General features: G+C 38.6%; 2 protein-coding genes and 1 long non-coding RNA gene across 14 annotated transcripts in view; all 3 read left to right on the top strand.

Annotated features, from left to right (window-relative positions):
* ZDBF2 (zinc finger DBF-type containing 2) overlaps positions 1-6,257 on the top strand; it is a 15,329-nt gene extending 9,072 nt beyond the window's left edge. For 2 of the 4 annotated variants that reach the window (XM_068138340.1, XM_068138339.1), the window contains exons 7-8: positions 1-1,873; positions 2,606-6,257. The exon at positions 1-1,873 is cut by the window's left edge and continues 843 nt beyond it. In XM_068138340.1, the coding sequence (XP_067994441.1) occupies positions 1-1,873; positions 2,606-2,782 (2,050 nt within the window). In that variant the 3' untranslated portion in view covers positions 2,783-6,257. The other 2 variants (XM_068138342.1, XM_068138341.1) reach the window with 2 other exon arrangements.
* Positions 6,258-17,482: 11,225 nt separating this feature from the next.
* On the top strand, positions 17,483-24,765 carry LOC137441218 (uncharacterized). Its single transcript, XR_010987348.1, has 2 exons — positions 17,483-17,611; positions 23,622-24,765. It is a non-coding gene; the product is annotated as an uncharacterized lncRNA (long non-coding RNA).
* Positions 24,766-25,922: 1,157 nt separating this feature from the next.
* On the top strand, positions 25,923-100,835 carry ADAM23 (ADAM metallopeptidase domain 23). 9 transcript variants are annotated; one of them, XM_068138345.1, is made up of 28 exons: positions 25,923-26,279; positions 27,392-27,618; positions 36,429-36,505; positions 47,748-47,811; positions 51,148-51,230; positions 51,969-52,032; positions 54,030-54,102; positions 54,571-54,644; positions 55,561-55,626; positions 57,432-57,503; positions 58,944-59,014; positions 60,309-60,393; positions 63,007-63,097; positions 64,569-64,617; positions 66,787-66,886; positions 72,262-72,333; positions 73,100-73,186; positions 73,335-73,415; positions 76,797-76,847; positions 77,287-77,350; positions 78,449-78,554; positions 79,928-80,047; positions 80,967-81,135; positions 82,365-82,476; positions 90,737-90,827; positions 93,500-93,554; positions 94,405-94,502; positions 97,580-97,722. In XM_068138345.1, the coding sequence occupies exons 1-28, from the start codon at positions 26,114-26,116 to the stop codon at positions 97,626-97,628; spliced, it is 2,517 nt and encodes an 838-aa protein (XP_067994446.1). In that variant the 5' UTR covers positions 25,923-26,113; the 3' UTR covers positions 97,629-97,722. The 9 variants fall into 9 exon arrangements, with proteins under 9 accessions (XP_067994446.1, XP_067994445.1, XP_067994447.1 ...); XM_068138344.1 differs by having other exon boundaries at positions 25,924-26,279; positions 58,848-59,014; XM_068138346.1 differs by lacking the exon at positions 94,405-94,502 and having other exon boundaries at positions 25,924-26,279; positions 58,848-59,014; positions 97,580-97,685.
* The last annotated feature ends 13,522 nt before the right edge of the window (positions 100,836-114,357 follow it).

The raw sequence follows: 114,357 nt of genomic DNA, 5'->3' as shown, positions 1-114,357 counted from the left end.
TAATTCCTGTTTAACCTTTTCATCACTTCTGGACCATACTCATTTAGAGGATTCTGAAATGAGTTTTGACTGTGATGCACCTATCCAGGCAGAAACAGACTTAGCCAAGGCAGCTATAAAAGATATAGAATTCTTAAAAGAGGTCCAAGTAAGTTTGCAAGATAAGGACTATGGAACACAGCTCTCTTCTGTTTTAAAAAGTGAGTCAGTAGAGAAAACAGAAGTGGTAAAACAAAATGTTGTAGTTCATACTGAAGAACCAGTTCTTCCAGCTCTGCCTCATGTGCCTCCTTCTTTTGTGGGGAAGACTTGGTCTCAAATAATGCGTGAAGATGACATAAAAATCGAAGAACTTGTGCGTGATTTCAGGGAAGGTCGTTTTCACTGCTACTTCGACAGCGAATCCTCAGCCAACTGTACAGGGAAGAGAAGGAAGCTAAAAAAGCAGAAGGATGAAAAAAAGAACAATGTTGTCAAGGGTGATAGAGCAGAAAGTGCACCAGTTAAAGCATTGCCAGAATTTAATGATGCTTTAAGTGGTGGCTCTGATTTTAATAACCCATCTTTAGCCTCAGATACAATATGCAACCCACAAATTCTTAAAGCACCTAGGAAAAGGCCATGGCGCCTGGCTTCAAGATGCCAAGTGGTTAAAGTCAGCCATGGCACTCAGACAAGTCTATTGAACTACCCTGTTTCAAAAAGAAAAGTGTCTAGAAAGGAATGTGATCCACCTGATCAGAAAGCAAGCATTGTGTGGTTAGAGAATGAAAAAACTCCAAATATGAAAACTAGACTATGTGCCCTTAAACTTCCTGAGTCCTACAGCAAGATTATGAGTCCTGTGCAGCCCAAGACAGTAGTGTACGTACTTTCATGCCCAGAGATAAAGCAGTGCAAAGGTAAACCTGTAGATAGTCCCCAAATGAGGAAAACCCGTAACTCCACAGATAGTAAAGACTCTGTAAGGTATAAATACAAACAGTGTCCCTTTAAGTATTACGACCCATTGACAAATCGCATTCTGAAAACACCTCCCAAGAGTATGGTTGGAGAAAAGGCCAGAAAGCCCTCCCATGTTCGACAGCTTTTCAGAAGTCTCAGCTCTGATGTAAACAAGAGGAAACTTACTGATGCACAGAGAGAAAGCACGCCATCAGTGTCACTCAGTTGTTCAGATCTTTATAGTTCACCTTCAGCATCTTTCCTGACCGATCCAGGTAAAAGGAATGATGCAGCCTCAAGTCAAAAGGCAGATGGATCTTCTGTTTCCACAGAAAAAACAGATTATCTGGTTTCTGGTCACTCTGAGAACTCTTTTAAACACCTGATCATTTCACCTTTGAACTCTCACCAGTCTGTGGTAGAAGGAGATGGTAGATTAACTCCGTTTAACAGAGGTACCAAAAGTCCTCTGACCTCTGTCAGGAGTGAGAGATTAGAGAGGGAGAATCCAAAGGCAATATGGAAGAGAAAAGAAGGCACTAATAAAGAACCATTTTTTCCCAGAAAGGCTACAGGACCTATGTCTGTCAGATGTACTGTTGGGAGGAGAGGAAAGAGAGTAACTGCAGGTAAACAGACTTCCAGAACAAAAAAACAGCAAAAAGATGGGATGAGAAAGCAACTTCATCCTTGTGCCCAGAAATCTGCTTTCTCCATCCATAGGTACCAGACAAGGAAAACTACAGTGGGAAAGCATCTTAAGAAAGAAAAGTCTGATGCTAAAAAATTGAAGGTGAGGAGAAAACCAAAAAGGACCTTTACGAACTCACCTGTGGTCACAGGGATTCCTGAGAAGAGGGAGAAAGTTGCATCAGAATCCTTTCCCAGGGGACCAGAGCGAGCTTCGTCCAAAGTCAGGAACTGGGAAGTAAGTGGAGATTGAGGTCACCCTAGCACTGTGAACCAGTGCTCTAGAAGAACCTCTTCTGTTCCGTTACTCTGAAACTGTCTTGTTCTGCCAGGTGAGAGCTAGCTACCAAAAGAAGATTAGGGCTTCTTTTTTATAGCCAGGACCTGGAAAAAAGCTGAGGAAAAGGAGGTCAAAGACAAAGCAGTTGAAGGTGTAGACTTGCAGAAAGTGCAAAGGCAGTCTAAAGTGAAACAAAATCGACTGTAAACTCAGCTCTTCTGGGAATACAGGGACATAAAGTATTGCACTGTTCTATTGTGTAAAGCTGCAGAAGTTGTGCACTTGATTTAAAAGCACTTAGAATCCTATTTGCCACACTTTACCTGTATATCAAAAAAAGTAAACTTGAATAGCATCATACTGTTATTATGGCATTAGCAGTGCATTAAAGTGCACTATAATAAGGTAAATTAGAAGCTGTATTAATTGTGCCTATTCTAAATTGCAAAAAAAGGACTCGGTTGCTATGCTAGAAATTAAATGAAGCTATGTTAATCTGGGCTGAATTCTGTGTATGTAGTTTGTGTGTATGCACACCTCCTTCAACACATTCACCAATGGAGTGGCATTAAAATTAATACAGTATGATACAATTCAGATCAATTCAGTGCTTTTTTTGAAATGAAATACAGTTGTACATGTTTTTTATATTGATTTTTTTTTTTTTTTCTGAAATCATGTCCAAAGCAGTTGTTTGGACAAAAAGTCACTGTGGGCTCACATCAAGCAATAATGGACCATGCTGGTAAGGAAGTATGTCTCTCGGGGGGACTGTTCAAATGGTGGTGGCTGAAGTGGAATCTCAAATTCCAAATTAAATGTAGGCTTAGAGGTTTTTTTTGTGGTGTTTTGGTTTTTTTTTTTTAATATTTTAAAATAGTTTACTGACTAAGTTTATAGATTAATTTCACATTCCATACTGGGGAGAGTGGAAAAGTTGTAACACAAACAACTAGCGGTGTATCATTCTAGAATTTCAACCTTAAATTTGAAGGTTTGTGCTTTTTTTTTTTTTTTTTTTTTTAGTTTTAATTGGATGTACCATTAGCTACATTTTTACGTACTGTTGTTGAGATTTTTGTTTTAAACTTCCAGTAAAATACTTAACCTAAAGCAACATCCACCTAAATGTCTTAGAGTTCAAATAATCTGCTTAAAAGTATTTAGTTGAGTTAAAATTGTATTCCATATTGATTCATATTTGCCCACTGATGCTCTAACTACTGTAATTTTATGGCCAAAAATACCATATTTTTTATTATTTTCATTTATTTCTTAATAGTTGTTATGATGACAGCTTATTTAATATGTTTAAGAGACAGCCCCCAGTCATGTAGATGTTTCTATCCTTTAAAATCTGAGATTGGTTGTTCATTTGTATTAAATGTGTAATTAAACATCATCACAGTCAGGGCTTTGTGTTTTGAATGTGCAATTTTGTATATTTTACAATATGCCCTACTTCAAAGGCGTTAGTAAATTCTGTAGTTGTTCAGTACATCTTCCATAACACAAAACACAGGAAAGACCAGACCCTGCTCTTCCTGCCACTGAACATAATACCTGAGCCTTTTCCCCAGAAAAAAAACTGAAATCATTCATGGTTAATTTTGTGAAGTGTCAAAAATCACTGGTTTAGATTGAGACAAAGGTGAAATGATTTATTTTAATGTACAGTATCTAAAGGAAATACAAAAGCTGTCATCATGAGCTACTTGTTCAAAAAGTATTTTGGAGATTTATTTGGAAATACATGTGCATATTTCCCAGGATGAATAAAAGATGCACATGTACTTTAGCCAAATGGAAGCATAAGTTTCTTTACAAATCACATACTGTCTGACAGTTTTGGGTTTGTTTTCTTAAATTTGTTTTATTATTTAAATAAACATTGATTTCTATGGATTAATTTTCTTGTGAAGGTCAGTAGAATCTTACAACCCTATTTCAAGTCACTGGAAAATGAAGGGTTATCCTATGAGTTCTAGAGCCCTCTTAACTAATTGTGCCTCTATAATATTTTGTCTAATATAAAACTGATTTTTTTTTTTTTTAAAGCAAAGTTTTAAAGGAGTGGTTTTTATAGAAAGGCTAGTTTTTAGATAAAGCAAAAGAAGATTTTTAACTAAAGATTGTTTTAAAACAAAGCTTTAAAATCTAAAAGTCCTAACATATTTTTGTGATACAAGAATGTTCTCCTATCTGACTTCTATCTTATTTTTCATGATATTGTACACATAAAGAGTATGAATTGTTTTGTGTGTGAATAAGGTTTAATTCACATTGTACTTTAAGGTCACTAGTGCATATTTGTTTGTGTTCTTTATACTCATTCCTTGCAAGCTTGTGTTTTTCCAGCACAGACTTTTCCTTGAAACCTTGAGTAATAAAATTATTTTGAGGACTGTAGCATGACTAATAGTTTTAGTTTGTACTGTCTTTTTATTTTTAAATATAAAAAAGTAAAAACTAACAAACAAAAACACATGTAATAAACTACCACCAAAACCTGCCAAAAGGGGAAAAAAAACCTACACAACTACTCAACGGGTATTAAATGTAACAAATTCATAAAACAATAAGACTTGAGGTACAAGTCTGGGAACATTTTTATGGTTGACAGTGTCGAAACAAGATTTTCTGTAAGCTTGGTTGTTACTCTGTGCCTCACTTCTGTTTAGAAATTTCTTCTGTGTGTATTCAATGACTACTATGAAAAAGATGGGAGATTGTGATATGAGAAGTAAAAGTAGAAACTGCTTGGGAAAGAGTAGAAGGTTGGTGCAAAGCATAAAAAAAAAATTGCACAGACCCTCAAAATGTCCATGAAGGAAAGAGTGAGTCATTTAATGGGATCTTGAGGAATTAAAGTCAAGCACGCTCACAGTAGGTAAGTAGTACAGACTATTGCCATTAGTGAATAGCACTTTGTTTCAGCAGCAGTGTGGCTGAAACTTTGACATGTTTGTGAAGTCTGCACCAATGGAAACCTTGAGAGCTGAAATACTTTCTCACTGAAAGTGATGGGAGGGCTGTTTTGTCTGGGGAGTGATGTGTTTGTTTTCTTGTTTTTCATGTTAGTGGACAAAGATGTTTGTCAGTATGTTGGCACGTTTTAATCCAGAGAATCAAGGTAATGATTAAAGAGGATTAAAGTCACAGTCTTTTAATGTAATTGGCAGCAGATAGATGCAGGCTCTTTTATAACAGTTGAGAAAAATGTTACCAGTTCTTCTTGCATGCATATGTCCTGTTGACTTTGTGCAAGTTCTTACTTACATTTTCTATACAGTTTATAATTGACAAAAAGTCCCCCACAAAGTGCTCATTCAACCTTTTAAAAGAATCTCATTCTAAGCAATCCGATTTTTATTACTTGCTTGTTTTGTGAATCTTGAGTGTGAACCAGAGTCATACTGTGCCAGGTGCTAACCAAACACAGAATAGTAAGTCCCCAAAACTTTAGATCATAGTATCATAGTATCAGTCAGGGTTGGAAGGGACCACAAGGATCATCTACTTCCAGCCCCCCTGCCATGGGCAGGGACACCCCACACTAGATCAGGCTGGCCAGAGCCTCGTCCAGCCTGGTCTTAAACACCTCCAGGGACGGTGCCCCAACCACCTCCCTGGGCAACCCATTCCAGTGCTTCACCACTGTCATGGTGAAGAACTTCCTCCTCACATCCAGCCATGTCTAATGCTTGCACCTAGCAGTTCTTCAGGTCCTGTTCTGTTGGGACTTTCTGCTTTCTATTTATTTTGGACAGGTTTGCATCTTGTGTTCTTGTAATTGTAGTATGAAAGTTCAACTCTCTGGGACTCAGACAAGATATTTAGTTGTGTTTATAATGAGACTATAACTTAACTTGAAGTTGTATTTAAGTTTAATGCTAAATTTGTGCCCAACTGAGATGATGTGGTTTTGTGTTTTTCATATTCTTGCAATTGGTAATGTATGAGCAATATTCTTGCTTGATGTCGTAGCTTTTTAATCTGTTTCTCTGTCTCTGCTGTGGACTTTTGCCACAATATGAGTTTGTAACAATACAGTCCTACTACAAACTTGTCCAGTGCAATTGCTGGATGTTCTTTAATTTCAGATTTATTGTTTTCATGTGTTTCCTTAGTCATGCATTTGGATTTTTAATGTTTTAAGTTTTCTTTTTCTTTTTTTTTAATACTGTCAAGAGCTATATTACAGGACAGGATGTTCCATTTGGAATTAAATCAGTGAGAGGTCATAGAAGTGGATGTTGTCCTGATCTGAAGCATAAAGGACAAGCTGGTATTTGTGCTCCTGTGCTTGGGAGTCCACTTATTTTGAGCGGTATGAAACAGAATGGGGATGATGATTCTTGATTTCTTTAGATGTCTTCCTTTCTCTTTCCTCTAAGGTCACTGTGCCTGAGAATGGAGTAATCTGAATTCATACTTATTCTGAAAATAGAACAATATTTCAACTGTTGATTTTTGGGGACAGGTAAGAAAAGTATAATGTCTCACTAATGCAATTAAAATCCCATATATATATATATATTATTTTTTTCTTTAGTGATTTATCTGCTGTGAATTACAGCATTCCCAATAATCTTTTTCAGGAAAGATTTGTAACAGCATAGGTTTGAGCATGCCCAGAATCAAGTTTTATTCCTTGCTTGTATTTTGCAGTTACAAATTTATTCTTTCAGGAGAACAAATCTTCTTTTAATAAAGCACAGAATTGTGGGTTTGTAGTTTTTGTTCTCAGAGTTAATTTGAAACTATTTGCTATAATTTCTTGTGGAAGGAATACCACAGAATGCTATGAAATCAGCTGCTCCTTTTGAAGAAGTCCAGTTGTAATTTAAATAGCTGTTTACAGCTGTCTGGTATCTTAACCCAGTGAAATCTGCTGACTTCAGTGAAGCCAAGATTCATCTCATCCTGTGGCAGCTGAAGCAATGGCATCTGAGGATGGCAATGAAAAGGTTTCTCCTGGATTTAAGGGAGAGTCTTCCTACCTCCAGACTTTGTCTTGCCTCCAGGGACTGGGATTCCTGACAGTGGGTCTTACTAGTAAAGACTGAAACAATCAAGGCATTCAGTAATTTCACCTTCTCTGTGTCCTGTGACCAGGGCACTGACCTCATTCAGCAGCAGGGCTACATTTTTCTAGCCTTCCTATTGATGAATAACCACTTCTTGTCTTTCACATCCTTTGGCAGATTTAATTTCAAAAGGGCCTTAGCTTTCCTCATCACCTCCCTTCATACTCTGGCAGTTTCCTATGTTCCCCTTAAGTGGCCAGTCCCTTTTTCTACATGCCATGGTCTTTCTTCCAAATGAGGTTTTCCAGAACCTCCTTGCTCATCCATGCAGGTTCTTATCTCTCTTGCTAGATTTCTTACTCATGGAGATATTCTTTGGCTTCCCTAACTCATGGAAATCCTCCAGGGAAGTCTCTGAAGAGGTCACAGTTGGTTCTTCTGAGGTCCAGAGTTGCAATCCTAATTACTATTCTGCTACTTCCTCTAATGATCCTGAACTCCACTGTTTCATGGTCACTACAGCCAAGGCTGCCCTGAAACTTCATGCCCTCAACCAGTCCCTTGTTCATCATTTCCTCAGTGTGCTGCTGGACCTTATTCATCAGTACAAGGTCCCTAAATATTAGCACTTGTAAAGAGGGTTTTAGGTCTCTTGCATCCTTTAAAAATGTGCTTTAGTGTATTACAGCCAGTCAGCTTTATATTCAGTTCATATTTGCTGCATCATACTGCATTAATGTTGGCACTGGTGCAACTGAAAATGTTGGTGATAGCATATTTAGTCATTATCAATATTGTACAAAAGAATGTAGAATCAAACTGTGTCCTTGCTAGCTCATGCCATAGAGCTTAGAAGGGGGTAGGTGCATACGTGTGCATTCCTTGTGGATGCAATGCATGTGCACGACTTGCTTTTTATTGCATTGGAGTTTTAAGATTAAGAGGGAGGTAGAAGTGAAAAGTAAGATGTAAAGATGTTGTATAGATTTGAATTAGACCAGTAAATAAATACTCAGATCGGGCTCTTTTCTTTAGTATTTATGTCTGTTTTGTTCAAACCTTTGCAAACAGTTGTCAAAATCCATCTACTTCCTGTGTGGTTCAGCTCAAATTCCTTCATTCTTTTTTCTGGTACATTACTTTTATTTTCTTAATACATGGATATTATTCCTTTTTACCACTGCTCAATCATTTTAGCTACTGCCAAGAGGGAAAGAACTATTATAACAAGATTGTGCATGTGCTTCTTTTGGAAGGCTAAAGAGAAAAGTTGTAAGGCAGTATGTGGCTTCCAGCAGATTTCTTCATACACAGAAAGGAGCTCTGTGAACATTCTGATCTAATGATGACTAATCAGTTAGTTGCCACACTGAGGATGGAAACAGTTGAGCTTTTTGTTTTAATGGCATTACACCCAGTCTGCATACAATTAAACATACTGACTTTATGGTAACATATTTTACAGATTTCCAAATGTATAATGCTTTACTTTTCTAGAACAGGCTAGAAAATTGTAATTTCCTGAGTTACTGCCAACACATTGCAGTTCTGATTTGGTCTGGGGTCAGGATAATGTTGGAGTCAAAGTCAGCATATTTTCATCTACCACAATTAGTTAATGTTTGTACAGCACTTTTTGTGGATCTAAGGAGCTCTTAAGTGTTCAATATCATCAGGAATGATCTTCTGTATTCTTATTTTAGATGTTAGTGTTCAATGCTCTTTGTGAAATGTATTGGGAAGAATAATACATCTTCTTTTTAGAGCATAAAAGAGAATGCACACTGAAGTTGTTTAACATTTTTATTTCCGCCTTTACAGAGACTGTTCACTTTTCCTGTGCTTTTAGCAAATTTCATCTTTTCCCTCCTTGCACTCCTCCATTTTAAAAGAAGAAATCATCTATAATGCAGAGTTCTCTGAGGAAGTGTCATTTGGCTGTGTAAGGAACACAGTTTTATGTAATTATGTTATTGCCTACACCTTCACAGACATCTCTGCCTTTTCATGGATGCTATAAAGGGGACACAAATGTCCACATCTGTCTCTCTCTAGTCCTTGAGTCTTGTTTTATTGTCTACCCCATCCTTGTCAAACTCCTTAGTGCAGCCAGCAGGTCAACTCCTCTATTTTCCTTTATTTCACTTAGAGTATGTTGGAAACCAAAAAAATTTTAATTCTCAAAAAAACAAAAGGTCAAAAGTCCATTTTCAACCACTTTTTCCTGTAAGACCCACATTATGTGTGGGGAAACAACAAAAATGTGACAATTTGTCTCATGCTGTTCCTGCCTCCTTTAAGCTTGCAGAACTGCAGTAAGGATGAGGTGGACCGGCATTTCTGGGAATTGTCTAGTCCAATGCCCTGCTCATAGCAGGCCCAGCTGGAGCAGGCTGCCCAGGGCCACGTGCTATGGGATTTTGAGTATCTCCACGCATGGACACTCCACAGCCTCTCTGGGCTACCTGTTCCAGCATCTGACCACCCCTGCAGATAAAAAGGTTCCTGTCTCTACATTTAAATGGAGTTTCCTGTATTTCAGTGTCTCTTTGTCCTTTCACTGTGCACTGCTCAGAAAAGCCTGTTTGCTTGCCAGCTGCTGGACTGCTGCTTGTGTTCTATGTCCCCTGGTGTGCTGGCAGGGTCTGTGGTGGCTGTGTGGAACTGGCACTGAAACCCTTGCTCAGCTGTGCCAGGGGAGATTTTCTTCAAGTGGGCAGCTCAATCCATAAAGCAGAAGGCAATTGCAACAAAGAGCAACCATGCCAATGAGGACCTCTGCAGGCTTTGGTTTTCCTGTGGCTTAATTGTCTTCTGAGACAAAATGAGTCTTGTAAACCAGTATATTAAGGCTTAACCCTCCCTTCTGTTTATCCTGTAGGAGTTAAGGTTTTTGTTTTGTTTTGTCCCAGTGGAAGTTTTTCCTCGTTTGTTTGTTTTTTAATTTTTCAAGCAATCTAAAACTTGATAGTTGTTTGCTACAATTACACATCTATACTGTTCTTATGTATCTTATTTTCATGGCTTTTTTTTCCTGTCTTCTTTTAGCAACCTTTTCTGTTGCTTGAGACACTTGCATTGGTTTACTTTGTGTCCAGTATTTTGTTCTAACTGGCTTAGTACTACTTTGATTTAATAAATATTTTTTCAAATGTATTATTTACAGTAACTTGCAGTGTCTTGTTTGGTCTGTGAGTTTCTCACTCTCGGTTTTGTTTGTTTCTTCTGTATGGTTTGTCTTGCCTGTGTTTGTGTTTGATTTCCCACTGCTGATAGGTTAAATAGCTTTTGATGAGGAGGTGGGGAAGAGGAGTTAAAATGGCCCTTCTTCACTTTCCCGTGCTGCCATTAATTTCTCTCAAGTGGGCTAATAGTTTTGGACTAAAACCCAGGATGCATTATGTGAGGTTTTTATACTTTATATCCTTTTCTTAAGCATCAGTAACCTACGTACCTAAAACATAGGTATGTAGATTAAAAACATTATAGGAAGCTGAGTAGTATTAGATAAATTAGTGTACTTGTGGCCTCCTCTAAATTTGCTATGAACAAAAACTTGATAAATTTATATCAGAGAGCTAAGTTACAAACATTCCCAGTATGTGAGCTTATATTCCTTGTTCCTTTTTTGTACTTAGATTTATCTTTCAGATGGCATTTTGCATTCAGTTTCTTTTTGTTTGAATACTGTGGCTTGAATCTATCATGAGTTCAAGTTCTTTTTCCTAGTCCATCTTGGACTTTGTAAGGGACCAACTTTCTTTTAAATTTATGGGGGGAAGGAATTAACATTTGCCAAAAAATGACTTATGAATCAGAGCTCCATTATCCTCAGTTTGTATGAACCTTAATTCTTGACTTACATCTGAAGAAGGGAGGAAGACATGAGCTTGCAAGTTACTCAGACTTCTCTGAAAGTGTTATGTTGTGTCATCCTTTTTCTTCAGCACTGTTTTAAAGAGCTCCATTGTGCTTTATCAGTGTCTTCAACAGTCAAAATGCTCAGGCTGTAATTGGATTATGTATGTCACTTAATGCACATAGAATTTTCTCTTGTTATTGCAAGACAGATATGTCTACTAAGCTGAAAATTAATGTTGGATGAAGTATTAAATAAAGGAGCTTCAACTGAAATCTTTAACATCTTGTGCTGATTCAGAGCCAGAATACTGCAAGTATAGCAGAATATTCATCTGTGTGGTTGGGCAGACATGAGCCTGGATCAGGCCCCAAAGAGGATGGACTGTTCTTTGGGGTATCTATTCTGTTAGTCATACTCTGACCATATGTGTGCCATTTATTTGACTTAAATATTTGAATTATTTTTCTATACAGTTATCAATAATGACAAAGTTGTACAACTGCAGGAAACAGTAATTTTCACATGAGTCTACCTGCCTTATACCAAAACACCAAAACCAATCAGTTGCATTACGTTTTTTTACCTGCAGCTTCCAATTATGAATCCTTTTAGCTCATTTTTATTAAATGGCTTATATGTTTGATAATATAAAATCAAAGACTACTTCCCATCCCTCTGCCTTGAGCCATCTGTTAATTCTTCCTGTGTTCTTAACTGGTATTTAGATAGTATGTATCATGATACAGGCGACTGCACAGCTAGGCTGCCAGTGTATGTTCTCCCAGCTGCACAGCTGCCTCAGGCAAGCTAACTATAGCTTTGAGTTTGTGAGTGGTATGTCAAAGATATCTATTTATAAATCAAATTAGAAAATGCCTTGGAACTGTAATTTTTCTTTTAGGCTTCACTTGCAGCTATCCAGAAACTCAGTATTCCATATTCATAGATTTGGTTATAAATTTTATCTTGTCTGAAGAATAAAAATAATACATAAAATAAAAACCAAACCTAAAAATAACCCTGTTAAATGATTAAAAATTTGTAATATAGATATCAGTTATAAAAAAATTTAAAATATTCGTATACCTTTTCCTGCAAGATGAAATATGAAGAATGTGGAGATGCACTAACCAAACAAAACACTTATTTATTTTTTCTGTTTTCCATAATTTTCCAATTGTTATTTTTGAAAATATGTCCTCATTGTAAACTGGTATTATGCTTGTTTTAAATGTTGGAAAAGTGAGGTAAGATGCTTAAGAGAAAGTTTTGACCACCTTCAGTTTCAAATCAAGAATCTATCACGCTGATAGACCTTGTGGAGGTTTGAATGGGCTGGATGCTGGTCCAGGTCTTTACTAGGTATTTATGAGGTTCAGGCTGTAGGCAACCTGAAATGAATATCAATAAACATGGCATTCAGCATAAAAGGAGATCCTTGATAATGTGGGGATAAGCAGCCTTCCAGAATCTACACAATGAAACACAAATTCTCCAGTTCTTTACTAATTTCAGATCAATGAACTGTATTGAAGGGGCACAACTATTCTTATTACTTTCATGGGGCATGGCTGAATTAATGGAGTTTAGATCTTGATTATATGAGCCAAACTGCATTAATCTCCTGTGGAGTAATATTTTAGCCAGCTGTTGCTCAGTAGAGCCATTCTCTAAATATGAGAGCAGCCAACAGAAGGAATGAAAAGCTTGTAGTTACCCATAGATAGGTGATGTTAGGAGCCTATGCAAATTATTTTTTAAATGTCTATTAAATAATAGTCCTCTCTTGCAGATTAATCTCCTATAACTAAGCACTTTAAATATAGACAGTACTGTGCCATTTTTAGAACACTCAGATTACTTTGTTAAATTATTAACCAGTTTTTATCATCAGTAGGGGAGTTTTTATAGAAATGAGAACAGGATCTTACTCACTGGTTATTTTTAAAATGTGCCAACATGAAGGCTTGTACTTGTGACAAAGCTCATGAAGTGTAGCAGTTGTATGGATTTTTAAATAATTACCAAAATTAAAGGAAAAAATTCTTTTTAGATATAGAGTTCCATCCAAGTTTGGTCCTTACAGTGTATCTTCAGTTCTGCCTCTGTAATGAGTGGATGCTGAGGCTGCTCAGCAGCTCTTGGTGAGTTTTTATCACATATTAAGGCCGAGCTAGGAGGCTATAAATATTAAAGTATGGAGAAAGCTGGTGTTTAAAGCTTACTTCACTGGTAAGTATTTTCTGCTGTGACATAAGACAAGGGTTGGCAAAGGCTATATGTCACCTTCTCTCTCTTCTCCCCTTTCTTTTATGATTTGCATTAGGGCCTGCAGGTGGAGCAACATTGAGGTCCAATTTTGCTTGAGGGTTTGAGAGGAGGAAGGTCCACCTGTAGGAGTGTAGCTGGTGGATTAAATATTTGGAAGTCCTTAGTCCCAAATTCTCCATGATTTGCCTGGAGGACACTAATGTACCTGCTACCCAGCAATTCTAAATCATGGATATTTAGAATTGGTCAAGCATGGAGAAGTCTCTAACTGATGTCTGAGAGATTCTGTGCAGCTCAGCTTCCAGATAGGAGGGACATAGGCTCTTCCAGAGCTGGAGATCTGCCCTCCTTGAAAGGCAACTGAAAACAGAACAAGTCTGTTTTTCTCCTGACTGCAATGAAATGTAATGCAAGACTATGTCAAAATCCACCAGAAAATTGAATTATCTTTCTGTGGAGTGCAACTTGTCTGTTGTAACTGATGAAGTGTGGTGTAACAAATGAGAGTTGAGAGAACATGGGTGTCTCTTCCTTCTAGGCCCTACAGCATTACTTTCTCCAAAGAAACTTCAAAGTCTCTGTTTCAAATCTTACATGCCTGTTAACCAATTTTCCTGTTCAGATGGTCAATCATGTAAGTATTTGATGAACAAGAATGAATGCCATTAAGGTGAATTGTGAAATCTCTGAGGACTTCTGTTACAGGGCCATTTTTTTTTTTCTACTAGTCAGTGTGTCCAAAGTTACAATTTAAGAATCAGTAACATCATTCTGTGTCCTGTTATGCTGTGATGTGTTTTCACTTCTCCTATTTAAACTATGCAAAACAAGATTTTATTTTTAATGGAAAATTACTACATTTTGGAAGTGTGTATGGATATATGCTTTGTGTACTTTATATAGGAAAATGATCTTTAAATATTGGCAGGGCACATTCAACAGATGGCTGGGGAGAATCTAATCCTCTCCCTCCTGGCACAAGGTATGCTAATTACTATGTGCCTTAAGCAAAGAGCCTTTTAGATATTCAGCCACCTTTCATATTGGGGCAGAAATGTCTACTGGAGAAGGTAATGGAAAGATCCCCATTTAAATTCTTTAAGGACCTCATTACAGTAAAAATGAAAAAAATAAAAAAAGAAAGATAAACCTATTGTTAGTCAGGTTTGGCAGAATAAATTGGAAGAGACTACAATTGTGTCCATCAAAACAGAGTCGATTTTCAGGAGAAGCAGCAGAGGATCTCTCTGTACCTCCTAAACTCACCATCTGAGATCTGTGAAAGCCACTGTATGAGGCTTGCTGGGTTTACATTTGCTGCTATTTGTCTATTATTTGCAGTTCCATTGAAGTGACAAGGTAGCGGATGAGTAAGAAAGCAAGCAGAAAAAACACCACATCCCTGACAGGAAAATCACTCACCATGAAAGTAACAGCTCTTGTATTTCCAGAGCTTTCCCAAGAGGGGAGGCACCCCTAAAGTCCTTATTTGCAGATGCCTCTATTCCAAAAGCAACATGGGAAAGATATGGCTCTCACCCTGGCCCTGTGGAGACCTGACTGTCCTTACCCAATTGCTGTGACTGCCAAGCCCTTCTCTGGCCCTGCCCCGACTCGGCATGGTACTAAGTGTGAAAGGTGATCTGCCTGCCACAGTAAGTCTTCAGTGGGGGCTGCTGGTGGCTGATTGGGTTGTTAGGAAGGAGCTAGGAAATTTGGAGAGCTGCTGACCAGTGTGTTCAGCCTGGAAATGGCAGGACAGAGAATGAGCTCAGTGCCTCACCCACATACCTAGCTGTGAGTGTGTGGTGGGGGAGCCTTCTGGGCTGTTGGGAAGGAGGCAATCACCTGAGAGCCTCCTTGTCTTTATATTTCAAGTAAAGGCTATCAGACCCAAACAGTGCAGGTGTTGGCCATGATGCTTAGCACTTTATTCCTGTACACATCAGCTCATGAAACTGCTTGAAAGAGTCCAGCACAGAGTCGCAAAAATTATTAAGGGTGTGGAACATTATCATTATGGCAAGAGACTGAGGGAGATGGGGCTCTTTAGCTTGGAGAGGAGGAGACGAAGGGGTGACCTCATTAATGTTTATGAATATGTAAAGGGTGAGTGCCAAGAGGATGGAGACGGGCTCTTTTTGGTGATGCCCAATGGCAGGACAAGGGGCAATGGGTGGAAGTTGAGGCATAGGAAGTTCCATGGAAACGTGAGGAAACAATTTTTCGCTGTGAGGGTGACGGAGCCCTAGAACAGGCTGCTCAGGGGGGTTGTGGAGTCTCCCTTTCTGGAGATATTCAAACCCCACCTGGATGCATTCATGTGTGATCTGGTATAGGTGATCCTGCTCTGGCAGGGGGGTTGGACTAGATCTTCTGAGGTCCCTTCCAGCTCCTAACATTCTGTGATTATGTGATCTCTCCCAAAATGACTCTCACTAAACAAATCCCTTCATCCCTGCCCCAAACCCGTCCCCTGAAGGTGGATACCACATGGCAACCCAGCTTCTGGAGAGACAACAGTCATGAGCTCCTCCAAGTTTCTCTGTAACAGTAAGCCAGCTGGGATCTCCCTGCCCACAGGTTAAATGGGCAATACTGATCTGTTCTGGCTGATATGGTGGCATCAGGAAAAAGAAACAAACTCAAATGGAAGATTATTAATTATCAGATATCTCTGCTTTTTAGAACTTCAAGTTCTTATCACCTACCATTTGCCATCTTAATGCTCTAACATGCTAGCTGCTAAAACTTCTATAATGACGCTTCTCACTTGGTGTCATTTATGCTCACAGTGATACTGGTGGAGAAGCTCCTAGGTTCTGTCGTCCCTCGCCTGTGTTGCTCTGCAGGGAGCCTTGCAAGGTCTAGCACCAGAACTGCAAGAAGAGCAGCTGAGAAGCAAATGGGGCAGTCCAAGCTGCAGTAGCATGCTGGGAAATATGCTATCTTCCTGAACATTCAGAGAGAATTCCCCTGTTGTGTGAGCACATTATTTCCTCAGTGACCTAATTTTATGAATAAAAAAGTCTTTCCTCTTCATAACTACAGCAATAGAGAATTTTATTAAGGTTTGCCAGTATAAAAAAAAGGTTACTGTGTCTTAATTTTACTAGGTTGCTTTAAAACTTCTAAGATCTTTATGGAAGTTAGGAAATAGCTTGTGATCAGCTGTCAGTCCTCTGTACATGCTTCTTCTAGAAATAAGTCTGTAGGGATGACTCAGACTTGGCAGCCCAACAAAGATGTTCCCTTTGTAAAGCAGTTACATCTGAAAATGTAAGACTGTTTTTTCATTGCTCTCTTGAAGGGGGTGGAGACTGTTAGGATGATCATGAATATTTTAAATTTGAGCTCTGCAGTTCAGCTGCATGACAGCTTGTGTAGGACAAATAACATTTTATACCCTTGCTGGATAAGCACATTAGTGTTTCCAGTAGAGATTCTAGTTTTGGCTCTGCGACTCATTGCCTTTACACATATGTCTGGGACCAAAAAGGGTTTCAGAAGCCAGAATTTAAATGTTACCTTAAGCCTATTCATGTGCTTATCTAAGCCTAGACTGTGGCCTGTTACCATATGCTAACATCTGTAAGGTGTGCTCTCACACTAGTAATTATTAAATGCAGTTAGAAATGAGGGCAAGTTTTTAAGCATGATAGCTCCTAGGTGATAACCAGTGCTATTTGACACTGATCTGGGTGCTGCACTGCAATGTAGAGTAGGAAAGTCAGGTTTAAAAGAGTTTAGGTTAAGAAAATAGGGTCATTCTGTAGCTATCAGAGAAATGGCTGACATTTTTGCGTGGCAAACCTTCTCAAAGAAGACAGGGTTGTATGGGTTTCTTGTGGTTAATTGGCAAAATAATGCAAAAGAGATGATAAAACTGATTACATTGCTTTCATTCTAAACATCTTTTGTTTAAGTTTATTGCAGTGATGCTCTTTGTCCATATGCATTCAGCTTTTGTTATTTCCCTCATAAAGCCTGTTGGTTTAATATTGTGGAAGACTCTTGTGTTGCTTAAAGAATCACTGAATCAATGGATAGTTGTGGCTGTTGATAAGCAGTTTTCTACAAGAAAAGTCTATTTATCCATAGGCAGAATGAGGAAAAAGAGACATTTTGTGCTCAGCAGGATCTCTTTGGTGAATAGCAGTTTCACTGATTATGTAACTCTGTTGGGGAGGAACATAAATTTTGGGCTGCAGCTAAGATAATATGAAAAAACTAAAGGTAAAACATTGTCTAGTGGGAAAGGCCTTAAATTGCTTTTGGCCTCCAGAGGTCCGATTGTCCTTTGGATTGCTTTTTACTTTTAGGCATGTTCCCCTGCTGTTTAATAGTTATATCCACCAAGCTCTATCACTTGAAGAGTATTGCTCCACATGTAGTATCAGCATATGAGAAGAGTAATAAGAATGATTCAAGTTTCTGTGACTAAAGTCTTTGTTTTGCAGCCCCATGATCCAGATGCGTTGTATGCATTTCTTATGGGGAAAGGGTTTGATCTGAAACCTGTCTTAATGAGAGGTGAGTTTTCTTTTTGATTCTGGCTCTTGCTCAGTCTTTCAAGGCTTGGGTTACCAGAAAACTGGTCCTTTTCAGCTTCAAGTAGGAACAGATAATTTTCTAGAGTTGCCTACAATAAGCGAATATTTTCTGCTGCAAGTTAATGCATTCTTATGTTTTTCTTAATATTTACATGGCACTTTAATTGTGATACCATAGTTGGTGTAACTAAAACCTGAACTGGAGGTGTGAACTGCTTTTGGTGATCTCACTTCAAGCAGTAGCAGGCACATGTATGCATATGCACCACTTTGACATGCCACTTCAACTTATCTCCAGCAAGAAATTTCTCTGACATTGTTATGCATTGAAGCTCTTGGTTTTTCAAATGAACAGTCTTCAGAAAGTCTCCCTTATATATGGGGTTCTGGTGCCTACATGTGAAAAAGAGGATGAAGAGGATGAGAAGCTGGAAGATGCTTGAAGTTCAAGTACTTCTTAGGTATAAGCTATGGATGGAATTTAAGAGAGAAAAGCAAATTAATTCCCTGTAAGACCCAGTTTTGTAAGTAATAATGGGAAAAGTTATTCTTGAAATATGGGTTTGAATAATAAAGATGTTCTTTGTGTGGGGTAGTATAGGATAGTTAATGCTTTATCAATCGTGTATGCTACAAAGATATTTCATACAGGATAAAATAATGGTGTTTTAATTTTCAAGGAAGTCTTACCAAAACTGCCACATTTCCATAGTAACAACAAATAATGTGTATTTGAACTTATAGTTAACTAGTGGGGTAAGCAACTCCAGAAAATAATGGGGAACATAAGCATATAGAGAAATAATAAGATCTTTGAAGAGTGACTAAGTGCAAGTTCATGTGGGTGAGAGGAAGAATGGAAGGAGTGGGGTAAAGGGCATAATTTCACATCCCCCGTGTACGTGTTCTTGACTGCCTGTAGCTCTTGTGTGTGTGAGAGGAGTATCCACTTCCATGATTGTGAGAGTTTCTTTGTGCTCTTGAGAATTGTGGCTGAGATTTTTGTCCAGAAATTAGCAAGATAGAGGGGTGCATACTAGTACAGAAAAGACCATTTTGGTCTTATCTGTCTTTGTAAAAAGCTGGGAAAGCAAAAGAAGTAATCTCCTGAAGTATCTGCTGTGTTATGGCACAAGCAATTCAAGTCTAGTAAAATAGTAGAATATTATTGGGCTGTGAATCTTTCTGTGCTTTAGGTTTTCTGTGCTTTTTGATTGCAAATTTACTGGAGCTTCCTTAGGAGGTAAGAATCTGCTCAAGGAAGTAATACTGGAAATTATGCAAAGCATTCACTGGGATCTGTGCTTAATTTTGATGCAATGTTACAAAGTAACTATGTTGACATTGCCAGACGCTGGTTTTGGCAGATGAGAACCACAAAATCTGAGACTGAGCTCTCTAAAATTTGGTCTTTGGTGGCATGGATGACACTATGCCAATCTGTGATCCACATTCAACAGTGAAAGTTATTTAGTGGGAAAAAAAGTGTATTTTAGTAACTCAAATTTCAGTACAACACTTTCACAATACTTTGCATTGATTTTTCATTAAAATTCAGACTGTTTCTCTAGAGAAATGATAGTTAAATATTTTAGGCTTTCCAGAGGGGTCAGGGCTAAATCCAGTGTTGTACTTGCATGGTCATGTTCCTTTTGCTTCTCAAACTAATCCTGTCCTTGCTATCTCGGGCACCTCTGCGCTGAAGCTATCCTTAACTTTTTCATCTATAGTCTCAAGAAACTTTCACTTTATCACTTGGGCTTAGATGGTGTAAGCATCATAAATGTGGTCATTTCTACCAGCAGGGGCAATGAACTATTAATGCCAGGGCTGACACAAGAACAAATGCGTTTTTGTAAGGCATGAATAAATTAGGCTGGGAAGTAGGAGGATTTCCTTAGTGATTCTAATAATGAGCTTCTAGAACAGCCTTCCAGTGGTACTAGAAGGGCAAAACCTCCAATTACTTTTAAATGAAATGTAAGAAAGGAACTCTGCAATGGAATAGCCAGTGGTGGCTAAGGGCTGAACTTGATGACTCAAGAGATCACTCACAGTCTTTTTGTACCCTGTGCATGTGCAAGCGGGTCAGGAAAAGAGTGATGATATCTTCCCTCCCATTTGCAAAGTTGCACTGAAATAGCTATAATCGGCCTTTTTTTAGAACCTACCACTTGGAAGTGTGTGATCAGCTGTGGCGAGTCATTGGGATGTGAAGTCCATGTATTTAGTTTGAAGGTGGTATAAACCAAAGTACATATTGAAGTAAGATTTCCCCTGTCACCCTATCTTACTTTCTTAATGCTATTTTTATATTTTAACTCGTAAGAGTCAAACAAGCTAATGAGGAACAGGTTGATGTCACAGCCACAGTTAGTGCTTGCTTATTTTAGTGCTTGCTTATTGGAAGGGCAGCTTTTTTTTTCTTAATTCTCTTGGCATATGCTTTACTTGCTAAGTATATTCATATTAGAACAGCTGACAAATGTGTTCTAAGTAGCCTCATTGACCAGCATGCACCGTCCCCCATAGCAAACTGCTGGCCAAGCTGTCAGCCCATGGCTTGGACGGGAGCACACTGCGATGGGTTAGGAACTGGCTGGATGGCTGAACCCAGAGAGTGGTGGTGAATGGTGCCACATCCAGCTGGCGGCCAGTCAGTAGTGGTGTGCCCCAAGGATCAGTGCTGGGCCCTGTGCTCTTTAACATCTTTATTGATGATTTGGATGAGGGCATTGAGTCCATCATCAGTAAATTTGCTGACGACACCAAGCTGGGGGCAAGAGTTGATCTGCTGGAGGGTAGAGAGGCTCTGCAGAGGGACATCGACAGGCTGGACAGATGGGCAGAATCCAACGGCATGAGATTTAACACATCCAAGTGCCGGGTTCTGCACATTGGCCACAACAACCCCATGCAGTGCCACAGGCTGGGGTCAGAGTGGCTGGAGAGCAGCCAGGCAGAGAGGGACCTGGGGGTACTGGTCGATGGTAGGCTGAACATGAGCCTGCAGTGTGCCCAGGCAGCCAAGAGGGCCAATGGCATCCTAGCCTGCGTCAAGAACAGTGTGGCCAGCAGGAGCAGGGAGGTCGTTCTGCCCCTGTACACTGCACTGGTTAGGCCACACCTTGAGTACTGTGTCCAGTTCTGGGCCCCTCAGTTTAGGAAGGATGTTGACTTGCTGGAACGAGTCCAGAGAAGAGCAACAAAGTTGGTGAGGGGCTTGGAACACAAGCCCTATGAGGAAAGACTGAGGGAGCTGGGGTTGCTCAGCCTGGAGAAGAGGAGACTCAGGGGTGACCTTATCACTCTCTACAACTACCTGAAGGGAGGTTGTAGACAGGTGGATGATGGTCTCTTCTCCCAGGCAGCCAGTACCAGAACAAGAGGACACAGTCTCAGGCTGCGCCAGGGGAGGTTCAGGTTGGATATTAGGAAGAAGTTCTATACAGAAAGAGTGATTGCGCTATGGAATGGGCTCCCCAGGGAGGTGGTGGAGTCGCCGTCATTGAAGGTGTTCAGGAGGAGACTTGATGGGGTACTTGGTGCCATGGGTTAGCTGTTTGGGTGGGTTGGATTGGTTGATGGGTTGGACACGATGATCATGAAGGTATCTTCCAACCTGGTTTGGTTTATTCTAAAGTTATCAACAAATTTGACAATATGATGAATATTTGGAACCTTTACTATCATAATATTTCCATTGATGGCAAAAATACCTTAGTGCAGTATCTTGTATACAATGACTTCCATGCAGTTGCTTAAATGCTGCTGAGGAGCCCTACTAAACAACTTGGAAAATCCTTTGGCTATGAAAGCTTAGTTAATTATACCAGAGTACACAGTGAGTTAATTGCGGAATTAGCCTGGTGTGGTTTATTCAAAATAATATTTTCCTGCAATCAGAAGTAGATTACTGATGCTAAGTTTCACCTGAATACAGACTGAATTGCAATTAAGAAAACTTCTGACTCATTCACTCTTATCAATACAGCACTATGTTCCCTTTTCTTCCTTGCTGAATGTTGATAATTTATATTCTTTTTATTATCTTACTTTATTCATTTGACCTTACCATTAACATTTCACAATGCTGAGGGGAGAGGGCTGGAAAGTATATACTAATATAAGTATTCTAACCTGGAGTGCTCAAATATATGATACAGAGTTCATTTGTGTAGTATCACTGGTGAGAGGAGTAGTTAATGATGATGTGCATGCAGATCTTGGTAAATGAGTGACAGTTCTGATGGAAAAGTGGCATTTTTACTGTGCTCTATTTTGTAGCATTACTGTGTTTAAAATAGTGTTGTGCCAAATATTGTACATTGTCTCACTATTGTACTGGAGGGAAAATCTGATTTTAGGGCTCTTGAACTGCTAAGTAACAGAAGAAAGCACTTCTTGTGAAGAGCATGAGGTTGAAATAAAGAAGGTGGGAAAGTGAAGAGCAGCAGAAACCTTGTTCTATTAGATCCACAGTTTGGAAAGCAATGCTCACTTTGGAAGTATCTAGAGCTAGTGCTCTGTTTCCTGAATCTCTTATGTGTTTATTGCATTACTCCAACACTTACTTCAGGCCTCCTCTCTTATGAGCTTCCCCCTCCTCACCTACTTGCTAAAAAGTATTTAAAGAACCTAAAATAAACAGAATAAATGAAAAGTACTTTTCTGCCTAAATGCTGGGTTGCTGCTGTGCTGTTAGGTGGTGGGATGTGTAGCAAGAGATGGTCACATTCTAAGAACATTTTGTAACAGCCTTCATATAGAAATATTCTCTTTGGCACTAATTACTGAGGAGCTCTTTGAGTATAGCTGAACAAGGAGGATCAGTCAGTATTCAAACATGTGATTTAAAAACAGTTGTACTAATGCAATGTATTGTTCATTGCAATTACAAGGTTTCTTCTAAGTATAAGTTATCCATACTTAACACTGCATATGATATAAAGTAAGGAAATATGAGTGGCATGAACTTTCAGTATAGCTTTGTCTTAGCTGTTAACCCTATGCTGAGAAACAGAGAATGGCCACCACCTTCTTTTGCATGCAAATTACATGTTGTGTAGATTAGATATGTGACAGTTAATGAGGTTCTATTGTTGTTCAATGTCCCCAGTGTAATTACTGCTTTTTAGAACTGCAGTGTTCTTGGTACCCCTGCTTAGAGCTGTTATATTTCTTCTGTTATTTACAGCACTGCCTGAGTTATTTGCTATAGCAAATCAAAAGGAAATTTCTCGATCAGTTCTGTCATTTTGTCTGTCTGTACAGCATGGATCACAGCAGCACCTTGGCCTATGGCTGAGCCTGCTAGTAACAAACAAATTATAATCATACCTGACTGTTGCACTCACCTGAGAGCAGCATTCAGCAATGGCTGTTTCTACTCTGCTATTCCCGTTGCCTGTTTCTTATGGCATTATACTCTTCATCACCTAAGGCCAGTCCTGAGATACCCAATTGGTATTACCTGCTAATATCAAAGCAGCTACAAACGTCTTCCTATGCTTAACCTCCTGCTAAACTGAATATTTGATATTGCAGTTTCCTCTTCTGTAGTGATCATCACCATTATAAGATACCCAGTGTTCTTACAGTATTCTTGCAAACATCAATGTTATTTGTGCCTTGGTAAGGACCAAGTTCTTTAAAACCATATTTTACATAGACACTTTTCCAAATCACGTGTTATGCTGACACTTTCAGGTGATTTCAGAATAGGCTTTTGATTAGGTTGTATCTTTACCACCAGGTTAACAGAGCCTGGACTAACATTTCATTATTGGCTGTCAATATAAACAACCAAGACTAATATTGGAAGTTTTGCATTTGAAGTGTTTTTCATTTGAATTGCAGCATTACGAAATTTCATCCATGTCCTCACTGACCCCCATGCTGATAAAAGAGGAAGGGATTTAAAAGCTCTGGGCGATCATTTGATACAGATGCTGCTATGATAATCCACATTTCTGGCATTTTGTTTTCAGATCTCTGCCGTGCAGTCTATCTGGGACTATTTCACAGTATCTTTCAAATGTGGAAGCAGGTTTAAAAAAACAACAGCTGCCATTCCTAGTGGGGCTTCTCATCTTGGACTGCTTATGCTCTGTGAAGTGCACATGACCATCTGAAGGTTTGTAGCAGGTTTATGAAACTCATCTTGAGTTACATGTCTCCTTCAGGTGGTTATTGTGATGATTATTTCTGCTGTAGACTTGTGCATGAGTTAGAAGAACCTTAGAAAATCTTAGCCATTAGACAGCCTTGTAGAAAGAGTCAATTGTTATTCTCATTATTTTATCCCCTTTAAAATCTTTACAGCAAAAATAAGAACTAGTAGTTTCAGAAAGCAGGTGTTCCTAGCATTCAAGGTTGCTACACTTGTTTTGTAGTTTTGGTGGGAGTTTCTGTTTTGGTTTCTGGTGGGTTTTTCGTTTGTGTTTTGGTTTTTTTGGTTTGTTTTTTTTTTGGGGGGGGTGGTTTGGCTTGTTTTTTATATAATTGTATGGCATTTTACTGTTTTATTCTTTGCTCCTAATTTTTTATTTAATACATATTTTAGTTCTAGATGGACTGATATAACTGGTCCTTTGATCTGTTTCTATGTTTATGGAGAGAGAGAGAGGGGAGCTGCTGTTGCAATGTTCAAGTGGTGCCTAGTGATGAGGAACAGGTGAGCTAGGTGAGCTGCTTGGAAAGTGTCTTTTAAAGTGTTTTTTTAAGTGGTAACTCTATTGCTAGGAAATAATTTGCATGGTAATGATTCATAAACCTGCTTATACTTTCTAAATTAACAATGATAATGAATCCAGGCTGGAATTTAAAGAAAAGTATGTGAAGCAGAGAAAATTCCTGTCTTTCTGGAAACTCCTACAGTACCCAGACACAGATTAGAAGGAATAAGCTGAAAACCACATCCAGACAAAAAGGAGAAACATCTTTATTTTCTCAGCAGTGAGACCTGCACCAAAATAAAACATATCTATTCCTCTATTCTTGTGTATTAGAAGCCTGCTGGGAGAAATGCTCTAAGAACTCAATATCTAAAGTTGTCTATGAACTCTGCTTCCTTTTTATTTTTTTTTTTTCTGATTCCTGAAGGCATGGAATGAATACAAAGCAGAAGATTAATCTTCATGTATCTCTTTGAAGTTATTTTTATCTTTGCAAATATTCTTCATATTGGGGTTCACTCCAGGCATGCTGGACTAAAGTATGAAAGATGCTATTTGCTCTACAGAAAAGCACTGAAACTTCTCTTTGTGGTCCAGACTCTCTGCTATTGAATGCAGCATGCCAGAGTGGGTTTACACCAGGTCATTCTAATCATGCACCTCCCTGCAGTGCTCCTCTTTGTTTATTGTATACACTTGCATTTTCTTTGTCAACACGTGTACACTCTTTTGGTAATATTTGGTTCTCACAACCACTGCACTGCAGGTTGGCTGCAGTAAGTAAGGATGAGCCAGTCACAGAGACAGCAAAAGAGAAAAGCAGGGGGAGAGGCAGGGAAAAATCTGAGGGCTAGTAGTGTTAGGAGGGAGGAGAGGGGACCCTGAAGCTTCACACAACACTGGGGAATAGCGGGGGATGGGTTTCATGGAAGGGCCCCTTGCAGCCCTCTGCAGCATAGGAGGGCTGCAAATTGAAATTACTCATTTGCCTTAGCTAGGCAAGCAGAGAGCTTCCCTGAAAGCAAACTGACCAGTGGCTGCTGCTGCTTGTCCTCAGATCTCTTCCAAGCATCGTTCTGGGCTCACAGTTTTCAAAGTAATTCAATTCTGCATGGAGTTCTTAAACGAATTTGAGTATTTACAAACTCTGCTTGCAGTGGTGCACACGGCACGAGCAGGTCTCACCTCCGTGTTACCCTCATCACAAAATGACGTCCTCACTCTCTGCCCATCCCAGGTGCAAGTCAAAACGTGTGAGCTCTTGTCAGGGCAGCTGGAGGCCTGACCGGTCCCTGTCGCCACCCCTGTGACAGCACAGAGGTCATGCCCTGGCGCAGCTGCTCTTCGCACGCCACGGCCCCCAACCCCTCGCCCAGGAGTTGGCGGCGGGCAGCCCCCCTCGCGCGCTGCTCGGCACGTCGTGACCCCTGACGCCACCGCGCCACCGCCTCACCCTGTGGCAGAACCACGGACAGCGCCCGCGCGGCCCCACCCCGGCCCCTGCGCCCGCCGTGGGACTAGGTCGGCGCGCGTGCGCTGCCACGGGGCTGGAAACTGAGGGCGGAGGGGAGGGGGGAAAGGTGCGCGCGCCGCTAGCCGCCCGCCCTCGCGCTGAGGTAACGGCCTCCCGTACCGGTGAGGCGAGCAGCCAGACGGGTGGGTGCCGTCCAGGGGAGCCGCCCGCCTCCGCCCTCTTTCCCCTGCCGCTGCCCGCCTGGCCCCACGGGCACAGCCCGTCGGAGGTGAGGGCGCCGCGCTGCCCCCCGGCCGGCCGCCCCCCGCGCCTCTCCGGGGCGCTATGAGCCATGAAGCCGCCTGGCAGCATCTCCCTGCGGCAGCCGCGCTGCGGCCGCCGCCTCTCCGCCGCCTGCCACCTCACAGTCCTGCAGCTTCTCCGTCGCCTCGTCTCGCTGCTTCTGCTCCTCCATGGCTCATCCTGCCTCCGGGCCCGCGCGGGTGCAACGGCCACCGGTGGGTATGAGGAGCTGTGTGTGTCTGAGGCATCTGCTGCTTCTCGGTCCCTGTCTTCCCCCGCCCCTTGGTCCCCTTACCTCTGCTCTTGGCGATAAATCTCCATAACATGTTTCCCTGAATGTCCGTTTCTTGCCTTTCGCCCATGCCAGCTTTGTGTACGTGTCTGTTTCGGCTTACAGAATTACAAAGCTCAGAAAATGCCTCTTTTTTTTTTTTTTTTTTTCTTTCTTTTTCCTCCCGCTTGTTTACTTACAAAATAGAGAGAAGTGTGGTGAATGCCTCTCTGATCCTCTGAAGCTAGTGCTGCGGTGTTTTAGATGAGAGGATGGTGTGCGTAGAAATACGCTGGTGAGGTATGCGACATAAAGAGGCTGAGGTGTTTTTTGCGTGTGTTGGGATGCGTGTGTGCAGGGATCTGACTGGAAAGCTAATTTGTTGGGGGTTGCATTTGTGTTTGTATTTTTTGTTTATTAGCCTTTGAGTGCAAATTGATGATGTGGAATGCTGTTGCATTGTTTATTGATTGATTGTATCTTGAAATTTTAATGAGGAAAGATACAATATTTCATCCAAAAAGCTGTCACTGGAAGAAAAGGGCTCTTGTCAAAGTTAAAAGAGAGAAGTGGAAAACTTACTTCGAATTTAGTTTGTCTTAAGAACATAGGTTGGGTTTAATGTTTTGTGTTTTCGTTTGTTGTTTTGTTTGTTTGTTTTGTTTTTGTTTTATATGTTTTGTGGCCACCTTGGTTGTTGTTGGGGGTGTTTTGGTGTATGCCTTTCAGAGAGAATTTGGCTATCAAAGAGAATGTAGGGGATAGCTACATATCCATTAAGAGTTTGAATTTTTCCTCCCCTTTTATTCTATTTGGAGGTTGAGAGGCATTAAAATATTTATAATCCATGACCATATATTAAAATGCATATGTGTTTAAATATTTCTGAAACCATTTTCTATGAAAATGAATCAAATATAGCTCAATGAGAAAGTTATCTGTTTACTTGTGTGGGTAATATGGTACTAGAATACTGCAAGCTAAATATATAGTTTTTTATGGCTATAAACACGTTCTGCCATCTACTTTATGGCTGGCATATCTTTTTTTCCTCAGACCTGCACTGGAATGAAACAGCGGGTGGTATAGAGGGAGTGCTGGCAGATGAAGAGAATACATTTGAAGAGAATAAAAGCAGTAACAGTAGAAATAACAGCTACAGCGGTGCAATCCAGAAAGAAATCACACTGCCTTCAAGATTAATTTATTACATTAATAGAGACTCTGAAACCCCTTACCATATCCTGGATACCAGGGCAAAGCACCAGCAGAAACACAACAAGGTAAGGTAAAAAGAGGCTAAGTAGAATTTTCTAAATGGTAATATGTTACATGGAGTTGTTTGACTGTTTTGTTCTGTAGAGACTAATAGTAGTCTTTGCCGTCAATTTTGGCAATTAAAGGAGGGCATGCAATTAAATAAGAATGTTTTCCCTTGTGTTAATTTAAAAGCGTTTTGAATTTCATGATGATTCAGAAGTTGAAGTGTAGATAAAACAAATGGGAATGGTACAAAGTTGACTTGTCTGATCAGCATAGATTCCAGTGTCTTGACTTAGTGGTATTCTGTCATCAACAAACTGCTTATTTCAAAATAGCTCTAGACTGCAGAAATGCCTGTATAGGGAGTTTCTATAAAATTTTAAACTTGCATCATGAGTTAGTTGGCTTTGAATGTATTCTGCACTAATAAATGCAGTATTGGTTTCCTGCCAGTGCATAAGCAGTTAAGCCTACTGTGTGGTTTTCATTTTTAATGACAAGATTTAATGTTTCACTTTGTATAGATACAGTTAGGGTTTTTTTTCTGAAAATGCATGGGATAGAACAGACTTTGATTTTTGTGAAAGAACTTAGTGAAGAAATAAAGTCTATTCTAAACTAGATTGTTTAGGAGACACCCTTGTTTTTGTAAACTTCTATTAATTACTGCCCAGAGGTTAAAAAGCTAAAGTGAAGCTAAGGGTGGCTCCAATAGGAAGAGATTGTCATGATAGAGAGACAGCAAAGCAGATCAGGGTGTGTGGTATAGCTACAGGACTTAGCTATGAAGGAGTTCCTACCTATTGAGTTGTGTTTCCTTAAAAATTTTTATAAAGTAAGTTTATTATGCATTATGTGTGCTTTTGTTGATATTATGTGCCATTTCATATGTGAAATTAATAAGGAGGCACTTAAAATATGTGGGGGAAAAAAAAAAGGTAGTTGTATATCTTTGCTTTTTTAATGGGAAGAAAGATTGGTCCCTAGCTTTTTCAGTTAGATACCAGCGTGTACCTTTGGATGCATCTAAATACACCAATATATTATGGATGGCACAGAAACTGGTTGGGGGAAACTGGAGCTACTTAAGACAATACTGTATTCAGAACTAATACCTCTTTAGAGTGAGCCCACTCTTAACCATAGGGGACTTTCTGCCCCTCTCTTCAGAGAGGAACATGGGAGGAAAGGAATTTGAAGCATTTGCACACCTGCCTCTGGGAATAACACTTCCTCAATGTCTCTACATGAGATTTTCTTGAGAATCCACAGAGAAGAATGTTTGCCAGTCCCTTTTACTTACCCAGCATTGCCCACAAGAACATTGCTGGTATTGCCTACCCTTCCTGTGCCCTACCTGTTGGAATAAAGCTCTGCAGAAATCAGTACTGGCAGAACTGGTATTGATTTCCTTGCTTATGCTTGCTGCTGAGCATTGTGTAAAGTGGATCTCCTTTCTATTAGTTGTGTCCCTTTTGAGCTTAGGGAATGCTAACACTGCAGTCTTTCCCACAAAAGTGTTCTTTAAGCTTGGGGCTTTCTGGAGAGTGACATTATGTTGAATTCATTCTTCTGCCATCAAAATTCTATTGCTTTAATCCATTTAATTAAAGGAAAGAGTTCATTATGTTACTTGTCTGGATTAACTTTAGCATGTCTTGTTTCCAAAGCACCAGAGAGGGCTTCCCCCCAAGACCCACTTGCATCTTGTGTCTTTCCTTTCATGGAAGTAATTTCTTTATCCTTCTATCCATTTTACCAATTATATAATACTACTATTTTTGTTATTTGGCTCTGTTTAAGATTCATTGTAATTGTCTCTGTAGAGCAAACCCATAAAGAAAACAGAAGGCAGTTGGATTATGAAAGATACACAAGGGTTTGGTGTGGGTTTTTTTCAGGGTGATGGGGGAGGCAGATTGTTTAATACTTGCTTTTATCCTTTCCCAGAATTAAAATACATACCACATTGTAATAAATCCTACTTGTGAGATTTTTGCTGTCTCACACACTGGTGATAATAAGAAATAACCAAAATAACTTTATAGTTAAGTAAAGAAATAAATCTATATTTAAGATTGATTTTTAGCATGTTAAAAAAGTAGAGGCAAATATGCTGAACTTACATACATACACAGTGGACAGTTACAAAGGAAAATATCTTTTTTTTTTTTTTTTTCTTTGCTGTTTTAGGAACCTTGCATCCTTCAGCCTGTATTTTCTTGGCTGCTTTAACCTACCATTTTTAGATATGTGATGTAGATATACTCCCTAACTATGGATGTTACTTAGTGGACCTTTTTATAGAGCTTCATTATAGTGGCCAGAAGAATATAAAACATATGGATAGTTTGTGGGATTAGGCCTGAATATCTCTGAAATGCTGAGTCACTATAAGGAGGCAGGAAGAGTAGAGGAAATTGTTTGCATTGGGAAGAAAGAGGTAAAGCTAGGGAAATATAACTATATAAAATTATTAAAAATATATGTTTTTTTTAAGTGCCTTCCTAAAAGTAGGGGCCTGCAACTTTCTTCATGGAATGTATTTAGAAATTAAGAGCTATAGGAGAAAAAAGTGTACCAGAGAATCAAATTTAAATAATAAACTGTTTTCTTAACACTGATACTTTTTTAATCCCCTTTTGAATTTGGTGAAATACTGCTGTAATGAGAGGACACATGATCTAAACTACTGGTAGGTCTCTCTCATTCCTTATTCTTCTAAGAAACCTTTTCTCCCTATTAGAAAAAGAAAGGAATGTTCACCATAGTTTTGACAGAAGTAGTCTGTCTCCAAGGTGGACAGAGTTCTAGTGTATTATCTATTTTCTTTTTGTGCTGTAAAAGCAGCATATTTTAAGTATTTGGTGCTTGAAGGTTCTGAAATCTGTATACCTGTTTTCCTGTAGTCAAATTAAGGCTGGATGGTTTTCAGTTCTTCCAAAGTTTTTAATCTGAAATTCTCAAAAATGAGCATCTGTTTATAAAAACACACTGAAGAAGCTCATAAAAATCTTTAAACTTGCTGAAGACATCAGACATCTGTGTTTCATGGCTCTGTCTTTCTAAACTTCTGCAGAGTAGGGTTTTGAATAAATTAGTAATCTCTTTATTGAATCTGATGACTACTTTGATTCTTTTTCACAGACCACATGTGTAAGGTTGTTAGGGCTTAGTGGAAAGACTGCATAGGACGCAACTTGTCACAGAAGGTTAAGAGCAGGTCTTTATGGTGCCAGCAGAGGAGACAATTTTGCAAGGTGTGATCTCGAGCATTGCCAGAGAAACACAGCTTGGGGCAACCTCACCAAACTTTGAGTGGAAAATAGCTTGAACTAGGTTCCTGTGAAGGAGAACTGTTATATGCTGGGCAGTTTCAAACTGTTTTTAGATCACTGAATTGTAAGTTCTCAGAAACTGTAAAGAAGCAATGTCTTCATGTATAATTTTAGTGAGGAGGGAGGTGTTAAGGAAACTGTTCTGCAGATCCTGTGATTGGAGAAAAACCAGTGTGATAGGACTGTGTTCATAGTCGAAACTACTGCTCTCATCCATCGTGTCCCTGTCCCATCCACACCCATGTCCTTCTGTTCAGCTCTGCTGTTTGTCATTTATCTGAAGAAAATATTCCTGTTTACATTTTCTGCTATGAAGGTTGAGATACAGTGCTGTTTCAGTCCTTTATGGAACTTTGGTATGCAGCATTTGAAAGTTGGCAAGGACTAAAATGAAAGGAAAACAACTGTTTCGGAGCTATTGCAAAGGAAGAAAAAGCAGGGCTGCTTTGTAAAAGATGAAAGGTCACAGTTAATAATCTCTCAAGAGGTAGCATCACGTGAATTCTTACTAAAATCCAGATAATCTTATGCATTAATTGTTGTCTTCCCTTGCCTGTCTTAGGCCAGGTCTTTGTGTTTAATCTCTGTGTAATGAGAACTTCATGTGGCTAGTCTGTATAAGTTTAAGATTGCTGGAAATCTCTGTAGTATTTCGGCTGGCTTGGCTTTGCTTTGTTTTGCTTTGTTGCTTTTTCCCCTGAAATTTTCTGGGGTGAACCTTCCACATGGATGATTTTGTGTACTTTTTATTTTTTCTATATGGAAGTTATATTAATGCAAAAGGCTTGTTGGGACATTGTCTTCAGTACTTGCCAACTAGGAGGAGAGTTGAAGTAGTTCTTCTATCTTCATTGGTTTCTGGGAGTAGAAGGCCATTTTCCTTATGATACCTTCTCAAGCAGATTTACACCTTGGTTTCCTAGCTGAAATGTGGGTCATCCTATTTCTAAAACTTCTTAAATTCTTTTAAAAAATATATTTCTGTGTCCTCTCATGAGCTTAAAATAACAACCTATGAAAAGTTTCATTCCTAAGTGTTTGGTAGTGCTACGTTTGCACTTGTTCGGTCCTGTTACAAAATAAAAACCCAAAGTTTATAAGTTTTCTAGCATTTTTGGGAAAATGAGTACTGCAGGAAAGTGGTCCAAGATATGGAAGCAGTACCTTCAGAGTTTTGTGAACAAAACCCCAAGAAAGGTATGATTTTTAGAGGCCAGTGTCAGTATGGATGAGCATCTAAGTATTGTCACGGTGGGGTTCTGTCTGCTGCAGTTAAGAGCAATGATAGGATTACTTTTAGAGGTAGGCCTGAGCCTTTATTCATGTATGCTGACAGCTATTCTTTCAAAGAACAGTCTTTCCAAGCTCGAGGTTCAGGTCTGTCAAATAAACCTCTAATATTAACTATTAAAGACCAGGAACAAATAATCTGCACAAACTTTTCTGAAATCTCTGTTTTAAGCACAAGTTTTTATACACTATTGTGACATTTACGCATACTGTTTCAGTGTGAAATGCTTTATTTGCAATGAATAGTGGCAGGTTATCTCGGCATATATGCCATATAATAAATGTTTTCCAAATACTGAAGGATGCCTTCTGTCTGAAATCTGAGCACAGGCAAACAAGCTAAGAGTCAGGAATTAATATATAGTAAGTCACATTGATTTGTGGCAAAACTTGTAGTGTTCTCAGGATGATAGTCTACATGAATGAGTGCTTTAATAGCATTACTTGGGTTTCTAATTCCAAAATGGGAGTTAGGAAACCCCTTGCTCAGCTACTGAAGTGAGAGAAACAGCTTGTGGCCATTTTTTTAGTCAACAAAACTATGAGAAAATAGATTTCTAAGAGTCAATGAGCTTGTCATTTGGAGAACATGTCTGTATGAATATAACAAAGACATATAGGTACAGTCAGTTGGTTAAATAATGTGGTTACCTTCATTTAAAAACTTGTAACAGGACTTAGTACTTTTGAAGAGATAATATATTACCACATTTGGCATAGTTTTATTATGAAGAAAGTAAACCTGACATAGTACTTTTTGGTGATAAAGGTTGCAAAATTCCTGAAAGCATGGGAAACGTGAATTATGGAAAAATGATGCCCAAGTGCAACAATAAAAACAATGAAAGTGTTCAAATTGTGACATGGACCAATAGAACTGAAATTCTAGTTACAGCTTTATATTTTTATCTTGATACTTATATTAAGCTAATGACCAATAGGAAAGAAAGTGAAATTCTGTATGTATATGGATTTTTAGCTTGGAAACCCCCCTGAGAGCTATTGCTTTACACAAGCAGCTGCAGCACTCTTAGAATGTCCCTTAGTATGAACAATCTCCTATTTCAGTGATTATGCTAGAAATCTGAGCTTCTAGAACAGTGAAAAAAGACTTGCATGTGTGCAAGTTGTACAGGACAATGATGTTAAATATTTTTCCTGCAAAAAGATATGGTAAGATATCTAGCCCATATATATTCTTCTAGGTACATGCTATTCTAAATTATGTTCTTATTTGACTTTATATTTCTGTCAGTCAGAACACTGGGTTTTAGATTATACTTCAGGCATTGTATTAGATGGTAGCTGAGAAGAGAACAGTATGGATTAAGATCTATAACAGAATTCCACAGATACCTTTCTGAAATACTTCCTCCCATCATGGTGGGCGCATGTTAAAGAAAAAATGTCAGCTTCAGGATTAAATACTTTAGTCTCATCACCTTCACCCAGTTTCTGGTTTATGGGCAGCAAATCTTGAGCGCCATATCTGGACAGCTTTTAAATGTATCCAGGAATGGTGATTCAGTGTTCTTTCTGTAACTACTGGTTTGAGCTGATTTGATTGAGAATGTGTCCTACTGCAGGACAGCTGACCAGTGTCAGCCACTTTGAAGCAGTTGCTCATGTGTACAGGCTACATTGTTAAGTGAGGCACAGTAATAGATAGCAAGTGGTGGTTTTATATACAGAAGAAATTGTTTTCAGAAATAGCAGTGATATATCATCTAATCTTACAATATGAACTTTTTCTTAAGATATTGTAGACTGAGAATACAAGTTACTTTAAATAACTTTGATTTGCAGAAGGCTAAAGAATACATGGTCAATTGCTTAGAAACTTAAAGGACAGTATATGTGTATCTCTTTATGGGCTTGACTGGCTGAAAGAAAAGCTATAGCAGAGCAGGCTAGACATCCACCTACCTGCCCCTGAGAGAAATCAGTAGCAGATGCATATGGATGGATGTAAGAGCATAGCAGTCATGGGGTGCTGCTTCCTAGACTGGTCTCCCAGCCTCAAGCAACTGGTGGCTCAGGATCTGCTGGGAAGCAGAACATGTCTTTTAGATTTAAAAGCCATAATAGGAGTTCCCAATCTCCAGGTTATCCAGGGTTTTTTTTGGTATTTGGGTGTGTGTTTGGTTTTTTGTAATACACATATATTTTTAGTATTTGTGATGTCTTGTGCTGAAATTTCAGAATTTTGGTATGTTTCAGTATACCATGATTGCTTTTGAAGTGTGTTTTCTTATTTATTCAAGTATTTATATCATCCTCTACACTTAAGTATTTTCTTATTTGGTTAAGTTAAATTGAATGTTTGTAAATGGAAAGATATTAAAAAGCTTGGCTTATTTAGTTGGCTTGAAATTGACAGTCAAAACAACAGTAGTGGCAAAAGCAAACAAAAATTAAAGAAAGAAAATACTTGGATATTACTCTTTTGTACGTGATTATTTAGCCTTAAAGCTGCTCTTGTAAGTAATGCATGATCTGTTAGGAAAAGTGAAAGAAATGCTGCACTTTTATCAAACAGAAGTGTATTTTTACTTCTAAACTAACCCTGGAAAAAGTGCGTAATCGCTTTTGATGTCACTTTTTTTGCTCAGCTTGGCTAAGTATAGTGCTTGGGTTCACTGGTAGTTAGTATTGTTTCTAAAATGACTTGTAAATATTGTTAATTAGATACTACACTGCGTAAATCCTGATGGGGCAATGACTTGCCCATTTTACTCATACCAGGAATGTTATGTCATAAATCTGTAAATGATAATCTTATCTTAAAGGAAAGTCTCAATCTACATAGTATACTCCAAATAAATATGGTAATTTTTGAGCATGAGGTATTTTGAAAAGCTTCCAAAGTTACATATAAAATGTGGTTAAAACTAGGTACTTCAAGAAAGTCTGTAGTTCTCATTTCCTGTATTTCAGAACTATGTGATTGGAATATGCTCTTTTAAACTTTCCATATAGCTAATATTGAAGTATTTTTAGTGGCATATATCTGAAGGCACACAATTTTAGGTAAATGTGTGAAAGAGACTGAAAGCAGTAGGTTCTATAACTCTTAAGTGGAATATTTGTGAGGTAAAAATAAATTGCAACTCTTTTCCTGTAAGATATTTTCATACTTAAAAAAAAAAATATTTTAAATAATACACTTGCATGTAGGAAATAAAGCTTTTGTCATTAACAGGTGCCTGAAAAGCTCCTTGTGACACTTCCTTCTTGGTTTCACTGTGCAAAAAAGTGGAGCAGGGGCTGAAAAACCCTTTCCTACTAGGCATGCATTTCAGCTGACGTTCTCTGCTACTTTTTATACATATGTATTCTAGCTCTCATCCTTGCAGTTTCTCGCCATCAAGTCACCTGTTTGTCTTGATACTTAAACTGTTTTGCTCCTGTGATTCGGAACAGCTGTGAACTCGGTTTGCCAGGCCAATGTTGTCTCACTGGTTCACCAATTCTGTGATATAACCATTAATATTCATTACCAAAAAAATGTGACAGAGAGAAAGCTTCATACTGATTTGGGTTCAGTTACAACAGCATAACAAGGAATAAAGAATACAATTTATATATCTGACAAAAATGGAATATCTTAGAAATTAATTACCTCTCTATATGGGGCAAGCTAATGTTTTTTTCTTGGTGCATATTGAGCAGCATAAGTCTTCTGATTTGGCTACAACTCTGTATAAAAGGCTTTAATTGTGAAGAGTTTACTTTGAAGAAGTCTTTCATAACATATGACACAAACTTAAAAAAATAATGTTGATGTGAAGATGCATACTTCAAATACTTTATTTCAGGGCCTTTTAAGTGGGTAAATGCAGTGGCATAGTTGAATGAATAGTATACCCCATTATGTTACATAGCCATCTGGTAATGGCAAAATCTAGACTTCTAGACTTTTTTCTTGTTTTGTGAGGCATGAGTGCATATTTGAAAGCATACTTTGTGGGTACCATTTGCTCTCTTTGGCCTCTAAAGAAGCAAATCCTTTTGAATCAGCATTTGGTATATGGGTAGAGCTTTTCATGTACCTATGAGATTCATGAAAATAAGCATTTCCATAAATCTGTTTTTTCACAGGTTTTTATCATATATTTGTTCATGTAAAGCTCAGTGATTCTTTTCACAATTTTATATATTCTCTAAAACTGTTTAGTACTCCTGTGTGTTCATGTTTACAGGCTGTACATCTGGCCCAGGCAAGTTTCCAGATTGAGGCCTTTGGCTCCAAATTCATCCTTGACCTCACACTGAATAAGTAAGTGAACAATTTGAGGATTCTTTCCTGCTCTTACTGTCTTTGACATATAGTACAAGGTCAGGGCATATGAAATCCCATGATCTGCAGAAAAATATGCTGTTTTCCAAGTTTATTAATAGAAAATAACACTTATCCTTTCTTAAGTAAGGTAACTGGTACCCTTTGAAAATTGTCATTCATCATAAAATAAATTATGATAGAGAGATTTCCATACCAGTAGAGCTTGAAATGTTTGGATTTTCCTGTGCGTTTTTGTTTTACTTGCTGATTTGTCATGCAGATGTTATTTTAGTTACTCAAATTGGTGTGCAGGAATATTGTAAATACTAAATGGCTTATCTTTAACCATCTGGAAAACATGCTCTTGTCACTGTAGTCATGTCATTCCTAATGTGGTGGGAAGCCTAACCATTTGGATGTACTGATAGATGCTGTTGGAGTCTGCTTACCAGTAAGGTAGACAGTTTTACATAATCATCAGATCTAAAAGGTCTGACTTTTAGAATAGAATAGAATAAACCAGGTTGGAAGAGACCTTCAAGATCATCATGTCCAACCTATTATCCAACATCACCCAACCAACTAAACCATGCAACCAAGTACCCTGTCAAGTCTCCTCCTGAACACCTCCAGCGATGGTGACTCCACCACCTCCCTGGGCAGCCCATTCCAATGGGCAATCACTCTCTCTATGTAAAACTTCCTCCTAACCTCCAGCCTAAACCTCCCCTGGTGCAGCCTGAGACTGTGTCCTCTTGTTCTGGTACTGGCTGCCTGGGAGAAGAGACCAACCTCTGCCTGTCTACAACCTCCCTTAGGGTAGTTGTAGACAGCAATAAGGTCACCCCTGAGTCTCCTCTTCTCCAGGCCAAGCAATCCCAGCTCCCTCAGCCTCTCCTCATAGGGCTTGTGTTCCAGACCCCTCACCAACTTCATTGCCCTTCTCTGGACATGCTCCAGCAAGTCAACATCCTTCCTAAACTGAGGGGCCCAGAACTGGACACAGTACTCGAGGTGTGGCCTAACCAGTGCAGTGTACAGGGGCAGAATGACCTCCCTGTTCCTGCTGGCCATACTGTTCCTGATGCAGGCCAGGATGCCATTGGCCCTCCTGGCTGCCTGGGCACACTGCAGGCTCACGTTCAGCCTACCATCGACCAGCACCCCCAGGTCCCTTTCTGCCTGGCCGCTCTCCAGCCACTCTGACCGCAGCTTGTAGCACTGCATGGAGTTGTTGTGGCCGATGTGCAGAACCTGGGTCAATGGCAGTTTAGTTGCCTGTATCACATCTATTTTTATCCCCAGATGAAGGTATGGAATGATGTGTTTTTCTAAATTAGAATAGGTGGGGTTTTTTGCTACTGAAAGTTTACACTGAAAAAGTTTTAAGAACAAGGTAGAATATAAAAGTATTACTAAATACTGGACAAATAAAATAATCTGCAGTATTGCTTTAAAGTGTGTTTGCTCTTTCTGCTGCCCTTGAGCCTTTCAGCACACTGAAAGAAGAAACATATTTACAGAAACAATGACATACTAGTTTAATAAGTATTCCTCTCATTTTGAAGTCCATATGAAGTCTTATTTTGGTCTTAACTGTCATGTAATAAAGTTTGTTAGGGGGAAAAAATGCAAGATTATTAGATTTAAAAGCTTTTCAAAGCATTCATAGAATTTGCTTAACTGTTATATTGACATTTTGCTGATTGGCTACTTGTTATCAGGTGGTTTTTTTGTAAAAGTGAGCTGGAAACATTTTCTTCATCCATGCGTGATTTGATTTTGAAGTTAGGTTGCTCTTGCAGTTCTATCTTTTAAAATGTGAACACAAAGTCTGAGGTGGCTAGCAAAAAATGAGTTTGCATGAAGGCAGCAAATGGAGAAGAAAGAAGACTTGAGGCTAACTGGGTGTTCTTAAGTCTCTGAAGGAACTGTGGTGTGGTGCAAGATTACAGCGTGTAATGGGTTGAGGCAAACCCCCTCCCCACCACGCGCAGAAATAACGACTCAGACAAACGGATTGCAAAAGTGATGGAAAGTTTAAATAGAACGGTGAGTGCGTGCAGAAAGCTAGAAACACAGTGACAAGAGAGAGACCCAAAACAGACCCAGAGAGATCCCATCCCTACCTGAGGGTGCACCCAAAACCCCCAGGGCTCCTCCTTTCCCCCCCCCCCCACTGCTAGGCTAGTCTCAGCTGGCCAGATCTGAGACTGCCCATCTCCCCGTGGCCTTGGGCCTAACCAGGCCCATGGCCGGGAGATCCCTACCCCAGTTACCGGGTGGCGAGGAGGAAGGAAAGAGGAAGTGCCAGACCCCGCCGTGAAACTTGTAGTGGTGCAAGGGATCATGGTAGGAAATAACCTAATTTCCTGTGTCCACCCACTGGGCTGGACTTCTGGACACAGGAAACACCCCTGTAGCAGAGGACACCCAGCCCAAACTACGACACAGCATTTTGTGAGAGCTGGAGTTGGACCCATGCAGTATAATTCTAGCGGGATAATTGTGACGTATTTGTGAAGGGAACCTATACCTTGTGGTCTTTAAGCTACAGGGAATTTGTCCTCCTGGTCACATAGACCATCACAGAGAAAAAGCATTGTCATTACTGGCACCGCTTATAAATGCAGATCACGCTTGGGTGAACAAGAATACAAACAGCCTGATAAGGTTCTTCTCCAATTCCATGATTAGAATTGGAAATTTGCTAGTGAAACGTGCACCAAGCCTCTCCTGATTCACAGGCATGTCCACATTCACAAACTCAAATGTTAATACAGTCTTAAGTTCATCAAACATCAGGCCTGAAGTCTCTTACTTGATCACCATCTTAGGTTGTAGGTCTTTCTAGGTATAGATCTCCTCATAATTGTTAACTGCCTCTGATTTTTTTTTCACATCACTCCTATACATAATAGAAAGTGAAATCACATAGAAAGTATTAGGAGTAGGACACAATAAAAACATAGGACAGACTGCAGTGATCGGGTGTGGGGCTAGGCCAAACAAACCTACTGACTTGCAGCTTACACTGACTGCTTTTCATGCCACTTTGTCTCCATTTTTCCATGCTTGTTTCATTGTGATTCACATTTCTTACTTTTGGCATTTCTCCCCAGCATCTCATAAAAGTGTTTGCATGTTTCCTTATTTGTTCTAAAGGTCTGGTTGAACCTTTTCAAGGCCATATTAGAGTGGCTCCTACCACAGCCCTTCAGTCAGTAACCTAACAGGTTAGCTGATGGTCCAGCATGAGTCTCCTCAAACACTGGGGTCTGGGGCCACATTAGAGCCTTCCCCCACTGGGACTGTGGTAGCTGAGGCATGTTGAAGGAATGGGGAATTTGATACCTGAACTGCATAGAAAGAGAAAGTAAAAAACAAAGACAAAAGCTTCTTCCTCTTCCTACTGAGAACTTCCCTAAATTTACGATTTTGAAGGAAGGGGAAAACAAATCCTCAAAACCAGCTTGTATTTTTCAGCTTTTCTTTTCCCTGTAGAAGCACATCTTTCCAGGAAAATGGATATTCTTTTCAATGAAGAGATCATCTGAAAAAAACAAATCTCTCATTTTGGCAAGAACTAAAAAAAAAAACAACAAAGCCACCCAAAAACCAATCCCACCACATTCAACTGTGGTATGAGTTAACTATCTGAGACATTAAAATATAATGACTATTGTGAGCAGTCTGTCTCTTAGAGGGAGTGCAGCATTACAGCCACTTTTATCCATCAGCTTAAAGCTTATAATTGCTGTGTAGTGTTTGTGGTGTATGTTTCTGGAGGGCTGATTTTAACTTGAGAATTGTCCCAGAGGAGATTTCATTGTTACCACAACTTAAAAACCAGTAGGGCAATAACTGGATTATTTGAGAATCTGATTGATCTGGTTTGTTTATTTTTTCAAAATACTTTTTTTTTAATGGAAATAGGAAAACAAATCACAATTTTCCATAAAGTAACTTGAAATATTGATAGAATTTTCTTTTAAAAAAGTGTAAACACTTACAGTACTAAGTGGACCATATAAGTTTAGCTGTGTAAAACAAATGTGATTATAGTACTTTTGCAAGTTTAACTCTAGTTAGCTTTAAAAAACTTGTTATAGATTCAAAAAACCTTAAAATTTTTTAATAATTCTGTGGGTAAGTCAGTCTTGAATGTCCCAGCTATAGATAACAGAGCTTTATTGCCTCATGTGCCACACTCAGAACTAGAGGCAGCAGAGCAATAGCAAGTTATTTGCCTCAGGGGCTGTTCCACCATGAAAAAGTCTTAGGGACAGTGTAGTGGTTTGAGCCTTAGCTGAGAGTTAAAAGGTCAAATGGGAAAAGGCTGAGAATCTCTTCCCCACTCCCCCCCACCTCCTCCCTCCAAACAAGGAGAGGAGGAAAAAAAAGGGGTAAGGAGCAAATCCACTAAGCAACAATCTGGAGTCAGCTTGGAAGTAGAGAGGCAAATAATTTTTTTTTTTTTCCAAATTATATATATATAACAATAACAGGGAAAAACAAGGTTCACAAGGGCAAGGAACAAGAATGGATGGGAGTGGGACAGAAAAAAAAATAATACAAAACCAGTCTTTCTCTGAGGAGGTGCAGAGGCAGCAGGGAAAAGGATCAGGTCTGGCCACGTGGCTGAGGAGCACGAGGGCAGCTGCAGTAGCTCTCATCCAGCAGAGGCAGGAGCCAAAAAGGAGATCCAACTGCTATGATGTCCTGCTTTTTATACCCTAGCTGGGCAGGGAGGGGGAAGTGGAACAGACTCAGCTTTCCCAGGGGGGAAACGCCCTTCAGGGAGTGTAAAGTACCCGCAAGCCCTCCACCCTGCTTTCTTCTTTTGTTTTCAGAAAGAGGCGTTAACCCACCACAGACAGATACCACAACCTCTCCATACCTTTCAAGACATATTAATGTGTGAAAGAAGCTTCCTTGTGTTGTTCTGCAAATTATAAAACCTGTTATTGTGAAGACACTTCTTTCTCAATTACTGTGTTCAGCTATAAATTAGACATGTTAATTTGAAGTAATATTTCAATCATTCTGTCATCTCTTAGTATTTTGTTTCTGAAATTGTTTAGTATGATTCTCTTCAGGTATTCTTTTCCATCCTGTCACTAAGTTTATGATGATAATTATTTGATGACATTACATATGCATGCAGATTTGCATGTTACTAATGTGCTCTGTCTAGTGGTTTACTCATTTCATTCTTCCAGAAATAGAGCAGGAAGCAGCACCAATCCTGCACTGACCAAAGGCTTGCACTCAGCTCAATGTCTCAAATACTTCTCAGCTCCTTCTTTGCAGCTCCTTATCATTCCAGCTCTTACTTCTCTCATTCTTCCTAGAACTTCCCAGATCAGTTCTTTTAATTTTTTTATCTCACTTTTTAAATCCCCTTCTATATAGCAAATATTTATAAAATAAAAAGTGTATATGTGTCTATTTCTATATATATATTATGGCGGAAAGCTTGCAACTCTAGTCTTAGCCATCAATGTTGTAGTCCCTGACTTTCAGCCACTCAACTTTTAGATTCCCCTGTAGTAATTAACAACTCTCTGCCTCCTGTGCAATACATGAGTTGAGCTGTGGTCCATAAAATAGCTATCAATAACAGCTCTGGCAGCAGAGCTTTTTTCAACTGGACTATAAAAATCAGTATAGGCTAATGAGTGTGAAATATCACATTTAAAGGAAGAGGCATTTTAAAGAATTCATGAGGTGGGGAGGTGGGGAGTGTGTGTGTGGAACCCAACAAAATGACAAACAAAACCTGAACTAAACACAAAAATCTCACAGCCCCCAAACCTAAAGTGGAAGAGCTGAGAGGACATGCTCTTTGGTCCTTAAAATGTAGACAATAATGTTGTGAATGTTGGTTTTCTTGTCAGACTGCTTGCTTATGGAGTGAAAAGACTTTGATACGTTGTACTCCTGTCTGGATCTCAAGCATCAGTAGATCAAGGTTTTGAATGCCTGTCAGCTAAGATGCAATCAAAGCCACTGAATTTGGTGAATTGTTAGTCAACACACTCAGGGCATAGCAAATACACATCTAGGACAGGATGAGATGTAACTACCACAGGTTGAAGATTTGAAAGGCGATACTTTTCACACACACACACAAAACAATTAAATGGAAACCTTGTCACAGCATACCACCATTTATAGCAATTAAAGGATAGAAAGAACTTAGAGGAGACTCCTGAGAACCATTGAAAACAACTATACAGACTCTGATTTATGAAATTCCAGTGTCACAGATCACTGGGTGGTGAGAAAACTGAATAGAATAGAATAAACCAGGTTGGAATCGACCTTCAATCAACATACTAAGCAGTTGTCTGACTTGCATCCTGTCTTAGGTTTTTGTTCTTACTCCTTGCTCATATGTTACCTATGTAATGTGGTGGTGGGGAAGAACTGTAATCTAGTAGATTTCTCAGTCTGTCCCTGTGATGGTCCTGTCTCATCAATAGTGAGATCTTTATGCTGAAGTGAATTACTGAGTTCTTGGATTCTGCTAGTCAGACTGAAATCTTTGCATTGCAGCTACTGTAAAGCCTGTGTATCCTTGGCATGATAATTAATGTTCATCACACTAACTCCTGAGAGTCTGGATCACTGAGTTCAGCTTTAGGCAGAGCTAAATGAAGTTGTGCAATATAGTTCAACATGGAAGCATGGATTAAGGGAACCAAAATAAACTTCTGGTTTACTGCAGTACCAAAATATATCTTCTTCTGCTATAGTCATTAGTCTAAAGGTAGTCAAATCAGCTCTCTATAAGTGCAATTAAACTAATTTCACTAGGTTTAGTATTAGAAATAAAAGAGAATAAAATAATTAAAAAGTCTACATCCATGCCTGGTTTAATTTGGACTAATATAATTAGAAACAAAGTATCATCATGTGTGGAGCATTCAGTGAATTCTTAAAGAGGGGGAGAAACCCAAGTTTCTTTTTCATATACAAAATTTTGCTTTAAATGAAGGACGCTTTGACAAATATAATTACCATTGAATGAAACCATTCTGGCAAAGACAGATGATAGCCCTCAACCTTACACGAGATGTTAATAAGATTCTTACAATTCAAAATGGTTCTCCATGGTGGTGATGGAATAAAGGGATCAATTAAAATGTACTATTGAATGAACTTGAACAGTTATTTAAATCAAATCTGTATTTTGTCAATTGCTCTCCTAGGAAAGTTCCATCATAGCAAATTGTTTCAATATTTTGATACAGTACTTGTATCTTCTGTAATACTGTGGAGTCATTAATTTCTTCTTTACACAGCAGTTTTTAAAGTATCATCTTCAGTGCTATGGTAAAGGAAAATGTTGGGGAAACAGCAACATACTCTGGAGAACTCTTCAAGCTCCTGCTTTCAAAATGCTTGGTGAAGCAGCCATTGAAATGTAGTGTTCTCCATTCTCAGGTGAAGGGTTTCAGGGCATTAGTAGACAAAGAATCATGAAGAATTTGTTGTCTTGACCTCCCTTGATCTGACTTGGGGCTTCTTGCACTGATAGAGGCAGACTGATCCAGAAATGAGTCTGGAACATTTTGTGCATCATTCTCTTCACCTTCAGAGCATGCTTTCCTGCCAGTTCATATTGGAGAGCTTTCCCCTCTTAAAAAATACCTGAAAAAGTAATTTCAGTTTATTAAATTTGTTGTCAGGTCATCTATTTCTCTACCTGAAAGACAAGCCAAACAAAAGCAAACAACAAGAACAAGGCCCTGCAGGAAGTGATTTTTATAGTGTCATTAGTAGTAGTAGCAGAAGTGAGTATAAACTGACTCCATAGTTGTAAAGAAGTTAATGTATACACCTGCATCATCAGTTTCTTTTATTATTTTTAAGCAGAGATGCTTGATCTACACTATCACACTTTGTCTTTTAAGGTCCATTATGATAATAGAAGAAAAACTGAAACCTTGCTGTGCTTTAAACGATATCAGTGACTGGTATATTTATTCCTTGGAGACACTCTTATCAGAACAGGTTTGAAGACAACAGCCAAGTAAAGACTACTGTAAATGTATATTAGAAACTTAAATTCCTGTGGGAACAGTTGATTCAACAAAGAAAGCTTGGAGATAAAATTGAAGCTGGTAATAGAGACAAGGCTATGGATGACCGTTTCATTAGTTAACAGTAGTATAAACAATATCTATCAAATGGGCAAAACCATCTGATGAGTGTACTGTTCAGTAATACAACAACATGAGGTTGCTCAAACACTGGTACTGAGCTTGAACCATTTCAGAATGCTTTCTCAGGTTAGTCTAAAAATAATTTAAGAAATATGCAGATAATTCAGATGTGGTCTGATTTTTCTGAAGGCTGCATACTAAATTCATGGAAGCTACCTTGGGTTACTTGTGCATGAGATAACTTTTAGTCATTTCATACCTTTACCTACCCAAATAATTTTAGTGGTTTTTTTTTTCATGGGGATAGTTAGGTGTCAGCTGAGGTAAGCCACTTTTCGCACTGCAGCTCTCCTGCTAATGAAAACAGTAGCAGTGAAATATGTGCCAAGAAACTGGATGCGAGTTCCTCAGAAAGTATCTGCTTACTTTAACAGCTGGCCAGTATCTTTGAAGGCAGCAACTACTGATAATGGTATGTTCCTTTGCTGCTTATTTTGTATCTCTCAGTGTTAATCAGATAGAAGAAGAAAGTAGTCTTATAACAGATTTTCTACTCCAGCTTCTAGTTAGTAGATGTGGTATTACATTTGTCAAAAGGACTGTTCACAAATTAAAGATGCATTTTGTTTATAGAATGGCTTTTGGGAAATCTATAATGAATTGTAAGCCTCAATTTTCTTTGAGGAGAATTTGTTTAGATCCCACAGAATAGTAGCACTGGATGCAGTAGCCACTGTCTGCTGCATCCTTGCTTTATACTTGTAACATCTATATAGGGAGTGTTCTATCATAAGCATTTCATGTTAGTGTCCTACATGACAGGATATCTATCTTTACTACCTGAATCAGAAATCCCTTTACAGTTGGAAGTAATCAGAGGCTAAAGAATGGAAAATGTTGTCAAATGAAGGAAACAACTGGGTTACAACAGAAGTTCAACAAAAATCCGGGAAAAGGACACTAAACTCTGTAAAGGTTCTGCAAAAAATGGACTAAAGAAACTTTGAGCAGCTCTTATGTCACATGAAATAGAATAATTCTAAAAGACAAATGCAGTCACTAAACTACAGGTAGCAGTGACTCAGTAGACACAGTGGGAAATCACCTACTGCAAGTCTTGCAAGATGCCAAGAGCACAAGACAGCACTGGAAGAAGTTCTGAGATCAGTCACATAAAGTTACTAGAAGAGGGAAAAAAGAGGAGATGATGACCTGGACTTGGAAATGGGTAGATAAATACTGATAGTGGAAATAATTTGAGAAAAACAGTCTTTGTGAGTTCAATCAGAAGTGTCTAAAAATCTGAGTCTGGTTAAAGCCCTTTCAAGTTGAGCATAGTTCCCATGTTGAACCATCCTCAGTGATTCTTCTAAACTTACATCTAATCACAATTTTCCGCTTTTCTGTTTGCATCAGCTACCTCTAGCCTTGGCTATACCATTTGATCAAGTACTGAGAATAGCAGTCCTATTACTTTGTAATAATTATGAAGGATGCAAAGAAGAAAAAGACATGAACACTAATTGTTTTCACCATGTAACCCTCTTTAGAATCTTCAAACCTTGCCACAGTGAAGAAGCGAATTGTTGTATTGTATCCAGATGCTTAACACTTTTAAAACATTTGTGTTCTCTTATAGCTTACTGTGATACGAATAGAAAGTTAAAATAATTTTATATAACTGAATTGATTTTTAAATCTGTGCCTAAAAAAACCAAATCTATTCAATTTTGCTATTTAAATGAAGGTTAAGACAAATAATAAGACTTTAGTAAGTATTCATGATTGTTAGTGTTGGGTTTGCAGGCACTTTTAAGGGAACCACTCCTAACTGACTTCTGCAGAACCTTCTCTGGTAAATGTGAAGCTTGATAAATCAGGAAAAAACGATTTTGAGCTGGTAGTCCCAGAGATGAAGTGTTATCAGAATTAATCAGACTAATCTAAGTTTGAGATACCCATTATTGTAAGTTGTTGTTAGTCATGAACTCCCATCAGAGCGATTTTGTCAGACCAGGCTTCCATAATGATGATGGGTTTTATTCATAGCACTATTAGACTCTCTAATGATTTTTTTTTTATGTATTTTGAGTGATACAGCCTCTTTGAGCCCCTCTGAGGCTTTATCTCTAAGAAAATTTCTGTAGAAAAGTACTGAGAATAGTGGATCACAAGTAAAATGCTGGTCTTGCATATATGGTGAGGGTCACTTAATATTTAACTGCTTTGCTCTCTTTGGGCCACTGTGCTGCAACCCTGATTATAAAGGGGTGAGAGGTGAATAAGGCATTGAAACTATCCCATGCTATGTTCAGGCCAGCTCAGCTTATTTAAAAACAAAACAAAACCCAAACTGAACAATAAATGATACAGAATGGGAATTTTTTTATGCTGCAGAAAGTTTTCTTGATAGAGTTAAAAAAAACAAACAAATTTATCTGAGATGAAAAACTAAAAGTAGGAAAAGGAGTGTTATGGTTTGGTGGTGTTTTGGGGTTTTTTTTAGTTTTATGGTATGTTTTTTGTTGGTTTTTTTTAAGAACATTACTGGTTTGGAAAAAAACACTAGTATTTCCAGTCGTGAAAGCGAGGTACAAGTTAAGTATATGCTCTTGCCTTCTGAACAGTCGTGTTTGGATTTCTACAGTCTTACATATACTCTGTTTAACTTTTAGATAAAATATAAAGCTTACTTGAAACTAATGATGAACAAAACATCCATTTCGTCACTACCAGTTACTGCCAGCAAACAAAGTTCTAAAGCCAAGAGATTTTTTTTTTGTTGTTTTTTTCCCCCCATAATTTAAAAGGCTGATAATCTAATTTTAAAACTGAAAAGATGGGGAGTAGTTTGCAGAATTAAATTTGTCCTTTAACACACTCTGATTTCCAGTGCACTGGGGAGACATTTACTGGACATGGGCTGTTTATGTTTTCTTAAAACTCATTTACAAGGAAATAAAAAATAGTTTGACAATTACTAGAAAAAAAATCATCAAACCCATGCATAGCAGTAGAAAGACTATTTGGGTTTTTCTCATCTTGATTTCTTCTTCCTTTCACAGTGACTTGTTATCTTCAAATTATGTGGAGATTCACTATGAAGATGGAAAACCAAAGTTTTCTAAGGTATTTTGCTTTTAAAATGTCAGTAAAGTCTTTCTGAGGCAATGTAGTGGGTTGAACACCAATAAAGTGTTAAAATAAGAAAAAATGTTTTACAGGGCTTGAAAATACTAGAAGCCTTATTCCTTGTGTACAAACAAGGTTACTGTGTTCTCGTCTTCTAAGGATGCCTCAGTCAGTAGAAGAGGAATTGTACAAAAAAGGGAAAGCTGCATGTTGGGGTGAGGGGTAGACAGTAGTGGTGGGTGGTAGTAGTGAAGATGACCCAGATACTGCTAGACCAATTACATCTCATAAAATGTAGGTGGTAGAGGGGTTGAATTCACCATTGGTGTAGTCTTTGTTAATTATTTACATGATCTTAGCAAGGGGAAGGGATAATAGTGATGTAAGACATTCAAACAAATGAAAAAAAACAACAATTTGAAGTGACTTTTGGCAAGATTTATACAGAGTTAACTCCAGAGGCTAAGGTTTCACTTACTACAAAAACAATTTATTGCTTGGCATCCAATTAGTTAGACTTGTCACACTAGCTCCCACATGGAAGTCAGTGCCATAGGCCATTGATCCAAAGACAAAGACATTGAAGTTACGTAAGACAGTTCAGCCCTGACTAAGGGAAGCAGATCAGTCTTTTCATTTGTTCTAGTAGCAAAATGAGGACTGGCAGGTTCCTGAGAGTGTTATGAACTACATCTTCAGGGAAGGACTTTTGTCATACTTAGTATGAATGCTGAAATATTGTGAGCATATTGCATGTGAAATATATCTAGAGTGGAGGAAAGGAAGCATTCATGTTGCATTAATGGCTTCAGCAAGTCAGGACTATCTAGTTTATTGTTTTGCCTTTGTTATAGACAATCTTAAACAAAAACATATCACAGATTAGGGAAAAATAAAACAATTGCATTGCAACATAATTATTGCAATATGCAGTTTTGTTTTGTTCCACTGAAGAAGAAAAATAGTTCCATGTAACATATTGAGAGAAGTTTTTTCCATTAAGATTCAGTACTCTGCAGAATAGGCAGAAATGGTAAATGATGCAAGAAAACAATTCCCTCTGGCATTTTGACAAGCTCATGCAATTGTGAGCTGCAGCACTAGCACTGAGCACTGCAGTTGCTGAATCATGGATGTGACTGGAAAATTATAGTAGAACCTTTGGCTCAGCAAATGGACTACCTTTGCATGCTGCAGTAACTTGAGACAGAGTTCCTAGGGGATACTTTCAGAATTGATTTATTTAGAAACAGTAATAGAGCTCCCGAGGTCACATTAATCTGTAAAAGGCTTTATTTATGGGCTCAGAAGTTATACACACCATTTGTGAAGATCAAATAAGGACTGTATTCTGGTCCTTTGAAGTATCTTACTCCTTTTAGACCTAAATATCTTGAAAAGATAGTTGTGTGAGAAAGGGAATCATGATTTGGTTGTTCCAAAGCATGGTTTATACATCTCACTGATGGAAAGGTAAATATGTAATAATCACTTTCTTTGTAGTACTTTGATTTAATTACACACAACAGTGTGAGAGGAATTTCATTCACAATCTGAATAACTCATTAACTAAGATGCAAAATGGAAATAATGCTGTGCGTACTTAAAAAGCATTTACATTTTTGGTACTCCCTTGAGTTATAATAATTGCAGAAGGAATGCATCCAGAAATTATTTTAACATTGGTAATTACTGTATGTGAGTAGATGCTGCTTTGGCAAAACAGTTATTTCTGAATTTCTCATATTAGTAATTAATTTATTGTAGCTTGCTTTCAAAACCTTCTCCCAGAAGCTTTTTAGCCTCTGGGGTACAGAATCATGCTCCTGGTTTGTGGCTCAGTAAGTTTTTGTGTTTTCTAAAAAATGAGACTTCTTTAGCTTGATTCATGTAGGGTGCTTTGACTCAAAGCAGTCAGTAACTTTGGAGTTAGAGCATACTTTTAGAAGCTGGGAGATGCAAGTTGACTCTCCTCCAGGTGACCTAGGAAATTATTGAGCAGTTGGGAGGGATGAGTGCTGCAGTTATTAGCCACAGAGGGGCATTGACATGTATTTCAATATTTTGAATAGAAAGCCACTGCAAATCTGTTTTGTGAGGATTTGTGTTATTTTAGGTGTTCTGAGCATGCCTGAAGTTCTCTATTCACTTTAAGGGAATCTAGTTGCTGCAGAAGAGAGATCAGCTTAGCTCTTCCTCTGATCAAAACCAGACAGATCCAGGGAACCCGCACTTTTAATTCAGAGGAAAGCATGTAGCATTCACTGGAGTTTAGTTGGTGTCAGAGCAAGGCTTTTCTGGATCACAGCTTATCTCTGTGGTATTTTGGTCCCCCGCTTTGTCCTGTTCACCCCCATACATACAGGCATTGCAACTTCCCTAACATTCTTATGGAGAAGTGGAAGACTATACACAGACCTTCACTGCTTGCCCGTTGGGTAGCACATTTTGTACTACCTCTTTTCAGCCTAATTCTTGGATCACCTGGTGGTTCAAATTCTGCATTGCAGTATTCAGCAGGGTGTTCCTTAACTTTGTATTATTAACACCTCTGAGAACTGAGGTTTTGAATTGCAGGTTGGATGTAGTTTGCCTTATTTTGTGGGTTTTTTTAAAAACCTTTAATGTTTAAACACTTGCAGGTAATGCAAATGTTACTAGTTTTTAAATAAAAGGTGGGAGCTTGTCTAAAACATAATTACTGACTTCTTTAGAGAATGAGAAAAATTCACCTGTGTATTGAATAGTTACTTCATTACCCTTTTGATATATAAAGTGAAAAGACATCTGTACACTTCAGTGTTGCTAAACAGGATTCACATTGTGGCTCATTCATCATTAGTGGAATTGGTACCTGCAGTCCTAATTATGTAACATTTTCATTGATAAATTTTTAGTGAGACAAAATTGGTAGAATCCAGATCTAAGCCAAGTGCATTCCAGCTGATTGATAAACAAGGTATCACTTGTAATTTTAACAGACCTGGAAAGCATTAAGGAATACTTCAATGTTAATGTTACCTGCATTGCATAACATTTTCACAGAATCAGTTTGCACAAAGAACTGTGCTTTAGAAAAGATGACGAACGCTGTGACTTCAGCAAAAGAATAACCCACATTATTTCTTGAAGACTTACAGAAATTAATCTTTACTGGGCACAGTTTTTCTTTCATAACCATTAGGGCTAGTTACTGGTATTTAACAATCACTGCTTTCTCTGAAATTTTATCTAACGCAAGGTGCTATGGATATTTTTTTTTGCCTTTGCTTTACGCAAAAGACATTAAATCAAGGTAATTTTGTGTGTATGACTGTTTATTTTAAATGTTAGGGTGGAGAGCACTGCTACTACCATGGAAGTATCAGAGGTATCAAGAATTCCAAAGTTGCTCTTTCAACTTGCAATGGACTTCAGTAAGTGTGTGTTATCATTTCTAAAACAAGGCTATTAACTAATTATTTCTTTTGAATCTTATCTCTTGATAAGTAAGAAACACAGAAACACTGCAGGCGCAAAAATTTTGGATGCTTTGAAATGTTTGTACCAGCTATGCCAATCCACTAGCTTCCCCCCCCCACCCCTTTTAAATATAATTTGGATTAAAGTATTTTAATTCTCTTGTGAAACCTTTGAATATGGCAAGTGTAAATAAATATTTCACCAGATGAAAAATGGTAAAGGATAAACAAGAATTGTAATTCAGCAGTTCATCTGCTTGGTATTGATCTGTGATTCTGTCAGCCATTAGAAAAATGTTTTTTAAGTTAGATTGTAGAAGTAAAAAGAGTAATAAATTAGTCCTTACTTGGATTAGTCACTGTTAAGTGCAACTCAGCTGTTGATTATATTCTGCACACTAATGTGTGTCTTGGGATGTCCTTTTTTCCAAGGTCAAATCTGTATTCCTTTTGGTGCTTTATCTTTACATTGCCATTACATTCAGTGTTAGATCATTAAAATGTGTCTGATCTCCTAAAAAAAATAATCTTAGCATTAGGCACATGCAACAATAATGGACATATATGGAATTAATTTTGGTATTGATCAATTTTTCCTCCCTAAGTTTGGTTTTTCTCTAGTCAAGAATCATATCCTCAAGTCCTATTGATTGACATTAATCATAATATCACTTCTTATTCTCCACGTTCTAGTGGCATGTTTGAAGATAGTACTTACTTGTACTTGATAGAGCCAGTGGATCTGACCCACAGTGCAGTAAGTTTTTTATCTAATTTATTTGGTTTGAAAAATAGTGTTTTCAAGGAATAGCAAATAGAAGTATTAGAATAAACCATTAAATGGGTGACTTCTTTCATGCATTTATATAAAAAAAAAAAAAAATTGGAAGTATTTTAAAACACTTCTTTGGAATTTATTTAAGGCAAGAAATATTTTTTCTCCACTTTAATCTTTCTTCTCCTGGTTACTGTCAATCTTTCAGGTGTTGAGAGTAGGCTAGTAAGACTGTTTCCATAGGAAAGTCAAAAAGTGTTTATCAATTTACTCTAGTACTTTAAAGGATTTATAAATTTATAGAAAGGATCTCTGGAAGTCATTTATTCATCCATCTCCAGTTGGATCAGATTGTTCTTGTCCTGCCGTGTTTCCACAAATTGCTTAAAGACAGCAGTTCCTAAAAGTGTAACTGTTAATAGAACTGACTCAAATTCGTATATGACATTAAACTCGGGTAAATTTCTGCCTCCTGGATTTTTCAAAGATTTGAGTGATTTTCATTGAAATGATTCTCCAGCATTGAGAGACATAATTCTTGAAGTTTGTATCCCACTTGGTCTGTATATAGTCCAGATGTTGTATCCTGACTCTCAAGCTTGTCTTGATCTAGTGCTTAGCAATAAATGATAGATTATGTAATGCTGCAGAAGTGATACATTTTAGTGACTGTAAATCTGATCTTACAGTTTAAAGACAGATCTGCAAAATGTTTGACTCCTGACACGTTCAAAGAAATTGGATCAGCATTCAGAGGAATTAATATTGTTCAGATGGTCAGTTATTCGGTTGTAAATAAAACTGTAGAGACACAGGAAAATATTACATCCAAAAAGGTTTCTCAGTCTCCTCAGGAACATGTCATGTGTTAAGCTGTATAATGCATTTTGACATAGCACATATTCATTAAGGTTTTAAGGCTGAAAACTGACAGCACAGATACAGTAAATTCAGGGAAATTGCATTTTTACACTGGTACCCGTGTAGTAAGTAGAGGGGAATTTGACTAAACCATTTTCTTTCTTGGGTGAGCAAAGGACACTCTAATCTCTCTCTCTGTGTAAAACTTGGAAGCAGAGCAAAAGTTCTAGTTACTAAAGTGAGATACCATCTACCCAAACTGTTCAAGATCCAAGTGGAATTCTAAATGATAGGATGACAGATGAGTGTTTTTTTCAAAATTCATGAAGATGAAAATAATGCAGCTACAGAGAGGTTTCAGAGACATTTTTTTATTGTACTGTGTGAGATACATATCTTGGATATAACCTTCAGCATGTAGATTACTAAGTTTGATTAATCTTAACTCTATTAGATAATATATAAATCTTTTTTTCCTATTTCCCACCTCCCCCCTGGCAAAACCCAGCAAAAATATGCAGTGTTTTCCTTCACTGTGTTACGTATTTCTTACAGAAGTTACAGAACAGCAACACCTTATGCTTTGAAAAGAATTGCTTGTTGTGGCAATTTCTGCAGCGGAGGTATTAGGGAAGAAAAGGTAGTTTTAGGGAAGAAAAGGTAGTTTTCTAGAGCAGATGCCAAAATGTGATAATTCAGGGCACACCAGACTTCTAAAGAACATATGCATTAAAACCTCCTCTTTTTAAAGTGCAGTTTTAAGTGATTGGTTTCTTGCCTTCTGCTGCAATTAGAAAGATACAGTTTTTCCATTAATAGTAGTGTTTGATTTTTATCCGTGGGAAGAGGCTTTCAACTAGATACATACTATAATTTGATTTCTTGGAACAAGTGGTCTGTGCTCTGTAACACTTTTTTAAAGGACTTATTTAAAGTAATCTCAGATCTATGATACTTCAGTTTTGCAGGCTGGTAAATGTGCTGAAGCAGAGTGAATCCATGATTTGCAAATAGATTGCTTCAGATTAATAGTATGACAAATTGGTACTGAAAGAAATGCCTCGTTTTTCACTTGACATCATTAATTAGAAGAAAATGTCAACTATTTTTCTTATCAGGAAAGTAAAAGTAGGCCACATATCATCCGAAGAACTTATGGAATGCAAGCCTCCAAGCATTTGCAAGACCTTGGTATGCTTATGAATTTTTCAGTGTTGGAAATAATTGTATATACAATTTGAAAAATGTTAATGTTAGGCTAATAGTCTTTGTAAAATAGTGGATTATTTAGAAAAAAATGACTTCTTTTTGTTCCACAATTATTGCAATAGAATTTAGAGTTGATAACAAGCAGCTGAAAGATTCTACCCTTGAAGACCCATTTTCAGCTTTCTTCTTCAAGTCATTTAATCAGTGATATTGATGCTATTGATGACACAAGAAAGAAAACGTACATTCAAAGACCAGCTTGCATGCTTTAATTCTAACTTCAGATTTCTAAATTAATTGAGTTTTGGTATGAGATATTTTGTGTATTTTAAAAAGCATGTCAGCAGCAGTTCTTCTAGTTTTGGTGATCTGAATCTACTTTTGGTTTGGACAGTGTACATAAGTAGTTTAAAATAATGCCATGAAATTCTTAAATTGTAATTTGTGCAGAGACTGAATCTAGTTCTGAATGGCCCTTTCTGTCTGAACTACAGTGGCTGAGGAGAAAGAGAAGAAAGAGAGCAGTGAGTAGATTTGTAACTGTGTGTTAAGACCTTTTATAAAAACAATCTCAATACCACTAATTTCCAGATTTTTTTTAATGTTGAGAGAACATAGGCGTTAGAAAACTATAGTATTGTTTAGAAAACATTAATGTTATCACACAATACACTTACTGAATGATAAAACAAGATTATTGTTCCAAAACACAATATTTGGAGAACACTGGATAAATTTCCTAAAATTACAGCAATACCATACATCAATTAAATGGAAGCTTATTAGTGAAAATGTGTTTAGAATTTTATGTTTTCAGTCTGCTTGAAGGTAAAGAATAATTTTGAATAAATTTTGCTTCTTCATAGATAACTGACTTTATTTTCATTTGGCTTGTTAAATGGAAGGATTAAATTAAAAAGCCAAATGAATGCACCTAGAACTGGGTTATTGAGAGAACAGAAGTGAACAGTCCTCATGATCTGCACATGCATGTGTATCAGGGGAATAATTGAGTTAAGGAAGACTTTTCTATATTTCTTCACTGAGTTGCATTGTCCATGGCATATTTTTGAGGGCTTATCTATATTTAGTAATAAGTTCCTCATTAAATCAGTGGTGAATAGTACAAGAAATTTTAGTTCTTGAGATTTTTGTCTTTGTGGAAATAAGGGAGAAGGGAAGTAGTGGTGACTTCTGTGCTGAACCATAAGAATTGACTCTAAATACTCTTGTTGATGTGACTCAGATTCTAAGTTAGATTCTATCATAACTCACTATGTTACTGGAGCTGTGATTATTAACCCTAATTGAATGAACCAGTTTTCACACGTATACACATCCTAAATAATATTTGTGGATACTCCTATTAAATCAGCTGCAGCTATTTAAAAAAATCACTACATTTTCATGATTTCTCAAAGAATTTCTTCAATCCATCAGGTATCTCGTGGTATCTTTGAAGAAATGAAATACCTGGAGCTCATGATAGTCAATGATCATAAAATGGTAAGTACATCGGTTGGTAGTCATCTTCCTTTTGATTATAATTTGTAGGTTGACAAATGCATGACTTAAACCAAATGAGACCAAGTGACATTGTTATTTAAATGTTACTGCTTTCACTAATTACCCCAAGTAAGCCTATCAAAGTGTCCACATATTACTCTTATAAAACATCGAGAGAGAGACATGAGGGCTAATAAGTTTTCAAATCTAACAACTGTTTTATAGACCCTTTTTGGAAAGCATCACAAACCTGAAACCGATAGCTGTGTTTTAACTAGAACATATCTGTTATAATACTCAGTGTCAGTTTAAAAGTTTTCTAGTAACAAAGAATATGCTGCAACTGACTGAGTTACTCTAATACCAACTTGATTGTGCCTTATTCTGAGCCCTTGTCTCACTTGGCTTTCTCAGCTCCTCATTGCTGAAGGGACACATAAGAATTAAGTCTTAGCATGACATTGTTACGGTGTGAGCAAGGCCTTTTTAAAAATCAAATTCTGTTGATAAAACAGTTTTTACTTACTTTATGTGCAAATGAAATAAATTTCTGTTTTTCTGTAAGCGCTCCTTGGTATGTCTTTACTGAATGCTTTCCTTATGCTTTACATTGCTGTGGGCTCTTTTGTCAACAGTGAAGGAGAATTTTAAAGAGCCAGAAATAGCAGATACCAGAACAGGATGCAGCATTTTGCACTTGTTCCAGTGCTGAATAGACAGATACTGCAACCTTCCCTCCTCTGTGTACTGAAGCATAGAAATAGTCCAGGCAAAAATAATGTGTATTTAATCTATGCCAATTCAGCAATGTGGGGGAAATTTGAATGGATGGGAAGAGCAGAACAGAAATTTCTCCAGCTGTTTTCACTTGTGAAGCCACCTGGTAGGAAACTATTCTGAAAGTGCTCTTGTGTTAGTTGTTTAGGCACAGTTAGTTGTAGAGCACAGTAAGAAGTTATGGATGTCTTGCCTTGTTTGAGGTCTGTACTTGGTCTTCCTTTTGAAGAGATGATACTTCTGTGGCTGTTTCTTCTGGCCTTGGGTATTACAGACATGCTTAAAAGACAACCATCATGTTCCCTACCCATAGGTGCCACTAGCTGTTGTCTTCTTTCAGGCTTTATTTTTTAGAATTTTAGACCACAAGCACTGAAGACTTTTTTCTTCAGCATTGTCAGTGACCCAGAGGCAAATAACAATTATTCTCAGGTAATAAAATGGATATTCTTAAGGAAGAATTCACAGTTGAGTTAAAGCCTGCCGATCGAGCTCACTAAATGTACTTTTAAAATTTTTGCTTTCCAGTAGAGGGCAGATCTCTCCTGCAGCAGGAGTCAGTGTTGGAAAAAGTGTCTTAAACCATTTTGGCCCTTGTGTTGTTAAATAGTTAATACTATGTATTTTCACAGAATTTTCCTTTCCTTAACACCAGAGACACAGTTAAATGTATTTAATTACGGTGTTGCACTTTTTACTGACTTAGCCTAATTTTTAGTCTAGAAGCTTCTATTGATTTTGACATTTAAATACTTCCATGAAAACAAAGAATATTTTCCAAAGCATATTATTTTACTTTTCCCCTTCTGGGAAAGTTTGGGGTTGGATTAAAACCTTCTTTTCCCCCCATTTTTTTGTTCTAGTATTGTGGTTCCTATGTGAGATATAGGCTGTGGTCTGAAAAGCTTTTGGAGTTTTTTCCTTACTCTTTGTTTAAATATCAATTTTCCTTTCTTGCTGTAAAAATAAAGAATTAGTAATAAATATTTAAATTCTCACTGTGTTCTACTTTTTTTTTTTCTTTGTAGTTCAAAAAGCACCGTTCTTCAAATGCATACACAAACAATTTTGCAAAGTCTGTGGTAAACCTTGTAGATGCTGTAAGTATCAATGTTTCCTTTGAAAAGCTGTCAATGACTTGTTAGTTTAGCACTGTATTAAAAAAGTTAATATTAGCACATACCAGGATAAAAAATAATAAGCCACTGTAAAAATTACATTTTAAAACTCAACTTGGGGTGAATGTCAAAGAAACAATAAAATTATCTTTGGCATTTTTCTTAAAGCGTGAACTGCCAGAGTTTGCCCTTGACAAGGGGAGATTGCAAACTTGAAGGCAACTTCAGTATCTGCCACTACTTAAGAAGGAGATTTAATTGTTTAGATTTGTAAAACAAATTTAACCAGAAGTGATTGAAGCTGCAAGTACAGTTCACAAAGGATACATGTATATAGTGGATGAAAAAGAGTGTGAATAAAAGCTCTCCTGTATTTGTAACTTAAACAAAATCCCACTGTAGTACATGATTGCATTGTAAATATGTGGCACCAACAAGTACCATACTTGCAGATGTGACTAAGTTTAGACTAATTTCATACAGAATAATTCATGTTGTGTATTGTAGGTATAATTTCGCAAAGGTTTTGGGATTTTTTGCTTATGGAAGTGAGCAAATAACTTGCCATTTGTGTGTTTCATGTATTAGGCAGCCAATGTATTAATTATCCAGCACTTTTAAATTATAAGTAAGCATGATCAGTGTTCTTCATGCCCCGTGTAAGACTTTTGATTGTCTGGTCATCTATTGCAAATAACAAATGGCATCCTTTGCATATTTGCAACTTCTGAATAGTCCTAGTTAATAAAATTAGGCATTTTGTGACTTGAATCTAAAGAGACTAGAAATTTTAATTCAGAATCAAGTATCATGCCCAAAATGAAAGTAGGTGTTTTAAAGCGGTTTTGTAATTATCAGGGCCAGATCATCATTTGTCTATTGCTAAAGTGACATCATTAATAGAAAACTTAATATTATTACTTAATTTTACGCAAATAGTGTGAAAAATAAGTGGTCATACTATAAATGAAAATCGAGCACTATGTAAATTAAATTTTGGATATATTGGAGAACTGAGAAATTATTTCCTCTCAAGAGTTTGACTATTATTTGTCATTGAGATCTTTCTTTCTTGTTTCTTTGAGATCACTTGGTGCACCTTTACATTTCTTTGCCAAAGAAAGAAAAGAGAGTAGCTCAGAAAAAACCAGAACAGCGAGTTGAGTTTTTTTGTCGTCTAAACAGTAAAATTGAAGGTTCTAGCTAACTGTTTCCCCATGTTTTCCTCCTGCTTTATCCCTCTTGTCCTTCCGCTTTACTCTTACTGGCTAACTGCATGTTTGACCCAGTGTTCTACTCCTGTGCCTGTCCTGTCTCTGCCCTCAGATATACAAGGAACAGCTGAACACTAGGGTGGTTCTTGTTGCTGTGGAAACTTGGACAGACAAAGATCGTATTAATATTCACCCTGATCCTCTGCAGATGCTTCATGATTTCTCCAAATATCGGCAGCACTACATCAAACAGCATGCTGATGCTGTACACCTGTTATCGTATGTACCATGATACAGTGGTTTAGACTTTTACCCTTTTATACATTTTTCTGTCTACTGCCTTGGTCTATCTGTCTCTCCTTGCTTACTTTTTTGCTTGGTAATCACTAAATCAATCAACATCTGCCTTCCTTAGAAAGCTTAATCTTTTCTTTTACCACGTTAATGTATTTGTAATAGATGTAGTATATAGCATGGTCATGTTGATACATACCTATAATGAAATTAGATTATTTTGCAACCTGGAGATAGTGTCACTTTAAATGTCTTCTGGTGAGCCCTCAAGGATACCTGGTTTTGCTAATCAGGTGTGTAATGTACTGCTTTTCCTATGAAGAGCAGGAGAGGGCAGAGCTGACAGTATTATGTGTTGCAACAAAAGTATTCCAGTTACTGTATTAATTAACACATGTAGCTGCAGTAATGATTTGTTAATGGAAGGATTCCTCATTTAGAGCTGTAATTAATTGTTTTCTGAGACAAAATGCATTTAGAGGGGAAATTCTACTTGTATCATTAAGCACAACAACAGTTGTTTTTCTACTTTATACCGTAAACAAAAAGATGGTAGAGTGTGTTCCCTTGTGCAGCATAAAGATCTTAAAACTTCTAGCAGTGTGACATCCTATGAGGAGGAAGTGACAAATGCTTTCCATGGGTTTCTCCTATTATTCATCTTCTGCAGAGGAAAATAAAAATGGGATATAAAGAATTTCCTCCAGCCTCTGTCATATCTGTACTGCCTTAATACAGGCATTGCAACACAATGCTAATTGTGTTTTTCATAACATGTGCTAAGTGCTGCTGATGTGCACTCTTAATTACTTTTATGTATGTATCCTGTCACTTGCTAAAGAGCTTGCCAATAGGCAAACAGGCATTTCTCAGTGGTGCACCAAAGTTGCACCAAATACAAATTGAAATACAGGAGATTCCATTTAAACATAGGGGAAAAAAAACCTTTTCACTGTAAAAGTGTTCAGCTGCTGGAACAGATTTGCCCAGGGAGTCTGTGGAGTGTCATTGCTTGGAGGCAATCAAAAGCCCTGAGCAGCCTGCTGCAGCTGAGCCATCTTGGAGTAAGGGGATTGAATTAGACCATTTCCAGAAGTGTCTGCCAACCTCAGTGCTTTCCATCGTTTTGTTCATTATAAAGCATCTAGCTTAAAGCATTTAGTATAGTTAAGTGCAGTTTGAAAGTTCATAAACCATAGTATGTGTGAAAGTGTTGATCATTCAATAAGTTCTTGGTGCCCAATCTCAATGTGTAATATTTTCTCTATCTGTTTGTAAGGAATGTGACGTTTCATTACAAAAGGAGTAGCTTGAGTTACTTTGGAGGGGTTTGCTCTGTGACCAGAGGAGTAGGAGTGAATGAGGTAATTTTTTTCTTCACAACTAAAGTGAAATAAAATAGAAACTGTACATTGTAACCTCAGAGTTAATTTGTTCCAGTATTCAGGGCTTTAAAGATAACTTACGTATTAAAAAGCTAGGACTCTCACAGACAACTTCCTTCTGTCATCATTAAACTACATCTGACTGTGCTTTTCTTTATAAAAGCATTCCTTCTGTCTGCATTATTCTCTTAATAAATACCTTCAATGGGCTTAAATCTCAGACAGGATTATTTGAAATGCAGCACTGAGCATCCTTTTGGGTCTTCTTACTATTAGAGGCTTGATCATCAGAGGCATTAATGACATCTACTTCTTACTAATTTTTTTAACATTAGCACTGAACAAATTTGTTCCCTGTGTATTGATTATAAATGTTTTTTTTTTTCTTCAGTTAAATCGAAGATGAAAATCTCCTGTTTGAACATGAGTTAATCATACTATACAAAACTGTATTACATGTATCTTGGACTCTTTTCCTTAGGTTAACCAGTAGACAGAGATTCCCTCACGCTAAGAGGGAAGGATAGGGTTAATTTTTTTACAAGAAGCTGGGAGGGTCCACAGGTAATCATGATCCCTATCCCTGAGTGAGCTTGAATAAATGCAAAAGATTTTCAGCTGCCATCCAGGCCAGAACATAATCGCCTGGCTCCTCTGATGATGGGAAAATGAACCAAATATTTTGGAATTAGAGCGCAGTGGTGCCAAGCAGTTGGGATCACTGTGTAGAGAAGAAGGCATTGAAAAGGTGATTGGAATACAAACACAAGTCCGCAGCCTCTGGAGGTGACTTCTATTGGGTATGAAAGATAGGTGCCCCTTCAAGGAAGATGTTACCATATCACCCAGGTAAATGGACCACCATGGAGAGAGATATCCAGTACCTGAGGGAATTAGCTGTGCTGGAGGTGGTTTACAGCAGTCAGAATGACAAGCAGTTACCTAGAAATCCAGATGACGCCCAATGCATACCACCCATGTGGCAGAAGTATCTATGAAGTACACCACCTTCATATGCCAGCTCATTGGCAGTAGTATCCTGGAAAGACAGGCAAAGGCAAACGGTGAATGAATTGGCTGTCCAACTCTTTAATATGAGGGAAGTCTCTCTTCCTCTCTATGGATTTGTGCTTCAGCTGTGGAGGAACTGTCCTAAGAGTTCCATAATTCAAAGAGGACATGTCCTGCTCCCCACCTGTACAGCTGTTAGGAACAAGCACACCCCTGCCCAGGAGGAAGAATGTGGAAGGTACACTCCGTGGAGTACCCTGCGGTTTTACTTATGTGACCATGTAGAGAACATGAAGAAAGGGGATGCAAAATCCAATTAATTCCTAGCTGGATGAGTACGTAAGTTGTGAGGGAAAACAATCACAGAAGAGGATTCTTCCAAGAAGCCTCATGCTTGCAGGGGAGGAAGCAGCCACTGGATAACTGGAAACATATCTCATATGCCATGCCACCACCTGGAACACTATCCTGGGCCTTGAAAAGCAAGGCTTATGGCAAGACAATTGAATCAAACAACAGTACTCATTTCTGAAACAGCTTCATAGACACCTGGTCCAAAGAGCATGGCATTAAATGGGTGTACCACATGCGCTGTCCAGCACCAGCTGCTGGGAAAATTGAATGCTACAATGGTCTGCTAAAAGCTACAGTGAGAGCAACAGGGGTGGGACCTTCAAACATTAGGACACATTTACCAAAAGCCTTCTGGTTAGTTGGCACCAGAGGATCTGCCAATTGAGCTGGTCCTGCGCAGTCAAAACTCTCATGTAGTGCAGAATGAAATAAAGTCCCCATAGTGCACATGAATATATTAGGGAAGACATTGTGGCTTAGTCCTGCTTCAGGCAAAGGCAATCTCATCCATAGGATTGCTTTTGCCCGAGGGTCTGGGTGCATCTGTTGGGTGATGCAGGAGAATAGAGAATTCTGATACATACTGCAAGGTGATTTAATTTTGACGTAGATGGTATATAGTAACAGGTGGAAAATGTCTTGGGTTCAGCTAGTCTGGTGTTGCTTTTTCACAAGAAGCTGGGAGGGGCCACGGCCAAGATAGCCAGCCAAGGATCTATTTGATACTGTACTACCCACTATGTAAGGATGAGGTGGCCATGCAGGTGATTTCAGCAAGTGTCCTTGGTGGGACAGGATCAGGTAGACACAGGCAATCATGTACTCACTAATTTTATATATTATTTCATAAATATTATTGTTATTACTGTTGTTTTCTATCTTTTTGCGGTGTTACATTAAACTCCTTATCTCAGCCTGGGAGGCTTTGCATTTTTCTCATGATTTTCTTTCTCATCTAAATGGACAGTGTGGAGAGGGTAGTGTGTGTGTGGCTGCATGGGACTTTGCAGGGGCTAAACTGTGACAATTATGTACTTCATTGTGCTTATTTTCCTTACATGCACACAGAATTGTGATTAGATATACAGAATTACTGAAGTAGGAATTACATGGTAAACCAGAATGAGCCAGTGTAGTGTTCATTACAGTAACTTACGCTTTATTTTCTTGTGTTGTTTTTTGTTTGTTTGTTTGTTTTCTTTTCATTGTGCACCTCTGGAAATGCAGTATGGCCTCCCTTTGGCTATGGCACAGGAACTAGCACAAAGTCTTGCTCAGAACCTTGGAATACAATGGGAGCCAGCTGCAAGGAAACCAAGTACGTACATGGACATGGAGTTATCTTTTTGTCACCCATAGCTACAGATGTAAACTCTTCCTGCGTAATACTGAAAACAGTAGCTAACTTGCTAATTCTGGTAGAACAAGAATTTCTGCTTTTGGAAATAAATGCACAAAATCTTCATTTAACCAAAATGAGATGAGCTAGTATAGCACTCATTTTGCAATGACCTCGATATTCTGTGTCAGGAGGTTAGATTGATAACCAACATTCAAAGGTAAAAACGCCATGAAACTCACAACTCCTTATCTTTCATACTGAAACTGTAATTCCTACAAAACTATCATTTATTTTTTTAAAATACAAACCCCTCTGATTTATAATTGAAGAAACAGTAAGAAGCTATAATTTAGTCCACGGTTAATGTTTGTTCAACTTGTTTCCATGCCACTTCCCAGCCAGAAGATTAGACTAACACATGCAGGGTGCTTTTTCTGGGGCTTAAAAAAAATTGTTGGGTTTTTCCAGTCTTATTTTATAAGCAATTTGGCTACATTATCTCTTTACTTCTCCTTTAAAAATGGAATCACTTCTGAAATCTGTGAATTAGGAAACAATGGGGAAGAGTTTAGGGAATGTTGTTTTGAGCAACAATGAATGTTTACTTTTGAATTGTATAAACTTGCAAATTGCTAAAATATTTTCTAAATCATTGGGTTTTGTTTACAGGTAAACCAGTGTACATGTAATTTGAAAATCAAAATATTTTAAAACTGTAAGGTAGAGGTTTTTATAATGATAGCTTAGTTTCCTTATTGGGTTACTCTTCACAGAGAAAGAACTGGTCTTATAAAAGATCTGGATAGAGCAGAAATAACTTGTGAATAACTGTGGGGAAACAGGATGTATTTGTAGTAGCAAGTAGAATACAGAACCTTTCTTCTTGAAAATATTACTTCTTTGGTAGATAATTTTTATGGGTATTCGTAACTTCTGTTTTACCAACTATAATATTTGGATATTTTAATTTTATTTGATGTATTTGGTCACTGTTGACTTACCTGCTATAGCTGTTCAGTAAACTGTAAACCCATTTTCATTCTAATTTTCTAATGAATGTTTGACTGGCTGATTATATTAATCATTTAATGTAAAAGGGATAAAACATGGTGTAGCCAGTGGAGTAACAACTCTACTTCAGGGTGTTCTGTAAACATTTTAGGGAGGATGAAATGTGAACATTTTTAATCATCCTGCCTGATACTTTGTGTTGAGTCTACAAATGTGCACATGGTAATTCAAAGGTACCATGTTTGTATTAAGTATATTAGTATCTCTTAAAGTGGGTTTGATTTCCTCTTTAGGGCTAGAGTCTGTGCAGATGAAAAATTATTTAATCTTTGTAAAATAGGTCAGGGTCCATTTTTATATTGAGTACATTTAATTTATTTTAAACAGATTTATAACTGTTTTCCTCTTCTGTTGTATTTTGGTCTTGTCTGAGAAGAATGTGATTGCACTGAATCCTGGGGTGGTTGCATCATGGAGGAAACAGGGTACGTCCTAAGTATCGTAATTGAGGGCTTTGGCATGAGTTCACAGTTTACATTACGATGTGTATATGCATTGCGTTTTGTCCGTATGTTTTAGTTCTAATAAATGAAAAACTACAAACTATCCAAACCTAAAGATCAATGATTTAAATTTTCAGCAATTGACATTTTAGGATGTTTGTTATTCATTAAATCTTATGTATTGAAATGCAATGCAGTGTATTCAGTGTTTTCCTATACTTACAGTAATTGAAAAGTAAAGTGTTTATGCATTAAATCCATTTATGTTTTTTACATGCAGCTGCAAAGGTATAATGTTTCAGTTTTGATAAGTGATATTTTTATTTTCCTCCTAAATTTTAACTATTTTTTGCTCCCCATTCCTAAGAATTCTGATTGTGAATGAACAGATCTCTCTGTTTCTGTAAATAAAAGTAGAAACCTGAAGCTTTCAGCAGATGTTCTCAATCCTTAGCTAAATGGTCAGTGAATTGTGAGGGGGAAGCACATCTATATGGGAAGAAACAAGGTTTAATTTCCTTCTAGCCTCACACAATGGCAAAGACTCTGTATACTGATTGATTAGGAAATTAATAGCTTCTGAAACATAGATTTTGGAGTCTTATCACTTCCTGTCAGAATTCTTGCTCATCATGGAAGCTTGATTGCAGAAATGATGGAGAAAACTAGTTACAAGTAAGAAAAAAAGAGCTTAGTTTCTTCATATGGTATTTGGAAATTGTTTTTTCAGTAGAATTATTTGGCACCTTTCCTGTAGATTTGTAATTGTTGGCCACTGTATGAATGCAACAAAAAATTATTCAGTAAGTTTGCTTCTGGAATTCAAAGTAAGGTATTGGTTAAAACAGATAATAGCATCCTCCCTATGGTGGCCTCATCAAAGTATCAATCTTGAATGGAAATACCAGTAACAGAGGTCGTGGAACAAATCTCTGCTGTAAATAAAATAACAGAAAAAAAGCCATGGGCAGATGATAATCACCAGAAGCTTGGAAAAGACTGACTGTAAGTCAATAATTAGCTGCAGTGTAAAGCCTTTTCATATAACTCTGTCAGTGCCAGATGACATTTACATGTAGAATAATTCAATGAAGAAATGTCAGCTCAGTAGCAGTGAGCTGCTAGGAATAGAGAACATCCTCATGGCATGAGTACCTCATCTTTAATAGTGTGAATAGTTCTTATTCCCAGATTGCATTCCCAGATTGATAATTAAAATAACCATTTCTCTGTGATAAATGGCTAATTAAGTATGTTTTCATCAGGCTGGGAAAAAGATGGGTGTGAGGAAATAGGAAAGAAGTTTGTAATATGTTGAACAAAATAGCAAATTATTATTGTTACTTCCATTTGTAAGAACTCTGGAGATATGAAATGAGACTGGCAAATAAGGTGACAGAAAACTGGAAGGAAACTGTTCTTTTACTGGTCTGCAATTAAGCTGTGAAACTTCTTGCTATAACACCATGTAGATGATAAAAGATTTTGGGCAAATTCTTGGGAGAAAATACAATGAAGGTATTAAACAAGAAAAAATAAGGCTTCCCAAGAAGCTGAAAATTGAGCTGAAAACTTGTGGAGGCTGGAAAAATATTCTGCAAGTAGTAATACAGTGCTCTGTTCCCCAGGCCTGTTATCAGGGCCAAAATCTGAAAGGGGTTTTGGATAAAGTAAATTTTCAGTCTGACTTTATACAGCTGTTCTTACACTACAATTACTTGTACTTGAAAAATTATCTCATTAATGGGATCAGATTAATGAACAGTTTTAATACCCTGTCATGAAATGGGGGCTCTGAAATGTAATCCATCTTTTAAACTGAAACTGCAGGGAAATAGCCCCCAGGGGAATACAATTACTCATGCAGTCAAGAGGGTGCATAGCAGCTATTATGATAATGTGGTTTCACCCTATTAAGAAGATTAGAAGACTACAGTTTCATATACTGTAGATCCATATCATAGAAATATAACAAAGCAAAATATTTTAAACCTTTTTGTTCTGATTTTATTGTTTGAAAATATGACAGAGGTGACAGTGGTTGTTAGAAACTGGGATTTACAGTATTAAAATAGTGTTTTGACCCCTCCACCCCCTTTCAGTAACTTGGTGTTGCAAGACATTTACTAGGCTAATTCTTTGCCATTTTAGGGTATACCATTCCAGGAAATTCTCCAAATGCAGCATTGCAGAATATAAAGAATTTTTACTTCGTGGGGGTGGTGCCTGTCTTTTCAACAGACCAACAAAGGTAATAAATATGTTGGTAGTCAGCACCTCTGCTAAACATTGTAATGCAAATGTAATAATTTCATTAACACCTAGCTCTTCTCAGATTTATTCTAATGTCTGTGTGGATATTTTCTTGAGGTTCCCTGTAATCAGCTGGCTGTTTATTTCCATAACATTTGAAAATAATCTTAAGTGGAATGCAACCGACAAATACTGCAGTTGATTTTTCACAGCAAGATGCATCGCTATTCAGCATCAATGCACTACTTACGAAGCTGGAAGTAGTAGAAGATAAATCCAGAAATGAGGTTATAGAGCATGCTCCACATACACTCAATTCTTGGACTTTTTGCTTGCGATTGTTAAAAAGAATGCCAGTTACTACACTAGGAATTAGAAATCAATAGCTTATTTGATATTGCTTGTGCTTGTTCTCAAAGTTAACTTAATTTCAAACGTTACATCTGGCAAACCCTAATTTATAACCATTTCCTTGTACCAGCCATGGCTTTTTTTCCCCCCCTAAAAATTATGAAGGTCATAATATTTTCTAAGGCAGTGTTACAATGACAGCCCTCTAAAGCTGAGTAGTATAAAAATATTCCATGTGGCTCTTTTTGCAAAGTAAGGTCAATCTAAAGTATTAATATTCTATTTAATCATAGTGTCAAACTTGCTGTCGTTGTAGAATTTAATACCACATGAGACTATTAGGCTGTTCTGTTTACTGTCCTGTATCCTTTGGTAGGCCACCACTTTACACAATTAATTTAAAAAAGAAAAAGTGCTTATGTGTGTTTTGTAATCTTTTTCCCAGGGTGGCAGTCTTTGCTTATAGGATAAGAGTGTAAGAATTCTTACAGAAAACAGCAAGTGGGGAGAGAAACACAGCTTCATTTTTGGATGATAATTCTCCAGCAAGGAAACATGAACAAATTCTCGAATTGACTCTATGCAGAATAAAAATCTGGTTTCCTTCTGTGAAAATGCTCCCAGGATAATGGTTGAATTATCTTGATATCAATAGAATCATAGAATGGCTTGGGTCGGAAGGTTCTTAGAGACCGTCTACTCCAACCTCTCTACTGTGGGCAGAGATGCTTCTCAACTAGACTTGGCTGCTCAAGGCTTCATCCCACCTGGCCTTGAACACCCCAAGGGAGGGTGATATCCACAACCTTGGGCAACCAATTCCAGTCTCACCAGCCTTGTAGTGAAGAACTTCTTCCTAAGATCCAGTGTAAACCTACTTTCCCTTGGCTTTAAACCCTTGTCCTAGTGCTGGACACACTTAGGAAGAGTCCCTATCTAGCCTTCCTGTAGGATCACTTTAGCTATTTGAAGGCAGCAATAAGGTCACCCCTGAGAGTCTTCTCTAGGCTGAACAACCCCAAAAGAGGTGTTCCAGCCCTTGGATCATCTTTTTGGCCCTCTTCTGGACTTTCTCCAATAGCTCTGTGTCCTTCTTACAATGGGGACACCAGAACTGGATGCAGTATTCAAGGTGGGGTTCTCAGAAGACCAGAGTAAAGGGGCAGAATCACCTCTCTTGACCTGCTGGCCACACTCCTCTTGATGCAGCCTAGGATATGATTTGCCTTCTGGGCTTCATGAGCGTGCAATGCCAGCTTATGCTGAGCTTCTCATCAGTTAATACACCAAGTGTACTTTGAGGGAAAAAAAAATTATATAATGTTCTGAATCCTAGTATTTGGAGGCTGGGTAGTGAGGTACATTCGATGGTTCCTGATTAATGCCACAGGAAATGTATGTGCGTCTGTGTTACGTTATTTTCTTGCATTTGGCTCCTGTTGTGTTTTTATGAGTGACAGGTCAGATAACCAGGTCTGTTTGATGAAGAATTGAATTTCAGGTTCAGAATAAAAGACCTTGCTATTTCTGCTGAAGCATAGTAGTAACAGTGACTTACAAAGGAACAAAAAAAAAAATCAGTTTCTGAATTCCACTGACACTGTTAGTCATGACATGGGTTGGCTTTTCCTTGCTGGTATCAAAAATTCTCCCTTTTTTTTAAGACATTAATTTGGTGGTTTAATTTAGTTCTTTGAGATTTTTAGGGATTTTTGGTATTAGCATAAATTAGGAGTTTGATATAAGGATATTACAGAATGGGGTTTTTTGGTCTTTTTTTTTTTTTACATTCACAATAGCATTAAGATAAGAATTATCAAATAAAAAGAAAATGGGGGGAGGATTTTTGATGCATCACACAGAAGTTTAGCCTAGGAAAAGAAAAAGTCTAGGAAAGGGATGCATATGTTACCACCTACAGGCTTTAGTGATATCATCAAGGAAAAGCTAACCTATGTCATGACCTGGAAACATCAATTTTGCAACTCACTGCTGCAATCATCTCAGCAGAAGACAGCACAAGAATCAAAGGATGGGACAAACAGCAGTGCCCATGAAGCTGAAAATCAGCAGACCTAAGACTGACCACAATGACTGTCATGATAAAGTGAGATCCAAAGCATCAGTCTGAGGATGATTGCATGACAATATCACTACAAAACATCAGAATTAGGACTGAATATCATGATTGCTTAATTGTCATGTAATCAGAGAGCATGTTCACACGGATTTTTATGTTGACTTGCTAGAATGTCATAGTTAAGTAATAATGTCAAAGGGTTAAAGGGAAGAACAAAATGAATTATAGCACAAAAGTCATTTTCATTCTATGTTACAAAAACAAAAGCGGGAGTTCTGGTATTAGGTCATAAGAAAGAATAGTCAAAGTATGTTATGTTCTCACATTTTCATTTTACATGTGGTTTATAGTGTGGTTTGAAAAAATTTATGGAGGAGAAAAATTTTGGAGGCTTTAGTTGAGAGAAATTTGAAAGAAACAAGAAACAACATTAGGCCAAAGGTAGGAACCATAGGACTCAGTACCTTTCCTTAGCAAAAACACAGCATCAAGAGATCAGTATGTTAGGTAGAGTAAAATTGGATTATTGTGTTATGTTTAATTTTACATTGGGCAGAACTACGAATATTCAGGATGTCATCTCTGACAGAGAGGCAATACAGAAACTACAGTGCATAGTGTAATCAGACTGAATTCATACTAGTGAAGGGGCCTTCTCACCCTCACCACCTGCCTGCAGGTATTTTCCTTAACTGTGGGGATAGAGCCTGGCCAGCCCTACCCTCACGGATCAAGGGAGGACCTTGCAGTCTTGGGCGTTTGACTGTGCTGACACCAAACTATTTTATGGTTTTTAACCATCTTAGGAAAAGGCACAAGCATAAAATTAATGCTTTTGAAACAGATTGTGATGACAACTTTAATTTTGAGGGAATAGGAAAAATTGTAATGACATCTCTTTTTTTCTCCAGGAGTGGCAGCAGCTAAGGCCCTGGGCACTCTAAACAAAATGGGATGTTGGTTAGCAAAATAGAATAATGCCTCCTCCCTTGCCTTGAAAGAACTCCCATTAGATGTGGATTCTGTTTGACCCTCTACAATGCTACTTTGCAGAATAGAGCAGCAATAGACGTTGTTGTTAGCACAAGGTCATGGTTGTGAAGAGTTTGAAGGACTGTGTTGTGTGAATTTGTCTGATCACTCAGCATCTATCCATGCAAGCACTGAAAGCCTGCAAAAGGGTGTTGAGAAATTGAAACAAGATGATGGGTTTGGATGGTTGAGTGAACGGTTTGAAGGATTAGCAGGATGGACTCAGAGAATGCTGAAGATTGGTCTGATGTGTTTGATGGGTTTTGTTTCTATCTTGATTTGTGTTCCCTGTATGCGACAATGCATTCAAGGCATGATAACTCACACAGTTAATTGAATCTTCCTTATTAATAGAAAAGGGGGAGATGGGGGGATTGGAACAGCAATAGCAGATGAAACAAACAAAGGAGACTGTGCAAGTAAGCTCAAAGCCTTGGAATGTAGTATAAAAACAATTTACCATCCACAACTGTCCTGAACTTGTAGATAAGAGGTAGAAACAATTTAGACTAGTGAAAGGAATACATGCTTGTTATTCTAGTGTAGGAGGAGGAGTATTATCTTTACCCATATATTATGTCAATGTTAGAATAAGATAATTGATACAGTTCTGGTCTGTGTAACTGTCATGCGTTACATCACTGATCTTCAGGCAAGTATATAAGGCCCTCAGATGCTCTAAATAAATGTCTTCAATTATCACATTGGAGTCTGTGACCCATCTGACGTGTCAGATATAGGTATTGCTTTAGTGTAGTTTTGCTTCTGGCACCCAAAATTGTAGGTGCTGTTGTTTACCCATGGCATGTGGCTTATGCAACAAAAATAAAATGTTTTCTTTCTTTTTGGATAGGCATTATGGTTCTTGCCCCCCAAAGTACCATAGAAGAATTCCATCCAAGTTTATAAATAGTTTGTACTGTATTATGTGTTATGTTTCATAATACTGATGCTTGCTGCTCTGCATTGAAATTGGTGTAATGCCACTGAGGCCATGCCAAGAGAATGTATTTACTTGCATTTTTGAATAGCTGTTCTTATTTTAACTATTTTAGCTTCTCATTTCAACTATGTTCTAGTGATGAAAGTGTTTCTCTTGGTAGTATCCCAGTTAGATTGGAGATTCCTGACATCCCTATAGCATTTTAAAGCAGAATTATTGTGTTGAAAACAGACAAGGTTCATGCTAAATTATTTCCATCGCAAGACTGAAAAATAAATCACCTTTAACCAAAATTATGATTGGACTTGATGAGCTTCAAGGTTAGACTCAATGGGTCTTTTTCAACCAAAATAATTCTGTGATACGTGAAACCAGAATCTGTATCAATGGAAACTGTAGAATTTATCTGTATTGCATTGATCTTATCCTAGGATGAAATATTTAACACTGTCTGTATGTGGTAGTAAGTTAGAATAACACAAATAATAAGGTTCTAGAAATTCCTTTTGGCAATGCATCTTAATATTTATTATTTTGATGAACAAACATGTTACACTGGAATAAGCAGTAGCTAATTGCATGAGCAAGGATTGCTATCTGAATAGATCCCAGAGATCGTATTGCTGACTAGTGCCGTAAAGGAATTGCCAGAGAAATGGGAGTCTGTGCACTATGAACAAAGCTCAAATGCTGTGCCCTTGAGTATCATTTTATTGACTCTCTGTTTATCATAATTTTCTGAGATCAGTATTCTCCTAGCATTCAAGTGATTTAGCTGAACATCTTTCATGTCTAAACAGAACAAGCAACACCTGCAAAGAGTGCTGCCTTCACTGCTGCAGCAGCACAGCATGGATATTGTCTGTATATTCTGTGAAGGTGTGTTTCTGTAGCACTAGGGAACTGGACAAAAAGTCATATGATACTGGTTTTATTCTTACTTGAGGGGGGGCTTTTTTGTTTTCAGCTCTTTGAACCTACTGAGTGTGGAAATGGATATGTAGAAGCAGGAGAAGAATGTGATTGTGGCTTTCGAATGGCAAGTAGAGTTATAAATTACTCCAAAAATGTGTTAAGATAAGTTACATGATTGGTAAGGTGGCGGGGAGGGGGAAGAAAGGTTATGGGCACTAATTTGATTTCCCTATTGTTAGGAAACAGCTTCCAAGGATTTTGTTAAAATATTTTTCCAGGTGAAAATGAGTGCAAAGACAGAGTATCCTCAAAAGAATTTCCATTATAGCAATGATCAGATGTAGCTGTTTCCCAGAAATTTTTGAATTGCACCATAGAAGTGCTTACACCTTCACTTTTTCCTGGATAGTATATCTGGAGTAGTGGACTCCTTATCTGTGCTTTGGAAATATGTATCTGTGTTCAGACATAATATGTAAACTGTTGTTTCCTTCTCTATTGTGGAAATACTCCAGTAATGTTTCTGCAAACAAACAGCTGCCCTGTAGATTTGAGCCCTAGTATTAAAATATAATTTTAATCTTAATTAGTTTTCTTCATCTTTTTTTTTTCTGCATTGAGTGCAGTTGCACTGAACAGCATGGCTTTGGCACAGGCAATTCCACACCTATGAAGAGGCTTCAGGTGGTGTGAATCCCCTTGTTGCTATAGCCTGTATATCACTGCTTTCCCTTTACTTTAGCATTTGAGCATTGCAAAGGATTCTTACAGCTGATAATTTCAAGTCAGCAGTGCTGAACTGAGTCTTTTGTTTGAGTTTGTTGAAAAAATTAGGAAGGAAAACAAATTTAAAATGTAAAACTAAAATGTTTGGTTACTATTTTCTTCAGGAATGCTATGCAGACTGTTGTAAGAAGTGTTCTCTTTCTAATGGAGCTCATTGTAGTGATGGACCCTGCTGTAATACATCATGTCTTGTGAGTGTTGCTGCAGTATATCTATTGTTCTTTTCAGTTGTTATGGAAGTCATGTGCAACTTGTTAGAGTTTGAAGTGTGTTTTATATAGAACAAAAAGGAACAGTTCATGCAGGCATAATCTTAGACTTATATTCTTAATTTTCTAGTTTTTCCCACGAGGCTATGACTGCCGATATGCAGTGAATGAGTGCGATATTGCAGAGTTCTGCACTGGAGATTCTGGGCAGGTATGTATGCAGATGCTTTGTCTGCTGGCACTATTGATATTTGTGCACTCACTTTTATGTCAATTTAAGACAAAACCCTAGAATAACAAACTGCACACGTACATACCCAAAACAACTGAGGGTAGTTATTTTTTAATCCTAACAAGCTTTTAAAAACATACAAATAAACTGTCAAAAACTTCAAAAAAAATCTAAACAAAAATTTAAAATCTAAGTGGACTCAAAATGTAACTTCTGTAGATTAATTTGGGTTTGTCTTTTTAAAACTTGTAGGGTTCTGTGTATCTGTATAGTATTTGTGTCAGACATCTGCCTCTAGGGATGGTGACTCCACCACCTCCATGGGTAACCTATTTCAATGCCTGACCACTCTTTCTGTAAAGAAATTTTTCCTAATATTGAATATGAGCCTCCCCTGGCACAATTTGAGGCCATTTCCTCTCATCCTATTACCTGATACTAGAGAGAAGACACCAACCCCCACCTCACTACAGCCTCCTTTCACGTAGTTGTAGAGCGCAATGGGGTCTCCCCTCAGCCTCCTCTTCTCCAGAATGAACAATCCCAGTTCCCTCAGCCACTCCTCATCAGCTTTATTCTCTAGACCCTTCACCAGCTTTGTTGCCCTGCTCTTAACACGCTCCAGCAACTCAATGTTTTTCTTGTAGTGAGAGGCCCAAAACTGAACACAGTATTCAAGATGCAGCCTCACCAGTGCTGAGTAGAGGGATATGATTGCTTCCCTACTTCTGCGGGCCACACTGTTCCTGGTACAAGTCAGGATATGTTGGCCTTCTTGGCCACCTGAGCACACTGCTGGTTCATGTTCAGATGACTGTCAGCCAGCACCCCCAGGTCCATTTTTGTCAGGCAACTTTCCCGCCAGTCTGCCGCCAAGCCTGCAGCATTGCATAGGGTTGTTGTGACCCAAGTACAGGACCTGGCACTTTACAGCTGACCTTGGCCCATCAATTCAGCTGTCCAGATGTCTTTGCAGAGCCTTCCAACCCTCAAGTAGATTAACACTCCCACCCAATTCAGTGCCATCTGCAGACTTAATGAGGGTGCACTCAATTCTCTCATCCAGATCATTGATAAAGATAAAACTGAGCCCTAGGGAACAGCACTAGTGTCTGGCTGCCAACTGGATTGAACTCCATTCAAAACGACTCTTTGGGCTTGGCCATCTAGTCAGTTCTTAACCCAACAAATGGCCACCCACCCAAGCCATAAGCAGACAGTTTCTTCAGGAGAATGCTGTGGCAAAATCCACAGCCTTTCCTTCATCCTCTAAGTGGGTCACTTTGTTGTAGAAGGAGATCAGGTTCACTAAGCAGGACTGGCCCCTCATGAACCCCTGCCAGCTGGGCCTGATTATCTGGATACTCTGCACATGGCACTCAGGATGACTTGCTCCATGACCCTCGATGACCTTCCCTGACAGGTCTGTAGTTCCCCAGGTCCTCCTTCTGGCTCTTCTTGTAGATGGCCATCACATTTGCCAATCTCCAGGCAGCTGGGACTTCCCAATTTAGCCAGGGCTGCTGCTAAATGTTGGAAAATGGCTTGGTGAGCACTTCCACCAGCTCCCTTAGTACTCTTGGGTGTATGTCATCTGGCTCCATAGAATTATGTATGTGTAAGTGGTGTAGCAGGTCACTAAGCATCTCTTCTTGGACTATGGGGCCTTCATTCTGCTTCATCCCTATATTTCTGCTCAGGGGGCTGGGTATCTAGCAAAGAACCGGTCTTACTAATAAAGACTGAGGAAAAGAAGGTATTAAGTACCTCAGCCTTTTCCTCATCCTTGACCACTGTGTTCCCCCTTGGATCCTACAAAGAACAGAGATTCTCCTTAGTCCTCCATTTGTTGCTAATGTGTCTGTAGAAGCAGTTACTGTTTTCTGGAACAGATGAAGCCAAATTAATTTCCAGTTGGACTTCAGCCCTTCTAATTTTCTCCCTGCATAATCTCATGATGATTTTGTAGTCCTTGCAAGTGGCCTGCCCTTCCTTCCAATGACCACAGACTATCCTTTTCTCCCTAAGCAGCAACCAAACCTTTCTATTCAGCCAGGACGGACTTCTTCCCAGCTGACTTGTCTTTTGGCACATGGGGACAGCCCGTTCCTGTGTCTTTTAAGATTTTCCTTCTGAACAATGTCCAGCCCTCTTGGACTCTTTGGCCCCTCAGGACCCTTCCAAGGGACTCAGTCCACCAGTATGAAGTATTATGTTTTTTAAAAGTGCACATGTATTATAATGTTAAATGTTCTGCTTTCTTGTGCATTTCTCTTGAAAACATTTGGCTAATGCTCAAATGTATGAATCAACAGCAATCAGAAGATTCTTTTAACTTCCATTCTTTTAGACAGTCAACATTCTGTACATCTTTCATTTTCACAGGAACTTTGACACCTTAGGTGATATATCCTCCTTTTCAATACTGAGTATTTAACTTCAAGGTTATTTAAGAACTTCATACTGGATCGAGTTCTTAGCTTTGAAGAAGTAGGATTCAGGATAGTCATGTTTTCCTCTGGACATTGGCCATAAGTTATAGATGCCAGTAAATTAACACTAACCTCTTTTTATCTTATCATCTGAAACATCCACAGTTTCAGGTAAGTAGTTATTGCTGAGATTTTACTGTAAATCTTTTATTCTGTATATGGAACACTCTTAATTGGGAGGGAGAAGGGTTTTCTTAAGCTTGAAGGGGAACCCTCAGAGTATTGGCTAATTGGTACATTGCAGGAGCATAACCTTTCCAAATCCTTTTTTGATGAAGAAAAGCTTTGAGGTTGGTCTGCTTCTAGATTTAGTAATCTGAGGTTTATGGACTTAATGACTTGTTCATTTGAAAGAATTTTTCCAATACCAAGACAATGCAACAATTAATCATAGAATTGTAGAATCATAGAATGGTTTGGGTTGGAAGGGACATTAAAAACCATCAAGTTCCAACAACATCATGAAACCCCCACAACTCTAAACATCAGACTAGTTGACTGAATTCAGTGATTTAATTTCTTAGTGGAACTGAAATGAATGCACTGGCTGTGCTGCAAACATGGCCTAGTATTAGCTATCAGATATTCTGTTACTGAAGACATTTGTTTTGCTTTTCATTTTGCCCCTCACCTCCTTAATTTCTACTTAGAATATGCAGAAAGTTAGAGTAAATCCTTTTGTTTCATGGCTCAAGATGTTAATTTTTTCATTTGTATTTGTAGGCATAAAGATTCCTGAACTAATTATTTTAGCTATCTCCTTTATATGTTGTGTAATTGTCTTTTAAAACTGGGAGAATTCCATATGTGACCCTTGGATGCATTATTACAATACATATGACAAAAAAAATTTCTTAATTTTTTTCAGTGCCCACCAAATCTTCATAAACAAGATGGGTATGCTTGTGATTCTAATCAGGTATGAAATGTTTTTAAATCCCTGCACATCAGCAAATAATAATCAACCAAACACAAGTTTTGGTTTTTTAATCCTGTCTTCCTTATTTCAACATAAATTTTGTCTATGGACATTAGTGTTGCTTGTGCTTTATGCACTCTGTGAGTAGTAGAAATTCTATTTTGAGTAAAATCTGCTTGGTATCTTTACATTTTACGTGTAGATATTATATTCCATATTAATAAGTTCTTTTCAGCTATGTAGATGAGAAGTATGAAGCAGCTGCTGAAATGTCAGTATATATGGAACACCAGCTGACGCTGACAGTCAGGGCTACCCAAATTCATAAAACCCATTATACACTGATATATGTGTGAAGAATCCAGATGAGGTGTTGGTTTTGGGGAGGGGAAGGAAATAGTGTTCAGTTCTCTTTGCTAACGTGCTGTGTTTTGTTTAGGGTCGTTGCTATAATGGTGAATGCAAGACCAGAGACAATCAGTGCAAATATATCTGGGGATCTAGTAGGTTGACTTTAATTACCTTAAATGTGTTTTGTACATGGTTCATTCATGCCTTTGTTTTCTATTTTCAATAGTATTGTTTTTTTGTTCTTGCCACTGTAAGTTGAAGTTTTCTGCTCAGTAGATAGGACTGCAGTGAGAAACTATGGCTGGATTGCCAAGTGAAATTTCCTACACACTTGATTTTAAAATCATAGAATGGGTTGGGTTCAGAGGCATCTTTAAAGGTCATCCAGTTGAACTCACCTGCAATGAGCAGAGACCTCTTTAACTAGATCAGGTTGCTCACAGCCTGGTCCAGCCTGACCTTGAATGTTTGCAGGATGAGGTATTTACCATCTCTGAGCAATCTGTTCCAGTGTTTCACCACCTTCATTGTAAATTACTTGGTTTGCCTTCTATACAGGTGATTTTACTGAAAATACTCTGTCTTATTTAATGACAATGTTTTATTTTCCTTTGTATAATTGTTGTGCTTATTTTTTTTTTTCTTTTTAAATTGATGGCTTAGAAAAAATCAAATGGACTTGTTCCTAAATAATTATAGCTTTAAATTAATTCAGATTTCCACTCCTAAGAAGTAGTGGAAACTATGCTTTGGCTGTTGAACCTCGTTTTCTCTGTGAAATCCTAAAAAGCAAAATAAATACTGACTTGATGTCAGAACATAAGCTTATGGTACATGCTATGTATAAAATACAGATCCTGAATAACTGTAGTGCAAACAACTAGATTAAATCTATGTGCAGCTGTTACAAAATGAACATAATTAGACCACAGATAAATTTAAATGCAAAAGACAATACAGACACTGTGGAGATTGTGGGGTTTTGTTTGTTTGTTTTTTGAAGTTCAGAACAGATTTTGAACATTAAGTATTATTTCAGAAAAGCCATTTGTATGCAGATAGTGCAGTTCTGTCTGGTAAGTTCCCACTGTAGTCACTGGAAAGTACCATTTCTGAACATACACATATGGTTAGATTTCTGGTTTGTATTAAAAAATTACAGTGAACTGTTATAATAAATTAAGCAGGTTTTTAAAGCTCTCATGCTGCCAATGGAATATGCATTCCTTTTTTCCTTTCTTCATAAACAGAGTCTTCAGGATCTGACAAATTTTGTTATGAAAAACTTAATACAGAAGGCACTAAAAAGGGAAACTGTGGAAAAGATGGAGAACGATGGATTCAGTGTAGCAAACAGTAAGTAAATCTTGGTAGGGACTTTTTGTGTTTTAAATAGTTTAATACTTTTTCGCGTTCAGCAGTTTGTTTTGCATTCGTTTGAGTCTTCTTCCCCTCACAAGGTTTACATCTTGAAAAAGTTCTGTAGCTCATTCTGACAAATCCACAAGTAACATTGCAATACATTTGCATAGAATTCCAGATTTTCAGCACTATGTACTGTGACTTTCAGAATGAGATGTTTCGTTTCCAGAGGAGATGGGGGAAAAGGCAGCAAAAACTCACAAGTTCATAGCATACAAATACCTCAGGCTTGATAGGTATACATTATGCTGCAAACACAGTGTTTTTCTTGCTCTGGGATTGATACCAGACTCTGCTTTTTCAGGTTCATTCCAATCTTTATTTTTACCAGAGAGGACCATTAGACATTTGTATACTATAAAGAAAAGGACTGATTCTTTCATATGTGATACTACTAGATGAATATTGATTTAATGATCCTTAGTGGATAGACTTAAATTCCTCCTCATTTACTAATTTTTAAGTATGCACGTAAAAATTCCAGCCTCATAATGGTGCATTCTTTCTTTTGACTGCTTGATGTTTGACAAGTGCCTTTTGGGGTTTTTTCATGGCATGAATCACTTTTCAGATACGATCATAATCCAAGACCTTGTTTAATTGATTTTTGTTATGTTTCTTGAGAATAGTGTTGTTTGTAAAAAAGCTTTTCTTGGTCAGTAAAGAGATGCAGAAAAATGGTCTTGCTGAAGGACCATTTGAATTTTTTTCAATTTTAACAGCTGAAGTTTCCAATTGCTTCTATGACTTTGGCAATTAAAGGAAGAAAGTTGTGAGCTGATACTGTTCTACTGAAGACTGCACATCTAAACTAAACTACAGTAAACCAAAGCAAAGCAATGCAGATTCTTTGACAAAGTTCAGGCACACACGCTGCATGCTAACACTTGTTATTACCATTCTGTTGTCCTGCAAGGGAAGTATTAAATACAATTATAAATTCAGATTTCACATTAACGTGTATCATCCAAAGCTGTTAGACAGACTGAAATGTAATTTAGCCTCATATGCTGAAGCTTTGTACAACTTGGTTTCTCTTAATTGTATTGTATTGTTTTTAGAGCACAGATAATTATTTTGTTGCAAACATTCACTGGTACATTAGAATGATCTGTTGCTTTTTTCTGCCTCTTGTAATTTATATCAAATAATATTTTATTTCTAGGCTTGTACTCTGAGAGTCTATCATGCGGCTTATGGTAATATATTACTTTATGTGATCAGCAGCATCATCACCAGTCTTTCTGTTTTGTACATTTATTTCATATTAGTCCAGTAACTTTTTGATTTATGTTTTCATTTTACAGTGATGTTTTCTGTGGCTTTTTGCTCTGTACTAATCTTACTAGAGTTCCACGAGTTGGTCAAGTTCAAGGAGAAATTATCCCAAATTCTTTTTATCATCAAGGACGGATAGTGGACTGCAGGTAAAAGATAATGAAGTGTTCCAACATGATTTTGTTTTATCAAATCAAATTGAATCAAGACACATGCAAAATTACATGATTTTTAGATAATTAATATCTCACAGCAAAATCATTAGTCTGAGTGGTATTTCTTTTGATTAAAAAATTTTTAAAGGCTGATATTCCACTTCTAAAGAGAGTGAAATATGGGTTTTCCTCCTGCTTACTCTATCTGGTCACTGCAATACCAGAGCTTCAGAATTTAATGCTCAGCATTATAATTTTTTTTAGGAAGGTTTGTAACTGCTGAAGACCCATATATTAAACTTAATGGTTTTGAGTATTATATTCTCAGAGAAATAGCTGTAGGGAAGTGAAGGCTGAGAGGGGGGAAACTGAAGAGTTGTAGCAGCATAACGTATTAAGCTGTGATTAAATTTAAGGGCAGGTAAATGGGGTTTAGTCTACTGTGTGCAATAATGTGTATTTTAAAGAAAGCGGCAACATTGCTGTCATGCTAAGAGTACTCTCTTGTATAGTTAGGTCCTGAGTGAAAAATTATTCTTAACTCTTCTATTATTCCACAAGTACTCTTATTTAAATGTCATTACATGTGATGCTATTTCAAAAAATGTTTTTCTAGCAATAGTTTTCACAGTATTTTGGGCAGGGGGGTGTGTGTATGTAGAAAAAGCATGGCCTATGACAGACTGTTAAAAAACATCCCAAAGATGTCCTTTTGGAGTATTTATGCCATTATCTAGACTTTTTTGTAGACTGACAGTTAGAACACCTTGTCAATGCTGTGGATAGACAGAATTTTGTTCAATCTGTCTGTATGCTTGAATGAGAAATGTAGGAGACTTTTAGTATCTACAGTAACATTTAATATTTTCAAAAGTCATTTTACTAATAGTATCTTAAAACTTATTTCTCCTAGTGGTGCTCATGTTCTTTTAGATGATGATACAGATTTAGGTTATGTGGAGGATGGAGCTCCATGTGGACCTCAAATGATGTGTCTGGACAAAAAGTGCCTGCCAATTCAGTCCTTGAACATAAGCAGCTGTCCCATTGGTTCTAATGGAAAAGTCTGTTCAGGTCATGGGGTAAGTCTAGGAGTTAGAAGCTAAGTTTCTCCAGCTATCTCTGCTCTATCTGATCTTAATTTACCCTGTGGAGTTCTCTGCCTAAAAGTGTTCCTAAGACCTGTTGATTTGAAAACACAAAGGTTAGATTAAGGGAAACTGCCATTCTGTGAAGTACAGATAAAATTTAAGATAGCAAACTTGTTAAATCAGTTCTGCGATTATATCCAAAGTGGTGTTTCCAGTACTAGGAAGAAAGAGCTTTGACCATCAGTGACTGTAATGTACTAGCCATAGTTCAAGCTACTCGCCATCTTCAGTTAAACTTCCTTGCATACTGGTACTTCTATAAAGTTGATCCTGTGTTCATGGAGTTATACCTTATGACTTCCATAATTGAAATTCCAAACCTTTGGAGCTCATCAGAGATTATACATTCTTCTTGAACAGATGCAAAGTGTCTCGTTTTACATTCAGCCACTCTACCCATAGGTCTATTTGTCTGAGACAATACATCTGCCAATTTCAGTGGGTTCTAAGTCCTGTTTTAAAGGTCATTCAACCAATTGTAGACTTAGAACTATTTCCTCTCTTTCTAGAAGATGAGCAGGCAATCATTACTGCTGCTTAGAGAAAAATTATGACAAAATCAATTGAAATCTTTCTATGTAGTCTACATGGGAGCAAGATGTAAATGAGAGGTTGTAAAGCATGACCACGTCTGGAACATTTTATATGCAAATGCTTGTATTCTTTCCAGACATCCAAGCTCAAAGTCCTGCTTAGTAAAGGTAGCTGCTTAGTGAAGATTTAATTAGTTTAGGTATGTTTTTTCAGATGAGAGTTTCTGTTATTTGTTTACATCCCATGCAGGTGTGTAGTGCAAGTGATGATGGAACCACTGCTGCTTTTTAAAGCATCTGATTGTATTGAGGGGGTTTAAGCAAACTTTCAGGTTATTGATGTGTTATTCTAAACATTCAGTGCTATCATACAATCATAGAATGCATCAGTTTGGAAGGGACCCTGAGAGGTCATCTTGTCCAACCCCTGTGCAGTGAGCAGGAACATCGTTAAGAAGATTGGGTTGCTCAGGGCCCCATCAAGTTTGACCTTGAATGTCTCCAGTGGTCATTATAAATCTTATCCATTTATCTAGTATACTGTGAATCAAATACCAAATTTCATGTTAAATAGACTTAATAAAATGTAGTTAAAAAACAACTGCTGCCTTCTATTGTCTTTTCCAGGTTTGTAGTAATGAAGCCACTTGCATTTGTAATTTCTCCTGGGCTGGGACAGACTGCAGTATTGATGATCCTATCAGGGATACTGGTACCAAGAAGGACGAGGGACCCAAGGGTTTGTGTGATTTCAGTTTTTATGTTCTTTCAAGTATTTATGATGTTTTTCTGTTGATACATGGTAGTAGAATTAGCATATAGAAAAAGAATAATAACGTGCAGTCCTGCTTAGACCCAGGCAGTAAAATTCTGCTTCACATGGATGAAGTATGTCTTTCTGTTTTGAGAATTGATGAAACTTTTATTTTTCTAACTTAAAGTCAGGAAATATTTCAATAGGTAATGGAATGTACTTTCTCTTTTTTCCTTCATTCCTTATTGTCTATTTTTATGATCGTTTTCTTTGTGACTGGAATCTTACTAAGTGTAGCTCTTATTATTTATATGATAACTGAATGTTGAGAGATTTTCAGTTCCCTTAGTTCTCAGCTAATTCAGAGAGCTGTGGCATGAAAAAGGGAGGAGTGGAATGTCTCTGGTGAAAAAAGCTTTAATCTTTGAAATCATATTTCAATAGGAGGGAAAAATAAATCAAGATTTTAGGGACTTAACATTATTCTGATGACTGTTGCTTACTGTCATGTATTTAGTAGGTATTTCAACTGCATATGAAATATAAATAAAGAGGAGCTATTGAGGAAATAATCACATCAAAAAAGAGGAAGGGAAGCACTTGAGATTCTCTCTGACTTCTCTGCCAAAGAATGTCTTTGGATTGTGCTGTCTAATTTTTTTTATGTCTTTTCTGTCATCAGGACATTGGACAACATCTGATTGTATTTACCCAGTGTTACACATTTTACAGATAAACAATTGAGAAAGCCAAACAAAATGATTCTATGTCCTAGTTCCAGGTTCTTCTGTCCCTGTTACAATGCTAATGGAAAGAAGATAGAGTTGCTTAAGAAAAACAAGTCCTTAGAGCTCAGACCCTAATTGATTAATCTTTAAAATATCCGAGGTTTTGAGGGAGTTCAGGACTTTGCTATGTCCCTCAAGAATGGCCTTATTCTTTTGCCCCTTAGTAGAATGGTTCCAGTAGACCTTTACCAAGACATGTTGAAGATACTATCTTAAAACAGGTTACTACTGTGAAGGAGGCTTTCTAGAACAATCCAGATTTGTACTAGGGAATCTCCTAACCCTTCCCTAATGTAGAGCTGCCTGGTTTGTACCCTGTCTTACAAAGCTACTTGTCATTGTTTCCCATGAAAACCTGTCTAACTGGCATACTGCTTACAGAGTCATAAATAGGGGAGAACAGCATGATGGGTGGAGTTAGTTTCTTCTCTTTGTTTTTGGATGAGGAGAGCAGTATTTATAGTTGTATTGCTGAGCATATATTAATTTTATATTACTTCTTTTTAAAATCCTGTTCATAAAGAAATAATTCCCTCTGTAAAAAGATCTCTAAGTAAGGCAAAGCAGCAAGCTATGCTTATCATGGTTAGATTTTTGTTATTAAAACAATCAATTCAAAGTTATTAAAAGTAATCAATTTAGAATATAAATGTCTTTATGAAAATTAATACATCAGTGCTAAAATATTCTGGGCAAAAGTCTTAAATAGTATCTGCCAGTAAACTTAACACAGGCATAAAGTGCCTGTGATGGAGTCCTCTGCTAAAAGGCATAGTATATTTTTGCACAAGGTGGCTCAATAAACTCAGAAGATGAAAACACTTACACTGTTATAGCCATTTTTATATGTCAAAGCACCTAGAAATGACTTTAGAAGCATGAACATTTACTACTACTATAATCTCTTTTGGTATGCTAAAAGAGGAATCCTTTTGTGAGAAGGTATCACAGTAGTAGTTTTGTCTATTCTTAAGATCCAACATACTGAAGAAGCTTCTGTTAATTTTTACTCCCCTTATTACTATTACTTATTACTTGCAATGTCTTATGCCAATTTACAAGTCTGACATAGAAACTAGAATACTTATTTTATCTTAGCTCTAAATTCCAGTTTTGTTTGAGCTTTTCTGTATTTCAGAAACAACACTCATGATGTGAAAATTAATTTAATAGATATAAAATTTGCTACCCCACAAAGTCAAGCATTTTTTGTTACTACAATTAAAGCATGTATAGCTACATAGTATCACTGTTTGTTTATATACTGTTGTGGTAACTGACAATTAACTGCTATTCTGTCCTCACTTTTCAGACCTTTCCATCACCCATCAATTGCTTTTGACTCCATACTGTAGTTCAGGATTTCAGGGTCCTTAGTTATGTTGGTATTGATATATAAGTCTTGAATTGCTCTAAACTGAGCAACCTACTGTATCCTTTACTAGCAGACTTACCCAGCACTCTAGCAGTCTTGCTGTTAGTTTTTTGGCTATTGCAGAAACTTTTGAATTACTTTAGTGTGTTGGCTAGTAGTTTTGAAATCAGTAGAACTCAAATGCACACAAGAGCCTTCTCTTGCAAATTCATTTGCAGAATTTGGCCTTTGTTTGACTAGTAGAATAGTGTCTTTTTAACATTAAACATGTCTCAAGTGTGCGTGTGTGTGTTTGTGTATATTTACAGAACAGGGGAACCTTTCAGCTGCTTGTTTGTGGTCTGTTACGACCCAGTGAATCTATCAGGCTTTTAATCTCAAACATAGGAAATAGAGATTTTTTGTTTTTCTTTAAAATGTTACCTTAAAAATATTTTAAAACAAGGCTTCAGTGTCTTAAGAGAGACTATCTGAACATCCTAGCATTTCCAGGGTGTTGCTTGAACCAACCTGAATTTCTGTGGTAGGTTTTTCCTTTCTGAAGGTGTTGTTTGTCCTTAAGTTATGCAGATGTCCTATGAATAGATGCAGTATTAAAGGAGAATGTAACTAAATAGCCAAGGAATGAATTAGGTATTTACGACTTTTTTTCCCCTGCAATGGAACTGTTTCCAAACTGTTTCCAACAGTAATTGTTTAGTTATGTTACGGATACAGTAAGTTCCTGATAATCAAAAGGAAGTTTTCTTACTGGTAATTTGCTTACATTTGGGCTGTTTTAAGTAGGTAGTTGGTTGAGGATGGTTCCCTTGTTAAGTAAGTAACAGAATCACAAGCTAAAAGGAATAGCCTTACCTTGATAGGAAAAAATCCCATTGAAATATTTGTAAGCATTCAAAGAAAGCTAAACATAACTCATCTCAGAATTTTTAAAGCTACAGTATTTGGTAAATAGAAGTTTGTTAGGAAGTTTGAATTGTTTATCTGATGATGAATTATAAAGTATTCCTTTCAGGAATTATTTCATGTTTTCATGTCAGACATATATGTGATAATTTCCTTAAAAAATCTTCCCTTTTCCCTCCACACAGTGAGCATGGCCACTAACAGGCTAATAGGTGCAGTGGCAGGGACCATTCTGGCCTTGGGGGTGATTTTTGGAGGCACAGGGTGGGGAATAGAGTAAGCATTTTTCTTAGTTTGAGTTTGATGTTTGGTGCCTAGTGTGTGAGGTAACCGTATGCACCCGAGCCCTCTGTGTATCTCCCGTTAGCTTTGTCATGTGGTGACTGTATTTGTCATGTGATTTGACTGTGTCAGTGTCGTGTGATTTGCTCATGCAGTGTTGAACCTTCTCCTGTCTGGGAAAATGTGGGGCATAAAAACAACTACTTTGTGAATTTTTACATTGTCACAGTAAAATTTAATGTCTAAATGTTTCCATTACACCAAATTCTAAAAATAGCGAGGAAAAAAATCGAAGTTTGTGATTGTTTTGCAAAATAGACTGAGTAGTGTTGATCATTCCATAATGTAGAAATTGTTTGTTACAGTCTATGGGGCTTTCAGTGTAATAATAAGTCACAAGATCTAGCCAGGAAGATGAAAGCTGATGATAGAACAGGCAGCTGGCCTTACAGCAAAGCTTCTGGGTGTTCCATCACTAGGATTCTTTTACCTCAAGGCAGTAGAATGGTGAGGTATAGAATTAGTATATAAAGAGTATGAGCAATTTTTGTTGTCTTTTCCCAGTTTTGGGAAACTAATCTTAAGTGTTAGCTAACTCTCTCCCTTTTAACAATGGTTATGATTTATATAGAGGTGTGTATGTGTATAGATATACATATACACCCCTATAAAAATGCCCCTATAAGAACTCATTCAGTGTCCACTGTGCAAACTATGGAGTAAGTTGCTGTTATTCTGACATTCGTGTACAGTTATAATTAAGGCCACACTGGCAGTCTTTTGGTAGGCAGCTTTTTATGTGCCTGAGTTTGTAGCCCTGGATAGCCCCTGGATAGCTTTTGATGAACGGGACTGTTACAGGAAATTCAGATTCCAGAGAGTATAGAGAGACCTTTGCACTCACAGAGGACAACTCACAGGAAAATGAATAGGAGGAAGAAGGTAATAGATCATCTGCTTGAGAAAGATTAGTGTTTTACTGATGGTTTTTACTGATGCTGCTAAAACCAGAAGATTGTGAAGACTGTAGAGGTTTGGGACCCAGATAGAGAATTTACCTACAGGATGAAGGCCATTTGCCTTTTGCTTACATTCTGCCTTGTACCCCTCTGGTTTTATCTTCCCTTACCTGTTGTCCCAGTCCACTCAGCTCTGACCCATGTCCCTGACCATTTGTGCTTGCTCCTGTTTCCTTCTGCTCTAAATTCAGCTTTTCTTCATCCTCCATCTCATCACTCACTACCTGCCTCATTTTTCTTTTTTTTTTTTGTTGTTGTTTCTATCTATTCTTCTTTCCTGGATCCCATCAGCCATTTCTCTGTACTCTGGTTCCTTCAGATACAAGAGTAAATTTGAGGCAAACCATTACTTTTTTTTATTGCTTGGCTTAAAGAAAGCACATGGAGGAACACAAAGACCCCTCTCTGTTCCTAATGGCCTTGAGGCCCTGGTGACTATTACCATCAGTGGCTGCAGGGAAGGTTGTGTTTAATGCATCCTGATGCCAGGTCCTGCCCTTCCTTCTTCCTCACCATTTCACTTGCAAATTGCAAACTTCCTTTCAAAGTGCTGAAATAATTTTGGTTTCTTAATGCTTTATGAATTTATTTTAGTGATCATGGGGGACATAATGGAGGAATAGTTTTTTCCCAGATTCTATCCTAAAATGTGTATATAGCTTTGGTAACTTAAACCACAGAATTTGGCTGGCACAGTGACAGGCAAGAATAGAAAACATCAAACCACCAGAATGTGGTGTTAGTTGCAGGACAATCTGCAGTAAGCCTGCCTCTTTGGCAATAGCAAAGTTCCAAAGCAATGTATATTAATTCAAGGAGAAGGTACTAAAAGATTACTGGAGATGATCCAAGAGCCCTGCCAACACAAACAGAGCCTTGCAGGAAAGGGTGGTGTGCCAGGTGGTTACGGTGCAGCTAGTTGCAAAAGTTTCCTGCTGATAAATCTCTGTCTGCAGGTTACAGATGTAGTATGGCAGGAAGAATATTTATAGCAGAAATGTTTCACCTTGTGATAGTCTGGATGGAAAATTATTCCAAAGGACAGTGGTTGTTAAAACCTTTCTCTTACTAATCGTTTGCATGTATTTATGTCAAGCATCTGAGTCCAGTGATTAAGAGAAGCTTATTTATCTGAAACATACTGATTTATACTTTTCTTCATAAATGTCACTAATTAAAATTACTTGATGCAAAGTGGGCTTTATAGTGGTTGTAAAATCCTGATTTACTACTAATAAAATGTCTGCTTAATAAAACTTAAAGCATATATCTTTAAGGTAAGGTATTACATGTAAAAGTTGTCCCACTGTAAGTACTTTTATAAGTAGTTGCACTGTATTTGCATGTGCACAGTCTGTTATGGTCTTAAAACAGGTTACTAATAATCCTTTAAATCTCTGTATTCAAACTGGAATTCATTAATTGGAGGACTCCATTCCAGTAAACAAGTGGTTGCTCCTTAGTAATCATAACTATTCCACCATCTTTGTTCTTTTATCAAAGTCAGAAATTAGATTATAATCAGTGAAATTTTACTTTTAATGTAGCCTTTTTGGTTTCTTGATCAGGGAAAACAGCTGTTCCTTTGCACTCATAGGAAGTGGCAGTCCCAGCAGACTGTGAAGCAGGTTTAAAATAATTCCAGAGAAATGGACATGCTTTATCCACAGCTCTTTATAATTTACTCTGCTCTACAGTCTCTCTGGCAGACAGCCTAATTCTCACAGGCATTTGATCTTTAGGACTTTTTTTCTTTAGTCACTGATACTTTATAAAATTGGGTCAGATTCCAGAAGTATTTTTATCAGCACTTGTACATTATGTAACACATTTTTAGTAATTTTTCTATTAGAGGAACCTAATTGTTTTGTACATTATTCTCTTCTGTTTAAATTTTGATTGAATTCTTCCACATATCTAGTAAATAAAATCAAAACTGATTTTCTGGATTGAAAGAACAAACTGCTGTTTGTTGAATGAATATGTACTATGAAATAGTCTTTTTTCCACCCCTCAAACATTGAACAACCAGGGAACACAGTAAGAGGGATGTAAAAAAGCTGTTGTTTAGTATTTCCTCATCATCTAAGTTATGACTGTGTTTACTCTCCCTCTTTTCTGGGAAGTTAGCATTCTGTGGCTGAAAAGAAAACTTTAGGATTTTTCAAGGCTTCTAAAATTTAATAAATTACTTGCTGTGTTTTCAGTCTTCTGTTATGTAGAATCATATGATAAAATCCAGAATAAGTCATAGATCTGAGTCAGATGGAGTAGCTCTTTAGGCTGCTGTTTAAAGCAAGCCTTAATTTGGAATATAATGCCTGTGGAGTGGCATTCATTTATCCTACATTGTGCTCACACCTGTTGATTTGAACCAGGTGTTTCTTTAAAGGTAAGTCCAAAGAAGATCTGCTCTTTCAAATAGTGAAACATTACCATTTAATTGTTGCTGTCAAATCTGTGCACTGCTCATACCTGTGAAGCTCACTGTATTTCTTTTCAGTCCAAGCCATTTATTCATATTCCTGAATTGCAGGAAGCCATTTTTAAAACTTCATTTTCTTTTAGCTAATCTGATCTCCAGAAGCACTCAAACATGTAAGGGATACAACAAAGTTAGGCCTGTGCAGTAAAGTTTAAAACATAGGGTGTATACTGATTGTAGTGCTTGGGACTGGGCAAAAGGTTTTGTGATACGGACCTAACAGCTTAAAACTTTCAGTTGTTGCAGCTGCCCTTGCTCTTTCCTTTGCTGATCTGTGCTTATTCTTTCTTCCTTGTGTTTGCTGTCTGATAGTTTTCAAACTCAGTTTCAAGTTTCAGAACATTTAAAACAGACAAATTTTAATTGCTATGTAGAAGTGTTGGTTTGGGGAGACTGGGATAGGAGGTAAGAACTGTTTTTGAAGGCTATTCCTGAATATCTGAATGTTTAAACAAGAAGTATTTGATACGCTGCAAAAGAACTGTTGGGTTGGTTCCATTTTGCCTTGAGCTCAGATGCAATTAGCTTTACATCAAAGACCACTCAATAGAAAACTTTTATCCAGAGCAATTAAAATGTTACTCAAGCCTGTCAGTTTTCCTCTATCCTGTGTAGACAGAGCACTTAAGGGTCAGTTATGAATATCTGATTTAGGTGTTCTCTTGCCCTCTTCAGAAAATTGCACAAACTTATTTTGTGCCACTTTATGTTGCCCTTTTTTCCTGCTCCACCCTTCCTCACTTTGTTGTTAAGTAGCTTCTTGAAGAGGGAGAGAAGATGCTTTGATGTTTTGAAAGTTTAATGGGAACACAGCTTTTATTTCAAGTTTTGTTCCTTATTATATAATATCTTCGGCTTTTGTCAGACGATTGTTTGTAAATTTAGCATTGACGTAGCTGTAGAGAGTCTGGGTTTGATTAGCAAGTGGTGCTAGATGCGTGCAGCACAAATGAAAACACCTACCTTCTTTCAGGAGCTCCAGGAAAAAAAAGAGAATTTTTTTTTCCCCCCTTACTCATTTGCTGTGGTCATAAAACATATAGCATTCATAGTTTTTCCTCTGAGTTAATGAATTAGTCACAAATATCTTAGTGTCCTCAGCAGACTGTTCATTCAGTAGATAATGGAGTAAGTCGCAGTGGAATTTACTGTCTAATACTAGATTTTTATCTATGGTAGAGGTCAACATAGCACAATGCAGAGACCTACAGCTTTGTTCATTTTTAGTCTTAAAGGAAAAGTTAGTTGGGCTTGCTGAAATTGTCTAGAGACATCACTTTTTTGTGCTGTCTATATTCCTTTCATTCTTTGACTACCCTTCAGTTGCTTCCCTTAATGTGAATAAAATGGTTGGTTCTTATATATGTCTTACCATGATCCTTTATCACAGGTCCTAGTGCCACCAATCTTATAATAGGCTCCATCGCTGGTGCCATCCTGGTAGCAGCTATTGTCCTTGGGGGGACAGGATGGGGCTTTAAGTAAGCAATGCCGCATGTCTTCTCTTCAGTGGCTATGGCATTTCTCTTTCTTGCTTACATCACTAAATTTTGAGTTCCTGCTACAAGATTTCTAAGATAACTCCCCTCCATACCTGCTCAAATCATAACAAACTGCTTTGAAGAGAATGAATTATGCAGATACTGAACAGGAGGAAGAAAAGGATTTGAAGGAAAGCAGATGTCATCAGGGTGCAAAGCTGAACAGTAAAAGAAGGAATTTGACTTCTATGAGTTAACGCTAACTGGGAGCAAAGGTTTTTTTTTCACCTCCAGTTAGTAGCATTATTCTCAGAAGCTGATGTACTGTGATTAAACACCTCAAAAGATATGTCTTGAGAATTATTTTGAATGAAGTAGTTTTTTCAAATAGATACAACTTCTTTATAACTGAAGACTTCACTTGTAAATGGTAAGTGGTAACTGCAGCCAGAGTAGCTTTCAGTAACAAATATGTTGACACAGTTGACTCAGGAGGTACCAGAGCTAACTTTCGTGTGTGGTTACTGATATTTTTTTTACACAGTTCACTTTCCATGTCTGAGTTGAGAAGAAAAAAAACAACTCATAATTAAGGCAGCTATCAAAGTAGAATATAGTTACCAGATCACATTTATCTTGAAAAGATCACTTTCAAAGGTCACCTGGAAAAGCTTGTTTGCTTCTAGGTTTTTACATTTTCATATTGCAAGGTATCTTTAATTACACATGCATATAGAGGCAAAATATTTCTAAAGCCACTTCAGCCCTGTTGAAAACAAAAAGCAGACTTTGCCCTCTCTTCTGCTGTGTTGCCTGCCACTATCAGAATTTTCAGAAAGCCCCAGAACCTGCCACATTCATAATTCTCTAAATGTTTGTTATGAAGGGGAGTAACACTCCCTGCGCTTCCCCTTGACACTGCAAGTGCCACAGAGCTGTGTGCATCAGCTGCTGGAGTCGGTGCTCCTCCTTAGTAAGAAAATATTAAATACAAATTGCAGAAGAACATCTTTCTTTAAGCATGAATACATGATTTTCATAAGCCTTTTTAATTCCTGCCCATAGATTTAACTTAGGCTATTGTATTTTTTTTTTTTCTTATAGCTTCTTCTCAGTTAAATAAATCCATTTCTCATACAATTAATACTCACCAGGTATATTCAGTTAATACAGGAAGCTCTAAACAATGTAATTTTAATACAGAACTCTATCTTTTACATTGTGACTCATATGGCTGAGGTTTATATTTTCCATATTTTAAACTGTAAAATATTTTTGCATTTATGCATTTTTGTTTGTTAAGTTGTTACACCAAATCTGTGTTCAAAAGCAGAAATTGAAATGAGGTGTGTGTTTTAGAATATGCAGTGACAGACATGGATTTGCATTTGCTGTTCACACAAGAAGAAATTTGGATTCTTCGCATTTTGTGGACTGAAAGATTTCTTCTGTCTAAAAGCCTACTCTGGGAACAATGCTTATTTAAAAGAGACTCTCTGTAATATTGGAATATATTCTACAGCATTAACATGCACATTTACATTTTTTCTACTGTATCCTTACCAGATGCAGAATTATTGGAGAGAGGTTACTTTTAACCAAAATGAAGCATATAAACATCACATTTAAATTCCAGTTAGTTGCAGAACTGAGGAGCTTTTTACCCCCTGCATGTCACTGCAATTTCTTTTGTAAACAAATACAGCAAAATTTTCTCCAACATTTCAGTTGTATTTTTTTGATTTACTAAGAACATCAATGCACTCACATAAAAACAATATTATTATCAACACTGATATTGTGAGTTCCTATGGGAATTAATCATGCTAGATTTTGTTGGGAAAAATAAATGTCAGATTATACTTCTGGACTCATTTTCTGTGGTCAGAGACACATGTCTGTTGTTACAAATGCACACATTTTCTTGGCACACAGTACTCATCCCTAAATACTGGCTGTATTGCAGAAGGTAATTTGTTGAAAACACGGTAAAAGTCACTAACATATAAAAAATTTAGGCAGATTCTTTCTCTGAAGCTTTTTAAAGCTGTCTTGTTTTGCAACAACCTTTGCTCTTTTGCATCAGTGCTGCAGCACCTGCTGTGAGCACAGTTGGGCAGTCAACTGGGGATGCTTAAGCTCAAGAACATGAATTAACAGAGTTCTTTAGAAGACTCCCTCCCTATCTGAAACAATACATTACTGAATTGATTATTTCTTCTCTGTGACCCATCTATCTCAACCTACCCTCACAAGCATTCAGCTTTGCATCCTGGTGTCATTCGTTCGTTCATGTGTGCTTGTTATCACTATAGAGGATCTGTCTTGGAAAGGACTCTTGAAGCTCCTCTCAAAAGAGCAAGATACAAATGCTTATTCTGTAGCAGAACCTCAAATATTCTGGCCTGGCCTAGCTCACAGCTTGAAGTGCATGTTTCTTTGAGGTGGGGTCAGAGGGGAACTCAAAAGGCTTTTCAGCTTGTGTACAGAAGAGGGCTAGCACATGTAGACCCTCTGATACTTTGCTTCAGATATATCCAGAGGGACAGGTGAAGATAATGAAGAGGATTTTAATTTTCCCTTTTTAAGCCAGTGATATGTTTAGTCTCTGCAAATATGGGAGAAGGTAGCTAATGCTTTACAAACTGGGAGATGTGATTTCTGTTTCACAGGTTATCAGATGTTTGTATGAACATACAGTACTGTGGTGTCAAGTCCATGTCAAACGTAAGCTGCAACTAAGCAAACTTTGTTCATGAACTGAGGTGTGGGGGGTGAGGGCTGGAGGGGAAGTATAAAAGAAGGCTTGGTGCAATTGGGAGAAAAGTTAAGAAGTGAAAAAAAACCCAACAACTTCCAGTTTCTGGAGTGCATCCTAGAACAACTTTTGTAATCAAGTTAATCTGTAGATAGAATAGGAGAGAAAATGTTACTGACAATCTTAGAGGGATATACAGCCAAGTTGCATATTTCACAGGCGTTAGAGGTTAAAGGCTATGGGTGGAAACCTTCTTTAGACGTAGCTTTTACTTCAGTTGAGCCTTGCATAGTACTTTGAAAGATGTTTAGACTGTAGTAAGGGAGTTTTGCATATTTCTGCCTGAGCTCTGCTGGGTAATGTGCAGAGAGGTGTGGCATCCCTGCAACAGGAAGGTCATATGGATGTAGCAGTTACATGTGATATTTCTGTATCCAGCATTTAATAGGTGACTGATGCATAGAGGACATTTTTAACATTACAGTAGTTCTGTGCATTGGCTGCAGTCACAGTCTCAGGGGCCCACACTGTTTTTTCCTAGCATATATTCACTTTTGCAAAGCTAGTGCAGTAATATAAGCAAATTAAACACTTCCATTGCTTAATGTAACACTAATAAAGCAAGTTTTGGTAATAAAGCAGCATTGTAAGAGGCAGTGATAGTAACATTGCTGTGGAAATGCACATGAAAAGCTGCTTCTCATTATATCAGAATTCAGAAGCGGCTGACAGAAAAGGATTGATTGTAGGCACAACTCTATTTCCAACAATTGTTTCTTAGCTGAAGTGCTGCCGGCTTTTCTATCACTTTAATGGCAGATTAATGGATCGACCACAGACTTACCTAGATGTAACAGACACCAAGTTTTCAACTGGTCTCTGCAGATGCATTTAGACCCCCCAAAAGTTTCTGCAAGGTAAGGCAATGGAATGCTTGCTAATGGCAGCTTTGTGAGGAAGCAGGTTTTGGTCCCTTAGCAGCATTTCCATAAAACACATACCGCAGACCTAAATACAATCATTATTACACAAGCATCAGCATTAAAAACAAATGTGAGAGATTTTCTTACTTTTTTCCAAACTACAGGAATAAATGGCAGGTCAGTGTCTTATTTTGAGATGCTAATTTTAGTGCTCATTTTGTTAATTTGAATAGGTTTTGTAACAAAAGCAGCATTTGAACCTTACTTTTGGATGTTAGCTGTTTGAAGTGGTTAAAATACTGAGTTTGAATAAATGTTTTAATACTTCAGTAAAGCTTCATTTGTGTGATCACAAGACAAAGGCACAGATTTGCAAGTAATGTACTGGTTTACTACCTTCCTAGTTAGTTGCAAAAAAAACTGGAGAGGATTGCCTAAAGTATTTCTTACATACCTCCAGCCTTTTTTGAAACCAGATTTTCTTCTGGGAAATACTTTTGTAAAGGTGACTGTGTTAGAGGGGCAGGGACATGCTGTAGCGTGGTGTGGGGCTTTTTGTTAGAGACACTCCTCTGGTAAAGGTTGACATTCATTATTTATAACAGGCATTGAAAAATTGAATGCAAAATATACAAGTTTATGTTCTAAGATCTTCTATACAAAACAACAAAGAACTAGGAAATTGCATCATTCTGCTATGTGTCCTTCCATAGAGGACTCCTCTGCCTGCTGCCCGACAGGAACCTTTTTCTGCTGTAATACACAGCTGTAAAGAGGTGCAAATACCCAGGATTTTTTTTTCCCCTTCATTTTGGTATTAAACTGATTCAGGACAAAACTATTAAAGCAGTTCAGGGAATCAGAAATCTGATTCCTACAGGGTAACACCTGACAGCACACTTCTGTGAAGTGCAACATTGGCAGCAGAGAGATGTGGCAAGCTTGTATTAGTGCTTTGCAGATGTGTACTGTGTTCCCTACTGACACTACACTTGATGTGCCACATTTCAGAGACTTTCATGCTCTTAAGTCAAAGGTTCTTTTAGTTCTTCACCTGTGTCTTTCTCATACCACAATGTGAGCAGAACATCATAAGTGAAGAAAGGCAATGATTTGGTTAGTATCTTATTCCTTGGAGTATGTGTTTCTGTTGGATAAAACCAGGAAATGAGTAAATACATGGTTTGGACACATCACAGAATGCATAGCAAGGGCAGAGCATACTCTGCCTGTTGCCATGGCATGGGTGGTGGCTGAGCAACCAAATGGTCCTTATTGGAATGCTACACAGGTAGAGAACAGGTTAGAAAAGATTTGATAGGATACAAATCAAAACTGTTTTGTTAGAAAAATTGTACTGGGAAGCTGACATAGCATCTGTCCTCTGTACCTTGTTTTGGGACTTACAAAGTCCATTTCTTTAATTAAAATAAGCTCAGGTAACAGAATGTAATTTTAATGACTTGTCTTCTTAAATTGCAAAACTGGAATATGGTACTTGCCTTAGAGTAGAAGGACAAGGTTTTTTTTACATGCATTAATGATTTAAGGGGACTAACTAGTTGCTTATTGGTAGTATTTGAATTCATGTATACTAGACAGTACTTGGTGAGGTCGGTTGGGGAAGAGGGGGAAGAGAAGCAGACAAGTCCTTTCCCCCTGGCAGGACAAGCAGACTTAAAGCAGGTTTGAACTTGCATTTGACCAAATCATATTCTATTCATACTTCCTATCATGCAGCTCTCCAAGTTGGCCTGAAAAAAATTTATTTTGCTCATCTCAAATTTATCTGTTGTACAAAGGAGGATGGATTAAGGTACTGAAGTAATACTAGCCTAATTCAAAAGAAGCATTAGCACAGTACTCCTCGAGGGGAAATTATAGAAAGGTGAACACAGTGGTCTTTCAGAAACCAGGAATTCTTAAACATTCACCTTGCAAAAAATGGAGGCACTGGTACCTGAGATAAAAAACCCAAACAAACCCACAAAAGTCCAAACCCACCACACACCAAAAACCCAACAACAAAAGCCAAACCCAAAAAGAAACAACAAAAAAACCAAACGCCAAAGTAAAGGATGCCCATGAATTACCAGTCTCTGGAGGTCTTCTCAAAAAGAACTGCTTTTGCACATACATTAGTTTCTTAAAGCACCAGGCAAAGCTTGTGTATAGTATGCTTGTAAACACCTTAGCAGTGGTAGTAGTTAGCAGGGCTGCAGAAAACAGAAGCTCCTGGGGCTGGTATGTAGCTGTAGGGAATTTATGAATTCCTGTTCTGTATTTTTGCATGTCTTTTTGGTGGCGGTAGTGGTGCATATGTCCAATGTTAAAACTAAATGCATGAGCCCCTTGCTTGATGCCCCACATAAAGCCAGATACTGGGGAGGTTGCACCCAACTTTTGTTGTCGCTTCCTAATGTCTTGCTGTTTGACATAGGATATCAGTATCGCAGGAGACTGGATATCACTGACCAGCTTGCTACCCACTGTTAACATTAAATTGTAGTCATTGTTTACAAACCTGTCCAGTCTCCTTCGAATACAATGTCTTTGCTATGGTCAATAATGTGGTAAGAGCTCACAGAGGCACTCACTTCTTCATCATGCTATAATACGTAATCTAAATTCTGGTATTCTGGCATAGCCAGGGATAGGTACTTGCTCCAGGTGCTCAAGTCTCTATGTCCTTATCTATTTCCAGTACTGGCACTTCTGACTCATGCCCTTTAGGCCTGTGCATGCTTTCTTGGCCTAGTAGGGACATGTTACTGTGGGCTGAAAGTTTCTACAAATTTAGAGCACCACTTGAAGTACTACAAAAATAACTGAATTCTTTATGCCAGCATGATCATTTAAACTCCAGAAGGAAAGCAGTACTTGACGCTGTGCTACAGAAAGCGTGGAACCAAATTCCTTAAATTGTTACCCCTTGGAAAAGTTACTCATTTAAACTGTCTCAGTGTGAGCCTTTTACTTTACTATGACCTCAGCAATGGCTTTGTTCCTGTTATATCTAACTAATGTCTTGCATTTTTCTCTTTTCATTTCCTTTTGATGCAACCTGGAAGAAATGTCAAAAAAAGAAGGTTTGATCCAAGTCAGCAAGGCCCTATCTGAAGGAGGGCCATTCAAAAAGCTGCTTCTTGCACTATTGGATTTTGGATATAACATCTTTGCTGTAGCTGCACAGGAACTAAATCAGCAAGGAAGAACATGAGAAACAGTAACTATAAATACAGTGCTGGGATGTTAGGATTTGAGGTGGTAGAAGACTGTCCTTTTTGGAGATAAGTTCAAAATACTTCCTCTATTCACTTTCTCTTGTTAACAGTAACTGACAAATGTTACAAGCAAACTCTTTCAGTATCAGGTGGGTTTTTTTTCTTTCCTCAAAGGAGGAGACACAGTCCAAGTGCAATAAGAGAACTGATCCAAAATAATGAAATAGCAGGTATTTTTCCCCCCACAGCCTGCCAGCACTCTTAACTTCACTTGAGTTCGCATGACTTCCTTTTTCTTATCAAACTCCAGTGGCATGAGGAGCTAATTTTGAAAGGGTAACCTGCATGGCTCACATACAAACAACCAAACTAGCAAGCTGACTCCAACCAGAGTCTGCAGCCCAATAAATGCAAACCCCAGGGAAGCCGATGCCAGGCTCTGATAGCTTTGCCAGCCACACAGTACCATCTGTTGCTGGACTTGAGAGTTCCCTGCTCTGTGAGCTCGCTGTCCACTTTGTTTTGGTCTCCTGGGCCAGGAGTCTGCTGGGTATGGAAGTATCAAGTGATGGATACAATTCTTCCAAGAAGGAAAATGTGTAAATATGGAAATAAGATTTTGACGTATCATTTTCACAGATTATATATAAATATATGTATGGGAGAAAAGGATTTCCCTATAAAAAGGTTCTATTCTTTATGTAAATCTATTTTTGATGTTGGGGTTTGGTTTGAAGTTTTTTGCTCCCCTTTTTTTCTGTAGCATGTTGTACAGCGGATGTTCTGGGCTTGCTGAAAGAAGGCAGATAATAGCATGCAGATACAGGGAGTTCTGACACCAAATAGATGTGATCTAAAGTTTGTATGCTTGAAACCAAAAACAAATTAAAATGTATAAATGCATATCTATGTACTGACTGTAAGTCTGGATTACTTTTTTTTGGCTGTTATACAGATTTGCCACAATACAATGTAAGATAAGTGACACTCTCAAACTAATCACAAAAGTGCCAAGCTATCTTTTTTTATTTTTTTTTCTAAACTATAGCCACTTTTTTTTCCTCTCTACATCCTGTGAAATAAAAACTTAAATAAGCCTTAAAATACTCACACTATGTTAAAACCTTGGAATGAGTTACTTTTCTCTTGCCTTCTGCCCACCTATCCAAATGAGCTTGCAAATGTGACTGACATTTCTAACTCACTCCCTGTATCTTCTGGATGCATATCACTTTTCCAGGTGTAATACAAAATTGATACTTTGACTCTTGGCTACTGAGAGCTAGTTACCATCACAAAGTGTACAAAACCCCATGTCATTTTAGGGGCTTGTGTGCTGTGATTGCTTTGAGATACACTTTGTGTACATACACAGGTTTTTGCAGTGCTGGGCCGCAGAACTATGGCCCCAATCGATAGGCTTGCCTGGGTGTATTTGGCTTGAGACGTGTATGAAAAGTTTTGCCCTCCCTTAAAGTATAGAGCTGTACAGTCTGGCCTATCCTTTTCATCTCGATTTAAAAATTGGATAATCCAGTTTGTCTAAGTGAAGTGACCTGAAAAGTTCATTGCTGCATCTGATAATCAGAACTTAAAACTTCTGCCATTTTGGATTTAATTTACAAGGTGGATATTAGTGACAATGGAAGTTAATTGCTTACTTCAGCTTTTTCAGTGGAAATCCATTATGTGAGTTAGCTTTAAGAGCCAAGACATTAAGAAAATGCTGCAGATTTCCTGTGACTTACAAAGTTCCATTTAGATTAAATTTCTTACTATGATAATGTTCAATCTGACAGTCTCACAGGTGAACTACACTATATTCTTTTAGTTGACAGTTATTATTTGATGTTTTTAAACAGCTTTAACATAATCACATTAACACTTACTATGGTATGAGTTAACGGTGCTGCATACAGGTAGTCAACACTGGTACATATTGTAACTCTTACTCTGAAAAATTCCTGCCTGGCTTCAAGCAGAACGAAGTTAGTGATGACGCTTTCATGGCAAACCAAAAATACTTGCAACTGTATTATTGTCCTCTAAAAGTACTTTGCCTGGGAGCATAATCCCTGTATTTGTTAGGGTTCTGCTTCCAAAGCAAGTGTAACCCACAACTAAAACGCTAGACGTTACCAAAAAATAAGTAAAATCAACTGGATATATATAAACTACCTGTGTAATAAACCTTTGAGAGGCATTTCACAAACAGCATTGTTAGTGTGTGATGTGATGTTTTAAAATCAGACCACAGTGGTCCCCAACTACTATGTACATATGTCCAATGCTGGAGTAACTTTTTTATTTACACCAGCAGTTTCATAGGCATTATGATTTCTTGACTGAATTTTTGCTCCACTCATCAGCCACTGTGTGTATGTGGAAGCACACAATTTGATTTCTGCCCTGTGTGTACAGAACACAAGTGACAGCACAGCTTAGTGCAGGTGCAGGCTGAAGTGCTTTCTGTGGTGGTGGACAATTAAAAACCTGTCAGTTTTCTATATCTTTGCTGTGCTTTGGGAAGTACATCTGTATTTACTGTTAATTTTTGCATCACAAAACATCAGCAGCGGAAGACCTGGTCAGCACTGCCTCCACTTCACCCACTATGCATTTGCTCCATTATTTATCTAGTCACCTGGACAAGAAACTATGGTAACACTATAGCTCATTCCAGTTCACTGCATGATCTCACTGATTTGATCTGAAGTCTGCTAGGCAAATTAACAACTGTAATAGGTGCATGTTAAAAGAAACAGATTACTTAAGGCTGGAGTTCAACCAATTTTTCTTTACTATGCAAAGATGGGTATTGCACAAACAATTTTAAGACAAATGTCTGAGGAAATGCCATAGAATACTTGAAGTTGCTTTTTAAACCTAAATCAGTCATGTTTTATATTCATTATTGCTTCCACTGTTACACTTCCTTTAAAAATGATTTGTAATTATTTTTTTAAGTGCACAACCTGATGTTATATATCAATTTTTGTTTGAATACTCATTCATATCTTGTTGGCTGCTAATGAATGGAAATTCAGTAGTCCTTGTTCTGCATCTTAGCAAGATGAGTATTAAAAATGTCATGAACATGGAATGGATTGTTTGATTTCAAATCATTTTTTTCCTTATTTATTCTCTCCATTTTATTTATGTGTTCAAGATATCATGAGCTTTATAGTAGTGGAAACTGACTGGAGTTTTGTTTTATTGAAGATCTCTAAAACTGCATCCCATCTCAGAGTGAGGCTCTGGCTGGGAGAGGAGGTTGCACAGAGGATTTCTGAGATGTGTGGGAACAGCACCTCAGCACCCAGAGCTGAGCAGATGGACAGAAGGAGGGTTGTTGGGCCTCCTTCAGTCCAGTCTACTGGCTTCAGAGTGGCATGAGACCTGTATGCATGCCTTTGTTGAGTGAAGAAGCCTTTTGCAGTTCAAAAACCTGAATGTCATGTAGTTATGTAATTACTTTAAAATATTCTGAAAGCCCTGTAATAACCAAGTAAGATGGTCACCATTTTCAGTGGGTTACTGAATGAAACGCTCTTTCCCTTTCTGGTTTTCACCCAACTAGTGAAGCCAGCCTGGGAAAACTAACTGTATGCATGGCACACTTACCAGGTCATTGATGACATTTTTTATTTTTCTTTCTCTGGCTCCAGACAGAGAAACAAAAACTATTTCTGTCTTAATACCTCCCAAAGTCAAAAAGGAAAGCATATTTCTCATTTAGAACTATGGAATGAGGGAGCATTGTCTTTAATGGATCCACTATCATCCACTCCTCTTTCCTGTCATTTGAATATGGAAGGATTTATCTGTAAACTCATTATTGGGCATGCAAGATTTTGGCTGTCATTCCTGAAACAGAAGTAAAGCCTTTTGCAGTATGTGAATACAAACCCAATATGTAGACAGAGGCTTTTGATTTGACCAGAAAAAAAATCTGAGTTTTCTTTTTCTTTTAAACTTTCAAAACGACAGTGCAAAATACTGAGGAGTGATTATGCTGGGGCTCTTACTATTAAGAACAAAAAGCAACACAACAGCAAGTCATGTTGTACAAACCCAAAAACCTCTTCTTTGTTCTAAATGCACTTACTACAGATTCCTACCCACAAGAGCTGAAAAATTAAAGTGAATCATCCATCAGAAATACAACAGAGACTGTTCAAGTGCACTCAAAAAGCTTGAAGAAAAAAAAAAATTAGAAGTAACTAGGAATTTGAGTAGCATTGATGCTCAAACCAATAGTATTGAAAGCAAAAGCACATAAAAACATTTTCTTAAAGCTGCACATAGTGTAATCCAATTCAGATTGTTCAGAACTCAGTGAGCACAGCAGCACATCTTCACATTGTGGTAGGTTTGTCGAATAAGTTATTTAGTGGAAGTATGTAATGCAAGAGGACATGGGACCTCTAGGTAGATACGAGGACTCCATGTCAGTCCAGCATAGACATCCACTTAACATGTATGATTTCTGAGCAACTACAAACTGAAGGTAGCGTAATTCAGAATGCTCTAATTTGTAGAAACACAAAATCCAGTGGCAGTCTATTTAAAATAAGTCGTCTTAAAATTTTCTTTTGTCATGTCACAGGACACCACTTACCTCCACCACTGAGACAGTCACATCTGGGCTGTGCTCCGGTGTGGCACTTCCAGAGCCAGTACAGTAACTTCACAACCTAAGATGATAACTCAAAGCACAAAGAAACTAACGTTTTTTTACCTGCTTTTGCAGACAACCAAGGTGTGAGCATTGTGACACACTCATGACATTACAGACTGGTAATGTGCTGTGGTTTACCACCTCAGCCTTAGCTCTTGTGCAGAAATGAAGTGTCCCACACACATAAACATGCACCTGGACAGTGCCCAGACACACAAACAGCAATTGTGACTGGTTTCCTGTCCCCAGCTAAGATCATAACCAGTTTGTTCCCAAGAATGAAAGGCATCTATGTACCTCAAATCTAGTGCTATTTGCACAAGCTTTGAAAGAAAGTTTTTATCAAACTGCAAGAAGCACTGAGCTAAGAACCAGCACCTCCAAGTTTCTCCATTTGACTCCTTTGAAAGTATTTTGTGCATGTTCATGGTTATAGAGGTGGAGTCTCCTTCTCTAGAGAATGTCAACAGCCCTCTGGATGCACCCCTGTGTGACCTGCCCTAGGCAATCCTGCTTTGGCAGGGGTGTTGGAGTTGATCTCTGCCCATCCCTTCCAATCTCTACCATTCTGCGATTTTATGATACAGAAACAAGAATCAATATCCTTACACATGTTGCCCTCGCACATTATATTCAAGATACAAATTTGACAGTTTGCCTTGGAACAGAGTAGACACTGACTTTATTAATTCAGGACAATTTTCCACATACTGGGTCTTCAGACTTTGAAGGCTGAGGTTTAAAATATCTACTCTTTAGAGGGCACTCTTCAATACACATATTGCTTGGAATGCTGTGTATTCACAGAACAGTGAAACACTCCTAATCATCACGTGAAAGCTTTACCAGTCACAGAAAGGAGGATTTAGTTTTCCAGAAAACTGAACAAGATCTACCCCTAGTGTCCGATCCAGGCATCAGGGCACCTAGATGCCTTGTGGAACTGCAGCACAGCCAAATAACTTGCAGTACGTCTAACCCCAGAAGTATTGTCTTCCCCGAGAGAAGTAAGTCCTTCTTCCCTTCCTAGCTAGCTACTGAGCTACAGACTAGCTCAAGTGGAAGTCCTGTCACCCAGGGGGGTTACAGAAGAGAACAGCAGTAACATGTCACCATGGACAATGTCCCAAATGTAACAGGAGCTGTGACAAATGGCACTGTTTGTGGTCAAATTGAAGGAAGGGCCTATGTCATGCTGGCACAATGCCCACCCTGCTTCCACTGGTTGGTGTGCTGAGCTGCATAGCAGCAGCATTATGGACACTTAAAGCTCTGTAAATCTATAGCACTTAAGGTTGGCAAAGCCTGAATATCAGCCTTAGTGCAGTCACACAAAGTATGCTTCCACTCATCTTTGCAGCTACGTAAACAGCTGTTTATCTTCCTAACAAGGACCCCTTCCCAAAACACTATTTAGAACAGCCTGCTTTGCTCCAAAACACACCAATAGCTATACAGTTAGAGAATGACTCTACAGAACTTGCTGTAGCAGTGTTCATGGAACAGTTGGTGGTTCCAAAGGGAAGGCTCAAGTTACTTTTAAAATACAAGGACTACAGTCTAAGCCTCCATACTCCATTCATATATTTATGTAGGCATCTGGCATATTCTGACTATCCATTTCCTCCCCAGACCTATTCCCTTGTCAGTATGCTCCACTCTGAGTAAGGGTGGCATGGCAGTGAAACCAGATGAACACAAAGTACACAAGCAAACCTATTTGCTTTGGAGTCTGTCATTTCTGTGCTATTTCCTTTCAGGCACACCTGAACTCTGCATTGCCTTTGCAAGACCTGCTCCCTTATTAAATTACTTTTACAGCCATTGTTAACAATAACAGTTAGCTGACAGTGGATGCTTGACTAGGATTTCCGTGTAACCAGAAGGCAGTCACAAGAAACTGGAACTATTACAGTGCTGTCCAGCATACACTGAAAAGCTTCAACAAACTAAAGATTTTAAGTTTTCTTTTGTTTAATGATGAGACTCTGAACTCAAGACTGAAACTAGCCTTGTTCTCAAGAAGAAACAACTCCTTTACATAGCAGGATCCAGGCTGCACACTGTTGTATCACTACACACAGGTAGGTAAAAGATTCAGGTCCCATTATGTTTTGCTTCCTCTGAATTGTTTGGGTATTTTTCAGTTCAAAATAAGATCTTTAGGACAGGAACAGTCTTACTGAAAGGCGACTTTTAGCACCTAGCCCAGGGAGCTCCAATTTTAGGCAGAGTTGGCTGGCTGATACATTTATTACAACCTCACACACAGGCATTCAAAAATAAGTTATAATTCTTCAAGAAGTACACTGCTCCTTAGGCATATCTAATTAAGAACAGAACAGGAGAGAAATGATGTTTTAAAAGCAGCCTATGAAGCCCCAGAAAGTCTGATACAAAGATAAGCTTTAAAAAATGTCCACTCTGTTACCAACTTTGTAGCATCTCCTTTCAGAATAGTTTTCAAAGCATATGGTTGGGGGGTGGGGGGGGCAGGTTTCAAAGGCTAAGTGGTCTGAGCAATGAAAAATAAATACATTTTTTAAAATTACATGCATTTATAGATTGTCTGATATGAGTATACATACTGTGATACTAATAACATTTGTATTACTTCACTTGGAAAAATTATTTAAGAAAGCAGAACTACCTGCCAAAAGTCATGCATGACCATATACTGACACTTCCAATCAGATTTTGCATGGAAACAACCATTTTCCTCTGACAACAGCAGCAGCATTAGTGTATAAGGTATCACATCTCCAGTTGAGAGAGGTGCAAGGACTTTACAAGTGCCAAGGAACTCTAGGCCAGAACTAGTAGCAGTGCACATAGTAAAGCAGATTGTTTGCTAAACTATTTGAGAATCAGCAGGTAACCAAAGAAAGCTGAGGATCCCACAAATCCATCCCTGTCACAGGAGACAGGATATCCTTGTCACTCTCCAGAACCTGCTGTGACACATTTCTTGGTCCTATATAATTTGCTACCACCCCTCCAATTTCTTCCTGCAGACTAGTTTCCCAAACAGATTCCAATCTGAACATGCAGGCCTCCAGCGTCAGGTCCTGGTTGCCAAGGGCATGCCTGTGCTGTGGAGCGAGCATGACAGCAGCACAGCCAGCACGCTTCACTGACATGGCACAGGAGCTGTCCTGAGGCAAGCACACTCCAAACACACTTTTCTCTTGAGAGCCAGATGAAAGATGCACCCTTACAGCAAGAAAAGGTGGGAGAGACCACTTTAGAATTCTACTGCCTTCAAGAAAGAACACACTGAATGTGGTCTTCTTCCCCAGAAGATTTGGCTGTATCACAGACACTGATCCCTTAAGAGGCTTGCTTTCCTAGGTGTTGACAGCAGTTTTAGGAAAGCATGTTTCACCCAACTGCTCTTCTAACCCTGATACTGCCAGTGTGACTCTCACTTCTGCCTGGAGTGCAGGTGAGAAGGGTTTCTTTATTGCCTGTGAGTAGTTGAGGAGGTAGAGTGGGGGAAATCAGGAAGAAACAGTTACTTTATTCTTGAGCACAGAAATATCAGTGCAGCACCCAAATGGCAGTGAGCCCCTTAACTCAAAAATTACTAGTTGTCCAGCTATAAATATCCCAAATGCCATTAAGATTAATCAAAATCTTTCTAAAAATGCACTGAATGGTTAAAGTGAGACAACCTGCCCACAGGAAATGAACAGTTAGCATTTAATGTACTTGATTAATCACTTTAGGGTTTTTAATTCTTTTCTTGGAATGCTTAAGTCTGGTTAGAAATATGGGAGGTTTGTAGTCACATTCTTTACGGAGGTCATTTGCATTTAGTGTCACATATCATCAAATTAAAATTTCAAAAATACATATTAATTTTTCCAACCAACATTGCTTAATTTGCATTTGTAAAATACCTGCTCCAAATGTCTTTTTAAAGCCTGTGCTAAATACATTTGCCACAAGAACTGCTACTTTTTTTCAGGAATTAATTTAAATCAGTATCAATGATGAAGCCACTTCAAGCTTCTGACTAATGGCACCTGAATTTACTCTTGGGCAAACACTCCCTGGTGACAGAACTGCTTACATACAATGCCTAGTAGACAAGGAGAGAAGAAAACTTTAATAAAGACAGATAGGTCTCTTCTAATAAAGAACTACAGTTCCTCACATCCTCACGTGGATGCAGAAACCTGTGGACATAAACAAATGCGCACCTGAGCCACTTACACTAAGGCCAAAATATACCAATAATTCAACAGACCTAAAATAAAGAAGGTGCCTACATACTGCTGGAACAAGATGAGAAGATCCAGCAATAAGAATTAAACCTCTAAGTGCTAAGATCTAGAGATCTGCCACACAGCAGGGAAAAAAGAACAACAACATGACCCATTTGATGGGAAGTGGGGAAACAAAACAAAACACACTGCTTGGTTTGCATGACACACAAATAATCATCTAATATCAGATTTATTAAGAAGAGATTTAAAACTAAAAATCCTGTACAAAAATTAGATGGTCTTTGGCCCGATTTTCTTACACAAAATACTAACTGCAGCACCAGCTCCCAGTGAAGGCCTGTGCATACCTTTTTGAGTATATAAGTTAACAGTTGGTAGCAACTGGCAAAATCCAGTAGTATTCCAGACAGATACCACAAACACCTGTCCATAACTCAAGCTGTGTTCTAAACTTAAGTGTCACAAACACCCATGCATTCAAATTAATCAAGACATTAAACTTTTACATTCTAGGCAGGTTTAAAAGTAGGACTTAACAGGAACGAACACCTCGCCTTTTAAAGTTATAGGCAAGGAGAACAGCTAGCTACAGCATGCAACTAGAAAGAAGTAACAGAAGCATGTCCCAGTATCACAGTACGTTAGAGGTTGGAAGGGACCTCCAGACATCATCGGGTCCAACCGCCCCTGCCAAAGCAAGATCACCTAGGGTAGTCCACACAGGAATGCATCCAGACAGGTTTTGAATGTCTCCAGTGGTGGAAAACAGCAGAAGCAGAGCACCACAAAGTTTGCCTAAACCATCAGGGGCTTGAACCTGCTTCTCAGGCACAAGCCAGAGACATCCCAGGGTGTCTTAAGTCATAGCCCAGAAATACACTTGTCTCCTGCCTGTCCCATGTCTTGTCTGCTAGCTCCATGGAGGTGTTTCAGGTTATCACCAAAAGCATATAGCAGTAAGGCTTCCATGTTTAAGTAACTACATCCCTCCACCAATTAGAACTGATTAAGTGTCACATCACGTCTGCTGACTTTTCTGATTGCCATTTCAACAGGGAATAGATCCAGAGGATTGCTTAGAGCAGTGTGAGGTCATCAAACACTTTGTGACTGCACATTCAATCCACCAGAAAATTAAATACACAAATTAGAAGATTTGCCATCAAAAGTGTAACAAACTATGTTTCAGTACCAGTCCTTTGATATGGACTACTTACCAAGAACTACATGAGCCATTCCAGGTGGGGGGTTATGGGTGTGATCAAATCTTTTGGTGAAGAACTTGTTCAACTTTGATGGGGTTTAAGTGGGAAGAGGGACAATCTCCTGTTAATGGGATACAGACTGCTCACTGTCCTATACAATTTGCTATCTAAAATGAATGTTTTTAAAAGAGATATTCTTGTTTTCAAACAAGTTCTACATTCAGAGGCTGTCATTGTTCTTTACTAGGCAGTAGTATAACTCTTGAGTCCACTCAGAGTCCTGACTCAAAGCCCTCCTAAATTATCATTTTAAAAATTAATAAAAAATATCCACAGACTTTGGATCAAGCATAAGTATTTCATTTCCAAGAAGCTCTTAGGTATATTTGTCAGGGAGCCAATTTTAAGCACAGTTTAATCGCCCACTTAAAAGAGAATTTGAAAAGGTAGATTCCCCACTTTACCTCTGTGGATTTTCAAGGGAAATCAAGTTTCTGCTCTGTATAGTGAATTTCAAAACTAACAGACCTTTGGGTTTTCCCCCTCTGAGAATCACAAGTTTTGCCTTTGCTGTCACCTTGCCAGGTTACACACAAAGCTGGGACAATTTGGAATCCAATTTGGCAAAACACAGCTAAGAATATGTCTTTAAAGCAGCCTCTATGGGTCTCTTTTACCATGCAGATCACTTTACAGAGCTTAATACTTGGTCCAGGTGTGCGTGCTTATGGACGTAAGAGGCAGTTTGTACCTACCATCATCACACATTCCTGCCTGCTATAGCCCAATCATTTTAACATTTAGTTTTTCAATTTCTTTCTTTTGTTTATTTTTTTCTTCTTCCTGGTAGAAATGTAATTTTTGTAGTGTTAGATGATCTGAAATCTCTCTCTTACCTATAAGTTGAAGAACCCTTCTGCAAATGAGTCTGGATGTGACCTTCTGAACTAACTTCATTCATAAGATATGGAGACCCACTGAGGATGTGAACATTGGCTGTCAGGGGAATACATCATGTAGTGCCATGAAAGAAAGATTATTGATAGTCTAAAAAGGGCAGAGAAAGCTTTACTGAGAGAGAGTACATTGAACTGAGTGAGATGGCAAATCCTGCTATGTTTTTTCTGCACTAGGAGCTTGAGGTGATGAATCCAATTATTAAAAACCTCTTTCCCAGAAATAGAGTGAGTGCTTCTAGTTCAGAGGGAACAGAGTGCAGTAGGCTCAGGAAGTATTTGTGGAGCAGAGTATTTTGTATGTAGCAGTATTTCCCTTGCACAGTGACTCAAATTTCTCTGACAACCCCTGGTTCAGCACCCTTGGATTTACCATAAGGATTCTGAGCGAAATGAAACCAATGTCATTCTTGATTTAAAACTTGATATAGAGCTCTCCAAAAGGGAACTCAATTCAGTAAACTCACTTCTTACCAATTAATCCAGAAAGGTTCCAGGTTGGCAGAAATCTTTCAACTCACAAGAAACATTTGGCCTTTTTCTTTCCAGTTGCAGCCTTTTACCCTTAACAACACGGAGCAGATTCCTTAGAGCACTGCACCACAGACACAGCAATATCAGCAAAACACACCCCTATGGCATCTTAGGCTTCTCTGCCCTGGCCTCCTGCACTCCAAGCAAACCATAAACACAAACAGCCTCAGAGTCTTTTCTGTCCAGGAGCAGCCTTAAGTTTACACCACAACATCCATGCCTTACAGGCACACTTTCCTTCTCTCTCTCACCCAGTTCAATACACAAACACAGAGGCTATGAGAAGCAAGCTGTTTTACTCATTTGACAAGGGGCCTCCAGATAGCACACAAGCCCAGAATTTGTCCCTATAGAGCAGACCAAAAAACCCAACAAACAAACAAAACCAACAAAACTCCCACACAAAAGAATTCACCAAACCTCAAAACAAACAAAAACCCCCAAACAAACCCCAATAACAAAACAATCTACTGCCTGAAAACTTCAAGGTTCATTTTAACTCTAGAGTCAGGGAGAAGGAAGTCTACTGGAATATCCTGTATTTGATAGTGCAGAGAAGAAACAGTGGCGAACCTACAAGACTCTTCCTCCAGTCAAGTTGCAAGGGTTCCTTGCAAGGTGTTGCACACTTCAGCTCCTCCTGAAGTCTGTTTCAGGAGCTAATGCTCACTGTTTCCCCAGTTTCACACTTTTTAAGAAAGAAATGGAACACTTGCAAATTTACCAAAGACCTAAAGCATCTACATTGATTCTAGCAGGATGTTTTCTCACTCACAAAAAGTTCCTTTCACTTTAGTTAAAAAGTAGCATTCACCTGGATTGTTCAATGAGAAGAGGAAAGAAAGCAGCAGGAGGAAAGAACAGCGGCATTTATTGTCTGTATTGGCATGTTTTATGCATGTGTGGGGTGGCTACAGCAGGCATAGTGAACACAGAGAGTTGAGCTCAGACTTTCCTCTCTGAAGCATGTACCAGGAGATGGTCCTTTCACCAGTGGCTTCATTTCACATCCCTAATGTGTAGCTGTACCAAGGAGGTGCCAGTGTCACCCGAGAACCTCACAGGCAGAAAATTCAGTAACAGGCAGCATTACTTTTTTTTCCCCTGAGGGACAATGCAACCGGAGCCATCGCTATTGGAGGATGTGCAGCTCTCCAAGGTGGCTCTCTTTTACCTGAAGTTGTGTGAATTGAGCTGCAGTGATCAGCTCAACTCCATCGCTGCAGTTAATGCCTTTACTGGCTTTCTTCTGGGACTCTGTGCTTCTCTGGGTCTCCAATGCAGCTCCCAGAAGAGCCGGCCCTGCTGCGGCACGAGCGGAGCACTAGCGAGCAAATAGCTCTAGCAGTGCCACGTAGGTTCCTGCTCTGATGTGGAGTGACCCCCAGCAGCAAGGCACAGCGTGGGGGCTAAGGCAGGTCGGCACAATTTAGGCTCCAAGGTGGAGACTTACTTTCTACCCCTGGTACCCCCGATGCCGCACTTCTAGGAGAGGAGGCAAGGAGAGGGCAGCAGCTCTGCCAAGTGCCCGGGTCTGTAACTCTTCCACTGCCCCCGAGTACAGCCTCCCCTCAGTCGGAGGCAACAGCGCTGCTAGGCTGGCGCCCGGGAGAAGTCCGCAACGAGGAGAGGACAGGCGAGCAGAGGAGGTGAGGGCGCCTGCAGCAGGTGCAGCTCCACAGAGGGTGGGAGGAAGCAGCGGGTACCCGGGAGCAGCGGCCGGGACTCCGGGGGTGGGGGCTTCTCCCTGAGTCCTGACGTAAAAACTAAGCGGGGCTACCCGCTTTGGCTTCTTAAGGAGCGCGACGGCACCGGGCGCGGAGAGCCCTCCTTGCCCGACCCAGCCTGCACGTCGAGCGCCGAGGTAAGTAAAGGGCTACGGGCGGCGGCGGAGCCGGGGCGGAGCAGGGGCGGCGCTGCCGCGGCTCCGGCTGCGCGGGGCGAACGGCGCAGGGCTGGCTCCCAAGGATCGCTCAGTACCCTGGCGGGCGCCAGCCCTGCTCCGCGGGACCGACTTCCGCGGCTTCGAGCTCTCGGGTTGAGTGACTGCCTATTCGTAACTGATCGCTCCGACAGAGCAAACAGCGGTAACGAATGAGCTAATTAACTGTTATTGTCATTATCGTAAGGCACTGCTCATGACTGGGAGCGGGAGGGAGTCAGAAGGTTTAAGTAGTGCACACAAACTCCAGGTCATGGACAGAAAGAACTAAAAAGTGGAGGGCGAGGGGAGAATTGCACAGAAGCGTTTGCTGCAGCACAGGTAAGAGATTACTGACAACTGACATTTCCTGAGCATCCCCTCAGCTCTCAGCCACTTGGGGAAAAAACCAAAAAAACCCAACCCCCCAAAAAACGCCCCCCAACCATAAAAAAACAAAACACCCAAACCCCAACAAACAAATAAAAACCCCAACAACAACAAAAAACAACCACAAACTGAACCCTGACTAGCAGCAATATGCTGTCTGAGTTTGACCAGGCTATAAAGGACTAGTGGTAGTGGCTACTGCCCCTGACTAATGCCATTCACACACTCATGTTAATGCCCTGCCAGCTCCCTGCCCAGGGCAGTGCCTTTTGTCACACCGCTGACAAGGTTTCTGGATCTGCCTTTCTCTTACGCAGTTTTACACAGTAGAAGGTTTCTAAAAGAAAAAAAACCAAAACAAAACCCAAAAAGGGCCAACCAACCAGTTTGGTTGTTAACCAGTGCAAACGAGGTGGCCCCCATCCAGGTGGTGGAACTAGCTTCAAAAGCCAATTGTAGTGTAATTCCTTTGTTTGAACTATTTCTTGTGGTTGGACTTTTTTTTTTTTCCTCCCCACAGTCATATGTGAGATGCTTGGTTGTTTTGAAAACTAGAATCTTGACAAAGTTAATTACATCTCTTGAAAAGGTCTGAATAAATGGATGCATGCACATATGCACAGCATATGTATATTGCACAGCATATATGCACGGGTGTCTGCTGCCCAGTGGAAAGTCTGTGATGCATGAACAAGTAAGAATGAAGTAGTGACTCACAGGATGTCTTTAGTTTTGCTTCTGAGAAAGCAATCAAACCCTACCTTGTGTAGTGGGGTACAAAATGATTCATTGAAGGGTTAGGTTGGAAAGGACCCTCCTACCATGGGCAGGGACACCTTCCACTAGACCAGGTTGCTCAAGGCCTCATCCAACCTGACACTGAACACCTCCAGGGAGGGGGCATTCATGAGCTTCCTGGGCAACCTGTTCCAATGTCTCACCACTCTCACTGTAAAGAATTTCTAATATCCAGTCTAAATCTCCCCTCCTCAAGCTTCAATCCATTCCCTCATCTTATCACTACAAGTCCTTGTAAAAAGTCCCTTCCCAGCTTTCTTGTAGGCCCCCTTCACGTACTGGAAGGTCACTACAAGGTCTCTCCAGAACCTTTTCTCCAGGCTGAACAGCCCCAACTGTCACAGCCTGTCCCAGTAGCTTCAGCTATGGTGCTCCAGCCCCCTGATCATGTTCATGGCCCTCCTCCTCCTCCGCTCCAGCAGTTGATGTCCCTCTTATGTTGGGGTCACCACAACTGGGTGCAGTACTCCACATGGGGTCTTACAAGAGCAGAGCAGAGGGGGAGAATCACCTCCATCACCCTGTTGGTCACACTTCTTTTGATACAGCCCAGGATACAATTGGCCTCCTGGGTTACAAGTGCACATTGCTGGCTCATGTTGAGTTTTTCCATCGACTGACAACCCCAAGGCCTTCTCCTTGACGCCAGTCTTGAGCCACTCCTCACTCAGCCTGTATTTGTACTTGGGATTGCTCTGGCCCTGATGTAGGACCTTGCACTTGGCCTTGTTGAACTTCATGAGGTTGGCTTGTGCCCACCTCTCAAGCCTGTCCAAGTCCCTCTGGATGGTGTCTCTTCCTGCCAGTGTGTCAACCTGACTACACAGCTTGGTGTCATCCACAAAGCTGCACTGAATTCCACTGTCCATATCACCAACAAAGATGTTAAAAAACACTGGTACCGGTATGGAGCCCCAAAGGAAATGATGTCACTGCTCTCCATTTGGACATTGAGCCATTGATCACAACTCTATAAGTGCAGCTATCCAGCAACTTCCTTATCCAGCAAGTGATCCACCCCTCAAGTCCATACTTTTCCAGTTTGGTGACCAGGATGTCATGAGGAACAGTATCAAATGCTTTACACAAGTCCAGGTAGAAGGTTCCTCTTCCCTTAACCACTGATGCTGTAATTCTATTATAGAAAGCCACCAAGTTCACCAGGCCTCATTTGCCCTTGGTAAAGCCATGTTGGTTACCACCAATCACCTCTTCTTCATTTTCTGTATGCCTCAAGCTGGTGAGAAGCCTTGAGCACAAGCCCTATGAGGAGAGGCTAACGGAGCTGGCATTGTTTAGCCTGGAGAAGAGGAGGCTCAGGGGTGACCTCATTGCTCTCTACAAATACCTGAAAGATGGTTGTAGCCAGGAAGGGGTTGGTCTCTTCTCTCTAGCAACCAGCACCAGAACAGGGGGACGCAGTCTCAAGCTGCACCAGGGGAAGTTTAGGCTCGAGGTGAGGAGAAAGTCATTCATCATTGGAATGGGCTGCCCAGGGAGGTGGTGGAGTCACCATCCCTGGAGGTGTTCAAGAGGGGATTGGACGTGGCACTTGGTGCCATGGTCTAGTCATGAGGTCTGTGGTGACAGGTTGGACTCAATGATCTTTGAGGTCTCTTCCAAACTCAGTGATACTGTGATACTGTGCGGCCTAACCAGTGCAGTGTACAGGGGCAGAATGACCTCCCTGCTCCTGCTGGCCACACTGTTCCTGATGCAGGCCAGGATGCCATTGGCCCTCCTGGCTGCCTGGGCACACTGCAGGCTCATGTTCAGTCTACCATCGACCAGCACCCCTAGGTCCCTCTCTGCCTGGCTGCTCTCCAGCCACTCTGACCCCAGCCTGTAGCACTGCATGGGGTTGTTGTGGCCGATGTGCAGAACCTGGCACTTGGATGTGTTAAATCT

The sequence above is a fragment of the Melanerpes formicivorus genome, unplaced genomic scaffold (genome assembly GCF_026170545.1).
Source record: "Melanerpes formicivorus ecotype bairdi unplaced genomic scaffold, bMelFor1.0.p_v2 SCAF_5, whole genome shotgun sequence".
In the NCBI taxonomy this organism is placed as follows: Eukaryota; Metazoa; Chordata; class Aves; order Piciformes; family Picidae; genus Melanerpes; species Melanerpes formicivorus.
Note: the sequence above shows the minus strand (reverse complement) of the source record. Positions and strands in the feature narration are given on the sequence as shown.

Bases quoted from the DNA above. Each gene is read 5' to 3' on its own strand.
- ADAM23 (XM_068138344.1), top strand. From the start codon at position 26,114: ATGAAGCCGCCTGGCAGCATCTCCCTGCGGCAGCCGCGCTGCGGCCGC. The intron at 80,048-80,966 runs GTAAAAGATAAT...TATTTCTCCTAG, and splicing joins GGACGGATAGTGGACTGCAG to TGGTGCTCATGTTCTTTTAG. The intron at 82,477-90,736 runs GTTTGTGTGATT...CCTTTATCACAG, and splicing joins GAAGGACGAGGGACCCAAGG to GTCCTAGTGCCACCAATCTT.